The 144179-nt window shown below is 44.3% G+C and overlaps 1 protein-coding gene and 1 pseudogene across 2 annotated transcripts; both read left to right on the forward strand.

Annotated features, from left to right (window-relative positions):
- The first annotated feature begins 3778 nt into the window (after window positions 1-3778).
- On the forward strand, window positions 3779-4965 carry LOC118087661 (ubiquitin-conjugating enzyme E2 variant 2 pseudogene; annotated as a pseudogene).
- A 33391-nt stretch (window positions 4966-38356) lies between these two features.
- Window positions 38357-105589, forward strand: CD82 (CD82 molecule). Of its 2 annotated transcripts, XM_035115951.3 has the most exons (10): window positions 38357-38485; window positions 51825-51976; window positions 75077-75158; window positions 88163-88235; window positions 90150-90274; window positions 91662-91736; window positions 99561-99668; window positions 102849-103037; window positions 104197-104280; window positions 105174-105589. In XM_035115951.3, the coding sequence occupies exons 3-10, from the start codon at window positions 75096-75098 to the stop codon at window positions 105249-105251; spliced, it is 795 nt and encodes a 264-aa protein (XP_034971842.2). In that variant the 5' UTR covers window positions 38357-38485; window positions 51825-51976; window positions 75077-75095; the 3' UTR covers window positions 105252-105589. The 2 variants fall into 2 exon arrangements, with proteins under 2 accessions (XP_034971842.2, XP_034971832.2); XM_035115941.3 differs by lacking the exon at window positions 51825-51976.
- The last annotated feature ends 38590 nt before the right edge of the window (window positions 105590-144179 follow it).

Raw genomic sequence — 144179 nt, forward strand, 5'->3', positions numbered from 1 at the left:
CTTTGGCTTGAAATTTATCTTCAAGATTCCCTGCAGGTTTTTGTTTTGTTTTGTTTTTGCTAGGACATGTTTAAAAGAACAGCTCTAAATTTTAGCTTGGCACCAAGTCAGTGCAAGAGTTTGAGGCTATATCTTTGATACTTTTTTGCCCTATATGGGACCCAGAGAATTCAAAATGACTCAAAGAGAGCCACAGGGCATTGAAATAATTTGTGAAAGCACCACAGAAAAGACAAAGATTAGACAGAACAAAATGTGTGTAACATGCGTGGAATGAACCTCATTTGTCGGATCTTGAGTAAGGAACAAAACAACTTCCTGGGCCCCATGTTTTGGACTTTCTGCTACATATCTACCTGAGACATGATCTGAAGGTCAGGAGGGAGCTACCTTGTTCGAGCTAAGCAAGTTATAGACAGGTCAATGTTTGGATGCCTGGTATGTATGCTGCTTTGAGTTCCATGGTAGAATAAAAGTGGAATATAAATGCAAGAAAATAAAATAGGTTTTTCCCAGTTAGCCTGGTTCCAGAAGCAATACAACAATTAGATAATACACAATTGGGTTTTAATTTCTAGGGCAGAACACCACCCTTTCCTACCGTGTGCCCCCCAGTGTCAACACTCAACAAAAACATTCTTTAAAAAGACAGTATAGGAAGGCTCAATAGCTTACTCTTTCAAAGTTCTGGGAATAGTGAAGAAAAGCTGTTGCCAGCATTTCCTTTTTATAGCGGAACAGCTGGCCTGACAATCTCTTCCCAGTTCTGTGGTTAGCTGGCTACAGGCATGCAGTCATTACTTTATATTAATGTGAGATGCAAACATTGTTTTGCTGGTTACAATTATTCTCTGAATGATACAATCCTAAAAATTATAGCTTTTGAGAATCTCCCTGCTCTGTAGTTCTTCCCAGGAGCCCTGGCCTGGGTCAGTTCCCAGTAACTTGATTTTCCAGGATGCTTTGGGGAGGGTGGGGAGGTTGGCTTGCATAATTATTTGTTTGTTTCTGATTTCTACTTTTTGACTACACTGTCACTTTGAGATTCTGCAGCATACTTGCTGGCGACCATCTTTAGTACAGGGAGCAGCAGCAAGAGCTTCAAGCCCCAAAGTTCTCTCTTAGGAGCAAGCTGCAGGAAGAGAACCAATGCCAACCGTCCCGTGGCAGCACTCTAGACAAGAGCGCAAACAGCTCGCATCAATAATTTGCTCATGAAACTGCAGTAATGAAAATAACATGGCAACCAAACAGAAACACCTGCTGGTTCCATGACCGGACTGGACCACCCTGTTCCGAAAGCATCATCCCTCTGCTGATTTTCTTGGTGAGGGAAAGGAATCTGGAAAGTCAGTGTGGTATAGTGGTTACAGCGTCAGACTAGGACTTAGCCATGAGGCTCACTTGGGCCACTCACTGCCTGTCAGTCTAATCGACCTCATAGTGTTTTTGTGGGGATTAAATGAGGAAGGGAAGAGCCATGGGTGCCACCTGGAGCCCTTTGGAGAAACAGGTGGGCTATAAACGCAATAAATGAAATGAAATGAAATAATCTGAAGTTTCCAGAAGAACGTTGCTGTTTATCTTACAGGGCCTATCCTGGAAATATAGCCAGCAGGAAAATGGAGAGAGCCTTGTACTGCTTTCTACTGGCTATGCTTCGTGAAATGTGATAGGTCCCAAGCATAGCTGCCAAGTTATCCCTTTTTTTAAGGGATTTTCCCTTATGCTGAATAGGCTTCCTCGCGAGAAAAGGGAAAACTTGGCAGCTATGGTCCCAAGGCATTCCAGGAAGTGTAGTCCTTGGAATGCTGTGGAGGGAACCTTCCTTCCTTCCTTCCTTCCTTCCTTCCTTCCTTCCTTCCTTCCTTCCTTCCTTCCTTCCTTCCTTCCTGTATTTCATAAAATTAATCTGTCACTTGATTGTAGGAAACGTCAGAGGTTTACAAACCTTATGAGTGGTGCAAACCCCCTTTTTTGAATTTTGTTAGAAAACCACGAACCAGTTCTGTTCTCCGTTGCTGGTTCCCCTATCTGCTGCTTATTCTTTGGGGCCCCTCATGCAACCCTGATGGTGATATGCTGCTTTCTAGTTTAGTAACAGTTAATGAGCTAATGTCATGAAGCTACTTAACTAATAAAGCATTGGTAACGCTCGATGACATCACCAAAGCCTGTTGAGAGAGAAGGCTGCAAAGAGCAATGCAAATGTAGTTAGGAATAGCTGGAATATTGTTGAAGAGGGAAGGGCTTTTTGGCGTTGCCAAAAATGTTCCTGAAATACAGTGTGGAAATTTGGCTCAGCCCTATTTTCAACTATTCACCTTTGTTTCAGCGCACATTTAAGTTCCTCTTGTGGTTTTCCACTCTAGTTTTACCCACCCCTTTTCTTCGCTCTGCTCTGGGAACAATTCAAACAAGCGGTGGGAGGGGGGGAATGGGGCACCATTCATGAGTATGAGAGAGGAGGCCACCCACATTCACTTCTCTGGGCAGTTCCTTGGCAGGATTCCTCCTTTATCAGGGGGAAACACACACAGTTGGTTCCATTAATTGGTACCAAACATTCTATTTGAATTTTGAATGAATCTCAAGATGTAATCAATGAAGATGTGCATATATATGCAAGAACTGCTTGAGTTTGGAAGTTTTGTTGTTTCTTTACATAGTTATTGTGGGAAGCAAAGTATCTCCATGCCTGGAGATAAAATGAAGAGGAAAGATTCAATTTTTGTGCACCAGGCAGCTGTTAAGAGGAGAAGCAGTTCAAAAGGGAGGAATTCCAAATACATCCCCTCAGTTTCACAGCCATTCTTGCACCCAGTGCAGTGCAGTGCAAATAGGACAAGTGACAGGAACTCGTCCACTTCTCCAGTGGTGATGAGTAGGATGGAGAACTGGGGCCCTCAGATAAGTAGGCAGGGATGGGAGAGAAATTTGATTTTGTTTCCGTAATACATAATTTGCACTTCTTGACACAACATAAAAAACTGAAACACAGCTGTCCTTCAAACTTTGCTCTTCTCTAAATGTTGCAATGCAGTTCTGCCACTAAATGATGTGTATGAAAATGCACACAAAATTAGTGAAAATGGTGCATAAAAATTCATATATACACGTGAAAATAACATTCTAAAAAGCATTATATAATGGGAAACTGCTTGCAAAAAAGTTTGCTAATTAAAACTGTATACAAAAATGTGTTATTAGGAGAAATTCACTCTAAAACACTTACATTGGGTGAGGAAACTTGCAAATTGTTGCAGATATGCGGAGAACTGAATTCAAGTTGGGGAAAATGCAAATTCGCAGATCTGGTCCATTCCTATAAGTAGGACAGATGAAAGGACTGCAACTCCCCCCCCCCACTTTTATACTTCCATTTCTCCCTGTCTGTCAAACTTCAAACCTTTAGCTAGTGGCTTCATAACTATGAAACACAACCAACTCCTGAAATCATTAACAGGCAATTTTCACATTTAATGTACATCTTCATTCCAAATTCTTCCTTCACATGCTGTATGGCTGCAGACAGGAAATTCAGACAACATTACAGAGAATCATATTCCCACTCCAGATGAACACACATGCAAAAAGCAACACAAACCCATAAACTTTATGGCATAAAGAATTCAAACTCATCAAAATGTTAACCATCCTGACAAAACAGCAGAACGGCTCCCTCCTCCACCAGATGCATATGAATCCTATAATAATGGAGATGTGTTTGCAAGCTGCTATTATAAGAAGTGTGCAGGTTTTCCTGGCTGGTGGGGAAGGGTTTGAAGAAGATGACTGGATCCACAGTTAAAGTCCCTCGTAATTTTCGCTTGTTGGAAGAACTTGAAGAAGGTCAGAAAGGAGTAGGAGATGGTACAGTATGCTGGGGCCTCGAAGATGACGAAGACATGGCACTTACAAGGTGGATGGGCATGATTATTGGACCACCAAGGACAAATTATGGAAACAGAATATACAGCTTGAAAGTAGAGTGTGGGCCTACCGTAAATATCCAGAAGCACCTCCAACAATTAGATTCATAACTAAAATTAATATGAGCGGAATAAAAAATTCCAATGGAATGGTGGATGCACAAAGCATACCAGTGTTAGCAAAATGGCAAAATTCTTATAGCATAAAAGTTGTACTTCAAGAGCTAAGGCGTCTAATGATGTCCAAAGAAAATATGAAGCTTCCACAGCCTCCAGGACAAACTTATAACAATTAATTTTAGCTGAATCCCAAACTTGTTTTAAACAACTTCTACTTATGTTTAATGTCTTGATTCAATCTCACAATGCAAACCACCCACACATTAAGAGTTTCTGCTGGTGTACGTGATCTGGACATTTGAAAGAATATATATATTTGTATATGTATGCCCCATATGTTTTCAGGCACAATCAGAGAGAGAGAAAGGGCAGCACAATTATTTTTCCTCTTTACCAAGGCACTATAATTTTAAGCATAAACTTGAAGTAGCCTAAAATTGGAGCTCCGGTGTTTCAAGACGAAAGCATGACAGGAAGTGTCAGGTTGCTGTGGAATAATGTTTCAGAAAACTTTCTCAAGAAGAAAAAATACAAATGACATGCTTTATGCATCTTGCTTTAGTAAAAGAGCTGCAGATAAAATTGTTTCAGTAGCAGGTACTGCAAATACCATTGCTCAACTTGTTTAATTTTTGCAAAGGTGTGGGTGCTGACTGCTAGTAGTGTCACAAAATACGGTCAGGATTGTTTTGATACTTGTGTTTATAAGATGGGGAAATGATTTTCTTTTAAGCGGCTCCTGTGTGTTATATGTAATGGACATTGCAAATATTTGTTTACAGTCTTTGTTCTAATAAACCATGCATTTAAGTTTTAGTGAAGCAAAACAAAAAAGGAAAATAGGTGTATGGATATGTGATTGAGAATAAAATTAGTCTTCAAATGTAAATAAAATGTGGAAAGTAAAAAAGAAGTGTGCAGAATCCCATAATGATCTCAACTGTAGGAACCCATAAGTTCTATTCAGGCAGGAAACATCTTAACTGGCACCTCTTTCCTTTGGCATCTTTTCTGTTGAGTTTGGTTTAGTGCCATGATCCCTAGCTAACAGGACCAGTGGTCAGGGATGGTGGGAATTGTAGTCCAAAACATCTGGAGGGCTGAAGTTTGGGGATGCCTGGTTTAGTGCTACACTGTTAAGTTGATCGTGGTGGAAGCTGCTACTAGTAAGAAGTTCCTCTGTAGAGAGCCAGTGTGGTGTAGTGGTTAAGAGCGGTAGACTTGTAATCTGGGGAACCAGGTTCACGTCTCCGCTCCTCCACATGCAGCTGCTGGGTGACCTTGGGCTAGTCACACTTCTTTGAAGTCTCTCAGCCCCACCTACCTCACAGGGTGTCTGTTGTGGGGGAGGAAGGGAAAGGAGAATGTTAGCCGCTTTGAGACTCCTTCGGGTAGTGATAAAGAGGGATATCAAATCCAAACTCTTCTTCTTCTTCTAGATCAAACCAGCAGCTATTATATATCCAAATAAAGGATTTTCCTGTCTGTTGCAAATACATCATATGAATGTTGACGTTCCTCAGGCTGACCTAGTCTGAAAAGTTCTGATTTGCCTCCAGACTGACTTGAACATCCCAGGTAAAAATTTCAGTTCAGGTTTCCCTCATGTCCTGGGAATTAACTACTTCTGCACCACAATTCTTTCAGTACCTGATCCATTTCCCAGGCCCTGCTTGATCCTGTTATCTCTGTATCAATATATCCCTCCTGAACTTGAACTTCTTTATAAACTTATAAGCACTCTGACTTTGCCCATGGAGTTTTCTTGGCAGGGATACTGGAGTGGCTTGCCAGTTCCTTCTCCAGGTGGATCACGTTTAGAAGATCAAACCTATCCATTCTGAAGGAAATCAGCCCTGAGTGCTCACTGGAAGGACAGATCCTGAAGCTGAGGCTCCAATACTTTGGCCACCTCATGAGAAGAGAAGACTCCCTGGAAAAGACCCTGATGTTGGGAAAGATTGAGGGCGCTAGGAGAAGGGGATGACAGAGGACAAGATGGTTGGACAGTGTTCTCGAAGCTACCAACATGAGTTTGACCAAACTGCAGGAGGCAGTGGAAGACAGGAGTGCCTGGCGTGCTATGGTCCATGGGATCATGAAGAGTCGGACACGACTAAACGACTAAACAACAACAAGCACTCTGAGCATGGCAAATTCTCATTCCTTCAGATTAGTCCTAAAAGCCAAGACTCAGACTGCCAGATCCCATCCTCAGAATCTGGGAACACTCATGATTGCTTTGAAACAAATCCAAAGTGTTTTTTTTGGGGGGGGGGAGAGGAAAGCTGGCTTTAGGAGAACAAGAATAGGTGAAGAATAAGATTAGGACAAGGTTATTGAAGAGCATTTGACTTAGTCAACTGCAAAACATGGCACTCTCAGGTCTGACAGGAGGTCTGACAGGAGATAAGTATATTTTTGTCTAGAAGCCAAGAATATTTAGGGCCAGTTCAACAAGCACAATGGGGCCTCCCCTCCAATGCCCCCCAATTGTCTCTGTGGGGTCAGAAGAACCCCTAGAATAGTGTGAAGGGTGAGGATACAGACAGAATTACTTGTTTCCCCCCTCCAGGAGCAGAACACTGAATTTCTCTCATTCACAAATAAGGACACAAACAACAACTAAGTCAACTCAAGTGCCATAAAGTAATTCTTGGAAATATTCATGCTCTGAATCTAGTATGTATAAATTAGAACTTTGGTTACAACATTTCATCCAGGTCAAAGTCTTAATTTCTTATTCTAGAGTAGATCAAACAATGTCTTTCCTGCCAAATAATCATAATTCCTCTATTACTGTTGTTATGAGATTTCTGATCTCCATGTAAGGGTTATAAATAATGGAACAGGACTTAGTAATTGGTCTCACCAGTTATTCTGTGTTAGCAAAGTCACTCAAATAACAAAGGAGAAAAGAAATCACGATAAAACTATATTTCAGAAAAGCTGAACAAAATTAGTATATAATTTGGAAAGGAACAGAGAGGTGCTGTCGTTCTTATTTCAAGCTTTGCATTTAGCAGGAAGGTGTTCAACCAAACATACAGGGGTGGGGAGATATCCCATAGAACCTCACAGCCAATTAGGGCATGTGCCACTTCAGCAAAGATCGCCTTACTCTCCCTCCTTGCTACTCCAACCTTGGCTAGTTGACTTAACCCTAGCAAATTAACCCTTTAATTGTGCACAGGGTGATCTTCTGCTGTTGCACTTCTGCTGTTGTGGGTGGGTTGTCCAGTTAATAGCATAGAGCACTCGAAAGCAATGCAACAAAAAGAGGGAACAAGAAGTCCCTGCCAGCCAGGTGTTGAATGAGCAGATTCAAGAAACATTCTGCAAGAGCATCCATTACCTCTCTGATGGAGGCTGAGGCACTTTAAACAGAGAATTTGCAGCATCTACCCAGATTATAATCTGAATTCCTTAGGAAAAGCCATGACAGTTTTATAAATCCAATAATTGTATAATATGGGTATTGGGATATTCAGATGCTTGCATATGTGTATTTTGGGGTTCATGTGAGCCACAGGCGGGTAACCAGAGTTATAATGTTAAATCTGAGAAAAAATAGGGTTAAAGAATATTCAATAGCCCCCCCCCCCCCCCGTCTTAAATCAAATAATCAGAGCCAGGGTTTAGAAAACTGCAGTTAATTTATTTCAATTGATTTATACTTCATCTTTCCTCGCAAAGGGAATCCAGGGCAGCTAACAAATCTGTAATTTTAATGATACAAAATAACAAAAACCAAAACTATCCGCTTTAAAACACCAATAAAAACACACATAACAACCATAATAAAACAGAACAAACTAGACTACTCTGAGACCTTTGTAGAAAGAAGAGTGAGACCCAAAGTGCAATGGGCCATCTTTCTTTTTTCGTGGCTGCAGTTAATGCTGCTATTTGGCAGTGACAAGGCAAATCAGAATGACAGTGCCCTTTCGCCACAGAGAAGACGCATCCCTGTGCTTCAGAATGCCTCCATGTTAAGGGCCCTGGAGTTAATGTTTACCTGATGTTGCATATACTGCAGCAGCAGCAGCAGCAGCAGCAGCACACATGACACCCACATTGATGGCAGCCGAATCTCCAGCCGTCAATTTACCACACACATCATAAGTCAGGGAGACCTCCAGTGCGCTGCCCTCGGAGTGCTGGCTCCAAGCCGCATCTCTACTCGGTTTGCACCATAATCTGCATATTTAACAGTTCACTACAGAGCATAGCCAAGCCATAAATCCCTTGCTGGGAGCGGCACTAGGCTCATTTGGCATGCTGCACAGACAGCTTGAAGCACTTCTGCTGCCCCGGGCAGTTGGGAACTGCCCCTCCTTCCCATTTCCCAGTCACGTAGTTGCACATGAAGGAAGCAGACAGGCGACACTCCCTGTCCCTACTGTTTTGCTGTTACTTCTTCAGCAATTACTGCAGGCCCATCCTATCTAGGCCAAAGCCATCGACCACACAGCATGGCCGCCTCTTTGTTTTTGTTCCTTTTTTGTGTGTCTTCAGGCACTGGCCACGTCAGACTCTGGAACTCTTCATAACAAAGCTTTTTTAAACAGGAAAGCACTCCCAACACCATCAGTCTGCCTTGGACTGAGACTTAGTTTCCCAGTTGCCAGAATAGTACAAGGTTTGCCATCAAATATATGGGTTCTGTATCAGTGCCTTTTAGCTGGCTGTGCTTCATGGTCTGTCTTTTGGTTAGAGGGCCAATGGTTGGGAAGTACTTTTTAATGTGGTAGTTTCAGCTGATGGTTAACAGGAATTGCTTCATCTTCCACTAGGCTCATCCCAGCTTCTCTTTGGCTCTAAGTTCCCCTCAGCGCCAGTAAAAGGAAGGAGGAGCAGAATATGAAAACCAGCTCAACAGCTCCAGTAGAAAACTCCTCTGTTGTGCCACAAACCCACTCAACGTCAAGCTCTGCCTTCCATGACGCAAGCCTGCTCCTTCCCTACTGGACTTTAGCTTTCCTCCTCACCCATTTATACAGCTTGGCCATATAGCTAGCTAGCTAGCTAGCTAGCAAGCAAGCAAGCAAACAAACAAACAAGTTCTCATTTCAGGGAAGATTTGACAAACCTTTGCTCTTGAGGTGCCCCCCTCCCCCCCAAATACTTAAATTTTCCAAATGTCAAGAGAAATTTCTGAGAGTCTTGTCTTAACCTTCTATGCCTAGTTTTCTTATCAATGACCCAGTTGTCATCATAGCTGCCAAGTTTTCCCTTTTCTCGCGAGGAAGCCTATTCAGCATAAGGGAAAATCCCTTTAAAAAAGGGATAACTTGGCAGCTATGTCATAGGAACAGATTAAACTGCCTTAAACTGTACTAAGTCAGATTTGGTCTGTCCAGCTCAGTATTGTCTACACTGGCAGACAGTTCTCCAGAGTTCCAGGCAGGAATCCCTCCCAGCCCTAACCTGGGGATGTTGGGGATTGAACCTGGGACCTTTTGCATGCAAAGCAGATGCTCTGCCGCTGAGCTACTGCCCTTCCCCTGATTCAGACATTATTTTAGGCAGCTTACTTGCCCATTCAATTGCTGGTAGCAAGCGTGGCAAACCTTTGGTCCTCCAGATGTTGCTGGACTGTTCCCGTAATTCCTGAGTGTTAGCCATGTTGGCTGGGTCTGATGGGAGTTTGGTCATTAATATAACCAATAACTGAGCAAAAGACTGGACAACCATGTGTTGTGAGGTTAGATAACCTGGGGGTACTGTGAATTAAACACCAGCTTCCTGCACCACTGGAGCTGCTAGTCAGAGAAAAGAACTACAAGCAGTTCCAGCAGGGACATTCAGACAGATGCCCAAATCCACCTGCTCTGGGAAATCATGTGACACTAGAGGACCAACCAAAGGATATCAAAACTACCGGTTTCCCTCACTGTGGGTCCTTTGTTGTTGATACCCAGATTCTTCCTCTGTGCCATCAGATTGTTGGTATTTGACCTGCCTGCCTCCCAAGATGGGCGGGGAGCTCTAACTGTGCCCATTCCAGAGACTAGCAGAGAATGCTAGACCCCTTATCATCTTCATTCTTTAACACTTGATTTAACCACACAAAAAATTAAGCCCTGTGTAGATAGAAAAAAGATAAGATAGTGATGTCCCACAGGCTCACGATCTTAACAGACACAAAATTAAAGGATTGGGAGGGAAGAGAAAGGAAGTAAAGTGGTACCTCTACTTACGAATTTAATGTGTTCTGAACACACATTTGTAAGTCGAAAAAAATTGTAAGTTGAATCCCATAGGAATGCATTGGGAGAAAAAATTCGTAAGTAGAAGCAACCCTATCTAAAAATTCGTAAGTAGAAAAAATGCTATCTAAACCGAATCCAAGATGGCGGATGGAGCTCCATTCGTAAGTAGAAACATTCGTAAGTAGAGTTATTCGTAAGTAGAGGTACCACTATAGGAGCAGCTGTTCTTCCACTGCCTGGTGGATGGAGACAAGTTGTCCCCTCCCCGCCATGATGCAGCCCCTCAATGTCTTGTTTCCCCTGGCTGGTGGCAGAGCCCAGAGCATATTTCCCTTGAGATCTGTAGTCCCAAGACTGTGCCTTACTTACCTCCAGGCAATACATTTTAGTTTGAATGTAGTTGTCACAGTCCTGTGGTTTTTTCTGTATTTCATTTACTTCTGAGTGTGCATTTGTGTGGGAATCTGATCCAATGTTTGTCAGCCATGAAGGACTAGATGGGGCTGAGAGGCTGAAACTTGGACGACTCTGAAGAGAGACGAGGGAGGTGTTGTTGGTGAGGAGGCTGTCTGATACATGTGTGCAGGCCATCATGAGTGGTGTTACTCTTCTCCTAAAATACCAGATAGTAGCTTGAAGGTGCTCCTTGACCCATTGACCCATCACATAGATATTTATTAAACTTTATTTGAAAATTTACAATCCGCTCTTTCATAACATACACCACAGCTCACAACATATAAAATGTGACTAAATCAACCTATAAACATCTGCAAGGTGCAGTTAAGAACACCAGTACATACTGAATGGTGAAAAGAAAAAAATTGTATTATGAAGGCCCACCTAAGCAATATAGTTTTCAGAAAGTGATGTTCCTCTACTGGTAGGGAGTTCCACATTTGTAAATATTTGTGTTCTTTTATCACATAGGTTCTCCATATGCTTCTGTCTGTCTGTCTGTCTGTCTGTCTGTCTGTCAGAGTCTCTGCTTCAAGCTGAACATCGCAGTGATGACTTGCAGGGAAAAATCCCAACCAAATGCAGTATTTGTCAACATATAACATTTCACGGGAGTGGGGGAAAGCCAGCCCCATATTTTCAACAATTCTTTTGGGTTGGCAAAAGAATCCAGTTAATTGAAACAAAATTTTAAATTGACCCAAAAGAGGGAAATTGATGAATGAAGGCGTCCTCATATGAACAATCAGTGATTTATTGCTGAGGGGTAGAAGGGATGCTGAGCACATGTATCTTTGCTCCAGTTTAGGAAAATAACTCCTTTGTTCTCTTACGTCGACGCTAATGAAAACTATTGTTAATTGTCAGATGTTTTCAAAAAGTTTAAAAATAAATCTTCGATCAGGGTGGCCTTTCAGAAGCCTTGGCAGCAATATCTAAATTGTGGCCTCTGAATTTAAAATAAAGGCCTAGGTTGCTGAGGCAAAAGGGGAGACTCCAAAAATGCTAACAATGCGAACATATTTTCTTTAATAACTTAAAGGACTTTTGGTAACCAAAAACTGCATACATCCCAGCAAAATGAATTGAGGGTGTTCAGCTGTCAAGTTTTAAATCCCCTATAACTCAATCGTAGTTATGTTACTTGGAATTAATTTCTCTCTGCTTTCAGCTGGGTCACCAGGATGGTGAAAGTTGTGGAAACCAATCTTTATGAGGAATGGTGGAAAGAGTTGGGATTTGGGCATGTTTAGTTTGGAGAAGAAAATGTTGGGGGGGGGGGTATGATAGCATTCTACAAGCATCTGAATGGGTGTCATGCAGAAGGTGGAGAAGACTTTTGGTCTCTGTTGCAGGGCTAGACCCAAGGAGTGGGAATGGCAGGGAAGCAGGTTTGGGCTAAATATTAGCAGAAACATCAAAACAATAAGTCCTCCTAGTGATGCACCAATAAAACTGCTAGCACATTTGCTATATGGTTTCAAACTGGATGGGGAATCATATGTTGAGATTCTGGCAATATTCTACAGTTTTATGATTCTAATAAATAGTAAACGATAATGGAACAGACTGCCTTGGGATGGGAGGTCAGCAGAATCTCCTTTGCTGGAGGCATTTAAGTAGTCTACTGTAGACTACTAAAGACCCACAAAAACATGTTTGGAAGCAAAATGTAGCAGAGATACAGGGGAAAGGATTCTTTTTTTCTTTTCTTTTTTAAAAAAGACAATTTATTAAATTTTCCAATTAAACACATTAAACAAAAACAAAACATTCAACCACACACACAACAACACATAATAAACACAAAATTTCCTCTTTTTAGCATCTAATCAATTATTACAATTTACTTTGCTCTGCCGAGCTTTGACTTCCCTCCTTCCCCCCAATCGGTTTTCTTATCCACTCCTATCTCGCAGTTCCTGTATTCCTTCTACTTAAAGTCAATTCGTAGGATTTATTTCAGTCCTGAAAGTGTCTTTAAACTTCTACAGTTCTTCTCCATATAGTCCACAAATTTACTCCAGTCCTTTTGGAACCTTGATTCTCCCTGGTTTCGGATCCTGCTAGTCAGTCTTGCTAATTCCGCATAGTCCATCATTTTCGTCTGCCACTCTTCAATCATCGGTAACTCCTGAGTTTTCCATTTTTGGGCTATACAGGGGAAAAGATTCTAAGGCAGTCACTATGTTTTATCCAGAACATGTTGATTTCTATTTCTTATTACCACCGAGAGAAATTTTGCCACGGCCAGGGTGATTAACATTTGGCTTATCTTCGAGAAGATACTTGAGATAGAAGGTCTCAGTTGTACCCTGTATTGGAGACCTTGCTCTTTGCAGGCAGTCAGACGAGATAACTTCCAAGGTCTTTCCTAACTTTTTAATTCTATGGTTCTAAGCCCCAGTGAGGTAATACTTTTCTGAACAACTGCCCACTGATCCTGTAATGTGCAATGATCCAATATGTACAGTGCCATATTTATAGTTAAAGCAGAGCAGTATCAAAGGATATATGGAAGGCCGCAGGTGAATTTCCAATAATAGCAACAGTGCATTTGCTAAATAAATAAATAAATAAATGTGAAATATTCATGAGAGATGCTGATGCAAAATGGCAGATTTAATATACATTGTAGTGTTGAATTGCATTGCATGGATGTTCAGAATAATAATAATAATAATAATAATAATAATAATAATAATAATAATATTTATATCCCGCCCATCTGTGTATTGCTTGGGAAGGGGGTGTATTATAAAATCTCATTCCTTTTTTGTTGGTAAATAATAATAGTGTTATTAAGTTTCATTTTAACAATATTAAGTCAAATTAATTTGAATAAGAGATATTTTCATAAATGCATAGAAACATAGGTTGTCCTCACAGTGTTTGATATTACTGTGTCATTCATAAAATAAAGCAAATTTCCTGCTCAAAGTATTTTGTCTATAACAAGGGCAATTAATGACATTATTATATATGATCCATCATATTTTGATTCACAGTCTTCCATATAAATTAGGAAAGAAGGATGCATTATCATATTACAGAAAAACAATATCTGCCTCTCCAATAATCTTTACAGGGTCAAATACCTTATAAAAATTGTATTAAAAATTCCTTACCACCTCTTTATTGGGGAGGATGTCAGAATCTTATTACTTGATCCATCTCTGGTGGGGATACCTAAAAGCTTAGAAATTTTGGCTGGAGCATTATGCAATCCATACTGATCTACCTCACAGAGATATTGAAAGGGAACCAGGATTAGCTTTGCTGTCCTTACTTAGAGGGTGCAGCAAGGATCTCCCTTATAAGAATCTGATAAACCAGCTCCCTGTGGCAACATGCATGGAGCTGGTTTACATTGGAAAGATGCAGATAGATCTACTATCTCCAAACGTTATGATAAGATATGGCACTTAGCTTTGACTGACAAACTTAAACAGTGATGTAGTGTAGAGTGATACACGGAGCAATGGAAGAAGGAGAAGGAGAAGGAGAAGAAGAAACTTTTGATGCTGATTGCTTTATATTTATTTCTTTTATTAACTCTCACCCAGAGGAAACTAGACCTCCTGTAACTCATACATCTTTGGGGCATGGTTATTTAACTAAACATGCTGCTATGATTTTCTGCCTTATACATGTTATTTTGCTTTGTAACTAATACCCATACCAATACCCATTATTTGTTGTTTGTGTTGTTTCTTCTGTTTCCTCTTAATAAAATTTATATTATTATTTTTTGACAACAACAATTTTATTTATACCCTATCCACCTGACCGGGTATCCCCATTCACTCTGAATTGCCTCTGTTAGTTTTGCCAGTTGTTAATCTCCTTCTTTATGCTCCTTAGAAAAATATAAAACTCTGGAGAATCTTTTGATATAGGATATTCTAAAGACAAAGGATGGATTTTTGTGTGTGCTTTCATCCCATTCCCCTTGTTGGGTCCTTTCCAACATTGCAGCCACAATACAAAACACAATAATTCACAAACAGTGACATTCTCGGCAGTGTCAAGGAATCCATCTTGCACACAATCCCTTTGTATGTGTGCAGAGCATTTCCTGACATCTAAGAGAAAACGGCAGTAAGCATATACGGAGCACTGCTGCTGAACTGGGTGCTCGCTAAGCAAATGCACATGAAACTGCTTAGCACATGTCAAACCAAATAGGACTGGGGGCTGATGAACTGCTTAAAGAAAATAAAAACCCAAGAGAAACTGATAAAGCAAATTCAGTGGAATATACCAGAATAACAGAAAATCATCACTGTGAGGGTCATAAGGTCTATGGTGATAAAATCCAGGGCCTTCTGAATAGCAGGTAGGACTGCAGAATCCTTCTTGCAAAGCCACATAGCTTGCAACACCAGCTCTCATATTTTCTAGCCCTAGCTAGTCCATCAAAGTGTGTGATGATGGATGGATGAATTTGTACATTTTGGTTTCCCTCAGTTTCTCATTTTTCCCAATCATAAGAAAACATATTCACATTCTCACTTGTTTTTATAAAAAAAAGTCCTCATGAAAATGTACCAGCAGTTTAGTGTGCATTTCTTTTATGATACACATTTATATATGTAATTTTGCCTAATATATACATTTTTGTATGCACTTCCCCTAATATATGCATTGTGCATGCTATTTTCACTAATGGATGCACAGACATTTTTGTGCACATTGTTTTGTTGGGGAATGGCAGCAGCAAAATCAGAAAAGTGCAAATTTCAAAGGATAGGATTCTGCCCTCACAGTGTTTGCATATCCTTCTGAAAAGAGCAGAAGTGTGGACTAAACCAAGGTATCCCTCATCCTTAGGGTTGCCAAATTCTCAAAAGTGAAAATCAGGACAAAGTTGTTCAGCCTTTTGGGTGGTGGTGGGGACATCTCTCCCCCCCCCCCCAGTCTTTGGGCTTTTGGGGGATTTTGAAAACATTTTTTCTTTTAAAATCACCTCAGTTGACATTTGTCTAGGTTTTCCCAGACATTTTGCCAATTTGGTGAAAATCTGCCGGGATGCCATTTTGACAGTCTGATTCCTGGACATGTCGGGGAAAACCCGGACATATGGTAGCCCTACTCCTTCTTATTTGTGACATGGATTCCTAAACAATGCAGAGAATAAATGTGCATTATTATGTTTTGCCTTGAAGTCATAGAGTTGGAAAGATCCTGAAAAGCGAGATGGATGGAAAGAGCTCAAAGTATTCAATCCTACTGCACCAAAAGAACCTCTGGTCATTCACTGTCTAATCACAAAATTGGCTTTGCTGCCATTTTGTATGTACCTTCTATGGGCGTGTATCACTGACAGAGTTTTGTCGAGATCTGCAGTCCTTCAAGTGGATTTTCAAAGTCTTCAATCAATGGAAAGTTGCTTTGTTTTATATTGTAATTAATATTGTATTATTTTTATTGTACATTGTGCTTGATATATTATAACTTCTCTTCTAGGGCCTTCTCGGTAGTGGCGCCCGCCCTGTGGAACGCCCTCCCATCAGATGTTAAAGAAATAAACAACTACAGTATATGACATTTAGAAGACATCTGAAGGCAGCCCTGTTTAGGGAAGTTTTTAATGACTGATGTTTTAATGTATTTTTAATCTTTTGCTGGAAGCCGCCAAAAATGGCTGGGGAAACCAGGGGTAGAAATAATAATAATAATAATAATAATAATAATAATAATAATAATAATAATAATATATTGTTGTTGTTACTACTACTACTACTACTACTACTACTACTACTACTATGGGTTGTGAACTGCCCTGAGATCTATGGGCATAGGGTAGCATACAAATTGAATAAATAATATTGGCAATGTAATGCTGAAAACACCTATTTGCGGGTTATGATGTGGACATGTCCTATTTTATTTTTGGTGAGAAATTACTATACATATCAGCTGTGTTTTTGGCAAAATCCTTGACATTTATGGATGTTCATTCACTCTTCAACTGCATTCCTGTGGTGTGGGGACTAATAGATGGATAACAAAAGTGGGTTCTCTGAGACCTTATGGCGGCTAAGTGACTCATACTGCAAGGCTACAATATTTCACTATCTAGCATCCAGTGGTTTGTGCACATGGCTTAGAATAATCAATTTCATTTCAAGACCTATTTGGACATTAGGGCTGCTATCTATATTAATTTGTGCATTTAAATCAGGATTGATGGGATCTTTTTATAGTTTATGTCTTCTGGGAATGGTTTTTAAAAAATAATAATATAAACAAATACATTTTCAGTTGCCTCTAGGCACCCACCACAGTTGATACCGTCCAAATTTACCAAGGGTGGATGGTCCAGAGAAATCCTGCTTCCGTGATATGAGGTGACATAAATCCATGGATTACAGGAGGGCCAGCAGACTCTTCTTTGAAAATTGTAGCAATCAACTAGGTCTATGGAAGGCCGTCTGCCAAATATCCTGGTTCCAAGTTGTTTCAGGTCAGCAGTCAGCAGCAAGACTCTGAACATGGCCCAGTAAGAGTGGCTAGTGCATTTCTTTCAGCACAGGTGAAATATTTGCATTGCTGGGTGGCCCATTCAGCATCCAAATGGCTGGATTCTGCACTAGCTGTGACGCCTACACCAGGTACAAAGGATAGCCAATGTGGGGTTGAGGCTGTGCCAGACTTGGGCTTCTCATTGCATAATGTGTCAAATATCTCAGGGATAGGAAAGGAAACAGTAACCGCATTAGTGAGACTGAAGAATGAAAACTAGGTGCGGATCTTTCTCACATGCCCCCCTGGATGTATTTATTTTGTTTTTGCATGTGCTGTACCTGGTTCTCCCCCTCTGCATTTTATTTCTGTGAGGTAAATTAGGCTGAGAGATAGTGGTGTTCCAAGGTGACCCAGTTAGCTTTGTGGTGGAGTAGAGGTTTGAACCTCTAGAGGTCTCTCAGGTTCCAATCAGACACTTTAACCATCACACCAAAGCAGCTCTTCTCAGAAGGGTTAAATATGAGTCTTCTGTGCAAGTATGTATATAGAAATAATGGGAGGGGAAGAGCAATCCAAAACACATGAAGTACATCAGCACAACTGACTCAGGAAGGGGAGAGAGCTTTGCATGTCAAAGTTTTCCACAAGGCGTCAGCTGTTCTTTAACCAGAGTGGCGCTTTACAGGCGTCATCCTAGTTTCTTTCCCACTGTGGGAACTGAGCCTTAAAAAAAAGAGGGGGAAAAAACCCTGTTTTGTCTGTAACCAAGGAATTAAGGAGATGGATGAAGGCAGCCGAAAAGTGTGACAATCTCCTAAAGACTCACAGATGGAGAGCAGGCTCTATGAGATGAACTACTCTGAACGTTCACTTTTGAATGAGTGCTTTCTAAATGATCAATACGCATTTGAAAACCCCAGATTTTACTACTATTTCCCCTTCCCTATTATGTTCTGCTCCCTTCCCCAACCTCAAAATGCTTGACTATGGGAAAGGAAATAGTGGGTAGTTAAAGGCTCCCTTAACACACCAGAGGACCCACACAACCTCCTCCTTAGGAGGAACTGACATGCAGAACATCTCTTCCTACAGTGAATCATGGGACTTGACTACAAGTCCTATGATCTCTGACAGGAAACAATACTCTCTGTGTTATTCCCAGCAAATGAGAGATTGCATGGTGCCTTCTCTTAGGCGGCAGTTGACATGTGGAACATCATTTCCTGTTGGAGATCATGGGGCTCATCCCAGGGATATGCGCTGATGGCACATGAGTCAACATCTTGATTAAAGCTAAGCAGGTGCCAGTGTGGTTGGAGCCTGGATGAGTGACCACCTGGAACCACAAGTATGCCACCCAGGTGCAAGAAATGTGAGATAGAGATATCTAACTGTGTACAATCAAATGGTATGTAATTTTTGCTAAATAAAAATAAAACAAACCCTGGAAGGTTCATCCAATCCATTTCTGTAGAGGAGGAACCCTGTGGCAGCTGTCCTGTGTTGAGGGAATCTGCTGTCGGTTCTCCTCTCGACCTTTCTCAAGGTGAGGCTTGAGAAGTAGAAGGAATGACAGGGAGAGTGGGCTGTGAGCTCCAATTCTCTCATAATACCAGAACTCCTGGACAAGTGGACATCCAATGGACCTCAGTGTTGGAAGATGCAGGACAAACAAATTAACATACTTCTTCATACAGTGCATAGCTTAACTATGGAATTCGCTCCCATGAGAGGTTGTGATGGCTCCCAACTCAAATGGCTTTAGAAGATTAGGCCATGGAGGGTAAGTCTTATCCATGACAAGTAGGCATACATCCATGACTACTACCTCCACTGTTGGAGGCAGTATGCCTCTGAATACCAGTTGCTGGGAACTGAATGTGCAGTGAGTCCTGCTTGCAGACCTCCTGTAGGAATCTGGTTGGCCACAGTGAGAACAGGATGCTGGACTAGATAGGCTTTTGCGCTGATCCAACAGAGCTTAGTGGTGGGGCTGTGTCTTCCTCATCCTGAAGCTGCTCAGTAACAGAACAAATTAGGAACCCACCACACTTTGGGATACTCTCCAAGTACTTCCCCTCTGAATAACTGCTCTGTCCTGGAGACCACATCTCCCATAGTTCCCAGGTCACTCAGATGAAGTATGCCTAATTACCCTGTAAGATGGGGAAAGCCTTCTTTGTGGTTACACCCCCCTCTCCCTTGAGCATTCAGCTCCAGCCGAGCAGAATGTTTGCAGATCCAGTGTTGCATGTAATAGGCCTTTTCAAGCTGTTCTCCTCCTCAAGGAGCCTCTGCTGGTGGCAAGGGAGATGGGAAGGCTGCAAATTGCCTCACCACATCTAAAGCCCCTTTCTTAGCAGCCTTGGCGAGATGAGGAGAAGTTAACAGCAGTTTATAATTGCTGGCATATTTGGAGTGTGTAAACACCAAGGAGGGGAGAGAGGATTTTTTAGGGTGGTCCAAGTGAGCAGAACTAGGGCAAAGGGAAGGGAAACCGAGAAGACTAACAACGCAGGCTGCATAAAGTGGACAGATTCTGTGAAGGGAGGTTGGCCATTTCAGACAATCCTTCATCACTCCTACAGCACCCAGGCACATCCACTTTAGGCCTTTTGCAATGAGGCTTGTGCAGATGAAGCCACCAAACAGGATACCAGGGAGCATCTATGCCAGCCTTCACCCGCCTGGTGCTGTCATGGTTTTCCAGACTACAACTCCCATCAGTCCCAGCCAGTATGGCCATGCTGGCAAGGATTGCTGGGAGTTTTGGTCTAGCACATGTAGAGGACACCAGGTTGGTGAAGACCATAAAAGAGCCCTACTGGATCAGGTTAAAGGCCCATCTAGTCCCGCATCTAGTCCAACCCCATGCCTATGAGACAGGGCTGGCATGTCCCCCTTTTGCTGCTTGAGGCTTAATGGGGATTGCTACCCTGCCACCACCAATATAACCTACCCTGCTGTCTTTGCCACCAGCATTGGCAACAATTTCAGGAGACAATGTGCTGAAATTGTGTAAGAATCTGCAAGATCTCGTTGGTACTGGCACTACTTCTTTGCCAGCGGGGCAAAGGGATGCCCACTGCTTTGGGGACTTTTGCCACCTGAGGAAACAGCCTCACTTTGCCTAATGGCTGCACCAACTCTGCTATGGGAAGCTCACAAGCAAGACATGAATGTCACAGCACTCTCCCTACTTGTGATTCGAAGCAACAGGCATCCTGCCTCCAACATAACCATCATGGACAAAATTAGCCTCTAGAGAGGTTGACCGTGTCACCACCAAGCCTCTCAGGCTTGCCAATTGGAAGGTCGGTAGTTCGAATCCACGCAACTGAGCGAGCTCCTGTTGCTTTGTCTCAGCTCCAGCCAACCTAGCAGTTCCAAAGCATACCAGTGTGAGTGGATAAATAGGTACTGTTGCGGCGGGAAGGTAAATGGCATTGCCATGCGCTCTGGCTTGTCATTGTGTTCTTTGCATATAGTCATGCTGGCTACATGACCCAGAAAAGCTGTCGGCGGATAAACACCGGCTCCCTTGGCCTGAAAGCGGAGATGAATGCCACACTCCATAGTCAAATTTGACTGGACTTAACCGTCCAGGGGTCCTTTACCTTTAACCGTGTAAATCCCATGGTGTAATAATATGAAAGAACCACTGAGTGGGTTGTGCTCCCTGCAAAATCCCAATAACTCATTCAAAAGCAACACCCACTGCCCTGAGGAAAGAGTTCACTCACTCAGGAAAACGTAACACAGAATTTGATACTGTAAGTAATCACATCGCCTATAAGCATAGTCTCAGCGGTTCCAGACCACAGTGCAACTCAAAGTTAAGTGTGCTTAAGACAATTGATTTCAAAGGAGTAATGTGCTGAGTTGAACTGTGGGATTAGACCCCAGTTTGTCTCATGATTGTGTAACACTGAGAGGCCTCGCGGAGCATGTGCAAAGCATTTCTATTATCACTGAGTAAGCACAGTTCACATTTTGTGGAATTAGTGGCTTGGTCTTCCAAGTCAGAGACGGCTTCCAGCTTGAGCCCCGGCAGTTCTCTTTTTAGAAAAGAAATCCGCATTGTAAATTACTTGGGAGGATAGAATATACAGATAGCGACTGATTTGCATGGGCTTTACATTCCAGACCCCCATGCGCGTTGGTGGGGCCCACATAGAGCCACCTTGCCTCGTTCTGCCCCTGCTCCATTCTGCCCCTTTTTGTGACATTTTTAGGTCACTTTGGGGTTCAGCACAATGCGTGCACGTGTATGGCACATATTGGTTGCATCTAAAATGGTAGTTGCCTGTAATTTAAAGCAGCTCATATGCTTTATATTGCGATCTTGCAAGCATCCTTACCCTTTGGATATCCAGAGGTTTGGATAAACAAAGTATTTTCAAAGCATCACATTGTCATCACTGATTGTTGATGGCTTTGACTGAATATTGGATAGCTTTGATTGAATGTTGGGTAACAGAGCCGTTAACTTACTGGCCCATCTCTGCCTTGGAGCTTCTTATGCCATATTTACTCCAAAAGTTGTCAATCAACCTTGTGGTTTTCATCACCTGGATGAATGAATTGGCTCCAAGGAAAACGGGGAATGAGAAAACTGCTTAGCATCTGACCGAATTTCAAATTGCCATGTCTGTTACCATTTTCCTATTCATGGAACTTGACCTGACCAGGAACCTCTCTCATAGGTTTACAGCTGTATTGGATTGAAGCTCAGCAGCTGAATCTTGATATTTTGCAGAGTGTCATCCAACAGCAGGCTTCTCCTTTCAGCAACTTCTCTATCAGCACCAGGCAGGTCTCCCCGTCTCTGACTCCCTCACATTAGGCAAATGATTATTGCTGGATGAAAGGATGTGGGCAGTGTGGAAAGCAGTTAGTTGGGTGGGGTACAAATAAAAAAAATATTTTTATTTTTATTGTTATCAATTCCTGACTGAGGTCTCTATATGCCTACAAAACATTACATACATAGAAACCTTTTGGTTTTTCTATAGGGTATATAGTACATAGCTTGAGGAGGGTACTTTTACCATGAGGCCTACACACATTTCTCGTATGGAGTATGTAAAAAGGGTCCCCGAAGAATGACTCAGAAAGCTAGACGAAATATAGGAGCCCATTCTCAAGATTGAAAAATAAAGCCTCATTCCTGAAAGCCCCATTTCAACAAGTGACTCTGTGGAATCTCATAAAGGAAAGTCAACTTAGTGGCAAGATTATTTAAATATTTGTTCCTCGAGGAGCTCAGCGCAGTGTTTTACATATATGCGATTCATCCTATCCTCTGACAGAAACCATGATAGGTTATGTGTGAGAGAATATCTTGCCCAAACCCAGTCAGCTTCCCACAAGCATCCGGTTAGCTACTGTCATAGCAGGATCCTGGACTAGATGGGCCATTGACTTGATCCAGGAGCGCTTTTCTTATGTTCTTGCACTCTAGCTTTGTAGCTGTGGAAATATACAATGTTTTAAACACTGTAAACAAATGACAGTGATGCTTCAGGACCTGGTTCAAAAATTGGAATCAACAGCATTCATTTTGTTCCTGTTCTTCACAGAGTTAGGCCTGAACCTAACCACTTTGTGCTTATTATGTTGTTTGTTCCAATGTTTTTAACATTTTTTCCTCTTGTAAGTTGACTTTTGAGGGCTTGCCTGAAAAGGCACAATAGAAATATGAAGGAGAGACTAAACCACAGAGATTTCATCTCAACATCTTAACAAGGTCTTCTTTCCTCAGATATTCTCCATTGGCAAAGTCACTGCTTCCATAATTGCAACTGACTCATCCCTCCCCTTGCTGAGGCAGTCCACAACTTCAGTTCCTCATTCTGTCACCACAAAAATACAGAAGTTCCTATTAATCAGCGCAGCATAAACTATAGTTCATACTCCAGTCACCTCCCTCATCTTCTCCGCCCTCTGGCCTTCAATTATCACACCCTATTGCTTGCACATCTATCCAGAACTCTATCACAAAAAAATCATTCACCCATCTCCTATAATTCAGACCATGCAATGTCCTGCTCTCAATCTCAACACTGGCTTCCTATCCTCCGCATATTCAGTGCAGGTTCAAAACGCTTGATTAAGGTTGTGTAAAGTTTCCCCTTCTTTTTACCAGTATTTTGTTTTTGGATTCCATTTGTTTATAGCGCCGAAAGTGTTGTGCATTTTGTGTTTCCCCATTTGTCAAAATCCCCTTTGTTGCATATTTTATTCCCTGCCATTTTGTTTTCTGTTGGTACACACTTCCATCTTTGATTTTGCTCTGAGGGGGTGTCTTTATTTTATTGCTATTATTATTATTATTATTATTATTATTATTATTATTTCCTAGTGCTGCTGCTGCATGCATGCAGTGGCCATGCAACAAAAGAAAAAATAGCGGCGGCAGCCATTTTGGTTTTGCTAGAATGTCCCAGCCATTGGACCCTATTGTGGCATTGTAGCGGAGAAAACAAGCTGCGATGAAAAATAGTGTTCCCTTATTGGTGGCTGCCATTTCTCTCCAGGATGCAATGTCCAGGGACTTCTATGTCAAACAAAAGGATGGTTGCCCAGGACAGTTGCCAATGCCATTTCCTGCTACCACTCATTCCAAATAGAATGACACCTGTACAGGCCCATATGTTCCCCTCTGCATTTGTTTTGGGATGTATAGAAACTGAACTGAATGGGCCCCATTTGGATAATTTTCCCAACTATTCCTCAACAAATGCACACACCTAGGTAAAAAAAGGTAAAGGACCCATGGATGGTTAAGTCCAGTCAAAGCAAAGGCAACTATGGGGTTGCAGCACTCATCTTGCTTTCAGGCTGAGGGAGCCGGTATTTGTCCACAGACAGCTTTCCGGCTCATGTGGCCAGCATGACTAAACCGCTTCTGGCGCAACAGAACACCGTGACAGAAGCCAGAGCGCACGGAAATGCCGTTTACCTTCCCGCCGCAGCGGTACCTATTTATCTACTTGCACTGGTGTGCTTTCAAACTGCTAGGTTGGCAAGAGCTGGGACAGAGCAATGGGAGCTCACCCCATCGCAGGGATTCAAACCGCAGACTTTCTGATCGGCAAGTCCAAGAGGCTCAGTGGTTTAGACCACAGCACCACAGGCATCCCTATTACCTTTACACACGTAGGCACGGGTTTAAAACACTATAAATAAGTCAGAAATTAAATCATTACAACAAAAGAGGGGGGGGAAGCCTATGTAAAAATCCATATACTGTAAATTCCTTTTTTGCTCTCTGGCGTCATCTGGTGTTGTACGTTCATAATACATACAAAACATATTATTGTGACACATGTCACAATAGTTGAGTCCCTATCCAATGTATTCCTGTCTCTGGCCTTCACGTTGCTAATTCTCCCACCCACACAACTGCCAGAAGGTTTGTTATAACCCCAGTGGCAGACTTGGGGCTCTCAAATTTCAGTAGTGCCCTGTGTGACACAATAATTTGGCACACACCCCAGCCTCTCACACTCTACAGCATTGTGGTGGCACCCTCTACGGCGCAGCACCCTGTGCCACCACACTGGTCTCTCCACCCTAAAACCGCCTCTGATAACTCCATTCCTTCCACTTATGTACAGAATGCCCTCCAAAAGCACCTGCACTGTTCCAAATTTCTTCCTTCATATCTTCCCAAGTCCACATCTTCTGTGAATCCTTAGCCTCAAATCCTCAGTTCTCATCTCCTACTGAAACTCTACCATTCTCCCATACCTTCCCTCAGTTGTGTCCCTCTTTATCAAATTATAGATTGCAAATTCTTTGGGACAAGAGTTTCACTCCATAAAGTGCTGTCTATGTTGATGGTCCACAACCACTGCAGTAAAATACACATTTTGTGATGGTTTTGCCCTGAAGTTTATTGTTGTTGTTATAAATTTGTAGTTCATTTTCATCTTGGTGAGAATATCCCACAACGCATTAGACTCAGAGCAGGATGAATTATTATAAAACTTAGGGGGTTATCTTAATACAGTAACAAAATTATTTAGCTTTCATCCAGCCAGCTGTCTTCACTAGCAAACCATCAATTTAAAATAAAATCTGAGACTAAACGCTGACACCAGCTGGCCATTTGGTAGATTACACCTATGGATTTTATTTAATCTGCCAGATCTCCCCCGCTACCACAGCACAGATTTCATTTAAAGATGCTAACACAATGGACAACAACTCAGCCAGGGATCAAAACTGATAGGGAAGCCTCAGACTTTGTGCCCTGGACAATTTGGCTTGGGGTGTTAGAGATCCATAAGATACTGAAATATTGTTAGATTTAGATATATGAGAGGAAATGAATGAGAGGAAATGTAAAAATTTCAGCATGGAATAACCAGTTATTTGGCTACTTAGAGAAATGATTATTAGTACTTTCTCCTAACCTAATCTCCATAGCTCAGTCGGTAGAGCATCAGACTCTTAATTTCAGGGTCATGGGTTCAAGCCCCACACTGGGCAAAAATATTCCTGCATTGCAGGAGGTTGAACTCTACAACTCTACCCTGTTTCTCATATTTTAAGGCATCCCCATAAAATAAGCCATAGCAGGATTTTTAAGCATTCAAGGAATATAAGCCATACCCCGAAAATAAGACATAGTGATAGGCGCAGCAGCAATGCCGGCCGCGGCAGGAGGAGGAGGAAAAAAATAAGACATCCCTTGAAAATAAGCCATAGTGTGTTTTTTTGAGGAAAAAATAAATATAAGACGTGTCTTATAATATGAGAAACACGGTATGGCTCTATGATGTTCAGCTTAACATCATGTAGGTTTAGATTTGACCAGAAGGTGGCATATGTTTACTAATTTTAAAGAGCACAAAAACACGCTTTTCATTTATGTTGCGGCACAAGCACAAGTTCATCCTGTACCCCTCACTGGGATCCACTGAGATGAAGGGTGGGCTATATATCCTCTTAATAAAATACACACATTTCCATAGCTTCCAGACAATTTCAGCAGCCTGCATTCTCTACTGCCGCTTCTCCTCTCCTCTCCCTTGCCTTGTTTTCTTCATTACCATCACTTGTTCTGCTTCCACCATCATAGAATCATAGAATTGGCATCCAGCCAGCCAGAACAGGATTCTGGACTCGTTGGACTGTGTATTTTATTTGTGTTTGTTTATTTACTTATAAAGGTTTATGTAAGGCTTGGCTTCTTGTTGCTGTCAGATGATCCTCGCCATGATGGCACTCCTGAGTTGGATCACAGCGATTGAGCTGGGATAGAATAATAGAACCTTAGAGTTGGAAGGGACCCAAGAGTCATCTAGTCCAACCCTCTGCAATGCAGGAATCTCAGCTAATGCATCCATCCAACCTCTGTTTAAAAACCTCCAAGGAAGGAGAGTCCACCACCTCTCATCGGAGTCTGTTCCGAGTTCAGGCAGTCCTTTATTGCCTGATCCAATGGGCTCTTCTTATGCTTATTTTATTTATTTATTGAATTTATATACTGCCATATACCTGGCAGTGCCGTAGCTAGCTGCTTGGGTGCCCGGTGCAAAGCACGTGTCCTGCAGCCAGGGGTGGGGCAAGCTGCCCATGGGGAGGGGTGCTGTGGGGAGGCGGCGAAAAGGCTGTAGGGTGGCTGAGGGTGAGGCGGTGGGCAGATGCAAGCCCCACACTGACGTTTCAGGCAGTGCGGAGCCTGCAGGCGCCCAAGCCACCACGTCACTCCCAGGAGAGATGTGTGGATCAGACACACTGCAGGCCCCGCTGTAGGTGCCAGGTGCCGGCCCCCGCGGTGTGGCGCCCAGTGGTAGCCACATTTCATTACATTCGTTGACCGAACTAAAAAGTGTTGTGAGCCCTTTTTTAAAAAACAACAACAAACCCTCATATTTTTGTCATTTTGTCACCCCCCTCAGTGATGACATCCAGGGTGGACCGCACCCCCGCACCCCCTTCTTCCACCACTGGAGGTCTCACCTGCTCTACGCTACCTGTTCTTTCTACCCATTTTTAAATCATGGTCTTGATTTTCCTTTACCACTGATTTTCTCTCCCTCTACATTTAGTCTGCTAAGCAGCTCTAAACAAATGCCCTCAGAGTTCACAGTCTCCTTCTTAGTTCAGCTTTCTTTTTGTTCAAATAACTGCACAACTTTGTAGTCCAGAACCAAATTATCAATTTTCCACCTTAACTTCCTAATTACCCCCTCCTTTCCCCTTATATAAAAATGTGTGTGTGTGTGTGTGTGTGTGTGTGTACACACACACATGCGCACACACAAACTCGTGGACCAAGACTTACAATTTTAAAGGAGACTCATGAAATAAAATGCGGATTTCATACTTATACAGTCTGAACGCAGAAACCTTGACAGTTTTTGTAATGTAAGCCATACATAAAATACTTAGTGATGGTTAGCTAAGCCAAAGAAAACAACTTGATTCACAGAACTGTGGCTCTCATGGGATATTTTGAGACATTATCTCAATGCAGCATGGTTTTTGATATCTAGTGATAAGGCCATAATGTCAAACAATGCAAGACACAAAATGCATAGCTGTATGTTTGTTGATTTGCTAGCCAATATCCTAAAAAGGTTTCTACATCTTTAAGAAATGGGTAGGATCATGTGCAGTTTCTCCCATTATTGCTGTGGTGCAATGGGAAAGCTTTCATTGCATTTTTGGAACTACTTCATCATCCCACGTGCAAGAATGTAAGAATAACTTAATATATCATAAAGTTTGTAACAAGAAGAGACAACCTGGCAGCTCTGCCTGGCAGATTCTCTGATGAATATTTAGCTCTTTGTTCACACTCTCTTCACATCATATCCACTTCACCTCAGCAAGCTTGGTGCCACATTGAATCATGTTCTCCACACTTGCATACTGACTGTCTCCAGCAGTGTACAATCAGGGATGCATAGAGGCTTCCTTCTTAATTTGCATCACCCGAGTCAGGGGTGGAAGTCCAGCCAATAGCTGAAATTGTTGGCATGCAAATAAATCTGTTGCATTGTAGACAGGAAAATCTGTATCTTGGTATCTCTTATTTTTCCAGTCCACACATTTTTGCATCCGTTTCCTTTAAAAAAGTCTGCACAAAAATTCACCAGCATTTTAGTGCTTACCTCTTAATATGCACATTTTAAATTCTGCCCACTATGCATATTTTTGCAAGCAATCTTCCGTTGTGCAAAGGCATTTTTTTCCTATTTTATTTCCATTAATCTGCTTTTTTTCATTCACACTCTCCTCAAAATGTACACATTGGTTGGAGAAGTGCATTACAACATTCAGAGAAGTGTGAATTTTGAAGGAAAGCTGCATTTTAGTTTGTGTACTGCTCAAGTGTGAATTAAGCATGAAATCAAAATCTCTCCTATTCCTAGCTGTAAATCACAATACATTACTGTAAAATACATGGGCGTAGCCAGAGGGGCAGGAGGGGGCAGCTGCCCCCCTAGAAGCCAAAGGGGGGGGAAGGTGTAAAACAGCTCGGCGCAAAAAAACAGCCACTGTTTTTTTACACAGCAGCAGCAGTCCCGCTGCTCCTCTGGCACTGCGGCGGAACAAGCGGCGCCATCCGCCTCCCTCCCTCCAATCTCAGAGGGGCAGGATGCGGGGGGGGGGACCTCTCTTCTGATGTCACCCTCCCGGTGCCCCTCCCCCCGCAGCCGGTCACACACGCCCTGGGCGAAGGTCCACGCCGGCTGTGTCGGCGCTGAGAGGCTGCAGGAGCTGACGGGCCATCACGACCGGAGAAGGCGAGCAGCTCGCCCTGTCCCCTCCACCAGGACCCAGCGATGGCGGCCGAAGCGCGCGGGCATCCGGGCAGCCCCCCCGGGTCCATGAACCTGTTTGCAGCCTGGGAGGTGGACGGCTCCGGCCCCAGCTGCGTCCCACGGTTAGTCCCGCCTTCCTTGCGCTCGCTCTGGCGGGCCCTGCCACCCCATCAAGGCTCCGCCTTCTGCCGCCCCAGCCGGGATGCTCACCCTCTGGGGGGCATGGACATAGACCACGCCTCCTGGGAGGATCCCGGCCACGTCATAGTCAGCCAGCCAATCGGGTGGCTGGGGGGCATGGCCGGGCCCCGTGGTTTGCCTGCCCCCTAGTTTTGATCCTGGGTACGCCCATGGTAAAATACTATATAATACAGGAGGGGCCAATTGCACCAGTAATAAATCGTGCTTTTGAAGGCCAAAGACAGCTATTGAATTAATATTAATATTTGCATCTCTTATCAGCCTCTGTCAGCCCTGCCACCAAGGCAGCTTTTAAAGGAGACCCAGGAGCCAAGGAGAGCCAAAGATCACACAGAGACACACCAGAGCTAGGAACAAGGTCCCAGCCAATGGACAGCCTAGGTAGATGGAACCACTTCAAAACCTGAAGATACTACCCAGAAGATGATGAAGTTCTAATAGACTGAAGACTCCCAGCTCTAGCCCTGGCAAGTCCTGACACCAACTTCAATGTTTCCTGGTTTAAGGGCATGTCTTCACAGGTTTCTAACATGGGGCTCTATGACAGATCAGAAGAGGAACTTCCCCACACTAGTTTTCAACGGTTCTTCCAAAGAGAATTGTGATCATCAGGGCTCATCTAGGTATCTTGGCACTTGGGACAAACAATGTGAAAAACACACACTCCTCAACCAACCCTGTATTTTATGATGCAGAAAATGATAAGCATTAGTGAAGCTGTTTTGTTTTAATATAAGTTCTTGGATGCCTTTATGCATGGCAGACATATTTGCCCCATTCTCATATCCTTGGCCTCTGGCATTTTTAATATTGATGTTGTACTGTTTTAATATGTGGTTTTGTCCGCTAAACCACTGCCTGTTTTCTGTATTGTTTCAATGAACTCTGCAAAAACTTCCTCAGTCGAAATGTTTCTAGTATCAACAGGGACATACCTGATAATCTGATGCATTTGTTTGCGGTGAGAAACGTCTGGAGTACAATCAAATCGCAGTGGGAAATTATATTTTTAATCCTAGAATTCAGCTCACCACAAACATTTCCCCCAATAATTCAAGACATACATTTCATACTTTTATGTGGTAAATAGTTTGCTTCCCACTTTTCATGATTTAACCAATAGTTTTTAACTTCACTATCATAATGACTAATCAGTACAAGGAGATTTAGAAGATATCCTGCAATAGGACTGCTAAAAATCTCTATAGCCTCTAAGAACAGAATAATGTCCTAAATAACCTTCAGAATGTGCAGACAGTTCTCCTTTTCTGTCTGAATTGCCTTTTGTAAGGAATCATAAATAAGTCCACCACTTTCCCATTCCCTTTTCCAAGTTCTTCCATTTATAAATATATATATATTGGTGGTCTCATACATTTTCATGATCATTAATTTGACTGAAATGCTTCTTCTGGTCATTGAAACCCTCTGATTTACTGCAAATATTTTTATATGCTTCAGAGATGTTTGTTGCAAATGTACAAGGAAAGCAAAATAATGACTTAATTTTTTTTGAATACATCAACCACTTTTGATCAACATATTTGCCATTAAGAAGCCTATTTAAAAACCAGTTTCCAGAAAAATCGCAACAATCCTCTGATGCAGATTCTGAAATTTTCACCTTGTTGGGGTCCATGTTCAATTATTATGAATCTTAATTTGTCCATATTGAACTGAAAGAAAGGCAAGACTCAAATCGAGCTCATATGCACAGAGGACTGTGAACACTAAGTTTACTAGGAGCAATGTTTGTATATACTACTGTGTGTCGGCTGGGCTTTGCTTTGCTGCAAACATGCTCTCGCCACACACATACATAAGAATGTAATATGAGCCTTCTGAATCAGCCCAATGCCCCATCTAGTCCAGATACCTGTGGAAAACCTGCAAGCAGAACATGAGTGCAGTAACACTCTGCCCACCTGCATTTCCCAGCAACTGGTGTTCAGAGGCACACTGCGTTTGACAGTGGCGGCAGAACATAGCATCAGGGCTAGTAGCCATTGATGAGCTGTTGATGGACCCTGAGAGCAGGTGTAACTGTGGGTGTATCTCCTGCTTGCTACCCAGCTCCTGAAACCTTTGTGTAGTTACCACCCACCAGACTTTACATGTTGTTGTTGTTGTTGTTGTTGTTGTTGTTGTTGTTGTTGTTGTTAATTGAGTTTATATACCACCCTATACCCAGAGGTCTCAGGGTGGTTCACAGAAAAGATCACAACATATACAATCAGAATAATAAGTCTGAGTAATGGCAGGGTGGAGGTTCTAAGCTGAACTGAAAAGGGCCCTTCCCTTAAGCCCAGCGCTAGGAATAATTAAGGGGTGGGGGTGGGAAGAGGGTGCTTTAGATTTACTTGACTGAAGGCTAGACTTGAGGATGTCAGATCTTACAGAACTTAGAACAGAAAGCATGGCTTAACAATCACACGGCATGTGGGGAAGATTTCAGAGAGAGAAAATAAGAGAAAAGCCTTTTAAAATCAATGAATCCAAACATTGCAGCATGTAAAATTTTAGTTGGGGGGAAAGGAAGGAAAGGAGAAGGCAACTCTAACACAAACAGCCTTGCAAAAAAAATTTTTTAAATCATTCAGCAAAATTTCATTTTGCCTGCTTGAACAGACACTCAAGTTTTAGAACACATGCAGAGTTTCACACAGAAGAAAGGTCTGGAGAGAAAGAACATTTTTTTTAAAAAAATATGTTCCATAATGATAAACAGTTATATTTGTTTGCAGCTATATTTTGAATTGTTATAGGCAATGCAATTTTGTTGTGTACTTTGTCATTTCTGTGGGTTATGTTCAGGAATGTGGAAATGCAGTGTATCAATCTAAAAAAGAAATTAAACCTTTGGTCACCTGGTTGGATGGTTTCCAGGGAGCCTTGCATATTTAGAAAACTGAGACAATTAAAAGTCAGCCTCTTTATAGAGCTGGATCAGTGCTTGGGCCAATGACAAGAAGAGCTCAATCTCGGATGTAAATGGTCTAAATGATCAATCAATTAAGAGGCTGCTCCCACTTCATTAATGTTTTTATAAAAGAAATGTTGAGTTTTCACCAGAGGTGTTATTAGGGGAAAGGGGATTAAAACAGAATGTAAATGAAGATGAAGATATTTGGTTATCTGGTATTCTGGGTTCATCACAAGGATGCAAAATCACAAGACACTCAAGGGGGAGCTCTTAGTCTACATCAGGGTTCCCCACAGGCTCTCATACAAGGGCACTTGATTCCTGCAAGCTTTAAAAGTAAGGTGGTCAACTTTTCAAACCAGCTTCCGTAGCTGTGTCTAAGAGTAGCCTGATGGGTAGACATTAACAGGCATCATGGTAATCTCAATGCTGTTAGATGCTTAATCTGCTAATTTCTGCATATCAAACTGCAATTAGAAGCAAAAGAGCAGGCCAGGCCTTTTTTCCTGATCATTTGACAACCCTAGTATCGAACAAAGAATGCAGGAGTTCTTCATGCACACATATTTTTTATATTCAAACCTCAAGGAGAGATTCTATTTATATGCATTCATAGCCTGCCTTCATTATGTGGTCTCAGGGTTCTGTATGGCTCTGTACAAACATGAAGGTTATGATAGTAAATAGATGTTTGCAAGTGGTAATAGGAGTTAGGACATCAAGATATGCCCCCCCCAAAAAAATGATAGGGAGAGCCAAAATTATATTCAATGTACATTGAATGTACATGTCCTAAGGCTTTTGAAATTTCTGTGGCAAGTATTAATGCACGGGTTTACACCCAAAAGTATACCACACATCCAGTTGGCTCTATATTTAATGCAAAATGTGTGGTGGAAATCAAATATGAAATGCATTTGAAGGCTTAAAATATTTCATGCAAATATTTAGCTACAAGCCTCAGCAAAGGACAAATCCCACATACATTAAACACCAAGCAGTTTTTATTGCTACCACACCAATGCCAAACACGTTTGTTTACAAGGGGAAGGTTTCCATTCTGCGAAATCTTTGTCTTTCATGTTAAAAGGCTACGTTGTTTATTAATCTCGACACATTCTGAACGTTCACCTTAAGGGAATTCTCACAAGTTCAAGTGAGGACGTAAACCCGTTTTCTGGATTGCAGCGTTTCAAACTGCCACAGGTAGGAGATTAAAAAGGGTATTTAAAAGAGGCATGGAATAACTAACTTTACCAAAGAGATGATCAGTGTCTTCAGTCTATGACAGATCCTCCTCTGCCAGTCTGTACAGTTCAGGGCAGATTCTCTCAACTATAAAGGTCACTGCTTCTCCCCAGTACTCATAGTCCAGAGAGGGCCCAGGCATTCTGGATCCAGATTGCCTCATAGACAGGGCCAGCCCACCCCGGGTGTAGCCAGGATTTAGGGAGCGGCGGGCAGGACACCCACCTCTCATCATTCTCTTGTCTGGCTCTGTCTAGCTGAGTGTCTCAACAGTTGTTTCAGATTACTTTCTTTTGACCCCAAGTGCTGAGAAAAACCGGTCAAAATCTTTCTACGATTTCTACTTTTAGTTAAGGATTTTTATTTATTTACTGCCCCACCCCTGTGGCTACTCCCTTGAAGCCCACCCATCAGATAAGGCGAGGCGATCACCTCAGGTGTCAGGATCCTCAGTAGATCCCAATGTAGTTTTTTTTGTGTGTGATGTAGATCTTCACTTCACTTCCGTCGTGGGGAATGAGGCACCATTTTGTGGTTCTCCTCAAGTGCCAAAATGTATCGGCCAGCCGCGCTCATGGATACAAATAGAAAGGGGAAGAACCTTACAGGAATATGCACCTAAGGCAGGCTTTCTGAGTAGGCTGGGATCCACCAGTAGGCCTTGGAATAGTTTAAAATGATGTTTGGAAAGTATCCCTATCTTGTTTGTGTTTACTTGGGAAGTAAAGTTCTATTAGTCTTCAGCAGATCCTCTTCTTCCCCAGTAAGTGTGTACAGGATTCTGTCTTTATTGTCCCTCTCTGTGAAAACAATCTCTGGAAGAGACCAGTCAGATGCCTTATCATTTACTCTGTAGTAATTCATTTCAGGTAAATAAGCCTACTTTGAAAAAAGAGATTCAAGGGCCAATGCCTTAACACCACAAGCATTAAGCATTTCTGGAGTGAGAGAAGACCAAGAGGCAACACTTAGCATTGGCTTTAAAGCAGGAAATGGAATATAAGTATTACAGCCAAATAAGGAGGGAAGATGGAAAATAAAGATTTGCGTTTGAATTTGGCAAAAACATTAAGTTTGGCTTTATATCATCCCCAAACAACTGGTTTAACTCAACTGTTTCCTTGTTCTTTTATGAGACATCCCAGACACATATTATTAGCATTCCTGTTATAAATTTTAATAAGCAATTGACGTCCTAATAATAACCCCAGTTATACCAAATGAGAAAGTTATGCACACATTAACTTATCTTATATTGCATGGGATTTAAAAACACTTAAGCATTGCTGGATTGTACCAAGTGTCTGTTTGGCAGCAATAGCCAAATCATTTTTACTCCAGCAGAGGGGAAGGCTTAATTAAATCTGCTCAAAGGCAAGTTCTATAGTGGAGTTAAACTCTCAGGTAAGCATTGTAATCTTGCAATCTGATCATATGGTATTTTTTTTAATTCAAATTAATTTCCACTGATTTCAATGGAGCGTACCCCCGATAAGTATGCGTAGGATCGCAACCTTAAAAATACCGGAACAATTCTGGAGTAAATGAGTTAGTTCCCTAGCTCTTATGAGAAGAAGGGTAGCAAAGAGTCCCCAGATAAAGCAGAAAAACTAGCCCATTTTAGCAGTTTCCCTCCGTTTAGTAGTAGGCATACTATTAGAGTGAACACAACAGGAAGTGAAGAAAGTAATTAAGTACTGTAATCCTACAAACCCAGCATTTAATCATTATTATTATTATTATTGTTTATTATTATTTATACCCCGCCCATGTGGGTATAAATGTGGGTTTCCCCAGCCGCTCTGGGCGGCTTCCAGCAGAATATCATAGAATCATAGAGTTGGAAGAGACCACAAGGGCCATCCAGTCCAAGCCCCTGCCAAGCAGGAAACACCATCAATATTAAAATACAATAATCTATTAAACATTAAAAGCTTCCCTAAATACCACTTGCAGCTTTTTGTTCTGTTGGTACATTACACTGCTGTAACACTCAATTAATGACAGTTATATTCAGGGCATTTTTTTGAGCTGGAACTCGCTGGAACTCAGTTCTGGCACCTCTCAGGCACCATTGCCATTCAAAGAGAAATTGTTCATAGTTCATAGTGAGTTACAGCACCTCTTTTTCTAGAAAAATAGCACTGGTTAAAAGAGGTTACCATGGCCAGGTGTGCGGAAACATTTAGGCACACAGGTTTTGCTCTTCAACAAACGAACATTCAATTCCAACATATTTCTTCCAAGCCAAATTACCCTCAATCTGAGGAATGTGCTTTGCACATCAAGCTTCAGAGCTGGAACACACAAATTGTCTATGCCTAGAGGGAACTACGGTAAGAATATTCCCACAGGTACTGCATAGCCATCCTTTGGGAGAAAGAAGCTTGGAGAACATGGGTTGTATCCGGTGCTGCATGAGCAGAGTACTGTTCATGCAATGGGAGCTTTCCCTTTCTCTCCCTGGGTGCACCCCAAATCTGCTCCAAGTTGTGTGTCCCCCCCATCCTCTAGGGCAGATTTTGAGGGTGTGCAGGGGAGATTCCATTCCCAGCCACTGCACGGATCAGCAGGATGTGCTTATGTCCCTTTTGGTCCCTTCTGTTCTGCCACTAGCCCCTTCCAGCACCCCAAACTGTGCACGTGTCAGCAGTCCTGATCCCATGCAAGTGGAGTATTGCCTGTACTGCTCTTTATCCAAAGATCCCAGGGCAGGGTACAACATTAAGAACATAGTTTATGGAGCATAATATTAATAAATGCAATACAGAGCACAATAATAGACAGCATAATGATAAAATAATCACATTTAACAGCCCATAGATTATTTAATGGCCGAAGGCCTGGGTAACGAGGAATGTTTTTGCCTGGCACCAGAAGATATGTAACAATGGTGGCAGGCAAGCCTCTCTGGGGACAGCATTACACAAGCAGGGAGCCACCACATAAAAGGCCCGTTCCCATATTGTCCCTCTCCAAGCCTGTCGGGGAGTAGAGACACAATGAGGGGCCTCAGGTGCTGATCACAGGGCCCAGTTTGGTTCTTTTATGAGGAGGTGGGCCTTATAGGTCAACACCAGCACTATTGAATTGGGTCCGGAAACGTAATTGGCAACCAGGATTAAACCAAGAAGAAACCTTGGTTACAGCTTGTGGTTTGTTGGGAGCAAAACGAAGAGCCAGGATTTAAACATAATGTTAAACCAAACCATGGCTTAGCCTCTAGTTGCACAGCAGGGGGAGAAGTGCAGTGACTATAATCTGGGAACTTGCACATTAGGCTTTTTGCACCACGTGATCATTGACTTCTATGGACCACAGTAGGTGCAGACCCTCCACGTGTCCCTATTTTCCAGGGAAATCCCCGATTTAGAGAAGCCATCCCGGTTTCTGATTTGATCCCGGAATGTCCCACCTTTCCTTAGGATGCCCCTATATTCATTGGAGAAATGTTGGAGGGTATGGAGTTATCCAACCCCAGAGCCACCTGGAGGCAATCCTGTATAGGGAAGTATTTTCAATGTTTTATTAGGTTATTATATATGTTGGAAGCTGCCCAGAGTGGCTGGGGCAACCCAGTAAGATGTGTGGAGTATAAATAATAAAATATTGGAGGGTATGTATGTGTCCCAGCAATGTCCGCAAGCCTTGTTGGGGTGGGTGGTGGGGAACACACCAACAATTGGATTCATTTTGGAGTGTGTGTGTGGGGGGGGGGGTGTTCATTTTAAGAACTTTGTGGGAGTGGATGGCGTGCCATTGAATGTGAGGTGATAAATGATCTTTCTTTTTTCTCACAGCCCAGTGAGGATCAGATTCCACCCAGGGGTTGCTCACATGCCAATCCCAAATGTGCAGATCACCCCCAATATGGGTTTGTTTGTTTGAACACGTTCCACTGCTGCTGTTGTCTCTTTATTTTGCTTAATTTTGCTTTTCGTTTCTGCGAAAAGCTTGCTGTTGGTTACCCACCTCGGGCGCTGACTTTGCACTTCTCCTTGTACTGTACTGATGTTTGATGCGCTCCAATTCTCACACGACGCCGTTTCTTTGTGGGTTGGGTGCTTCTGGAGACCGAGGGGGTTTCTCTCTCTCTGTCTGTCTCTTTCTGATTTACTGATCCCCCATCCCTACATTCTGCTGCAGATGGACTGGGTTTTTTTTGGGGGGGGGGGGTAGTTCCTTCCTATGTGTCTTGGGTGCCACTCGGCTTTCCTCGGTTATTTTCCTTTCCGTTGACGCGAAGATGTGGGTGATTTCGGCTTTTCCCACTGCTGCCTCTGCTGGTCTCCACCGTCCCTCGCCCACTCATTTTCTTCCCTGCACGTTCGTGTGGGGAGTTCTCCTAGCTTCCCGCATCTCGTGCTTACCCCGAGGCTTCTTTGTGCTGGCTTGCTTTTCACCTCCTGCGACGAGCAAGCTTGCAGGTAATCGCCCTGTGTCTTGAGGAACACCCCGATACTCGATCCTGGCTTTCCTTCCGCGTGCTTCTTGTGCGCTCCTTTGTTCTCACCCTCCTTGTGCTCAGCTTTGACTATTCAGCAGTTTCCCAGAAAGGTGCACTTGGCAACCCTGTGGCAAGAATCGGGGAGCCTGGCTCCTCTGCCGTTGGCATGGCACGGTGCCACCCTTGCTCTCAAGGCTCCGCGCAGGCCCCTCCAGCCTCGCTCTCACCGAGGCTGCAGAAGCACATTCCCGGAGAGGTGCACTTGGCAACCTTCCCTGTGCAAAGGCAATTGGGCAGCCTGAGCCACTGCGGCTGGCATGCTGCTCTCAGTCTTCATCCAGCCAGCCCACCACCCAACTCCCCAGCCTTGCTGCCACAGGAGGTTGCAGAAGCACCAGGTGAAAGGAGAATTCCCCTCCTCGCAGGATGGGCGGTGCTGCTGCTTCTGCCTGCTTCCCTCGGGCCAGCAGAGGGTTAAGCGTGCGAGGCGTCTCTGGGCTGCCCCAGGGGGTTGGCCGTTGCTGCTGCTGCTGCCGCTGACTCCTCCTGATCAGGAGGACTGGAAGCAGCTGGGGCGGAGAAGAGAAGCCAAGTCTCGCCGAAGCCACTTCGCCTTGCATTTTCCGCGGCACGCGAGGCTGGAAAGGCGCTGCGCGTCGCTTGTTGTGCGTCTCCCGTTGCAGGTAATCGGGATTCGGTTCCTTGTCTGGCGGTTCTTTACCACCAGATTGCAGGAGTCTGCGAGAGGGGTGTGCGTGTGTGTGCGGGGGGGGGCTGCTCTGCGGAGGGTATCTAACGCGCTACATTAAGGAGCGAGGCGGGGGAGGGTCGTTGCTCCTTTCCCTCCATTCGAAGAAACGTCCTTACCCCTCTTCCGGATCTTTTGCTTGTTGGAGATATCTCTCTCCTCAGTGTTATTCTCTGCCCTCCCCCCGCCACCGTCCTCTCGAAATAATAGTTTTTGGACACGGGTTGATCGTCCCTCTGGGGTTCCCACGTGACGGGGTTCCTTCCCGCGTCGAGTTGTTATTAAGGATTGATCCGCTTTGTGTGGGCACCTGAGGATAAGGTTGGCGCTATTGATTCGGACGGGGGGCGGGAAGAGGGGCCACTTCGTCACAGCGGAGAGCCAGTTTTGAGAAGCAATATTTAAACAGGAGTCGTCCGCCTGTTTAATACGATCGCTTCATTTTGTTCAAGTCTCCTTTGCCTCCCCAGTCCCCACCCCCTTTAACTCTACGCTAATGATTAATCTTTTCTGTTCCATTTCCTGTTGGCAGTGGTAGGTTTGCTGGGGGCATAAAGCAGTGGAAGGGGAAAGCTCTGGGTTGTGGGTAGATTTGCTACTGATTTCTGGCAGGGTTCCTGCTCCTTTGAACGGCAGGTAGAAGTTCGATAGGTGAAGACTTCCTCCTTTCTCCCAGGCAGTGCTGGGAAATGTTTCCCTTGAGAGTGAAAGGGACTTTCCACCTCAAAGCTGTGGTTTTTTTTGTCTAAAGCCAGCTGGTTTCAGAGCAGCCAGCACCTATCTAGAATCAAAGTTCAGAGTCCTCCGCCCACATGAAGCCAGGCTGAGTTTCTTTTCAGTCCTGCAGAGCCCCTTTCTTGATCCGGAGTCTCATTCTGGCTGAAGTTGCCCTGTTAGATCAAGAAGATCGAGAAGGTGGCATGTCCAGCTGTTGTTAGAAAGCACCTCTTGCTTACCCCAAAATGTTGTGTTTTAGCTAGAAGGCAGAAGTTCAATATATGGCCAGACTCCTGAGATGAATGAAAAGACCCCAGCTTAATGTGAGATGGGAGCAGCAGTGACGCAGCTGTGTGTCAGGCAGGAGCATGAAGTGGTGGTATCCTTAGACCGCAGAGTGGAGGAACTAGCTGTGGGCATGGAGTGTGACTGGGATGACAGCTGGCTTCGTGGAAACTTTTGACCTTTTTTTTTTTTTTGCAAGGGAAGTGAAGTGATCTCAAAAATAGTCACTTTGAGGATTCATTGATAATAATATAATAATAAATTTTTATTTATACCCAGCCCTCCCCAGTGAGATCTGGGCTCAGGGCGGCTGACATTAATAAAATTACAATAAAATGTAAAAGAAAGAAAAACAGTTGATTAAAATGCAGATTAAAATACAATTTAGATTTTAAAATTGTTTTAAAATGCAGCCTGACCATTAGGTCCAGTCGTGACCGACTCTGGGGTTGCGCGCTCATCTCGCATAATTGGCCGAGGGAGCCGGCGTATAGTTTCCAGGTCATGTGGCCAGCATGACAAAGCCACTTCTGGCGAACCAGAGCAGCACATGGAAATGCCGTTTACCTTCCCGCTGTTTGTGTTATCTGTAAAATGATACCTCAGTCATCTATAGGCTCCCTTGAGAGCGAGCTCTTGTGGCAGTTGTGCTTAGCTTGGGTTTGTGCGTGTGTGTGCCATTTGTGTTTGGAGGGATGTGTGTGCAGGCATGACTCACCCAAGGAACTTGGGGTTTCTCGGAGTGTAATCAGAAACATGTATTGTGAGTAGAGGTGAACTGTTGAGAAGCCTTTCTGGTGTCGACTGCAGCTGTTGCATTCCAATGTGCTGCCAAGTCTTTAGCAAGAGCTGTATTCTGGGCATGTCAGCTCTGCTGTGTTGCCATTTTATTGGAGAAGGAGACAGCTTCTAAGCCCCTCTGCTGCCAGTATGTGATTTTGACTTATTTTTTGTGTTCTACGGTGGAGGATGTCAAAGTGACTGTGCTGTGGATGGATCTGGCCAAAGTAATTGTCCTGTCAGTTGGATACTGCTCTTCAAGCATGATTTGCAAACATCACCCTTCCAGTTCCTTCTGAGATGGTACCATGTGTGCTGTAGCTTGGGAACTGGGGTGCAGTGGTGCTGGCATACCTGAGGAAATTATCGGGCAGGGCTGGGGTATCTCTGGGCTATGGGCTAATCTTGCCCTGTCGGGGGTCTGGTAAGAGCAGGGCTTCAATGGGTAGCTTGAAATGGGCTCCCAATTTTTCCTTCGTTGGGGCAAGGAATGATCTTGCTTCCCCTTCAGCTGATGGCCAGGAGGAGTGTGCCTTGCTCAAGGAGGAGGAAGCAGTTTTCCTTGAATGGAGACTGCTTCTCCCTCTCCGTGCTGCTGCTTGAAGCGGCTCCTTTCAGCTTACAAAACCAGAAGTCGAAAGGAGCAGCTTGCAAAGGACCCAGCTTGGCACACCCTGCCAAAGAAAGCAGCTCATTTTGGAAGCGGTTGCACTTTGGAAGGACAGACAGTGCATGGGACTCCTCCTGCAGACAGCTGGTCCATCCAAAAGGAATTTTTTAAAAAATCCCAGAGGTTGAAACAGGAGCAGGGGCTGCGTGGGTGTCTGAAAGCCCATTGCAAACCGCAAAATGCTTTCAAACAGCCTTGGAAGTCCTAACAATTGGGGCTTCAAAGTGCAGCATTACCTGATGTCATAGTGATGCCAGGTGATTGACAGGTGCACAACCCTGCCACCTGTCACATTTGGCCTACATAGCAGCGGGGAGACAACCAGAAAATGTTCCTTGGACCCTGGCCCTGTTCTATATGTGCTTCACATGGATTTGGGATGGCAAATGATTTTTCTGTCAAGAAGACCGATGTTTCTGAATGCTGGTTAATAATATAGGGTGGTTGCTTGCACAAGGAAATTTCTGAAGTTCAGTATGCCTCATCCCATCCTGGTCTCTGCTTGAGGCATACAGCAGTCTTGATGGGGCATAAATGTGATGAGAATACTTGGGCATGGAAGTCTGTCTCTTGTATGAGAGGAAACATCTCCATATAAACTAAGTTTCCTAAAGGCATCTGGCTGGTCAAAGGATGCTGGACTAGATGGGCCTTTGGCCTGATCCAGCAGGGCTCCTTTTCTTCAGTTCAGGTCCCTTGAAGTCTACAGTTCAACATAGTCCACTGAACATCTTACTTCCTTGCTTCGTTACATACCGATCGTGTGTTTTATTTATTTATTATTATTTCCCCAGCCCTTATACATACCAAGTTTTATCTGTCTCTTCCAGTGAACCCATGCCTTTCATTTGTGGCTGTATTCAAATCTCCATATGTTTTTTTTACTTCCTACGCTCTGGTATCAGGGACTGAATTATCTCCTATGAATGTAGTGGTGGCTGGAACTGGATGATGATGAATCTTCTCTGCCTCTCATATGGTTGCTCTTGTAGTCTTGAGTGCCTCTTGGCTGAGAGGTCCAGCGTGCCACGGAAGCATAAAGCTGAAGTGGAAACTTCAGGAACAAATGGCTGGCTGCGCTGTTTTATGGACAGACTTGGGCACTGGCCAGTGCTGGATGCTTCCAAGGAAAGTAACTGCTGCATGTACATCACGCAAGGCAGAACTGTACTATAAAAGCACATGCAAGACTTCCAGACCACAGAAACTGTTACAGTACTAGATGCTGCCTGGTGAACCTGCTGTTTCAGATGGCCTACATGGGCTCCTGGTTTTTGATGGCATGCAGGACTCTGCATTAGCAAGACGGGTACTAGATGAATAAGCACTCCTCCTTTACTCAAGCATTCCTATTGAGATACCCAGTTATTTTGGAAACATTCTAGACTCCTGTGCATGCATACTAGTGTCAATATTTTCAGTTTGCACTGAAATAAATGGAAATGTGTTTCCTACAATGCATGTGTCAAATAAAAGTTATAGTCTTTGCAGTAATCTTACTGAGGAGGAGCTCCAGACATCTGCACTGAATACAGTGTACCTAAACTGGACACACATACACAGTGCATAAATTGCTTCATTCTGTTACAGCAGAATATAGTACTCCTAAATGGAGGAATTGGAGCTGCACTCTGCAGCATTTTGAACTCCAAAGCTGCTGCATTTTTAAAATAACAAATAGCACAAAAGTGAAAAATAACGCTGCAGTGTCTTTACTGATATTAAATGTAGCCTCAAACTGATCCAGTGTCCAAATGCAAGAGATCCCAAGTGACTTAATCTGCAGTTTGTTTAAGCCCATCTGTTTTTGAGTAAAGAGATCCTTAGCACTTCTGCAGTGCTGTATGCTATCAAATGGAAAACGAGTTCTCTCCAGTTCTGCTTCCCCCTCATTGCAGCAGCCTGGCACTATATGCAGGCACAGATTTGTCTGCGATGTACACTTGGCCAGAGAAGGGAGGGAATAATAAACTGCATAACTTCAAGAGCTCACATTAACATAGCTGAGAGATTCTGGAAAGTTTTTATATTCATCTACTGTGTACTTTCTGTGTACTGTCTACTGTATACTTTCAAGGGACGCGGGTAGCGCTATGGGTTAAACCACAGAGCCTAGGGCTTGTCAATCAGACGGTCAGCGGTTCGAATCCCCGCAACGGGGTGAGCTCCCGTTGCTCAGTCCCAGCTCCTGCCAACCTAGCAGTTTGAAAGCATGTCAAAGTGCAAGTAGATAAATAGGTACCAGTACAGTGCGAAGGTAAATGGCGTTTCCGTGTGCTGCTCTGGTTTGCCAGAAGCGGCTTTGTTATGCTGGCCATATGACCTGGAAGCTGTACGCCGGCTCCCTCAGCCAATAATGCGAGATGAGGGCCGCAACCCTAGAGTCGGTCACGACTGGACCTAATGGTCAGGGGTCCCTTTACCTTACTGTGTACTTTGAATAAGTCCCATGGACTGCAAGAAAATCAAACCTATCCATTCTGAAGGAAATCAGCCCTGAGTGCTCACTGGAAGGACAGATCCTGAAGCTGAGGCTCCAATACTTTGGCCACCTCATGAGAAGAGAAGACTCCCTGGAAAAGACCCTGATGTTGGGAAAGATTGAGGGCACTAGGAGAAGGGGACGACAGAGGATGAGATGGTTGGACAAGTGTTCTCGAAGCTATGAACATGAGTTTGACCAAACTGCGGGAGGCAGTGGAAGACAGGAGTGCATGGCGTGCTCTGGTCCACGAAGAGTCGGACACGACTAAACGACTAAACAACAACTGTGTACTTTACCTTTATGCCTTTTGGGTGTAAGTAAATCTAGGGGGGGAGGAGAGGGGGTCTGCATACCTCAAAAGGGTTTGAGATCTCACAACATTGCTTACGAACAATGGTGAGCTAGATTACCTGTATGAGAAATTGTGTGAGCAAGTCCTTGGTAGATTTGAGATAGGTCTAACTGCTACCAAGTATGGTATTAGGTCTTTACAAAGCTTCGAAGTCCCAGCTGAACCCCTGGCATCCTTGGTCAATTCGGCACAGTGATTGGCATTCTGATTCCAAGAGTGAGCAAGGCTGTGGCCCCAATTCCTCCCTATGTATTGCTGAAGGATTCATGGGCCTTCTTATACAGTATCATCTTTACCCTCTTTAGCCTGCCCTGTCCCTTCCTCCAGTCAAGGGATCCTGGAAAAGAAACGGTGAAGTGCCTTGACTGAGAGGTTCTGCTTAATGTTCATTCTCTTCCAGTAGGTGTTGCTTTAAATAGAATGAGAATTCTCTCATCTTTTACCAGCTGGGGTAAAATTTGTACTGTTGGAGGTGACAAGTGAAGAACCACAGGACAGTTGTGCAGTGTAATATTACATTATGATGCCCAACTGGACCTTTTCTTTGGGGAAAAACTACCCATGCATCTTTCCCCAGCCTGGCGCCCTTGATGTTGTACTAAAAGTTCCACCAATTTTTTCCATTGTCCATGCTAGCTTGGACTGATTGAAGTTCAAAGCATCTAGAGGACATCAAGTTGGGGAAGGTTTGCCTGCATTGCATTCGCAGCATTCCACAGAAGAATAGTTAAATGTTTCCTCAAACTGTGTGTGTTCTTTGCCTCTCCCATTCCTGTGTTTCAAGGATGGTAAAGGTCTAACTTCCACTACATGGAAAAACTATCCTGGGAATGAAGTGAGAGATCATCTCAGCCCCTTTAGGGTCAGAGCTCAAGCTGACTTTGGCTGTTCCCCTGACTATTGTGTGCTGAGCCCTCTGAAGGCCAGCCAAGGCCGTACCTAATAAAATCTATAAACATTTCCTGTGTATGCAGTTCTCTGGCTTAAATAAGGACTGTTGGATTGACATGGGGTGGGGGCATTTTATTTTGAGCAAGGTGCTTGTTGTGTAGATCTGGAAGAAGCTTTAGCTTAATCCCGTGGGCTTTATCCCTAGAGATGCAAAGGCCCTCTATATCTTTACCCATCCCATACTAAAATTATTTCTTAGACCATGCCCTTTTCTTTGCATACCACCTGTTTAAAGGTAAATTGTGACCAGCTTGGAGCAGGGACCAGTCTTCTTGCTCACACACAAAGAATTAATTTGGATCCTGTCTTATTTCAATAGTAATAAATCATACTTTAAGCCAGCCTTTCCCAACATTCCAGATGTTGTTGGACTACAACTTCAATCAGCCCTAGTACTGTCTACATGGACTAGCAGTGGCTCTCTAAGTTTTCAGAAAGGGGGCATTTCCAACCCTACCTGGAAATGCCAATCCCAGCTCCTTCTGTGCACATGGCGTGTGCTCTGCCACTGAGCTACAGCCCTTTCCCATTGAGTTTAAAGCCTTGGCTTGCAGTAGTTCTTCAGGCTGGTGTCATTCCTATCAGTTGCTTCCTGGCCTGTTTTCAACAGGAGCTGTTGGGGAGTAAACTGAGGACCACTTGCATGTATGACTGTTTGATGCAGGCATAGGCAAACTCTGGCCCTCCAGATAATAATAATAATAATTTATTATTTGTACCCCACCCATCCGGCTGGGTTTCTCCAGTCACTCTGGGCGGCTTCCAACAAAGATTAAAATATATTAAAATGTCACACATTAAAAACTTCCCTAAACAGGGCTGCCTTCAGATGTTTTCTAAATGTCAGGTAGTTTTGCCTATGCCTGGTTTCATGCCTGCTTGTAGTCTCCTATCAACATTGTGTAAAACAGCTTAGCAGTCTTGTGGTTGGCTGTAGCCATTCCTATAATATGCTTCAAGAAAACACAACCCTTATTTGAAATACCATGTAAACTGCAAATGGTTGAAGTTGTGGAATTATCATCCAGCTTTTGCAGAGCCAGAATTGACATACATACATACATACATACATACATACATACATACATACAAAGGAGCAAGGAAGGAGATAAGATATAGCATGACCCGGGGGTGCCAATCTGAATAAAATATTGGTGGGTGGCCAGGTAAGCCCCACCCCATATAATTGATCACATGACACACACCATTTGAATGGCATTGCCCACTAGCTTTGAGGGGGCCTGGACCCCTCAAATATTTTATTGGGGCCGAAGTGACCTTGGCCCCATGGAGTTGGCTCCTATGGCCTGCCCCATTCACATGCACCTACAAGGCAATGGGGAAAGCTGTTGAAGTCTGCAAGAACAGTGTCCTGGTCTCACAATTTGTTTACAAGAACTTGCCCTGTCTGGTCCTAAACCTGCCAGTCAGCCTGGTGTCCTCCACGTGTTTTGGACTCTTAACTTTCATCAGTACCATCCACCATGACTACTGGTCAGTGATGGTGGGAGTTGTGTCTTTCAGATGTTTTGGTTACCATGCTGGCTGAAATACTCACGTTTACGTGGGAGTGTGCTATCTGGGCCTGTATTCTGAGACTTAACATCTCCAAACCCTTCCATACCCATCTCTTCCTTGTTCTAGCCTTAAGCCCAACCACTCATGGGAAGGTGAAGTGAATTCAGAAGTCTGTCCACTTCCCACCTGCAAGATTTTTGAGTTTTTATGGCTATAGAATTTAAATGGAAATTCAAGTGTTCAGAGCTGTGTTAAGAACTTGTCTAAGCAACTTGGATTACTTCAGAATTCAGCAATGCTAACTTAAGCCTAAAGCACCTACCGGTACTGAATACGTTTTTAAAAGAAGAAAGCAATAGATCACCAGAGACGCATGAACAGATGAAGGATTTGCCCATGGATGATGAGAAACACCTGTGCATAATCTGCATGTGCTCATTTAGGAATCTTGGGTTGTTTTCTTTGTCCATAATTACTACTATGATAGTTGGGTCTGTGGGCAAAATAGTGTTAAAGTCCTGTTATGGAAAGCTTCAGCACTTGCCGCATGCAGGAAGGGGAGCTTCAGATGGCAATAATTAAAAGATGCATGTGTGAAAGACAGTTGGCTGTGCAAAACTTCCCTCTTCCCCTGCAGGGGAACAGTAAGGAACCATTTTAGCCTCCGCTAATTGTCTAATAACTCCCAGATCTTTGGCTAGCTTGTAAATATTTTCCAAATGAGAGTTAAAGCAGCAGCAGTGAGGAACTGCAGTGAGCTATATTGCTAATGCTGATTTTAGCAGAGAGACTCCGATGTCTCAAGGTAGGGTTACCACTTTTATTATTAAATTCCAGATTTTGCACCCCTCCCCTCCAAAATAGAGGAGTGGGGTGCAGAAGATGGGGATGGGAGAAAGCTGGAAAAGAGAAAATGCTGGAAAAAGAATTGGCCAGCACAGGAAACCTCATTCTGCCTAGACTAAGTTGTGTAGATCATTAGCAGACGGGAACTCTCTGAGAGTGAGCAGCGGGGCAGAAACAGGGAGGGAGAGATTTTCCTCCTGCACTATTTAGCATGTGGCCAAAAATGAGTTTTTTGCTTCTTCTTTTTTACCACTTCTGGGTTTTCTTTGGGGCTCCTTTCAAACTGCTGAAGAATGCAATGTCCCCTATGCCTTCTGTTCTTTGCTTTAGCCCTTTAGCATTCACCAGCATGAATTGACAATGTATTTTTATTCAATATCTAAAGGTAAATATTGGGTCCAGTCGTGACTGTCTCTGGGGTTGCGGCGCTCATCTCACGTTATTGGCCCGAGGGAGCCGGCATACAGCTTCCAGGTCATGTGGCCAGCATGACAAAGCCGCTTCTGGCGAACCAGAGCAGCACACAGAAATGCCGTTTACTTTCCCGCTGTAGCGGTACCTATTGTATCTACTTGCACTTTGACGTACTTTTGAACTGCTAGGTTTACAAGAGCTGGTACTGAGCACAGGGGCGTAGCCAGGATCAAAACTAGGGGGGGGGCAAGCCATGGTCGTTCAGGGGCGGGGCCAAGGCACGGGAGGGGAGGGGCCACGAAGTGGGAATGTGGGCGGGGCTACAGGGCTAGCGGGCCTGATGACATCGTGGCGGCGGCGGCAGTGGCCACCTTGTGCTTCTGGGGCTGGCAGCGTTGGCGGCTACCCTGCTTGGCTGGAGAGGAGGGGAGGGTCAGGCAGGTGAGAGGGGGTGGCAGGGCGGGCGAGGGCGAGGCAAGGCACGGCCACAGCAACAACGGCTCCGAGGCGTTGCTGCATATCAGCATAATATTTCAACCATGGTTCAAGCCCCACCTTAGGAAAAAAATCCTGCATTGCAGGGGATTGGACTAGATGACCCTTGTGGCCCCTTCCGACTACAATTCTATGATTCTATTGATATATTACCATAGCATATGCATCATTCTGCTTTCTTGAATTGTCCTACTCCTAGGCATAGCAGCCAACTCCTAGAGGCCTAGGTGCCTCCCCCCCCCCAATTACTGGTAAATACCGTATTTGAAAGAGTCATCCCCTCATGTTGATGGGCTTTCTATGTGGGGCTTATCTGCCCCCCTATTTTATTAAGGATGGAAGAGGGAGGGAAGGAAGGAAGAAATAGAGAGAGGGATAACTCATATTTGTGGGTGCCTCTGGGTGACGTTGTGATGCTGGAACTCTGCATGAACAGGAGCCTTGTAAGCAGCTTTCTCTCTGCTTGATTTACAGCAGGCACGTCCAACAGGTAGATTGTGATCTACCAGTAGATCACTGGATGTCTGTGGTAGATCACTGGTAGGTCACTGGCATCCCTAAAAAAAGCTCACCCAAAATTTTCCTCCTCCCTAAAAAAAGTTGAACTATGACCTGAAGCCCTAAACAAAAATGGGCCTCCCTCCCTCCTAAAAGAAGCTCAACAAGTTTGACCTAAACCCAAAAAAACAGGGCTTCCCTTCCTTAAAAAAACTCAACAGCTTTGACCTGAACCCCCCCAAAAGGGGGTAGATCACCCCCAGTTTTAAACTCTGTGAGTAGATCAGAGTCTCTTGGGAGGTGGCCACCCCTGATTTACAGTATACAGATGCAGGAGGAGGGGCAGACTGGAACACCACTGCTTTTTATAAACATCACTGTGTCTGTCAAAGCTACAGCCCCCCCTTCTTATTCACTTCCTTTTAGCCTTGCAGAGCCACCTTAGTCAAATTGAATCCTCTGAGTCTGCACCCTCATTAAATCGCCAATAGAACTCTTAATGCTCCTGAATGCTCATTAACAACTCCCACTTAAGAACAATAGGGTGAAATGGTCAGCTATTGAATCTTGCCTGGGGATATCTGCTCCATTGTCTTAACTGCTTAACTACTGGTAGCCACTTTGCTTTATTTATTTGATGTGTTTTTGTTACAGCTGTGTCCCCCCCCCCCAAGCAAGCGGAGACTGAGCTGCTCTTGCTAAAGCAAAGCCCTTTCCACTTCAGTTTTTGGAGGGGAAAAGTGCTGGTTATGGTCTGTAAAATACATTAATTTTTTGCTTTTGGGGGGCAGCTGCCCCCTCCTGCCCCCCTGCCTACGCCCATGACTGAGCAACGGGAACTCACCCTGTCGCGGGGATTTGAACCACCGACCTTCTGATCGGCAAGACCTAGGCTCTGTGGTTTAACCCACAATGCCACCCGCATCCCAATTCAATATTTAAATTAAGCTAAATGGTTTGCAAGAATTTCTGAGAATTTGTCTTTTCCCCCCTGCCACCCCAAATCTGTTGGAGAATTATACACACACACCGCACCCCAGAGACTATTTAGATAGAAGATATGCCTCTCCCTCCCCAATTTTGCTCCCTAAAAATGGAATGGATAATTTCCGGGAAGCCCATTTTGGTACACACACACACACACACACACACACACACACACACACACAATGCTATACGTATTGTATATATACCATACATTCAATATACAGCATTATTGTATAGTGTGCATGTGGGTGTGTGTATAGTATTCTATATTTTGCTGTTTTGGCACCATCATAATATAGCTTTCCTTTTCCTCTGTCTCTCCCTCTCTTCCCTTTCTTGCTTCTTTCCTTCCACACATATAGGGCTGCATGAGGAAAGGGAAGGCCTGGCTCATGCCTCTGAATATTCCTGCCATTTTTCTCTCTCCGCCCCCAGACCTGTCATCAGGAAAATTGTCTGGTTGTCAAACATTACTTTATGGAGAATGCAATACTCATTTGTATGCACTATATACAGTCATACTTCAGAAGTCGAATGGAATCTGCTTTGGAAGTCTGTTTGACTTCCAAAATGTTAGGAAACCAAAGCGGGAAGCAGAGTGATAAAATTCCTGCTGCCACCGCTGCTCAAAAGCAGCCGGATTCCACACACCCCAGCGAGCCCTATTGGCCAGTTGAGGGGCTTAGCATGGCGGCAAGGAGGGGCTGATGCAGGGGGCCGAACACGCCCCCTGCAAGCGCGGGAGGCTGGCCCCGCCCGCAACTCCTCCCCTCTGGAATGGAGGAAAGGTCTTCTGGCAAAGTCTCAAGTGCAGGCATCCTTACAGTGCCATCAGTTGTGAGGCAGAGCAGTGTTGGTGCTCTGGGCATTGAGTCTGGGGTTGGAACAGTGGCAGCCAGCATGAGGCTCTTTTATCCTTACCTCCATCAGAGTAACTTCTGGCTTGCCTAGCTTGGTTATTTAGAACTGAGGGGAGGAAGGCTTGGCTGAGAGATCTTTATAAACTTGTTTGAGCTCCGAAAAACCTCCCCTCCTCCATTTTTCAAAGGGGTGCAAAGTGTTCAATGGATGGGAGTATGCCTTTGCAATGAACCACTGCAATTGAGTCTGCAATTGAGTTTATATCTCCTGTCTTGTTTTGGTGTGTCCCCCATTGCTCAATGGCAAGGGCCGGGAGGCAGGAGCATTGACTCGAATACCAAAGTGTTCTCTCCCCACCTACAAATTCCTAGTAAGGGCAATTTATTTGCACTGGTGATATCCTATAGCAAAATCTGAAGAACTGATTGGATGTATAGCATTACCAAAGCTGAAAGCTAAAAGGGGACATTTATTAACTTCAGCTGTTTAAAAATACAAAACTCCACGGAGGCAGTGTTTTTTTTGTGTTTTTTGTGCTCCCCAAAGCCCCCTTCGTACTCTGGAAACATGGGTGAAAATTGGTGCAGCTGTGAATACAGTTTCATTGGTATTACAACATGCTGCTTTAACAACAAACGTGTTGCACAATGCTCTTACTGCCGTTCAAGGTAACCTTTGCCTGCGTTAAAGTCAACACTTGGAATGTTATAAAACTGTTATATCCGGCTAGCTAGTAGCTTGCTGTCTTTAATAGGCCCTGTTTCATACCTACATCCCCTAATGCAAGCCTGCCCAAATCACATGTTCTTGTCCCAGTCTTCACTCAGACCACTTTGCTTGACTGAACTGAACATGCTGGCTGAAAAGGGTTAGGTTCAGCTGCATGTAGTATGATCAGGGTTGCATCCCAAAGCTCCCTTCAGCCCCAGACAGCATGGCCAGTGGCCAGTGTGGATGGGAGTTGGCCTCTTACATCTGGAGTGCTGCAGGTTAGCCACCCACAGTGAGACAAAGCGCCCACCATGATACTGTTTCTACTGGCCAGTTACCATGATAGTAAAGGTGTGCGCCGGTCACTCTATGGCCAAATTATTTCTTTCCTCTGTCTTTGAACAGTTAGAAACTTCAGTTTGCTCATAGCTGCAGTTAAGTATCACACGTTCCTTTTTGTACTTGGAGGGGAAGCCAAAGGCCAGGGAGCTTGTGCAGCCTGCTTCTGAGGAGACCAGCACTCACTTGGAGCGTGTTCTATTTTGCCTTGTGTGCTTACTTGTTTTGGCTTGAGCTTAAATAGTATACTGTCCAGAATGCCCTGGCAGAAAGGCAGTAAATGTCGTTAGTAAGTAAATAGGATTGGGCTATAGATGTGTTGCCTGCAACAATTGCTCTCATTAATCCTTGACACCTGACCACAGCACCCTGGGTGATGCTATTCCTGCCACGCTGTTGGTCCTCTGCCACACTGTCTGATGGATGGAACTCTTAACTACGAAGTAGAGTTGTACCTTGGTTGACGAACGCCTTGCTACTCGAACGTTTTTGGCTCCCGAATGTCGCAAACCTGAAAGTGAGTTTTCCTGTTTGCAAACGTTCTTTGTGCAATATAAGTGCAATATATGTGCAATATATATGCATGTGCTATTTCAGCCTAGCTTCCATTTTCAATTTTGATCATCAGCACAACAGAGTAGGCAGTGCTTTGTGTAAGAAAACATGGGTGTTAAAAATTGGCTTGGAGCATGTTGCTAGCTGTTAATCAGGTCTGATTCAACATCCAGAAAAGGAGAGCTGGCTCCTTCGACCCAACTCAGAAGCTTCTGGCAAGGCATATACTGTAAAGCTTTGGAGTTAAATGCCAATACGTCCTCCAACCTCAATGAGAGGCTCACAACAAACTTTAGATCTAGTTCAACAGGGGTTAGGGTAGAATTACCTTTTTGCCAGAGGGCAGGGTATAATAACGTCAACAAGCTCTGAAGAAGATATTCAGTGCACAACTACAATGGAAAGTTAAGGGCTGGGCTCATCATTTTACCCACACCCAGAGAATTGCCTGCCAGATTTATAATTAGTTAGGTCGAAGGGATCATTCACAGGCTCTAGAGATACCGTAGCTGGAAGACTACAGGCGTTCAGGTGCATTTATGGTTAGCTGAACAAGCAAGGAAGTCTTGAAGAATATGCTTCTTCCATGGATGCGCAAAATTCCATCTATTCATACCCCCTTTCCACTTACCTCAGTCCAAGGGGTTTTTCCTTTTCCTTACTGTACTGAGGCACTGTCCTAGATAGGGATAAGTAAAAAGGATTCCATGATGTCTAGAAGGACAACTTAATCCTTGGCAAGTAACCTCTCTTCCTCTTTCAGACAATGACAATAACAGCTTTCAGTAAAAGGGGGAAGGGAGTATATTTGCCCTAAAGTTTACAGCCTGAGCTTTTAGGAAGTAGCACTGCACTATTCAAACAACCCAGCCCGTCCTTCTGGCTAATACAGTATCCTAGGATGTGCAAGAGGGAGGGGTAGGATCTTTGCAAATGGCAACAATCTTGCTTTTGAGATTTCCCTTCTGTTAATGGTCTCATTCAAATCCTGCTAGAAAGCCTTCCCTTTATCTTCCGGCATTGAATAAAATAAATGTCTTTTTTTGGGGTAATAATAATGTTCCTCTTGGCTGGTATCTTGGGTTGCATTTTTCGCCTGTCATTTCTAGCGCTGTTCCTGGAAGCGGTGCTGGCGCAGAACTCAACGGCAGGCTGCAGAATGAGTGCCCACCCCCATCCACCCCCCACCCCACTTAAGATGCAAGCTGTGGTGTTTTGCAGCTCCGCACCCTTCTTCTTTCCTGGTTCTGCTATTGCCATTAAGACCCTGAGAAACAGGCCTTGAATGGAAACTCTGGGAATCTGAGAAGCAGAGAAGAATGGGAGTTGCTGAGAACAATTGTGGTGTGAGGCCATGACATTTGCAGAGTGGGTGAAGAACAAAGGAGCAGCAGCTAGGAAATGCCAAGACCCTGTCCAGGCAGATCCAGCCTTCTGAATGCAAGCCTCTGCCATTTGGGGATCACAAAAGCAGCTTCTGCCTTCATAACAATAGTGCAGGATGCAGCCTGGAGTTGAGGTGGCTGTTAATTATTGCATGACGGGGAGGGCAGGGGAGTCAAAGGGTTCCAGCTATTCACATGGCAAAACGGTAATTCCTGGAGGGGGGAAGTCAGAGAAACTAGTGTGAAAGAGGATTGAAGGGGGGGAAAATCTCTAGAAATGGAAGAACTTTAAATCTCAAATATGTGAGCTTAGCTACAGTCTCCTTTCCATCCCCTTTAGCTCTTAAAATGATGCTATGGTTTCCCCAGTAGTGATGTATGGAAGTGAGAGCAGGACCATAAAGAAGGCTGATCGCCGAAGAATTGATGCTTTCGAATTATGGTGCTGGAGGAGACTCTTGAGAGTCCCATGGACTACAAGAAGATCAAACCTATCCATTGTGAAGGAGATCAGCCCCGAGTGCTCTCTGGAAGGACAGATCCTGAAGCTGAGGCTCCAATACTTTGGCCACCTCATGAGAAGAGAAGACTCCCTGGAAAAGACCCTGATGTTGGGAAAGATTGAGGGCACAAGGAGAAGGGGATGGCAGAGGATGAGATGGTTGGACAGTGTTCTTGAAGCTACGAACATGAGTTTGACCAAACTGCGGGAGGCAGTGGAAGACAGGAGTGTCTGGCGTGCTCTGGTCCATGGGGTCACGAAGAGTCGGACACGACTAAATGACTAAACAACAAATGGAGAAATCAGGAGAAAGGGAAGGCAAACTCTGTGCTGCGGCAGATTTTAGCAGTGTTAGTGCAGATTGTGCCTGCCAATATTGAACCCAAAGTGTTCATGTTTGTGGTCCTTTATGAGATCAGGTCTCAATGCTCACAAAATGCTCAAAGGAAAGGAAGACTCGTGAAGACTCATTTTAACCTCCTTTCCAGCTACACTCCTTGTTTCGATTTTTTTTTAATCTCCCCATCTTGTTTCCTTTGTTTTAAGTCTTAATACACGTTAGGAAACCAAATGTTCATGAAAATTAACAAGGGCAAGCCTGTTGAGTTTTCTGCAGTGACTTTCTGTTCATGTGCTAATGCAGGGGGTAGTTAACTGCCCTTTTAATGTGTCTTTTCAGTAGTGTTTACAAGAAAGTTGTCCCCTAGGTAAGCCATTAAGGTTTGTGTCCTAGAGCAAACATTGGCAAAGGTGAATGCATCACTCAAGCCTTGTGGAGCAACAGCTTTGGCCCTGTCTCTGCTGACACTAGGGACAGCGGGAGTTGTATTTTTAACTTTGGGTCAAAGCCAAAAGGTGACAAGGCAGTGCAAACATTGAATGTGGTGTTCAGGAGTTTGACTCTGGCTGCTTTCTGCCTGAAATATTGCTTGTAGGTCTGTCTTATCACAAGGTAAATTGGATTACTTGCTACACTTAATATGCTTTCCCTTTATATAAGGCTCCTGGGGAATCTCACAGCTAGGCAGCTTAATATCAGAGCTACACTGGGACAAATCAAGGATGCAGAGCCCACGAGAGCTATGTTTGGGGAGAGATGAATATGGCATGAGAATAGTCCAAAGGATCAGACATGGAACCCTGGAAGGGCCACATCCAGGTTCAGTCACTGCAGCATGAGAGTCATAATCTCAGTTGTGGGTTTGAGCCCCATGTTGGGCAAAATATTCCTGCATTGCAGCGGGTTGGACTCTACGATTCTCCCTTCCAACTCTACGATTCTATCGGGTCCTGGGCTTCACGTTCTCCACCCCTGTAGCTAGCGAAATGTTTTTTGATGTTCTCAATGCTTTAAAATATGGTTTTCCATTGTTTTAAAAGGTGTTTTTATTTTGTGTTTAATTGTACTGCAGGAAGGGCAGGATGCATAGTCAGTAATTTTCAGTTTGCGTGCTGATACCCAGCCATTTTGCAGAATGGCTTTATTGTACTGCCACCCTAATGGCAAAACCTGAGGGTGGACTGGAGAAAGCATTTCCAAATAAATAGCCTTTCATGCTCCTTCAAGGCTTGTTACATATTTTTGCAGTAGCTACCGTACATCTTTCTGGAGCTTTTTGCAGAAACCTTCCAGGTGTGATCCAATTAGTGCCCTTGCATTCACAGGCAGACCATTGATCCAGCAGAGGTGCCCCACTAGTTGGAAGTGGAAGGTTGTCATGGCTTGTTAAACGAATCCCCCAACTTTGTGGAGCTGATTCAGGGTCTGCTGTGATGAGGGGAAATTGGCAAAAATTGCATCCCCTTGGCTCCTATTAGTGGATGCTTCTGCTATGTCAAAAGCCCTTCTATCAATGTAGGGGCAGAATTTGATTGCACCCTCTGTGTCAAACAATCTTACGTACTTTAATTCCACACTTGATTGCAGTCTCTTGATAGTAATTTATGCACAGCAGATTCTGAAGTCTCTGGCAAATGTTGTGTAAATTTGGGGAAAGGGGCTTCTGACAATCTTTGGGCCGCCCCGTGCTTCCTGTGGATATATGTTTCTTGCTTCAACAAAAAGGGGAAATCTCTTAGTGCAGATTGCAAGAGTTTCTAAAGATAGAGGTTTCTAAAGTTGTGTAGTTAACACAACTGCATAGATTTAGGCACTCCCTTTGATACAGAAATCCCAGTGATTAATTCAGGTGCAATATTAACCTTGCTCATCCCCTTTGGATCATTATTCGAACCTCTGGTGAGGCCACACTAGGAATCCTGTGTACAGTACTTGTTGCACTGCCTCCAAAAGGTTATTGTAGAGCTGGAAAGTGGTCAACATGGGGGAACCAGAATGATCATGGGGTAGGAGCAAGTTCCCTATGAGAAAGGTTACCACATATGGTGCTTTTTGCATTAGGGAAAAGGCCCATAAGATGCGGTCAGGGGAAAGTCCCCCCCCCCTTGTAATACCAGAACTTGGGTCTGTCCAATAAAGCTGAATATTGGAAGGTTCAGAACAGACAAAACTAAGTTTTTCACAGAGTACTTAGTTAAATGATTGGTTTTGGTTATACAAGTGGTAGTGAAGGCCACCAACTTGGATGGCTTTAAAGAAGACCAGATAGATTCATGGAGGATAAGGATGTCAGTGACTACAAATGAAGAAGAGCCACTCTGCTTTCGATCGCCGGTTACTGGCAATCACAAGTGGGAAGAGTGCTGTTGCACTGAGATTCTGCTTGCAGAATAAACATAGGAATCTAGTTGGCCATTGTGAGAACAGGATGCTGGACCCTTGGGTATTTGGCTTGATTCAGCAGGGCTGTTAGGTTCTTATTATGTGTTTAAGGAATGGTGGTGCAGGACCTGTCAAGCAGGTAATAAGCAAGCCACATATGCTTGAAATTCCTGTTTTGTAGCTGAGGATCACTTAAGATGTGACTCTGTTGCCTTACAATGCATGATGGCCATCCTTTTATGTTCATAGAGATTAAACGTTATTGTGTAAAGATCCCGTTTTGGTTTTTTTACAGAGTTAGGGTGGTTAATCTGATTTGGAATAAATTTGGAATAAAAACCCTGTATGTTTTTGTTTCCTAGAGAGTGCATATCCTTGTAAACCACTTTGAGATGCATCTTAATTAAGCATTATATAAATTGTTTAAATAAATAAAAACATAACCTTATCCATTCCGGCCGACTACATAGTCAAAGACTGCATTGAAGACCCTTCTCTGCTTCCCACTGCCCTGCCACAGAGCACAGTTTCAGTGTTTCCTTGTGCTCTTTTCTCCAGACACTTTCAAATTGGTATCATCAATGCATTTTTTGTTTTCCTAAGCACAATCCATTTCCTATGGCAGTAACTGTGACCTGCCCTTTCCTTCTGCAACTTGAGCTAGATCCGCCTCTCTCAGCCTTTGGTCTCCAGATGTTCTTGAACTACAACTCCCATCATCACTAGGGATGATGGGAGTTGTAGTCCAACCAAATACAGGGACGCAAGGATGAGAAAGTCTGAGCTAGAGGATGGAAACTCTCCTTTTCTATTTCTTCAGGAAGTCTCCAGGCATTCCATGCTTTCCCTTTGCCATCTTCAGGATGGCAGCTCTTCCCTTGTAGGACTCAAGTGCTCCTCCTATTCCATAGTTTGGAGCTCCAAATAAGGGATAATACTGAAGGCATCTCTATGCCACTTGACTATAAATGGTGGAGCAGAAGACAGCAGAGTCTGGACTCTTGAACTTCAGTGCAATTAGGCTCTTGCTTTCTCCAACAGAGGCTTTGACCTCTTACTCATTTTTGCTTATTTTGAGATGAACTGCAAAAGGAGCTGAGAAATCCTGATCCCCAGAGAGCTCTCTTGTTGACCAAGCCAGGGACCAGTTCAAGGTACATGGGGCAGAGGATGTAAAGGTTTTGAGCGAGCCCTTGAATAGTGGCTTGCATCTTCAAGTTTCTCATAAAGGCCAGCTACTACCTGAAGTTCCATGGATTTTGTGTGTTCCCCATGGTGTTCTAAGTTCGCATACATCTTCTCCACGATGTGAGCTTGGAATGTAAAGACAACTCAGCAACTGAAAGAGGCCACCCAGCCTGCCTTTGTTTCTGCTTAACCTATTTCCAGACTTATCAGTTGCTGAAACAGACTGCCAAATGTGAAAGTGTGGAGACTTTGGAATCTCCTCTTGTGTTTTCTCCCCCCCCCCCGAAACGAATCCAGTTCTCTCTCCCTGTTCTTCAGCTGCCAAATTCCTGTGGAACGTATCCCATGTGTGTGTTCTCCCCCTGCCCCTAACGTGGCTTGTAACAGCCTTGCCAGAACTCCTTCTGCACGGACTCTTCTGGTCAAAGTGATGAATTAGCTTTCTCATGGCTGTTTGATCACAGCGTGGAGAATGGAGTGGGTAGGGAGGGTGGAGTGATGCAAATAGTAAGTGGCAGGCCTCAGTGTGAGGCTTGGCAGGTCTGTAAATGACTAATGTCCTCACGTTGCTCTACTTAATTCCATTAGAATCAGCTACCTTCCTGGGAAATGTGCACAGTTTCTGCCCTTAATCCCAGGCATAGTACGAACCTGCAAAGTCTTTTACCTTGAAACAGTCTCTGCTTGAAGAAAACTTCCTAAACAATTTTACGTGCCATGTCCTCATTTTGATTAAAAGAATTGAAACTTGCTATATAGTCAGAATTTGTATAGCTTTCAGCCAAGAGAACATTTTATGTCTTCAGAATAACTATGGTAAGGCATAATTTACACATGTTTTCCAAATATGAAGACTTTAGGCCAGAAGTTGGATTATTCCATGTATGGCAGTAAGAAACTGGAAAAATGGGTTGAGGTTAGGATGGAGAGCAGCAGAGGGTATTTGGACAGAGGCAAGAAGCAATGGATAGAACAAACTAGTTATTTCCAAAAGTCGAATACTCTGGCCACATCTACGCCTTAAGCAGATGTTTTAAACTAACAAGGGACGCGGCTGGCGCTGTGATCTAAACCACTGAGTCTTTTGGGCTTGCCAATCAGAAGGTGGGTGGTTTGAATCCACACAGCAGGGTGAGCTCCTGTTGCTCTGTCCCAGCTCCTGCCAACCTAGCAGTTCGAAAGCATGCCAGTGCAAGAAGATAAATAGGTACCGCTGCAGCGGGAAGGAAAACAGTGTTTCCGTGCACTCTGGTTTCCGTCAAGGTGTTCCGTTATGCCAGAAGCGGTTTAGTCATGCTGGCCACATGATCTGGAAAGCTGTCTGTGGACAAACACCGGCTCCCTCGGCCTGAAAGCCAGATGAGTGCCGCAACCCCATGGTCACCTTTGACTGGACTTAACCGTCCAGGGGTCCTTTACCTCTCTTTTTTTTTACCTTAAATTAACAGTCCTGCATTGGTCTCATGACCACTCAAGCCATGGGGTTAACTTGCTGAATTATCTGGACTGAATTACCTAGGCTGTGCAGGATAGAAAGTCTCCTTTACCTCTGTCCTTGGTTGGACTTAAACCCCTGTCTTCTGCAGTAACACCTCTAGAGGTTTGTGCGGTTTGTCTATTTCAGTGACAGGACGCCGGTGTATGTACAAATACTATAACCACATTGAGCAACCAACAGGGCTGGCATTTAATGTGCATATTTAAACTTTACAGTACAATTTGTGTCATGTGGAGACGCTCTGGAGCCTTGAACACTGAATTGGCAGGAGAAGCACATTGTGTACAGTTAAGGATGCCAGATGTTCCCTTTTTTTAGTTTTAAAGAAGGAATAACTGGAGAAGCCAGGAGCAAATCCAGGAAAGGCTGCTCTGATTTGGCTTTTATACCGTGTTGTCCATTGGTTTATTTTAGGAATCCCTTCTCATAAAGGCATCTCAAAGCATTTTAACAATGAAAATGCCTACAATATTTAATAGAGGTGAATCAAATCTCCTAGAGAATATAGCATAGATAACTTTGCGGCTTGTGTTGTGGTCTGAAGACATTTTCTGTAGAGAAGAAAGCAGGAGCTTGCATTTCTAGATTATTATGGTTTATTTGTTCCACTGGGCTTGCAAATCTGCCTCTAGGAAAAGTGACTAGCATCAGTCAAACTGCCATATATCAAAATCTTCCCCCACTTTTTAATCTAGCCTGCTCTCTTCTCCTCGATTGTATATATTCCCTTTACACTAGTCTGGAGAATTCCGCTGTGTCTGCCTCTCTTTCACATGGCCCATTTTAATATTGTGAAGCTGGCACCACCTTGTTATAATCCAGTACACCATAGGGATAGATGAGCTGTAGAGTGATATTGCCTCCCCACAAATTGGCAGTTTGTTGCCTTTCTTTGCCAGAATGATGAGAATGAGCAGAGAGAAGCAGTATGAGAACACAGAAAGGCCGCATTCAGACTATACATTTTAAGCACTGTGATACCACTTCAGTCATGGTTCCCCCCCAAATAATTCTTGAAAATGTAGTTTAAGGGTGCTCAGAGTTGTTAGGAGGCACCTATCCTCCCACAGCTCCAATTCCCAGGGTGACTTAGCAATCATAGAATCACAGAATCATAGAGTTGGAAGAGACCACAAAGGGCATCCAGTCCAACCCCCTGCCAATCAGGAAACACCATCAAAGCATTATTGACATATGCCTGTCAAGCCTCTGCTTAAAGACCTCCAAAGAAGGAGACTCCACCACACTCCTTGGTAGCAAATTCCACTGCCGAACAGCTCTTACTGTCAGGAAGTTCTTCCTGATGTTTAGGTGGAATCTTCTTTCTTGTAGTTTGAATCCATTGCTCCGTGTCCGCTTCTCTGGAGCAGCAGAAAACAATCTTTCTCCCTCCTCTATATGACATCCTTTTATATATTTGAACATGGCTATCATATCACCCCTTAACCTCTTCTCCAGGCTAAACATACCCAGCTCCCTAAGCCATTCCTCATAAGGCATCGTTTCCAGGCCTTTGACCATTTTCGTTGCCCTCTTCTGGACACGTTCCAGCTTGTCAGTATCCTTCTTGAACTGTGGTGCCCAGAACTGTGGTCAACCCATCTTCTTAGGGAACTCTGGGAATTGTAGTTCAGGAAGGAGAATAAAGATCCTCTAACAGATTGAGGTTGAATCCTGACAAGACAGAAGCACTGTTTTTGAGGGACAGGGAGTGGGGGACTCCCTGGTCCTGAATGGGATAACTGTGCCCTTGAAGGACCAGGTGCACAGCCTGGGAGTCATTTTGGACTCACAACTGTCCATGGAGGCACAGGTTAATTCTGTGTCCAGGGCGGCTGTCTATCCGTACTCCATCTGGTACGCAGGCTGAGACCCTACCTGCCTGCAGACTGTCTCACCGGAGTGGTGCGTGCTCTAGTTATCTCCCGCTTGGACTACTGCAATGCGCTCTACATGGGGCTACCTTTGAAGGTGACCCGGAAACTGCAATTAATCCAGAATGCGGCAGCTAGACTGGTGACTGGGAGCGGCCGCCGAGACCACATAACACCGTTCCTAAGAGACCTACATTGGCTCCCAGTACGTTTCCGAGCACAATTCAAAGTGTTGGTGCTGACCTTTAAAGCCCTAAATGGCCTCGGTCCTATATACCTGAAGAAGCGTCTCCGCCCCCATTGTTCAGCCCAGACACTGAGATCCAGCGCCGAGGGCCTTCTGGCGGTTCCCTCACTGCGAGAAGCAAAGCTACAGGGAACCAGGCAGAGGGCCTTCTCGGTAGTGGCGCCCGCCCTGTGGAACGCCCTCCCATCGGAGGTCAAGGAGATAAACAACTACCTGACATTTAGAAAACACCTAAAGGCAGCCCTGTTTAGGGAAGTTTTTAATCTGTGATATTTTAATGTATTTTTGTATTGGTTGGAAGCCGCCCAGAGTGGCGGGGGAAACCCAGGGGTATAAATAATAAATAATAAAAATAATAAAAACTCCCAATACCATTAGCAAAGAAACCATGACTGCTTATGTGTGGTGCTAATGTAGCTAAAGTACACATGAAGAATTGCTGCTTTGATACCAAGTGAAACAGAGCAACGCTTTAAGATGCCGCATTTGAAATTTGGTAGGGACACTGGGGACCAGATAGAGTTCCTTTAGGATCTGTGCTATTTGGCTATCCCTGGTTCAATGGAAAGAAAGTTATGGCATCTTTTGTTCAAGACCAATGGCTCTGGGGTGTCTTTTTATTTGCTCTGCACATGTGTAACCAGGTGAGTTGCTAGCATGCAGTGCTAGGGGATAACAGGTTTTTTTGTGTGTGGGTGGATTTCAGTCTTCAGCAGGATATCTCAAGCTTGCTTGTACATATCTTCATAAGGAGCAGGCTGGGTTGAACAAGAAGACATTTGTCTCTGCGTGGCACTGACTTCCTTTTCCCCATTGGAGACTGAGCTGCCCTGGTGTTCTGTGATTGACGGCAGATAGCATACTATGAAATCATTGCTTTCCCCCCTGCATTCTATATTGAAACCAATTCCACCAAGATGACTTCAATAGTATGTATTGCTTTTATGCATGTAAATTGAGGTCTGTATAAATTTATGCTCGCCCTTCTCATTTGAGACTTTCTGAAACAACTGCCGCTGAAATGAGTAGACCGTGTGGCACTTTGCCCTCCAGTCCAAACAGGAGAACAGACTTGTAATAACCCATAAAGGCAACATTTGAGGGACCTGAACTGCAGTGCCAAATTTGATGTGATAGGAACAAATATTTGAATCTATATGACACTTCTGTTAGGTTGCACCTTTTCAGAAATGTGCTTCCTTTGCACTAAAAACATGTTCATTAATGGCAATTTGGAAGTGACAGTTTTTTGAGATGTTAAAACAAAGTTTCCAGTCCTGAATCCCCTAGTTGGTGAATGTTCCTCTTGAGCTGCTTGCTGTATTTTGACACTTCCACATCTTTTGTTGTTAATTCAGAGTCAAAAAGAAGCAAAAAAAAAAAAAAAAACCTTGCAAAATTGCTGTATGCCAAAGCAGTTGTGTAACCAATTCAATATACCTCAAGTCTGACTTTACTAGTGCCTAAAAAGGTCACAAAGTAGAGTCTGTTAGGCTCTGGTGAGTGGCAATTTGTAAATACAATACTTGTTAAATTTAACAAACATGTTTTACTAGGTAGTGAAGCTAGTTTGTAATAACAGCATTCTGACAGCCATTTCACACAATTAAATCACTTTGGATTTATGCAGCCCTAGGGCTGCAGGAAGAATATGTGTGGAACAAGAGGTTTACAGGTGATTGCCATGACAGGGGAGGGTCAAAGCTATCCCCAAGTTGGTTTCACCAAGAGAGGTAAACTGGGTGAATAATCCCTGAAAAGGGCTTGAGTTATGCAGTGAGGTGACAAAATAAGTTTTGTGTAAGGCTCTTGGATAAATAACAAATGAGACCCCCTGCAGCAGCTGCAATCTGAAATAATCCCAGGATTAACTGACTGTGCTGGTCTTTACCTTTTCTTCCATGTATCATTAGTGCTGGCAGGAAATTCTGATTTTAGAAACTAAAACCTATTGCCCTAGTAGGGTAGTAAAAAAGCTGGTTAGACCCTCCTAGAGAAGATTTACATTCTTATTAGAAAAATCTCCATCTTCATAACTGTCAAGAGCTGCCTCAATCTTTGTAGCTTTATAGTTTTGCTTTGCAGCTGACTTTGCAATCTTTGTGCTCTTGTGTTGGTAGGTGATGAAATAACCGTGTCAGGGCACACTTTTAATTACAAAACAGCAATGTGCTGCAACTGCATAAATCCATCGCCCTTAGATAATGTTAATGTTGACCCTGCACACCCAGTTGAGTATAGGTGACTAACTTAACCTGATCGCTAGCTGGAGTCTTCACGGAAGATGGCCTCTAGGGAATGTACTGACTGCTGTTAGTAAACAAAAGAGTCATTAATTCTGCCACTGCTCATTAGCTACCTGCAGGTAATAGGAAGGTGTAGCATGCTTATGAAACAGAGCAGCATATCTCTCCCTCTGGTGCTCTCTCTCTCCAGTAGTTCTTTTTTTTTTTTTAATGGCTTCGTTTGGGACTGGATTTAACTGTCAGGGGTCTTTTACCTTTACCTTTACCTGTAGCACTTGGAAGTGAACTAACAGTGCTAAGTCATGAGCTGCTTCTTATTGATCCCCTTCATCTTCACCCGTGCTGCTTGCTCTTTATCTCTAGCTTACTCAAAATCAAATACTGTAGTTCCCTAGCGTAGGGTCAACTTACAGTACAATCTCTAATGCCTGTTTCCTGGGAGTAAGCTTCTGTGAATGCAAATGGCACTTGCTCCCAAGCAAAGTGTGGATGGGACTGCAAGCCTTTATTGACGCCATTATCACTTGGACCATCAGCCTAAACTTGCAGTTCTTAGATGAAGTATGCATACGTTTCCACTGGCAAGTTAGATCAGGGTTTACCAAGAGCTGTATTTGCTCAGAGGTAGTTTGCTAGAGCCTGAACAAAAGGTGGAGGGGGCTCCCTCCTCCTCTCTTTCTGCCACCTACTTTCCCCAATCTGTTCCTTGCTACCTGCATGAAATTAGGCCAAGGGGTGCAGGTTGGGCACCCCTGCCTTAGAGGCACTCCCTCCTATGTGGGTGAGAGAAGGTGACTGGTGTAGAGGTTAAGAGCGGTAGACTCGTAATATGGGGAACTGGGTTCGTGTCCCCACTCCTCCACATGCAGCTGCTGGGTGACCTCGGGCTAGTCACACTTCTCTGAAGTCTCTCAGCCTCACTCACTTCACAGAGGGTTTGTTGTGGGGGAGGAAGGGAAAGGAGAATGTTAACCGCTTTGAGTCTCCTTAGGGTAGTGAAAAAGTGGGATATCAAATCCAAACTCCTCCTCCTCCTCCTCCTCCTCCTCCTCCTCCTCCTCCTCCTCCTCCTCCTCCTCCTCCTCTTCTTCTTCTTCTTCTTCTTCTTCTTCTTCTTCTTCTTCTTCTTCTTCTTCTTCTTCTAACGGTACTGCAGTTTTTATAAGCTTTTAAACACACACACACACACACACACACACACAGAGAGAGAGAGAGAGAGAGAGAGAGAGAGAGAGAGAGAGAGAGAGAGATTGCTGTCTTATCTAACCTACTGATTTGACTCAACATTTATATTGGTTGGCTGAACAGTGTTAGAAATTAGCCAGGCGCCAGGCATGTTTTGCAACTGGTGTGGGGTCCAATTGAGACCACGTGGAGATCTCTGGATGCCATGTTGGTGATTGTGGAAAATAAAATGTCGTTTAGAGAAGGATCTGAAATATTTTCTTTGGAACTTGAATTTGTTTAATTCTGGGTTGTTTTATTTGATGTTTTAATGTGTTGTAAACCACTTTGAGATTTGTTCTTTAAAATATAAAGTGGTATAGAAATGAAACAAACAACAACAACAACCTCCATTGCAAAAAAGGCATCTAGACATTCCATTGTGGCAACTGTGACCAGGTTGAGGTGCAACTTGCAATTAGAGCAGATCATATATCTGAGTTTCTAACACTGGTTGACTATAATAGGACACATGACTGAACAAATCTGTATTGGCTTCCTACCTCCATGGGGGAACTTCAAATGGTTTTCACCTCATTTAATCCATTTAACCCAGGAACAATACGTGTTCTATTTCTTAAAACATATGGAACTTGCTCTGTTGAAATGAGAAAGGCATTCTATGGTCATTCCACATACATCTATTGAACAGTTGTTGCTGGGGATCATGATCAGGAGAATGCTATTGCACTCAAATCATGCTTTTGGGTATTTAGTTGGACACAGTGCATCTAGTTGGCTACTGTGAGAACATAATGCTGGGCTAGAAAGGCCTCTAGCTGATCTAGCATGGTTTTCCTTAGGCTTTTACATGGTGGATGTGAGGCAGAGTTCTCAATGGGGATTATCCATCAGCTTCTAACGTCTCTTCCCTCAAAGCCTGTGGGTTGGTCACCATATTGGCCACCCCCTGTTGTGATGAAGTGAACCCACAAAACTCTGCCTGTGTTGGCCTGAGAGAAAGAGGACAGTGAATGAGTAGCACTTGAGAGACTGTTCAAGTTGTTTACATGGCAGGTAAATTCTCATGGCTCCATCCCCAGGTGCATAATGCTGGGACCATCCATCAGCCTTTGCCACATTTTCTAGTATAGAAAGCAGGAGGCAGCTGCTGGAGATTTTCCTTTGCCTTCTCCTTCCTCCCACCTGACTAGCCTTCTGTAACTGTGCGTGCAGACATTAGTCACCCTTTCAGAGTAGCTCTAGCCCAGAAAATGACAAACCTGCAGGAAAGCAAAGAGAGCCACAAATTCTGAGCAGTGGAGCAGGGAAGGCACAACCCATGTTTTCTTCCTCTTGACAAAGCATGAGGTGTTAGCGATGATGAACAGGAAAGGCTGCTGTTGTCTGTATGACCACATGGGAGACGTTCCATTGAATCAGGTGGAAGTTCTGTGCAAAAACAAGCATAGGGTAAGACTGGGTGCCTGTGGTGCATGGAAGAAGCAGGAGACACGGGAAAGAGATGAGCAATGGATGGTTATCATGTTGGTCAGCCTCCCCACCTCCACCCCCCAGCAATGCTACATGCTCACAGTAAACTAATGTGGCCCCAGCAGGGGCAGTTCTATAACCATGTGTCTGATCCAGTCTGAAGTTCTCCATTTCAGCAAAGGAAGGAGGCCGGAAGTCTGTTCACAAAGGATAGTATTTCTGCTACTAGATCTTGACAATAAGCCCATACAAACCTGTGCGCTGCTCTTGACTCATTTTGCCACTGTTGGACCCAGTGCGGGCACAGGAGTGCTACAAGGTGAAGAAGCTCTGTGTCACTATGAGCACTTTTGAAATTATAGCTACGTTTGGGTGAATATACCTTGAACCACCCAAGTCTCTGAGGAATGTCAACAGGAATGCAGTAAATGCAGTTAGACCTGAACCTCAGAATGGCATCACATGCTGCGTTCTCTGTTATTGTCGTTGTCTTATGCCGGCTTCCTAAAATAGCATTGTGTCTCATCTGACTAGGCCAGAATATCTAATCTGGGGTGACAAACTGTGAAGTTGGAGACTCGGCCCTACACATGTACCTCATTTGAATCAAATCAAATAAATATCAAAATTAATAATAACTAAAAACAGGTAAAATTCTATATGTGACAGGGTAGATTTTTTGGGATGATTTCTATAAATTTAGGGTGATACCCATTGGTGCCAGCCACTCATATAACAACTATTCTACTAGCAGAAGCTTCATTCTTAGCATAGCACCACTTATCACCTGTAAACTAGAGGTTATGTGTGTTGGTCATGGAAATGCTGACTCCTTCAGGCATTTAACTCTATTAGCGTGAGGTTTATGCTCATGAAAGTGAACTGAAACCTAGTGATATACATACCATGTGCGGCAGTTCTTGCAAAAAAAGGTGTGTATGTGAAGCTCAAAAGTTGAGCTTTCCTATTTTTGTGCGTTGAAGGAGTTGGAGGTTGCCAATTAACACTGCAAACAGAAGATGGGAATACTGATTGGAGCATGTTGTGGCTTTGTTTTAATAGGTTTCCCCAGAGGTGGTTTGTAAGGAGGAGAGTCAGAAGAGGCTTTTGAAAATCACGCATCATCCTTTTCCCTGTGAGAAGAGAAGCAGTGAATTTCCTCACAGCCTTCTTTCTCTTTCCCATAGTATCTTTTTACAGCTCTTTCCCTTGTATAGGTTTTTTTGGGCTGGGGGAAGAGGTAGGATAGTGGAATGTGGCGTACCAGCCTTTATTCAGGTATCTTTCGGCCAAAGGGAAGGCTATTTAAGCTCATGTTACAGGGCTCTGCTGAATGACTTCTTGGGGTCACATTACAGAACTATACTGAATGAGTCACAAGTTTTCCTCCTGCTGCCCTTAACAAAAGACGACCACTGTTTTGGAAGGGGGTGGGGAAAGACCTAAGGCAGAGGTTTTCAACCTTTTTGAGTCCATGGCTCCCTTGACCAACTACATTCTTTCTGCAGTACCCCTGTGGGGCTCAGGAGCCCAGTTATGTCTCCCCTTGCCTTTTTCAAACTCCCTCCCTTGTGGAGAATTCCCTCAGCCTCCTCTCCGCTCTCCTTGGGAGTCCTCCAGGCAGTCACTGCTGCCACCCATGGTAAAAAGAGGTGCCCCACAGGGGCCAGGGAAGAGGATGCCCGCAGCCTTAGTGGCCCAACGAAGACTGGCCAAAGGTGAACGTGAGGCCAGCACCTTACCTTGGGAGGCAGCAGTGGCAGCAGCAGGTGTCGCTGGGCCTGCAAGGTGGAAAGGCTCCCCTTCAGCACTGGGCACTCAGCTCCCAGGCAGGCTTTGCACACGGCAAGCACAAGAAAGGCCAGTGCAGCACCTGTTGGCCTGCCTGCCCAGCCTCCCACTTATCCATCCATTCCCAACATCAGAAGCTGGTGGACTGGCTGACTGGGCTCCCTCGCCCACTTGCCTGCTTACTCTGAGGCCGCCTGAGCTCCTGGGCAACCAGCACCCCTTGGCCAGCCCCACAGGCACCATTTGCCTGAGGAGCTTGTAGCCAGGGCTGCTTCAACAAACAGCTGTGCAAGCCTTTGGGAGGCAGAGATGCGAGAAGGCATCAGAGAAGGGAGGGAAGGAAAGAAAGAGGGACAGAGGCCAGTTTTGCCTGCGGCACCCTTGACCATCATTCAAGGCACCCCAGGGTGCCATGGCACACTGATTGAAAACCACTGACCTTTTGTGTGAATTTCCAATGGTTAGGTTCACTGCTTTCAATAACCCCTCTCTCCAGAGACCTTGTTAAGAGAAGCCTAAAGTTGGAATCTTTTAAATGACCTTTTCACTGTTCCAGGCAAAGTAGTCTGTTGCCATCTTCCTTTCTGCTTCTGCATGGTAGATTCTGGAATCTGGGGCCTGCAAAGTCTGCTTAGTTTACCAAGATTCCTTGTTTATTTATATCTCTACAACTGACTTGTGAAATGCCTTTTGAGCAGTTTACAAGTATAAAACCGATTATAAAAACATAGCTGCACATAGTTAAAACACACAATAAAACAATTTCATCACATCATTTGAAAAATACTCCCAACTCGACAATTCTGTGAAATCCATAATTAAAATGTACAATAAACAAGTCTGTTAAAACAGGTTCAAGTCAGGAACCTCAAGTAATCTTGCTTTTATAAATAGCACTCCCTTGGTTGCACTACGTACCAGCCTTGCTAGGAAAAATAACTTACCCAAGTTGTGCTTCTTTTCTCTCTTATTAACTTCTTGGATGGAAGAAGATGTGCTTTTTGAAATGCCGTCAATTAGAAAATACCTGAACTGGCAAGGCAGGCTGACTGACTACTCCAAGAACTTATCTGTACCTATCAGAATTCACAAGGCTAAAAAAAATTAAATTCTTAACTGATCTGAGATCAAAGCTTTATTCATCTACTTCAAACCTGTCAATTGTTTTTAATTGATTGCCGTGTAGGCTGCACAGACACAATGGCTCCTTCCTCCTTCTGCAAGTTTGATTAGGAGAAGAAAAATACTTAGCTGATGCTCTGCCTTTCCAGGTGAAATGTCCTTGGTGCTGCTTCCAGTTAGAAGAATTGTGGGCAGGCAAAGGCAATGCTGGTTTGCTGAAATGAAATAAATATGCCTCTTAAAACTGGTTTCTCTTACCAAAACAGATCTGGAATTACTGTAACATGAAAATAATAGTAATAATAGTAATAATAATAATAATAATAATAATAATAATAATAATAATAATAATAATAATATAATACCCCACCCATCTGGCTAGGTTTCCCCAGCCACCCTGGGCAGCTCCCAACAGAATATTATTATTAATAATAAAAAGTGATAAAATATCAAACATTAAAAACTTCCCTAAACAGGGCTGCCTTCAGATGTCTTCTAAAAGTCAGATAGCTGTTTATTTCCTTGACATCTGATGGGAGGCCATTACACAGGATGGTCGCCACTACCAAGGCAGCCCTCTGCCTGAGGGAACCTCACTTCTCGTAGGGAGGGAACCAACAGAAGACCCTTGGAGCTGGACCTCAGTGTCCGGGCTGAACGATGGGGATGGAGATGCTCCTTCAGGTAGCACTTTATATTCCAAATCTTTAAAATGATAGATGAAATTTTATTAGTGCTTCCCTCCCCCTCCAATCTAACTGTACTACTTACTTTTGGTTTACTACATTTTTGCTTATTGCTTCAACTCTTGAGAATGGACAAAAGGGCTGAGCATCTGATTTGCATGCAAAAGGGTACTGGGTTCAATCCTTGATATTTCCAGGTAGCACTAGGAATGGTCTCCGCCTCTAACCCTGGAGAGCTACTGCCAGTCACTGTAGACCAGCCCTCTCCAACTTGGTGCCCTTCAGATGTTTTGGACCATACCTCCCCCCAACCCCCATCAAGCATGACGTGCGGGAGGGGCTGATGGTGGGAGTGGCCATTCAAAGCATCTGGAGGGCTTCAGGTTGGCAAAAGTTGGTGTAGGAAATCCTCACCAATGGTCTGACTTAGTATAAAGTAGCTTTCTGTAGCCCTCTTGGATTTTGGATGTATGCTGCTCTCTCAAATCTTCTCCCCTAACTGAACCTTGCACATTTTTCTGTGGAAAGTTCTGTGCACATCACTGCCTGTGGCAGTGGACATGGAATTCTTATGCTATGACTGATCTTTGCTCAAAGACTGCAGGGAAATTTCACCCAGCTCTAATAATGTGTCTGAAACCTTGTGAATAGACTCTTTTTGTTCTTAGATTTAAAAACAACAAGGGGAAACCTGTTTTCTTTATAAACTAAGAGAATGTTCTGCATGTATATCTCTCCTATACCTTCCTCCTCTCCCCTAAATGTGACAGTGTATATTTTAATATGATGACTATATCCCCTCAGCAAGAAAATCATGCTCAAAGCTACATCATGGCATTGGGGACCTGTAGGAAAACCTTTTCTGTTTAGAAAAGGAACAGGGTGAGGGTGGGTAAACACTTGGAGAAAGGACCATTCTCAAAGTGTAGAAGATGTCTGGAGTTACCACTTCTAACAGTCTGTGAGCTTGGCCCCAAATATCTAGCTCTAATCCTCGTGTTTGCTAAAAAAAATCCCTGAAGGGAAAAACTGATCAGCTACTTTTGCCCTGTTCTGAATGCCAATTCTGAGGATAGCCCTCATGCCTTTCCCACTCTGGCAATTTCTCATCGGAAGAAAAGTATGTTCTCTGGATATCTGCAGCTCGTCAGTGTAAATTGAATTTTGTGGTTTCGCCAGAAGCGGCTTAGTCATGCTGGCCACATGACCCGGAAAAACTGTCTGCGGACAAACGTCGGCTCCCTCAGCCAGTAAAGCGAGATGAGCGCGAGCGCCGCAGCTCCAGAGTCGTCTGCGACTGGACTTAACTGTCAGGGGTCCTTTACCTTTACCTTTAGCCAGAAGGCTACCGGAGCGGGCTTAACATACGATCAGTGAAAATGAAACCATCACACAAGGAAAAAAAGGGGTGAGGAGAGAAGAGGGGGAAAGGCAAACTTGGGCACCGATTCTTAAAGTTCTTATGATAGCCAGGTAGATTGGCAACCGTTCAGAGGGAAGAGGAGCCAAATCAATCTGTTGTTTCAGCAGAACCAATGCAGTTTTTTGTTAACCCTGGCACACAGTCATGGGCATGCAGTTGAGAATACTGTAGTGCTGTTTAGGCATGTGTTTGAACAACGAAAGGGCGCTTTCAGTGTTGCGAAGTACACCGTATTGATCTGATACGGGACTACCTTTGTCAGCAAGCCAAGAGTCCTGCCTTCCAACCCTACTCCACAGTGGAGGTATTTCCCTAATAATGGCTTCCAGCAAGTGCGCCTGGGGCAGTCTTGAACTGACTTTCACGTTGCTTTTGATGAATGACCCTTCTACTTTTAAAGAGAATCTCTTGATAGAGTCTGCAGCTCAGCAGTACAGTCCAGGTCAGATCCTCTGGTGCACTCTTGGGTAACAAGGTTTGGGTAAGGTGGTTGGGGAAAGATATCTGCCACCCATAAAGAGCAGATAATACTGGGCTAGATGGACAAATAGCTTGACTAAGGTCTAAGGTAGCTTTCTTTGTTCCCAAGTGAGTCAGCTTCTTAATATCCTACTGAGTTAAGGGTGACTGTCAGCAGGCTAGTGAGGTCCTGGGGCTTCCACTCGGGACATGTAGTAGTAGTAGTTTTTATTACGGCCATTTGCCCATATCAAAACAACAATAACAACAATACATCATGTAATCATTTACCGATATAATTTGAACAATTTTCCGATTTAATATGGCCTCTATATATACATATTTCCAATTAATTAAGACAATTTTATTCAATAAAATTCATTCATCTAAAACATAATTTAAGCTCTATCAAATAAAATTGTAATTTTACAACTAAATTCTGATTCCCGTTAATAGTTATTTGGTTTAGTTGAGCTATCGAAATCATAAAGTGATCCATTTCTCTTCTTATAAAATAAAACATTAATCAAGAATCTGGCGACCATGAGGGATCTTCTCGACTCTTCATCGTTCAATAAGTATGTTAATTTGGCTTCCTTAGTTTTGTCCACAATTCGCGATAAAAATGGAGACAGAAACCTGGTCCGTGCAGCCAACCGCTCGGGACATGATGGAAGAACAGGCACACATGCCTCACAGTTTCAGGACTAAAACATCCATTTTCTAACTTCAGTTTTCCAAAGGAAGCAGCATCTTTTCTCCCCCACAGAGCTGATAAATTTTTGAGAACTACTACTGGTTGGCGAGAGCTATCCATTTAGAATGATGCTCCAATTCCACCCTCAGTACTCAGTACTGACCTAAATATCCTAATAAGATTAAAAGCAGGCTTTAGACTGGAAACAGAATAACTTGCTCTGTTCTGTTGCCCTTTGCTGAATGCAGCCCCAGTGTGAGGAAGCTCTGAGCAGATCTTCTGCAGGCAGCTCTTAAGTCTGCCCAACCTATTTCCTGTTGCATTGTGAGATAAGATCATTAAGGATGTTGTCAAATGCTATTTATTCGACACCAGTTTTTATGAGAATTGTCACCTTGCTTCCTGTATTGGAGGAGGCAACAACTCATTGAGGAAAGTGAAAGTCTCCACTAGGATAGGTGAGGCAAGCACACAATATCTCCTTGGCTCCCCCCCCCCCATTCTTGTTCCTACCTGAAAGTATTGACATAAGATATTGCAATATGTTCACATGCCATTTCCTAAAAAGCTTTCTCCTTCTGCTTATATTGGTGATGGCAAAGTACAGCAGGCCAGAACAGGGCAAAGCAGAATTCTTTTTTTGGACCAATATCCAAAGTGGAACATTTCCAAGCCTTTTCTGTCTTTGCAGCACTATTAATGCTTCCTTTTGGATTGCACACCTGGTGTTTAAATATCTCTTGTCTTATTAAAAGGTGCACACATAATTCGCACATAGTTTGCATATTTAGAATTAGCTCCAGGTGTTAAACTAGACAGTGGCTTCTACATTGGATTTCTGCAGAATTCCCAATTCCCCTCTGCTAAATATGGGTAACTCTGGTTAAGAATCTTGGGTGGTATTGTCATCCAGAAGCTTTTAGCCACCAGAGATGTAACCCCAGGTGAAATATCTGCTGTTTCATAGCATGGGACTGGGGGGGGGCAGGACTGACGTGATTGGTCAGTTAAGTATTTCTATTGTTTTACTGCCTCCCACCCCCCTGGCTATGCCTATGTTTCATACACCCATGTTTAATGGTGAGCAAAAGGCTGACTAGCTTGTGATTGCTGTGAAATATAGTTTTCTTGAGGCTGCCACTGCTATTTCTTCTATGGGATCATGTAAACCAGGCATCCCCAAACTGCGGCCCTCCAGATGTTTTGCCCTACAACTCCCATGATCCCTAGCTAACAGGACCAGTGGTCAGGGATGATGGGAATTGTAGTCCAAAACATCTGGAGGGCCGAAGTTTGGGGATGCCTGATGTAAACAGTAGTGTGTGTGTGTGCTATATGAAGGACCATATATGAGACCCAATATTGGTGGCTTCCAGATGTGGCTAGCATAGAGGCACATGGTTGGTGCTTATCTGCCACAAGCAGATAAGCCTTGTACCTAAAATGGGTCTTGTACTTCAGTGGGCACTGCCCCTTTCTCTAGGACTTAATGCTGAAGGAAAAGATGGCTTCATTTAGGCCATTATCTGAGGGAGAAAGGGAGAAAGGACTCCCTGCTGCTGCAGTCCCAAGATTAAGGACCTTGCTGGTGGCTGCAGTTTAGGCGGCAGAAATGAAACTGACTGAAAGGCAATGCCACTTAGAAGGGAAAAGGTTAAACTGTGAGTTCACTCCTATAGAAGAATGACAGACCATAGATAAAGGAAATGGCTAGAATGACCAATACAGAAAATGCCGTCCACCTGAAAATCTGTGGGGTTGCTTCACTATGACTGATCTACACTTGGGAAGATTGCACAGCTGTGTGAGTGAAGTTGTGTTTTTTTCCTGAGTTCTGAAAAGAAACAGAAAGTAAAGGGAGAAAATATGGGAGGAAGGTGATTTCGTGATGGTGTCCTGCCGATGTCCTGAAAAAAGTGGCGAACAGAGCATGGGGTTCCAAACATTCCACAGTAAATGCCTCATGTGGAAGCCTCCTTGATCTCCGGTGTCTCCAATATAAGGAGGTTTCTGACCTGGCTCTGAAATATCTGTACCTGAGGTGCAGGTGGTGCTTCACTGAAAAGATCAGAAGAGCCCTGGTGCTCCAGGCCAAAGGCTCCTTTTGACCAACATTTTGTTCTTTCAGTGGCCAACCAACCAGATGGAAAGTGGTTCCTTTGATGGATGGGGCTAGTTTGGTGAACTACAGAGTGGAACTGGCAAAAACTGTTAATAAGACAAAGCTATACATATATATTTCCCCAGTGTGGTTTTTCTAGAAAGAGAGGTGCCAGAACTCGCAATGAACGCTTCACTTGTTCTCTTATAATGGCAATGGCGCACACTTGAGATGTGCTGGAACTGAGTTCTGGTGAGTTCTGCCTGAAAAAAACAAGCCCCTGTATTCTCCCCTGCTAAGGAAACAGCTCGTCAGAGAAGTATTCTGTTGAAATGCTTTGCTTTCTGAGGGGTGGTGTGGGAGGGGAGATTCTGGTAAAATATTTCTTAAAATTTCCAGACCACAGTCAAGTTGTGATGCTGTAAAGGATATATGCTCATATGGCTGTCTGTTTTCCACCCAGGTTCTATAAAAAAGAGAAGATGGGGTCTGGCTGCCTGAAAGTCACAAAGTACTTCCTTTTCCTCTTCAACCTCCTTTTCTTTGTAAGTATTTTGGATTCAGAATCTGGGGGATCTGTTTTTTAAGTTGAGTGCGGGCGGGAGCAACTATATCCTAAACAGCAGAACTGGCATCTAATATTGGAGAAAGAATATAACAAGAACGCTTTTTTATAAAGACTGTTCCACCTCTCTCCAAAGATCTCCCAAATTCCATTGTCATAAGTTAATTCAATGTCTAAGATAACAACCCTTTGTTGCATCAAAACCATATTGAATCTGAATCACTTATTCTGCTTCCCACAACAGTACCTGGTCGTGGCTCAGTATCTCCATTTCTACTAAAGGTGTAATGGTGTTAGTCGCTTCCTCACGAGTAAGCAGCTCCAAACCCTGTGCTTGGTTTTATACAGGGTTTATTTATATACATATGTACAAGACAGAGCATCAAAAAGCATAACTGCATTAATCTGATCCAGAATCCGGAAGCACCTCCCGTCGTGAGTTCCACCTACACAGCCCCCTGGGTACCCTAAACCTCCTCCGCTGTTCCCTCCTCTTTCCCCCTCTTCTCTGTTGGGGTGAGGGCGCTAGAGCTGCTCAGCTGAGGAACCGGTGCTGTATCCTCTGGAGCCTCCCCTTTGGAGGTGCCTTGGTCCACCCCCTGCTGCCCTCTCTCTGGAAAGCTAGCCCTCTCAGCATCCTCCACGGTCCGACCTCCTCCTGAGCCCCAGACCCACCTTCTGGTGGAAGTTGCAAGACGCTTGGTTCTGGGGCTCCGTCTTCATCAGAGAGTCGATCTCCTGGGCTCTCCGCTGCCCCCCCCCCCGGTGGTCCCCTGACAAAAGGCGTAGAGGAAGACATTGGTTTTCAGCTGAAATCTGAACAAACTCAGAGCCCGCTGTACAGTGGGATGGGGTGCCTCTTTCTGCAGCGGTGCTCAACCCAAATAACTGCGTGTACACAGTTTTGTTCCAAAAAGACTTTGCAGACTATAGAAATGCCCTATGATCAAGATGCCTGTTGGATGACTAAACTTTCCTGACACTCCTGCAAAGGCTCTTGGCTTTATTAAAACTGGAGTCTTGGGCACTTGGAGAAACTACTCATTTCATTATTTAACCTTCCTTTGATATAATTAAAGTCTGTCTTGACCTGTTTGCCTGCACAGTATAGTACTAGCAAATGCTAAAAAAGAAGAAACAGCGAGAGGCTGGGGAAATGCAACTAATTGTATAGTGTGATTCCATTAAGTGCTTTTGGGTATTGTGTGCTCCCTATTTGAGACAAGCTGAGCCAAATTATTGGCTAGCCAATTTTTAATCAAGTCCTTGGCTGTTCTCTGCAATAATTGCAATTTGACATCCAGCCACAACATGTGTGGTTATAATCAGTGCACTGCTGAATGGATTTTTTTTCTGTGTGTCAATGTTTTTCTATTTGCACAGGATGCAACAGATTGGTGCCAAGAGGAGCAGCAATTTTATTTTATTTTATAATTTTATTTTTGACAATCTTTATATACCACTAATTCATAAAGAAAATATCAAACTGGTTCGCAACAACTGTACATAAAACCGTACAATGGAAACCATATTTAAAAAGTTAAAATCAGATGGCTTTTATGGAAAGAGGTATTCTTAATGTTTGGATAAGCCTGATAGAATAGAAGTGTTTTCAGTAGGCATTTGTTAGTTGAAGCTGAAGGTGCCTGCTGAATCTCTATGGCCAGAGTGTTCCGCTACACTGGGCTGATGACACCGAGGCTCAGTTACTTCTAGCAGAGAAGTACAGACTTAAAGAACAAGCTTTGCAGTCAGCATGTGCTAACCTGTTTTCAGGATCAGCAAAGCCCTGGTACAGTTCTCTCATCATACATATTGATTCCTCCCTTTCTGCTAAGAGTATATCTGATGTCAGATGGACATCTAAGACAAACTTACAACATCTTTATCTTACATTTAGCAGAGGAGCCCGTTTTTTGTCCTTATCTACATAAATGGCTGTATACACAGCTGATTTTAGATTAAAGCCCAACAAATTCATCCTGTGTTTAAAATAAAGTTTGGCCATTACACTAACTTAAGTCATAATACTGCTGTACACAATCATGGGGAAAATCTAGCAGTGAGCTAGATAAAGCTGGATAAAAATCTCCTGGGCAAACAGGCAAATGTTTCATTTCCTGCTTGTTTCGTGATAAACAGAGTGTAGAAACAAAAGATTGGCTGATCAGTGTCCCTTGGGCTATGCTTCATAAACTATAATCCTTTACAAACATGTTAAATTTACAAAAGGAGGAATGTGTGTTCATGATCACCTAACAAATACTAATTATGCCATAATTAAGTGATCATACGTAACTTTCCTTTCCTTGAAGGAGCAGACAAAACGTTACAGAGTCCCAGGACTCCTTGCAAGAATTCCAGCACTAAGTCTACTAGAAACAGTCTACCTTCTACATACCCTTGGTATACTTAACCACCATAGTAGAACATGTTGCTGATAACACCAAGGTTGCAGTTTTGATCCCCATATGGGACAGCTGCATATTCCCGCATTGCAGAGGGTTGGACTAGACCAGGCATGGCCAAACTCGGCCCTCTAGATGTTTTGGGACTGCAATTCCCATCATCCCTGACCACTGGTCCTGTTAGCTGGGGATGATGGGAGTTGTAGTCCGAAAACATCTGGAGGGCCAAGTTTGGCCATGCCTGGACTAGACGATCCTCAGGGTTCCTTCCAACTCTACAATTCTATAATTTGTTGGCAAGCAGTACCCAAGTACATTCGTACTAGTTCTCGAACGTTTTGGCTCCCGAACGCTGCAAATGAGTGTTCCGGTTTGTGAACTATTTTTGGAAGCCAAACGTCTGACAGGGCTTCAGCCGATTCCAAAATTCCGAACATTTTGGAAGTCGAACAGACTTCCAGAATGGATTCTATTCGACTTCCGAAGTATGACTGTATTTGAAAGGCCAAGGGTTACTTTGGGGTTCCAGAATACCAGGGGGACATGGATGGGAAATTCTCTCTCTCTCTCTCTCTCTCTCTCTCTCTCTCTCTCTCTCTCACACACACACACACACACACACACACACAGAGAGAGAGAGAGAGAGAGAGAGAGAGAGAGAGAGAGAGAGAGAGAGAGAGAGAGAGTCTCTATTAAAACCTAAAATTTTGTAATGGAAACTATTAAGTTAGACATCTGGTAGTTAATGTGTGTAATCCTTTCAGTACATAATTTTATAGAAATTGTGTTTAGTGACCATGTTCAAAGAAATAGAGGGATGTTGGGTACATAGATATTCCAGCTTTTTTGTTGTTAGTGCAAAAAAAAAAAAAAAGCCAGTCATTGGGCACTCTCAACTCCCTCTCTTTCTACAGAGGACTCTACGTATGTTTTCAGGAAATGGATGTTTACCGTGTTTCCCCTATTTTAAGACGTAGTCATTATATAAGCCATAGCAGGATTTTAAGCGTTTAGGAAATAAAAGCCATACCCTGAAAATAAGCCATACCTCCGAGGAGCGAGACCGCTGAGTGCCCCAGCCAGCCAGCGGGACCCAGCACGCTGGCCGCGGCAAGAGTATAGAAAAGCAGTGCCCCGAGCCTCTGGGAGCCGGCAAGAGCAGGAGGCGGCTTGCCAGGTCGGCATCCAGCAGTGCGCGCGGAGCACCCCGAGCCTCTGCGAGCAAGCCGCCGGTTCCAGTGGCGGGGCGGCAGGCCGCCTCGGGCAGGCAAAAAAAGAGAGGCCAGGCTGCTGGCTCGGGCGCGCGGAGCACCCCGAGCCTCTGAGAGCCAGCAGGACGAGGAGGAGGCTTGCCGGGTCGTCGCCCAGCAGCGCGCGCGGAGCGCCCCAAGCCTCTGAGAGCCAGCAGGACGAGGAGGAGGCTTGCCGGGTCGTCGCCCAGCAGCGCGCGCGGAGCACCCCGAGCCTCTGAGAGCCAGCAGGACGAGGAGGAGGCTTGCCGGGTAGTCGCCCAGCAGCGCGCGCGGAGCGCCCCGAGCCTCTGAGAGCCAGCAGGACGAGGAGGAGGCTTGCCTCTGGGATTGTTGTTGCTGCTGCTGGCTGCCGGAGGCGCGGGGCGCTCCGCGCGCGCTGCTGGGCAACGACCCGGCAAGCCTCCTCCTCGTCCTGTTGGCTCTCAGAGGCTCGGGGCGCTCCGCGCGCGCTGCTGGGCGACGACCCGGCAAGCCTCCTCCTCGTCCTGCTGGCTCTCAGAGGCTCGGGGCGCTCCGCGCGCGCTGCTGGGCGACGACCCGGCAAGCCTCCTCCTCGTCCTGCTGGCTCTCAGAGGCTCGGGGCGCTCCGCGCGCGCTGCTGGGCGACGACCCGGCAAGCCTCCTCTTCGTCCTGCTGGCTCTCAGAGGCTCGGGGCGCTCCGCGCGCGCTGCTGGGCGACGACCCGGCGAGCCTCCTCCTCGTCCTGCTGGCTCTCAGAGGCTCGGGGTGCTCCGCGCGCCCGAGCCAGCAGCCTGGCCTCTCTTTTTTTGCCTGCCCGAGGCGGCCTGCCGCCCCGCCACTGGAACCGGCGGCTGCAGAGCGGAGCGCTCCGCAGCGCCAGGCGGAGCACAGCGGCCTGGCCTCTTTTTTTTCTTTTTTGCCTGCCGCCCCGCCACCGGAACCGGCAGCTGCAAAGAGGAGCGCTCCGCAGCGCCGAGGGCTCGGAGCGCCCTGCAGCGCTGGGCGGAGTGCAGCGGCCTGGCCTCTTTGGTTTGGGTTTTTTGCCTGCCGCCCTGCCACCGGAACCGGCAGCTGCAGAGAGGAGCGCTCCGCAGCGCCGGACGAAGCATTGAGCCAGCGGCCTGCTGCCTTGGTGCCTGGACCCAGCTGCTGCTGCAGCGCCGCACAGAGTGCCCAGCAGCACCCCAGCCAGCTGCCTGGCCCCTCCGAGGAGGCCTTAAGGTACAAGACATCCCCTGAAAATAAGACACCGTGTGTTTTTTTGAGTAAAAAAAAGAATAAGACGGTGTCTTAAAAAGGGGGAAACACGGTATTCAATTGCGGCTTGATCAATATGTTTTTCAAAACTTACTGGTTTCCATTCCTTGTGCTCTTATAAACCAAATTCCCAATCGCGTAGATTAGTGAGGGATGGGAGTAGGATTTGTCCTTGGTAACCTAATTCTTGCAGTATTCAAAGATAAGTCTTGTGCATTAAACAAATCACTAATAGTTCTATCCACCATAAAACCTTTCCCTCATATATCGCAGATGAAATGATAGATTATCTCTGCGACTAATGTCCCGTCCCCCCACACACTTCGGCATCATTCTTGATTTTTACCTCTTTTTCCCCTTCACATTGTTTATCCTTTTATTCCCCCCCCCCCCCGAACAGCCATTCTCTCAACAGGGTGTTAATGTCGAAATGTTCAGCTAACCTTCCCCCCCCCCAGCTTCATTCCCTGTCTTTTGTCAATATTCAATATTGCTTCATGACAGTGTTGTGTCTGAGGCCACTTCACCTTTTGATCTTGGTTATTGGATGGTTTATGGGTTATTGGATGGGTAAATGAATTGGTTGGGGGGAAAGTCTGTATTGTATTCAATAACGTTTGAAGAATACGCATAGCCAGGGTCAAGGAAATCAACTTTGACAAGGGCCTCATCTTAATAACTGATTCTTCTCATTGAGCTAAACCGTGTCTATTTTTAGTGTATCAGACTTACTTTGCAACACATATCCCAATTAATATGGACACCTCCCACTTCCCCCTTCCATTCTTTTTTTTTCTGGTGTCTTGTTTATTATTTATCTTTTTTTATACATGAAGCATCTAGTCTTTGTAACACCTCAAGAAATAATAATAGCTGGTTTTGGCCCCTGATAATTCATCAGACTTGTCACTTTCAGAATCCTACTACCTGGAAGCCAAGAGGCTTGAAGAACTCAAATTATTTGTAAATTTCAATAATAAACTGATATGATTCACATCTCCCAGACTGATGTGCTGATTGGAACTTGGTTAATCATCAAAGTTTTCACATCCTGAATATTCTGGCAGTTTTTGACTCAAAATGTATCAAATAATGTTTTTTAAAAATGCACATTTTGGGAGAAATGTTTCTAAGCTATGATCCATATCCTTTTTAAAAATTGCAAATTAATGGAGAAACATCCATACCTGGCAGTTCCATTAAGACATGATTGCCAATTGTAGCAATTTAATTGGCAGCTGTAAGATGCCAAATCCTTGTGTTTCTGAAAGTCTGCAGTGCTCAAAATACCAAGTCCCTTATAGCTTCTCTTTTCTCGCATGCATACTGCATCTTGCAGCAATATTTTAAACGATTTGACATTCAAAGAACCCCAAAGTGATCTGCTTCAATGGGAGAATGCATTTAATGTTGTGCAATATATTCAGAGGACACAATCTCCCAATGTAGAGTTAAGTCCAGACTGACAGTGAACTGCCACAAGTTTCTTCTTGGGCACTTCCTATTTGTAAACTGACTGGTGACTTGGTGAGCTGTATTTGGAAACGTTTCAACTTTGAGGAAGTGCTGTGTTGAAAGGAACTGGGGTTTTGAACTCAAGAAGACTCTTCCCTTTGTGCAGATGGTGTTCTTGTTCTCCAGCTTTTATCTGCAACGTTTAACACCTGGTGATACTCCTTGTCAACAAAATCCAAGTTCTTCTTTTGGAGAACTGCTGCTCTAGTTCTCTTTTGCATCTGGAACATCTGCTGAGTCTTTTTCTCTGGTGGAGTTATAAATGTAGATGCTAACTGGAATCCTCCACCTTCCTCCAAATGGATCAGCTCCAAGGAACCATAGTTGAAGGCACCTGGTCCAGCGAGAAGACAATGGGGTGTAGGGTATACATTTCTACATGAGCTTGTCTTAAAGGCCTCATGTTCACTGCTGCTTTATCTGGGTTAGAGCATAAGAGTTGTGCCTGGCTTAACTTGTTCGGCCTTACTTCTGAAGTTTTGTTTAGGAGCACCACTATCAATGAGATACAGTCCTTATTTCTTGAACCAAAATTAGGAGAAGCCTTCACACTTGCATGCTCCACACTTAGACTTGAGAGTGTTATAGAACATACCCTTTTTCTTTCATCCATGAGACCCTCTTCGTTCCTTATTTTCTTTCCTCTAGGGTTAAAAAGAGAAGTAGATTACACCAGACAAAATATCTTGACAGTTATGGTGTATTCTTGGGCAGCCGCCCCTCCCAACCAAATGTAAGAACCCATCACTCTTGTGTTTCACCTGAAGATTAAGCTGTGTGTTAGCTTGGTGCTTCTACCACTTTATGGTGACTTCAGATCCTCAAAAAGAAAGCAGCAGCAAAGAGACTCTCATTCTGACATGTGTGAAGGGTGCCTCGAGATGCAAGTGCCGAATCCATGTGAAACAAGAGAGATGTGCATGTTTCCACTGGCATCTAAAGCAATGTCAGTGACACAAACTGCAATGCCGTTGCTAGACGTTCCGGGATGTCCCCCACCCCCAGGCTGTGTTTAAATCATCTGAGTTCCCCTCCCTCTGCCACTCTTTCACCATGTGCCATGTAGAAACTGCATGCAGGAAAGCTTGCCCAGATGGCACATCTGGAACTGGTTTTCAATTTGCTCTCTCCGCTAGCCCCCACCCCCCAGCTGTATGCTTCGTTTCCATCTCCGAGCAATCGGCTTTCCAGTTAAGGCTGCCAGGGACCAAAGGTCGTGGATGGTTTTAGCATGCAGAGGAAGACTCTTTTAAGATCCAGTGCTACAATGAGGTGGGGCCAAGTCTTTAAACACACAGTTAAAGATGCAGAACTCATTGAATACTAGTCTGGCTTCATCTTCAGAATTTGTTGGGGGACTGAGTGGGGGTGAATTGGAGAGCAGAGCTAGAACTACAGGGTGCAATATGCTATCTGTTATTCGATAGCAGCATCACTTCATATTGAGTCTACAAGAGACAGTGTTCCATCCATTTTTGACTGTCGGAAATGATGGCTCAGTTAGTAGAGTATGAGACTCTTAATCTCAGGTTTGAACCCCACCTTGGGCATTGCAGGGAGTTGAACTAGATAACCCTTGTGATCCCTTCCAGCTTTACAATTCTATGATTCTATGTCTGTTGGCTCAGAGTATTTGTAATTATTGACCCCTTGATGTTAAAGACTGTTTCTGCCCTTTCTGAAATGTGATACAAGCAGGGGAAAGAAAGTGGCGTTATCTGCATGCTTGGGCACTTGAATTCTTCTAGCATTACTGGAGTACTTGCAGCTGGTATTTGAGGTGGGATGTTGGTCGTTGGCTCCCAGGGATGGAAGACATTCCAGTACGAATACTAAGGTATTTGAAGCTATGCTGCCACAAGTTTATGGGGGCTGCTGGGCCTCTGCCTGGTCTGTTCACAGTCAGTTAAACTATTTTGGTGGTGCTAAATAGAGTATTTCATTTCCCCCTTCCTTCTGTGCTTCATTGGCATCCACTAGCAAAGGGGGCAGGTGGAGGGAAATGATGTGTACCTTGTTTCTTCCTGGGGAATCAAGCAGTTGTATTCAAAGCAGTTCCTTGTGCAAGGAAAATGTGTTCCACTTGCAAAGCAAGGCTTTCTCTCCTTACCCTGCATGACTTTAATGTTTCTTTTGGGGTTCCCACAACCCTCTGAAGCATATTTGGGTGTGGGGTGTGCATGGGAGGGGGGGGGAGTTCCATTGTGGAAGCAGAAGTCATTTTGCTCATGGCGCTCCTTGGTGGAACGCCATCCAGGGCAGGACATGAAGGTTGGCAGTGGTCAGACCTCATCTGAATTGCAGCTTCTTCCTTGAATGTAGTTGAAGAGGGGGAATGGGAAGAATGATTGCACTATCTAATAATTGTCCCCATTAAACTGTGCTCCTTTGGAGAGAGCAGGCAATACACGCCTCTCATGATAATAGAACTATGCAGATAAATATATTTGTGCCATGTTTTGCAGTGTTTTTGATGTGTGCTGGTGTGCAGCAAACATACTTGCTGCATAAATTAGCCTTGATTTGAGACTTCAGGAGAATTGATCTGGGCCTGTCAAGAGTGCAGGTTAACTGTCTCTATAGCAACTTTTTCAGGGAAGAAGACAAAGGGCGAGAGGCACTGAAGGGAACTTAATCTGAGTGGTGGCGGCGGCAAATCTATGCATCTACAATGGGCTGCGGAAAAGCTTTGCCCTGCAGTAACCCTGCTCGCCTCCCCGTTGCCACAGCACTTCAGCAAAGTGGATGTTTTCACTCTTCCTCCTATTCCAGGCTTTCCACATCCCCCTCCTCTTCCCGCTCTGCAGCCTGTAAAGCCAAGTTACGTTTTTGGAGCCCTGATGAGATGGGTCTGAGCTGACAGGAGGCGGATCCAAGCTGCTTGGCTTGAATAAATCCAGATCTGAGCGGCAAAGTATTTTCCCACATTTTGCACAGAAAGAAGTGGAAAGCCTCTCGAGGGAGACGGCTGGCTGAAGCAAATGGCACTCAGAGGAGTAGATGGTTGGAATTCTCTCCCAGCAGACTTTTCTGGACTTCCTCTGGCAAGGCCACAGGTGACAGGAAGCATCTGTTCTTCAAGACTCCTCTAACCCTCCTTTGTTTCCACTACCTTTCGCCTCAAGGGAAAGAGCTGCTTTTTCTGCAGTTCCATGGCATCTGAACCTTTGGGAACCTAAAGTTCATCCTGTGCATAAATGGCAGGCCAAACAAGGTTAGGCTATTCTCATTGGTATAAAACTTGGTGGCGTTTGTAATAGGATGCCCACATGGCTCCCTACTAAGCTTTCTGTTTTTACCAGTGCTGGCACAAGCTCTCCCTTTGGAATAAGTTTTTTCCTAGGAGGAGCTTGCACTGCATGGAGATCTGCTCCCCAGAAAACTATTCACTATGTAAACAGCTGCTACCTGGTGGTCATAATTCACTTGCCAGAGCTAAGATAATTCAGGAGGGAAAGCAAGACTGCTGCTGCAATGTCTTATTGGCAAGGAGAACTAAATTTTAAGTATGAGCAGGTTGCTTTTATCCCTAGGCTTCTCCCTGTGTCTATTAAAGCAAGGGGAGCCCATTTTGCCAATGCCACCTTGTCACTGTTGAGCGCCAGTGTTAACTTCACAGAGATCGCATCTTCTCCACAGCTCCCTTGGAGGCAGGTGAACTATATTCGTAGTTCTTTGAATGGAACCATCACTTTTTCCAGTTTGTCTGGTTTTCTGTACCTTGTAGCAACAACATGGAGGCAGCGGGAGAAAATTCCGCATTTCTGCTGACAATGTTAATGATCCTTTCATGACTGATGCGAGGCCCTGACAGAATACAGTCTGTTTCACATAAGCGGGTATAATAAACATCCTGTGTACCAGATTATGCTCAAAACACTCTAAAGTTCTGGAGGAGGTTTTGAATTACTGGCCTCTAGCCAGCAAATAGGCCTGCATGCTGTGTACTGTTAGATTATTTTGTTCTTTAATGTTTACTATAGGAGCTATTTATATTCAAGTGTGCCACGGAAGTCTCACTTAAGTATAAAGCGTCCGGCATGGGCTGGTGTTCCTTTACTGCTGACCAGGTGGAAAGCAACCTGTAACACACAGAAGTTCTGTCTGTGGAAGTTTCATTGTGTAATAAAAACATCTGGACGTTCTAGTTGCAGAGCAGGGGGGCGGGGGACTTTTTCCACTCCGTAGTTCCTTCTGGGTAACCTTCTGGGACCCACATGCCAATGTTGCGCAGGTCCAGAGTCCAACCTGAGCAGAGCAACCAATGTAAATTTTATCTCTGTACTGCTGACTCGTTCTCCAGCCGCCCCTCTCTGTCCTCCACCCAGGCAAGCAAGAGGTGGCTAGTAAGAGATGTGGTCTGGAGATAGCAGAGTGGGAATATAACCTGGCAAGCCAGCCAGTGTGGTGTAGTGGCTAGAGTTTGGGACTAGGATCTGGGAGACCAGCTTTTGACTCCTTACTCGGCCATGCAACTGAGTGACCTTGGGCCAGTCACTGCCTCTCAGTCTAGCCCAGGCATCCCCAAACTTCTTCCATCCAGATGTTTTGGACTACAATTCCCATCTTCCCCAACCACTGGTCCTCTTAGCTAGGGATCATGGGAGTTGTAGGCCAAAACATCTGGAGGGCCGCAGTTTGGGGATGCCTGGTCTAGCCTACTTCACAGGGTAGAAGGAGGAAGAGGAGAACCATGGATGCCACCTTGAGCTCCTTGAAGAAAAAGGTGGGCTATAAAGGCAATAAGTAAGAGTCTCGAGGGCCAAAGAGAGGGTCTTGAAGGGGTGCAATTTACCCCTGGGCCTGAGGTTTCCTACTCCTTGTTGTAGAACTGGGGAAAAGGCAAGTCCCTGCCCTGACCATTTCAGTTCAGCCTTGGCAGAGGTGTTTGCAGAGATTTTCTAGACCTATTCTCCTTGCCCCAGGTTGGCTTTGTGATTTGCTAGATCAAATCTGCATGATGGCCCTGGGATAATTGTCCCATTCTCATCCGAGGATGGGGGCTGCCAGTTGGCTCCCACTGATGGAACACTGTTGGACTGCGACGTGTTTGCAGCTCGCTTGCCAACTGATGGCTCTGTGCCTTAGGCTTTGCTGCCATATGACTGTTGCACGACTCGTGGCTTCACTTAATTCTGGTTTGTAGGCAAATTTTTAGCCTGTGTGTTGATCACAGGAGGATGCACAGCAGAACAGGCTTCCTGTTTCTTTGCTAAAGTGTGATCACATGTAAAAGAGAGAGAGAGAGAGAGAGAGAGAGAGAGAGAGAGAGAGAGAGAGAGAGAGGTCTGATACAAGCCTTTATTCAGCTGTTTCCTTGTATTCTTTCTGCTTATGCCAAGACACACTGGTCCTATTGTGCTCTTCACTGCAGGCATGCTAACAGCGGTCTTGGTGGCATGTTAGCAGCAGAAAAAGATGTTAGAATACACCTTAACCTGTGAGCTGAGTGGTATGGCAAGCTACCTTCCAATAATTCTGCCTTTTTAAAAGCAGCTGTCTCTGGCAAGTCGGAGTGGGACCTACTGCTTCATACTTCATGTGGAGGCCTGCCTGATTGAGTGCTCCTCTCCAGCTGTGTTTTAGCCTAGCCTTCTCCCTGACATTTAGCTCTCTATGCGGAGTGATTTTAGGTTTTGTTTTGTTTTTTGTATGGAAAAACATTCAATCTTGTCAGACCCCACAGTCAGTTTGAAGCAATAAACCTCAGCCAGGTTAACCACTTCAGTGGGAATGATGTCCAGGTTGCTAGCTTTCGAGCCATCCTTTTTAAGATAGTTTTTATGAATTTTATGAAATGAATAAGAAAAGGCAATTGAAGCGGTGTTTCGAAGACTGCTTAGTTTTGCTCTTTTGTCTCTCCACTTTGCTTGACTTGTGATGACAAAGCAAAGTAAAAACAAACAAACCAGGCTACATGATACCAATAACTTGCTTTTTATTCTAAATTGGCTGTAGCAAAGATGCTTGGTGCTATGTTTTAAGTAGACCATTCTTTGTTCTAGACAACTCATGCCTAGCATATACACTAGGAGCGAATCTGCTGTGTGCTGGCAGGACTCTAACACTGTTTAGAAATGGGGGACTTAAAAGAACTGCTGTTTGATGGTGGGGGACCTGGCTACCCAGATGTTGGACTCCCAATTCCTGCCAGCCCGAGCCAGCATGACCAGCGGTGACAGATGATGAGCCTATCAACAACTGGAGAGCCACAGATTCCCCACCACTGCTTTAGTTTGATTGACAGCTTCACATAGCTCAAGGCTTCTGAATTACTTATATCTAGCTGGAAACTACTGTAAGTTGGAGGTAGATAATATTTCAGTAATGGATAGGAGGAAATACCCAGAAAAATAGAAGTGGGTGAAACTTGTTAGCTTAAACACTAGGGCCAGCTGGGATGGATTTTATCTTTGTACTTTGCTCCTCTGAAGCATCAATGTGACCCATTCAGAAAAAAATAGGTTTGTACTAGAGGGAAGTTTTGCTATTGCATAAGGTGCTTTTGAAGACTCTTCTAGTGTAAAAATGGCATAAGAAATAAACCTTTTGTACAATCTGTCTTCAGTAACCAAAACTTGTTTTCCAGATCTTGGGTGCTGTGATCCTAGGCTTCGGAATATGGATTTTGGTGGACAAGAATAGCTTCATTTCAGTTTTGCGTAAGATTGCTTTTCTTATCTTTGCATTTGTTCCTTGGGTGTTTATCTGTAGAGCATTCCCTGTCAAGAGAGTACACCATGTTGTGCTTACTAAATTGTAAAGGGAAGCCCATCTGAACAGCAGCCCCCCTTCAGATCATAGTCCAAAGCAAAGGTGGCTTCCTGCTAGATTTAGAAGAGCTTTCTATTGCTAATCAGCCTTTTCTTTCTTGGAAGGCTATGTCAGGTCAGACAGAGAAGTTCTCCAAGGCTTGGTAACTTAGGTTCACTTCAGCAAAAGTCTGAGGGACAGATTTGGTAAAGGAGAACTGCCAAGCTAATGCATTGCCTTAAAAAAGAAACTCCCTGTGCAGTTCTGCATGCTATTTCCACTTTCCATGTTCTTTATCTGGGTCACTGCTGCAGTGTTACTCACAAGGGAGAAATAACAAGAAAGGGCTATGCTGAAAAGTGTGTTTTAAACCAAGTTTCCCCCCTTTTTAAAACAAATGCTTGCAGTCATTTTTAGGCTGCAGAAGCAGTTGAGGCTTTGCCTTGTGACCTAGTTTTCTCCCTGTGGTCTAGAACCAAAACAAATAGCCGTATGAACTGAGCAGCTCAAAAGGAGTTTTGCCCACACTGAGCCTATGGACTGATATTGCTTGCCAAGGACTTGAAGTATTCTGTATACGGGCTCCTTTCCTGCCCCCCAGCCCCAACCTTGTTCCTTTCTTGCTTGTAATCTCACTGCATGTATGCCGTATTTTTTCTGCTTCCTTCCTTGAGATCCCAGATGAAGCCCTTTCCCCTCCCTTTTCTCATTTCTTTCCCCCCTCTTTTTTATTTTTTATTTTTGCTTTGGTAACCTTAACAAAGTCTGGGAAGGAACTTTACACAGCAGGGCATTCCAATCCATTGCCAGAGAGGCCTTCCTCCCTTTCTTCCCCCTCTTGTGCTTATCTGGCTTTTTTCCCAGAAACGAGGAAAAAGATGGCGCAAGAGGGAATATAAACTGTGAGCCTTTTGCCAACATGGTTTGAGGAGCTTTCCTCCAAAATCCAAGACGTGCTGCAGGCTGTGGACTGAGCCCAGGCTGTGCCTTTCAGCTACAGTCTCTTTTCCCAAGGCTATGTATACCAGCGTTCACCAAAATGGAGCCCTCTAGATGTTTTTTGGACTACAGCTTCTAGCATCCCTGGACATTGGCCATGCTGACTGAGGCTGGTTGGCACATCCGGCAACTTCTGAAGGGCACACTGTTGACAACCCCTGCCCTGTACATTGGGAAAGGCAGCCAGGTTGGGTCCATCAAAAGAGTTAGTTGCCACTGCCCCATGTGAGAAGTTTTGCATAACTATCAGTGGAAGTGCCTTGTGATCCCACAGCAAGATGCAACATGCAGACTCTCTCACACCCCACCCAGTAAGCTAAAATGAACGTCACCAGCACTGCTGTTTGGCAAGGAAACTGTCCCCTTTCTTGACCTTTTTAAGGGTGTTTGCTGAACTGAGTTAGAGGGGGATAACTGGGGTTTGGTGGCTGCATATTAGAAGATGTGCATCCTTCAAAGACCAATTCTACCTTGCAACTTGACAGTTGTCTCAGAGGAGCCTTTTGGGAGCAGCTAACTAGACTCGGGGGGGGGGGGGTTAGAGCGAACAGAGACAGGATATAGTCTTCTTTCGTGCTCCTCTTGCTTGCCTAGTCATCAGTTCCTATTAAGCAGCCTTCTCTCCTTCATTGCCTATTCTCTGACTGCCTATTTGTGGATCCTTCCACCACAAGCAGCCTTCACGTGGCCTTTGATTACCTAGGCCTGAAGTTCTTAGCTCTCCGAAGCACACGTGGCTCTGAGCAGTCTTGTTTTTCTGGAGCTAACCAACGTTAAAAGAATCCTCCTTCACTTTGTGTCCATTTCTCTTCTGGTTTCCACAGAGTCCTCGTCGTCCTCGCTGAAGATTGGGGCGTACATTCTCATTGGCGTCGGTGCTGTGACCATGTTGATGGGGTTCCTGGGCTGCATTGGGGCAGTCAATGAGATCCGCTGTCTCTTGGGCCTGGTGAGTGAAAAGAGATAAATGCTGCTTTCAGTGACTTGCTGGTACTGCCTGAGGGCTGCAGTTGAACTAGAGACCAAGGTATGCAGGAATATCAACTACAGTTGATAGAGAAGTACAGTACTTAGGAATTCTAAGCGAGACATTCCTGGCTTCACAGAAAATGGAGGCATTTAGAGAAGGGCCTCCAAAGTTAAGCAGGTAGCAACTTTAGTCTCTTTGGCTGTCCTGATGATATAATGCTTTCCCAAGGAAAACACACCTGATGCCTGTTATCTTTGTTTTATGTCCATCCAAAGCCCTTTTCAGACAAGGAATAGTGATTGCTAGCTCCTTCATTTGATTATGATGTTGCTATTTTGTTGGATAAGGTGGTGTTTTCTTTTAAAAATAAATCAGTAACCTATAATTAATCTAAATAAAGACATATGAAGATGGAATGATATTGGGTTGCTAATAGGTAAACAATAGGTATGACCAGGTTTTTGAAGATTTTGTGTGTGTGTGTGTGTGATTATATATATATATATATATATATATATATATATATATATATGGGTTTGAAATACATATGTGTATATAAATATTATGTATATCTATATATCACCCCAGGTTTATGTTTGCACTTGCTATTATGGGAGCTTTTCTTCCCTGTAGGTGAGGAAAATTATGGGTGGGATTAATTTAAGAAGCCTTGTCAGTAGAAGCTCTGTGCAAGGACTTCCGCTGTGCAATGGGGCTTCCCCACTTCTCCTACTGTGCTTCTGCCCCCCTCCCATGCCCCCCAGTTGGTTCTGGAAGTGGGGAATGGGAGAACCCCCAGAACAGGGCTTGGACAAATGAATTTTCTGTAATAGCGTGTTGTTGTATTCCACCATTTTTTTAAATTCTCACATGTATCATGAAATCCAAGTGTTATATGAGACCTTTCTGAATCTTCTGGGATGCTGTGAGCCCCAATAGTTGTCTCAGCATCTGTTGTCCTTTGTATGCTGTACTCAGCCTGGCAGCTGAACTGTCTTCCTTTTTTGCATCGTGAAAAGTGATACTCCATATTTTGGGTGAAGCTTTTGAGCTATGCAACAATGAGTACCAGGAAACTCTTGAAATGCTTCCAACTTGGGCAACTACCCTGTGTACACCTGGGACAAGTTGGAAGGAGCCAGTTTATGAGCTTATTGCACTTGAAGAAACTGTTTTTATTGGCTGTGTTGCATGGGAAATAACTCTATGCATTCCTAAAAAGAAAGCAGTCTATCTCAAAAACTCTTTCTTTTTAGGCCTGACTCTGTTCCATAGGCTGTCCCCCGGAGAGCTTTTATTGAGGCTGCTGTCTATAATAATGGCCATGCCAAATACCAAGTGATGTTGTCCTATTTCTTTTTTCCAGTACTTCACCTGCCTGTTGTTGATCCTCATAGCCCAGATAGCTGCTGGCGTGCTCATCTACCTCCAGCGGGACAGAGTAAGTGACTCCTTTTCTCTCCCATCTGCTTTCTTCTATGGAAACTGTGCTTGTACCCTGTGCTTTCACCATGTGCTCCTGGTTTCTGATGCAGAACTTAGATTTGCCATTCCTCTCTGGGAATTTTTTTTTAATCTAGCTTTTCTAGATTTAAGAGCTAGTCCTTAGGCAAATGCCCCTGAGGTCACATTTCCTTTCAAAATATTTCTCTTGATTGTTGTGTTCCCACACATACAATATCATGAGGTCGAGCTGAACAAAACATATGCCTGGATAGCTCAGTTGTTTACAGTGTTGTGCTGATAACACCAAAATTGGAGGTTTCATCCCTGTATGGGACAGTTGCATGTTCCTGCATTGCAGGCGGTTGGACTAGATGGACCTCTGCAATTCTATGATTCTATGTACAAAAGCAGATGGTTTGTGCTGAATGAACACAGAAGGCAGAATAAAATGCTTCACTAGTGGACTTCTGCTAGCACCATGGACTTCACCTTTCTTCCTCCCCGGGGGCAGATCTGGGGAACTGGAGGAGAGGAAGGCAAATTCCAAGTGTGCAAGTCAGCACTGGATACAACCCATAGCATTTACTGCATATTTCAGGGGTATAGGATGATTTGTGTTAAATTTGCCTTTTGCTGTTAACAGAAATTGGTTAGCGAAGAGTCTAGATCAGGCATCCCCAAACTTCGGCCCTTCAGATGTTTTGGACTACAATTCCCATCATCCCTGACCACTGGTCCTCTTAGCTAGGGATCATGGGAGTTGTAGGCCAAAACATCTGGAGGGCCACAGTTTGGGGATGCCTGGTCTAGATAACAAATTAATTGCTCAAAGTGCAACTCCTAAAACTGGGGTGCAGTCTACTTTGGGGGATATTTTTCAAAGGCTAGGAAATTCTAAACCCTTATTCCCCGCTGACACATTTTGCCATGCAGACTTGGTGCTCAGTAGTGGCCTCCTGCCTCAGAAGTGGTGGCACATTTTTTAGAACCTGGGTGAGATCCACTGTAAATAAAACTGGCATGATTTAATTTGGGGGTAGAGGAGCTCTGATCCTGTACTGGTGATTGAATACAAACTCCCATCTGCTCCAGACAGCATGGCCATTGGCCAATGATCAGAGTTTATGGTAGTTATAATCCAGCAACATCTGGAGGGCCACAAGTTCCTGGTCCGTAGCCTAGTTAAAAACGAAATAGCAGCTGGGAGAAAGTTGCTCTAACCACTTCCCCGCTTGAGTGCTTCCTCTTAGGTACACATGTTCCAACTGTGTCTAAAAACCTGGAACAGTCCCGATTTGCCAGCTGTCATGCATGGCACACCCCACTCCTTGTTTCGTTGCTATTCTAGTGTCCTAGAGCTACCACTGGTGGCCTCCAAAAGCTAAATTCTTATCTATTTTGTGTTTTTAATACTGTGAACCGCCCTGTGATCTTCAGATTATAGGAATGGTACATAAATTTAATAAATAACCGTAATAAAATTCTGAAAGGGTAGGGTTGCCCGGACATGGCATTACTTATTTCATTCTGGCATGTGGATAGGCTGCCATTTCACACCTGCAGCTGTGTTTATTGCTGAGCTGTATTTTGAGACAAAGATGTAATTCTAGTATATAGTTTACCAAAAGGACCTGCACTGTTTTAGCTTTGGAACCAATGCAGAATAGGCCAATGCTGATTATATGAATGCAGCATGTGGACTAGAATTTTTCTGGGTGGTGTGTGGATGAGAAAGTAGGCTCAAACAGCCATCCTTGGTATGAGAATTGGGACATTTCATTTGTATAGTGTGGGTCTGAAGCAGGGTGGTAAAAATTATGTAAAATTTGGCTTTACATAATTGCCCAATTGACATGCCCCTTCCTACAGTTAATGTCAAACCGGATAGAGTAAAGCCTTTTCTGTTTGTATGGATTTATTATTATTTTTTTAATGTCTCTTCTGTGACCTTTTTATGATCTCCTGCAGTGGTTGAACCTGTTCTGTGCTTTCAACTGGCAGTTTTACATTGTAAAACAGCCAGTTTAAACTGCAGAACAAGCTCAACAACAATATTCAGGATCTCGTTTCTTGCAACCTCTTTCACTTTAGCTGAGGTTGGTGTTGCGCTAAGAGAAAAAGTCTTCAAGAGATGTATTCCCTGATGCCAAAGAAAAAGACCCCTAGCTAGTTATAATGCCTTCTTAAGGCATGTTATTCCATGAAGCTCCAGCAATTTTTCTACAGAACTCTTCTGCTGCTACCAGTCTTTGATTGAGGGTTTTTTTGTTCCCTCAAAGTCTGGTTTTCTGAGATATTTTTCTCCCTTTGATGCTGTAGATGTTTTGGGTTTGGCTTGTCATATTTTCCTCCACATTATAAAGATGGAGGCCTCTATGTGGAGAAGTTGCTGCAGGGTTGCTCTAGCAACAGAGGTTGGTCCCGAAGTCTCATTTTTCTTCTGCTTCATAATGGTGGGGAGGCATCTTTGGAAACATCACAGAACTCTTCTTGGCAGGAAGAGTCTCCCCTCATGTTGTTTGATAAAGATGGGCCTACTTCCAGCTAGAATCTGGCTGCCAGGAGGCAAAGCTGGCAGGCCACGGTCTTCTCCCTCTCTCATCCACTGGTCTGAGTCATAATGTTGCATAGTTGAGTGTTTCATTTTGTGCAAAGGAGAACTTTCTTTTGGTTAAAGTCTAGCTTTCATAAGTGTCCTGGTGCCATGTAACTACCAGTGCAATTTTGCAGGTGGGATTCAGTTACATAACAGCAAATTCAGGTTTTTGCAGTTGAAAGTGGATTTGGAGCTCTTGTGCAACAAGTGTTCTTTCTCTCCTTGGACTTTTTGCAGGAAGGAAAGTGGCAAGAGAATCCCCTGGCAAGTTTTGGGAAGGATAATTGCTTGAAGCAAGGTCTTATGGGCTCAATAAACAGGTTGTCTGGAAGTAAACCAGGCCTACCCAGTACACACTGCTCCTGTCAGGAATTCCTGTTGCACTTGGGTCCTTCTTCCAGGCTTCTCATAGGCATCTGGTTAGTCACACCGTGGAACAACATGGGCCTTTGGCCTCATCCAGCAAAGATGCTCTTATGATCTCACTTTCAGTCCAGATGATGCTGGACTTCAATTCCTATTAGCCTCAGCAAATATGAGCCATGGTCAGGGATAGTGGGAGTTGGAGTACAGTAGTGTCTGAGGACGCCATGTTGGCTACCCCATTAGACTGACTGAGGCAGATTATAGGGGCAATGAGTGCTGGTGAGGGGTTGAAGGACAGAACTGGGTGTACTATGTGGTCTGCACATGTTATGTTGGCCCACTGTCCTCAGGATGCTGTCTCATTGCCTATGTTGAAGTACGACTCTCTGTGCATACAACTGGCTTCTGTCAATGGAATGGGGACAGGGTGCAATCTTTGCTTCAGGTAGCAAAATGTCTTAGGCCAGCCCTGCCTTTGCCTTGCCTCCATCTTTCTCAAAGATAATTTCCCCTCAACTCTCATATACTTTGGGACAAACTAGGCATGATAATAAAACACATGCCTGCATTTAATGTGTGTGTGTGTGTGTGTGTGTGTGTGTGTGTATTTCCAATAGAAGCAATGGTTTGGGAGGGGGCAATGTGAACATGATTGAGATCACCACAGGCAGAAACTGGGGGCGGAAGAAGAGCTTCTGTTTCTGGAATTTGACTTGTAGTCAGTGAGGTGGTATTAAATGGAAACTTTTGACCTCTCTTGCTTTTCCATGGTATGTATGCAAACTCTCATCAAGGGGAAATTGTGAAACATTTCATTGTTCCTGTCTGTTCTCATAACTGGGGCTGCCAGACAGTAACCCAGACGCCTGTACCATACATAGCTTGGGATGTGAGCTTGTGCTTCACCTACTTGACACTTACTGGGCTCGTGCCTCAGGAGTCCCCCCCCCCAATGATTCAGTGACACAAACGGGCCAAAGAAAAGCTGGCTAACTACTTCTTCTTCTGAAACCTCCAGCTGTTGGCAGTATCCTGTAGAAACTCTGTACTAGAAGGAAGGGCTTGCTCTCGGTTGCTGTCCCTTCCTGTATATTCTTGGCCGAGATCACCCTCCTGTGACAAGCAGGGACCCTTTTTTAGGGTTAGAATATATACCGTTAGCATGTCTGTGTTCTTTGTGCCATTGGACCAGTCGGGTTCCCACTCTGCTCTCGGGATTAGGTTGGTGCTTTCCTCCCCTTTTTGGTTTCTGTTCCCTCGTGTCTCATTTCTTTGCTCCACATCCCACACAGATCCACATCTGTGGCCCTTGACTCTTTCAAAGCTGAATAGTATCTTGCTGAGGGAGACACACAAAAAACTCTGAGGTGTCATGCACATTTCTTGCTGTGACATCTTGTGAAAGCAGTACTAAAGTAATATGGAGTTCAGGGGAAATTGCAAATATGCGAATGGAGGGAAGAGGGGAACCTGTGGACATGAAGCTCAGTGATGCAACACACCAAACCATCATTCAGGTGGAACGTTCTTGTGTTTCGTTAGGTGGCTGTGGATTCATTTTTTAAAACAGATTAAGTGTGGGCTCAAGATGCTAATAATCTGATTTAATATCCAGGCTATTTTTAACAAGAGATGAATGCTATCTTCTTTATTTAAATAAATGTATTATACTCTATCACACAAAGAAGCAACTAGTGCAAAATATGTGCTTGGGGTGTGGGGGAGTTATTTGGGGGAATTTGGGGGAAGACATTGAATTCCTTTGTGGCCTGTTCTTCTTTGGAGAGGAAAAGGCTGAATGCATTTGGAAGTCATGTCACCTACTTAACCAGGAATGGCTTTTGGAGAGGGGATGGGGAGTGACAGACTGTAGTTGCGTGTCGATGACCCGTCACCCGCATGGAGTAAATAAGACACAAGGACACGTGATTTAGGTTAATGGGTAAATAATGGCCACAACTTTATTGGTAAGTGGTATTGGCTTAGGCATTGGACAGGAATGGTTAACGAACGAACCATTGGAAAGGTTAACGAACAGTGGGAGGAGCTTGTTGATGCAAATACAACTGGAAGCTTCCCCTGACGTCACCGGGGGTCGTGCCATGGCCCTAACCCAAGTAGGGCATCGGACGGGATCCACGACCACCGGATCCCCTTAATGGGATACCCCTAGGAGGTAGGTGATGATGGCCTTAACCTGACCTCCAACACACAACACAAATACATCACATATTGAATTATCCAATGCCTAACCGCCCATACCAAAAGTTGTGACAAATTGCTATGAGGTAGGCCAAAAAACCAAGAGGCAGGTGCCAATTTGCCAAATGGATAAAAAACTCCAACCAGGCCCCTTGGGCAACCAAGGTGACCAACCAAAGACCACAGCAAGGTCAAAGAAAAGCCAGGCCTAAAGAGAGGGAGGGCGGGTGATCCGATGAGGGCAGGAACGCAAAGAGAAAAATCTCCCGCCGCCGCGGCCATTTAAACGGAGCTGGACTCCGCCCCCCATGAGCCCTATTGGCTGGCAGAGGGGTATGACGTGGCGGCGGGAGGGGCTGTGCAGGGGACCGACCACGTCCCCCTGCAGATGCGGGAGGCGGACCCCACACGCAATCCCTTCCCTCTGGAAGGGAGGAGAGTCCTTGCAGGACAAAGAAAAGGCACACTACACATACATGGACATCAAACTAATCCATGCATTCCTAATCTAATTCACACTTGACACTAAAAACTGATTCTGGGGCTAAGGTCTGGTGAGCCCACACCTAGGCAAAGGGTACAGTGCACCATGCCCACATCTTTTGGGTGGAAAAGCTTCACTTAACATTGACAATCTTGAAACTCGGACCTTTTTGGTTTTCCACATTTTGAGTCTGTAGCGTGTAAAAGCGGTCTTCTCTTTTTAACACAGCAGAGGGGAGGGCAAATGAAAACCCACAGGCTCCTTGCCTTCGTGTGGTCTATGACTTAGGACAAAGGCAGCCAGGACCAATTGCATTAGCAGCAGGAACCAGGTCAAGTTGCTTTGCTGCTCATCCCTCCTTTCCTGCTTGGGAGGAGTTGGGGCGAGAGGCAGAGAGCTTGGCCATGTAAACTGAGTAACAGAGGGCCAGACGTCAGCTGGGAGGGATTGTATGATTCTCTTCCATCTGACTGCATGGCCAGGAGGAATATAGGAGCAGATGCAGCAGCCTCCTTCGAAGCGGCTTTGCTTGGAGGCAGTCTGCATGCAGCCACCACTGAGAACAGCCTTGCTCGGTTGTATGTCTGAGGAGAGTGCGAGCTTCATTGGGGCTGAGCGGGGCTGCCATATGGAGGTCTATCTGACTGGCTGCCCTGTGGAAATTTGACCTAGTTCTGAAAGCCCATTACAAATGCTTCAAGTGCCAGCTTTGTCCCCAGCGTGACACTCTCGAGCTTGTGCAGTCAAGTGCTGGGTACTTTGTGCTTGCAGAATTCGGAAGAGGAGCTTTATTTAAAATAGCTTGACAGAGACAGGCTGGCAGTTTGGTTAAGCGCAGTAACTGGGCCATCCCGCTTAAGTGAGCTCATGAACTGGCGTAAGCTGCAGTCCGAGAGATCTCCCGCTTTACTGGCATAGACAGGCACAGTAATCAGATCTTGGAGGGGGGGGACCTGTGACCCAGTTGCATTGCCGTCAGAGGGAATTTGTTTCATTTGCAGATCTGAAGGTTCACTAATACACATCTATTGATCATCTATATCTCTCTATCTCTCTATCTATCTTCATCATCATCATCATCATCATCATCATCATCATCACCATCTATCTATTTTTATTGACTTATAAAAAATATGTACAAACTTAGCCATACAAACAACAACAAAACCATACACAGAGCATATTCAATGTAAAAAACAAATTAAAGAGATGCAGTTACATATGGCTACATTTTTAAGATCAATTTATATAGCCCAACCGCAATGAGGAGTGAGTCATGGGAGGGGTACTTCTATGACTCTCCCTCTTTATATAATAAAAATATGGGTATCAGTGTGCGTCAAAACTGTCTCATTTGGCTTTGCTCCAGACTACACATTTATGTCTGACCAGGCGTTCAGATAAAGCAATGTTCCATATATTAGTAAATCATGCCTCCCACATAGGAAGTTTTGATGATTTCTTGTATCGGGCTGTTGCCAGTTTGGCTGACAATAGTAAGGTAAGCATTAGGTTTTCAGAAGTTGCAGGAAAATTGACATTGTTCTCTAAAGAAAGAAGGGCTATGGAGGCAAATGCTGTTAACTAGCTGCTCTCATTGAAAAAAACCAGCTTCAGAATGGTTGAATCTCCTCACATTCCCACCACTAATATGCTAATTTTGAGTTAACATCCTCTGGGAGGATCCTGACCTGAACTGGTCTCCTATAGCTATGATTCTTATGGCATAAACCAAGGGTGGGTGGGTGAGACAGGTGGAGTGCAAAAAATGAGAGTTGAGCAGATGTTCAAGATGTTTTCAAGTGGAGGCAGCCAACTGACCACTCTCTCTACAGAGCCTTCCCTCAGGAAAGGAAGCAGGAGGGGGGAGGGGAAGGATGTTTATAGGTGCTTGACCGAGTATGGTGCCCACCCAATCCTTCAGAAAATGATGACTTGTCTGAAGAGGAGATGAGCTAGAGACTAGCAGCCTTAGCCAGTCCATCCAGAAACCATACATCTTCGCGCATGTTTAGAAAGGCTGCCGTTATAAATTGGTTGGGCCTTTTAGCTGAACCTAATACTGTAAGGTTACCTTGTGTTCCACATGGGCTATATGGCTTTTTTGAAATCTGTCAGACAAAGAGTGGGTGATCAATACTTAACCCCCCTTTTTTCTTTTGATTCACCAGCTCAGGAAAGAACTGGATATGATTGCTGGCGACCTCATTCAGAATTACAATCCCTATGACGACAAGAATAGGACCCTTGAGAATGCGTGGGACTATGTCCAGTTGCAGGTGAGTGGTCATGCAAGAGTTGACCAGGCAAGGGGGAAAGGCAGTGCTGTGAGGGAGCTGTTATTGGCAGTCTCTGCAGAGATACTGTTCTCCAGCCACTAGGGATTTGGACACAAATTAATTCATAAATAAACAGTGCTGTTTGAAGGCAGCAGACACAGAGATAAGTTGGAGGAGGGAGCCCTTTGGGGTGGTCTCTTGCCACCCAACACACTCCCTACCATATTCTCTGTGTGGCCCCTTTGGGGGATGTGCAGAAGGGTGGCCACCTGAGAACAGGCAGATGCAACATTATTATACCTTGATCAAAGTACTGGAGGCAGTAGCCTCATTACACTATTATTTGCTCGTCTTTCTTTACTGCTATGAGCTTATGGAAAGGCACAACAAGAGCAACTTCACTCATCAGTTATTTTACATGGGCTTTGGGGGGGGGGTGAGGGAGAGAGGTGTATGTGTTTGCACGGAACACGAAGCCATGGTTTATTTTAACCAGTGCAATTTTTCTAGAAAAAGAGGTGCAGGAACTCACCATGAACGCCTCCCTCGTTCTCTCATAATGGCAATGGCGCCCACCTGAGAGGTGCCGGAACTGAGTCCCTGTGAGTTTAGGCTGAAAAAAAGCCCTGATTTTAACTGTGGTTTGTTCAACAAATCAAGTGTTGCCTCACACGATGGACAAGCAAACTTTGGCTTCGCTTTGGACCACATGCCACTGAGCTTCCGGCCCCAGAAAGTTGTGATTGCATGAAGCTATGACTATTGAACTTGTGACTGCCATGGTTTGCATACTCAAAATGCCTTGCTTTGAGCCACCTTGGGTTTGCAAACAATGGCAGCAATCTGTGCCCCTACGAGCTCAGTGGGCCTCCAGCTGACTGGCATGTGTTGTCCCCACATCAATATTAAGTGATACACATGTGAAGCAGGGGTGTGTGGGTGTGGGTGTGTGATTTTAAAGCAAATCCTTTCAGGAATCTTGAAACTCTCTTCTTCTTTTTCAAATATTATATAAATAGCTAAACCGCTTGCTTTGGGGACAAGAAGGCCAAAACCCTTCTGACTTCCATCTGGTGTGTGGCTGTGTGTGTGTGTGTTTCTTGGCAAATGCTTTGCATACATCAGGCTTGCACAACTCAGGACTTGCCAGGCTGAAATTGGCACGCCAGCCATGCTTTGTAAGATCTGCCAGATGTTTGGTACCTCTCTGTGTGCTTTCAGGCCCTGGCAGGCAGAACGCAATGCATGGCTGGTGGGAAACAGCAAAAAAAAGCAAAACAGGATGCGTTTGGGTTATCTTAGTTGGTTAGTGAGCTGCATTTGGCAGACCTGGTAGGTCACAAGTTGTGCCAGCCTGGCTTGGATCATTGTGGCAGACAGGTCAGTAGGCTAAAGTTCTTAAGGCTTTATATAAGCGTTGCATTGGAACGAACGGCTAGGTTCACATAGAGTTTGCCTCCTTTCTGCTCACCCTACTGCCTTCACTCTCACACTCACACACAGCCAGAACGTGTGTGTGTTCTGGGTAAGTGCTTCCATGCTCATTGAGCTGCAAGTGAGCCTTCGGTCCCTTATACAAAGAACGGAGCAAGAATATGAAAAACTGAGCAAAGGTTTTCGAACTTGTGGCTCTCTTTTGTTAAATCTAGGTGTTCAATAATATACTGGCTCTGAAACTCCATGCACATAGTCATAATAACAAACAGCGCAACTAGTTACAGGTAGGTAGCCATGTTGGTCTGAGTCGAAGCAAAATAAAAAAAATCCTTCAGTAGCACCTTAAAGACCAACTAAGTTTTTATTTTGGTATGAGCTTTCGTGTGCACGCACACTTCATCAGGTATCTGACGAAGTGTGCATGCACACGAAAGCTCATACCAAAATAAAAACTTAGTTAGTCTTTAAGGTGCTACTGAAGGAATTTTTTTAAACAGCACAACTGTTTCCATGTTGTGCATATGTATGGATGTATGGATGGATGTAACCCTCCACTGCAACTAAACATTCAGAGCTCCATTTGGCTCTGCAGATTTAAGTCCCAGCTCAGACATAGGCAACAAACCATGGCTTAGCCATGGTGAATGGACTTTCCTCCATGGGCTTTCTTTTCCCCTAGGATACTAGGATTTGTTTCCTTGCTCGGGCAAACCATTGCCTGCACCAGAACTGTCTTTCTCTTGCTGCTGCTGCCCCACAATAAATCTGGCTGAATCAAGACCTCCAATCAAATATTTGGGACAGATGGACTCAGATACTTATCTTGAGACTAATCTGACCTTTAAAGGCCAAAGGTTCCCCACCCCACCAATAGGCTGTGGGCTAAGACAGCCTTCCCCAAGCATGCTGGCGAAGGCTGAGAGGAGTTGCAGTCCAACACATTTGGAGGGTTTGGGAAAGCTGAACTAAGATTTGTCTGTCTGATGGTATTTTGCTTTTAATATCTTCCTCCCCCTTCTCCACAGCTGAGCTTGTTTCATTTGTTGTTGGTGGTGGTGAGAGAGTAGGTGACAAGCGCCATCTTCTGGTGACTTGCTGTTTTAACACTTGACATTATTTGGCGAAGTTACTGGTTTGAGGCGGCATTTACTAATGGAGCTGAGCTATTGTCTTAGCTTTAAATTACTAGCACTCTGAAAATTCAGAACTCTGGGTTGGATCCAGAGGTGTTAGAGCAGAATTAATTCTTGGATTGCAGTGCTCTATGAACTGATATGCGAGAGCTTGCAGAAGACAATTGGGGCTAATTAAGCGTGTGTCTGTTTCTCATTTTTACAATCTTAAATTCATTAAGTTAAATCTATGCAGCAATTTGCAATGTTTTTTTATTTAAAAAATCCTCATGGAAATTCTTCAGCATTTTAGTGTGCTTTTATTCTTGTGCTCAGTTTTGACCATTGTACACATTTTTGCAAGCAGTTTCTCCCAATATACTACATTTACATATGTTGGTTTTTTTTATCAATATATTCCTTTTATGTGCACTGTTCCCTATATGCATTTCTGTAAACATTGTTCAGTTGGAGAACTGGATAACAAAATGCAGTGTGAATTTTGAAGGTGGCTGTGTTTTGGTTCTCAGATGGTTTTAGAGTTTGAATTTGATAGATTTGGCTTCCATGTGGATGGAATTGAATTCCTCCCCTACCTTTAACACACAGTGATTTCTTTCTTCAATGGCAGCTGTCTTGCTGTGGCTGGGCCACACCAGAAAATTGGAAAAACAACACTTTCATCCAGGACGGAAACCAGACATCCTACCCTTGTTCTTGCGGCAATGACTCGACTAACTCTCTCTCAGAAACGGGCTTCTGCTCTTTGGGTACTGTTTCCAACACCACAATGGTTGAGGACTGGCCTGTTAGAAAGCAGGTGAGTGTGTCTGACGTAATGGACAACCTTAATCCCATTGCAGGAGGTTGTATAAGAGCAGGTGTAGCTAAGCCCCAGTTTAGGGGCCTGATCTGCCACCTCAAGCCATTTTTCCTGGTCACCCAACACCCGACCAATTTGGTGGCAGCACCAGAAAGAAAAAAAGAAAAAGTTTTTAAAGTAGGTGCAACACTGGAATGGGCAAAGCACAGTGCCCGGATGAAGGTGCAGTTGCAGATTGCTGCCTCCCCTGTTGTCAGATTGATCATTTGAGTGGAGAGCGTGCAATAGTCCTTCTCCCCCAACTGATCCATGAGGAAGGGAGGGGTGTGTGCCTCTGTATGTTGCCATGTGGGTGTCCAGGGTGGCCACACCCAGGTTTGGCCAGTCCAACCCCTGGCATGAGACGCCTAGTGGATTTATCATAGAATCATAGAGTTGGAAGAGACCACAAGGGCCATCCAGTCCAACCCCCTGCCAAGCAGGAAACACCATCAAAGCATTCTTGACATATGCCTGTCAAGCCTCTGCTTAAAGACCTCCAAAGAAGGAGACTCCACCACACTCCTTGGTAGCAAATTCCACTGCCAAACAGCTCTTACTGTCAGGAAGTTCTTCCTAATGTTTAGGTGGAATCTTCTTTCTTGAAGTTTGAATCCATTGCTCCATGTCCGCTTCTCTGGAGCAGCAGAAAACAATCTTTCTCCCTCCTCCATATGACATCCTTTCATATATTTGAACATGGCTATCATATCACCCCTTAACCTTCTCAAGGGGTGAATGTGGCCCTTGGCCAAGAAAGTGTATCTACTCCTATATGAGAGTTTTCCTGACCGTAAGCTGGAAGATGTCAACAAGGTACAGGCTGTGCCACTTTGGGATACTGTTTTCTGTATGGACCTAATTTAACACAACATCTGGAACAGAATCTAGAGATCACCCCCCCCCCAAAAAAAGGAAAAATATTTTTTCCTGAGACACTGAAGAGTTGCAACCAATCAGAGTAGAGAATATGAAGCTGGGTGGACAAGTGTTATAAAGCCTTTTCCCATGCTCCTATCTGAACAAACCCCACCTTGCTAATAAGTGGGGAGGGGGTGAGGATTCTTTTGCATGGTATTGACAAGTCATTTTTTCTCACCCTTTTGTTTACCCCCAGGGCTGTAGGGAAGGTGTGCAGAATTGGTTACAGGAGAATCTTGGCATCATTCTTGGAGTCTGTGCAGGGGTTGCTGTCATTGAGGTAAGATTCCTCCCCCCGACACACACACACACACACACACACACACACACACACACACACACACTGTTTTATAGAATGCACCCTGGACTGTGGACTGATGGATCTTGTACTTAGAAGCGAGGGACACAAGGTGTGTGAGCTCCACACACCAACATTGCTCATCTGGTCCCATCATTACTCAGAGTGCTATGCAGTTGTGATGGCTTCTGAGTTGTAGATGCTTCACCATCTCAGAGCAGCGTAAGCGTGTGCAGAGTCTGGACTGTAATGTGGCATGAGACTATTGTCCCGTGCTGACAACTCCTTTCCCGTTTCTTACCCCCAAAAGCTTGCTGGAAGTTAACACTTCAAGATTTAGTTGCTTTCTCTGCCTTTGTTTTCTCTTATACAGGGGTCTTGCCAAAACAGCCAGCATTGCAATTAGATGTGAAAAGTCTAGCCTTGCCTGATTAATAGAGTCTGCTACTTATGAACCAAGCCTGCAATGCTAAGAGGCTTTTCTGCCCAGTTTCACTTTATTGCAGTGCTCAACTTAACAATAAGAGTTTTTTTTAAGGAATAAAGAAGAGGGGGAACTACCGATTATTTATTTTTATCTTATTCATTAAATGTATAGCCTGTCTTTCCTTCTAAAAGTGGGCCAAGGCAACGAACAAAAGATAAAGCAATGTCCGGTGCGGTGCGGTGATTGCAGTGTTGGACCGGTCTGTGGATGACCAGGGTTGAAATCCCCACTCAGCCATGAAGCTCCTTTAGCCAGCAGCTGCCTCTCTCAGCCAAACCTACCTCACAGGGCGGGGAAATGGGAATTAGCACAGGGAACCCCCCCACCCTAGGGCGCTTGCAACCAAACGTCTCTTTGACCAGCTTCATTTTTTGCTTACTCTTTGTAGCTCCTGGGGATGATTCTCTCGATCTGCCTCTGCAAGAACATACACACTGAAGATTACACCAAAGTGCCCAAGTACTGAGACTGCTGGCCTCAAGAGCTGTCCTGGAGCTAACGGGGCATTTCCTTCCTCGTACCCAGACTGTCTCCATCACTTACCATTCCTCCTGTGGCGTCCAGCATTGCTATGGATCAATTAGGCTGGACTGCGGCTATGAATTCTCTGAGGGATCAGGGGCTTGGGCAGCCCCTCCTCTCTCTTGACTGTTCTTCCACGAAGCTGGCCATTTTAAAGTCTTCCTCCGCTCATGTGATGCCCTGCACCTTTACTGCCAGCACCATGCTAGACAGCTTCTTCTTTGTTTTTATCCACTTCTGACCCATTGTGACTAAGTGTAAAATGCTCCTTTTTCTTTTGCAGCTGTCTGCTACCATTGCTTTGTGTGTTATTTTCCACTTGGAAGAACTTTGAGGGGCTTGAGCTCTTGGTGGAGGTTGGGGGGGGTCTCTCCTAAAGAAATACATGCAGTAGAAAGGATCGTCCTTTCTCTAACCCGACACCCTGGCCTTCCTTAAACTCACTTCCTCAGATCTGTTGAATTGTGTCTCTTGAATAGTTTTGCATAGTTCTGCTTTAGTCTCCCCCTCCTGCACAAGAAATGTTCCCTTTTCACTTACTGCACCATCTTCAGTGACTTCAATCTGATGGAAGATTGGCCCAGGCCCAGGCTTATGATGTCACCAGCTAGTAGTTACAGGGGTGTTGACTTGGGAGATTGGAGTTTTGTACAAAACACACCTTATCTTCTCTGCCACACTCTTCTTCCTGGTTAGCTTGGAGACACTTTAGAGACCGCACCTATAGCATAGGTGAGCCTGCACAGGCCCATTGGAATATGTTCTTTGGTTGCCAACTTTTTTTAGAGGTAATGTGTAATAATGTGTTATGGTAAAATAATATCTAGGATTGATGGCTTTTTCATACCAGTGGTGGCGGGGGAGCATTTGCTCTGACGCTTAGCTTGTGTAGCGACTCCTTCCTGCTAAACTAAATCTCTGTTTGGGTGCCATCTTTAATTCAGAGACTCATCGTAGCAGGGAGCCTCTGTCTCGGTGTTTCACTGGGAAATGTGTTTTGCACCCAACAGCTATGCTAGGTTCTGCTCCAGGACTGAGAGCAGGGAGGGCAATGCAATCCCATGAGGGGAATCCCTCGCTTTGGGGACAGCAAAACTCTAGTAAGCCCTGTGGGAAAAGGAGGGGTGGGTGGTAGTCTCATCCAGGTTAAGTGATTGCTCCTGAGCGACACGACACTCACTGACTGTTGCATGGAAGGCTTCCATTTTAGCACTAAGATGGCACTTAATATCAAATTTGGACAAAGAATTTCCTCTTTTTTTCATATGCTGAGAGTCCTTAATCTTGAATGCACAGGCCAGCAGGGCGCGTCCTAGCACAACACAGGAAGACTCGTGGAGGAGAGAGTCTACAAGAAGGCATGAACAATTGCCCTGCGTGGAGATTTTTTAACAGGCTTCAGGTGGTCTAAAGTACAAGTCCCAAACTTGAGAAGAGCCTCTCATATCTCCATGCACCCCAGAAAACGTATACTCCTAGTTCTTAAATAATGACTGGTGGTGACAAATCCAAGAAAAGGCTTTTAATAATTTGTTTTGTTTTGAGGGTAGAGGGAAGAGCACCATCAAGGAATCTGCCTGCCCCATGTTGAGTCCCTTCCTCATTTAAAAGCAAACAAAGCTTGCAAAAGGGATTTCCCTGGGAGGGATTGTTTTTGCTCTTCTCACCTCCAGCCTGGTCTTTCCTTTTCCTTTTTCCTTTTTTTTGGAATTGATTGTAAAGCTAGGTTTTATATTCACCTCTTGTGCTTCGATTGATAAGCCGCTTCAATTGATAAGCTGTTTATGCTATGGTTCTTCTCTCGGATTCAGCGCCGAGGGGAAGAAAAGCTGAGCCCCTTCTGGATTTCTCCTTTTGTTTTTAGAAACCTCTTCCACGTGGAAGAAATGCATGTACAGATTTAAACAAGTAATGGGTGGGTATTTCAGTAATAAAAAGATTTGCTTAAAAAAGTGGCTTGTCTTTGTGTAACATACTATTGAATTGGCTTTAAATATGTTTAGGGTGCTAAGAGAAGAACGGGAATCTGTAATGTAGAATAATGCTGAACAGTCAATAGCTAGTGCCAACATTGCTTATGCTGATTAGTTTTCATTTCACAAACAGAACTTTCTCTCTCTCTGTGTGTGTGTATTTCATATATTAAGTACATTTTGAACAATGGGCTTGATAGGAATTGCAGAACGCTAATCATTCAAACGGCACAAGACATAGGATTACATTTGATAATGGTGGAAATGCTTGTTACCAAAATCTCCTTGGATAATAAGCACGAGCAGTCTGGTCCCCTTACTCCTACGTAACTGTCAACCAGTAATCTTTAGCATGTGTTTAATAATACCATTTCCTATCCACTAGGGGGTGCAGGTGCTATATGAAAATGCATTATAAGACAGCAGCCCTTACTCAATTGTCTTTTTTATGGCATGGAATTCGTTCACTTGGATGCATGTTAACTGGACAGTGTACACAATTCCTAGTTTAGACTATAAATTTGTACACTGAATTCTTAAGTTCCAAGGGTATAAAATACCGGTAGTTCTCCCAGTTCATTTGGTAAATAAGCCTTCCTAGGAGTTAAGAGTTTAGAAATGGGATATTTCCTGCTCTTGAGGTACAGCTTCTGATGTACTGTAATTGTTCTTGGGGGGGGGGCACTAGACCTTAGAGCTAATACCTGAACAGTGTCAGTTTAGACAAAGAGGGTAAACACCCAAACTGAATATGGAAAAGTGCAAGATTTTAAAGGTGCACGACAAAGGAGTTGAGATGTCCTCTTAAGTAAACCCAATTTTGTGTGTGACTAGATGATGCTGTTTGAAAGTTGTAGTCTGTGATTAACTACTGCTCGCTATAGAATCATAAGGTTGAAAGAGACCACAAGGGCCATCCAGTCCAACCCCCTGCCAAGCAGGAAACACCATCAAAGCATTCTTGACATATGCCTGTCAAGCTTCTGCTTAAAGACCTCCAAAGAAGGTCTATGTTAGATCCATGTTAGGACAAACATGGATGATCAAGGGCTTATGCATGTCCTCTTCTCCCTTTTTTTAATTACTAAGAGGGGGCATAACAGTAGGCAAAAATAGTTGAGAACCTCATTCCCTCCTCACTTCTCCATTCCTTTCTCCTACAGCAGGTTTGCTCCTGAGGGTTTTTAAAAATAAAAATTGGAGAACTGACTTATTCACATTTTAGTGTCGTTTTCTCCTTAAGGACATGGCAACAAAGAATTCTAAAGTTGCTTCCACGGTGGCTATTAATCACCATTCATCATTCTCTCACCTTTTGGAGTCTCCATCCAAATCTCCACAAAACTCTGTGTTGTCTTTCTTCTCTCTTTCCACCTCTAGGACCTTATTGCTGGTTACTTTCTCCTCTGTTTAAATTCAATTGCAATACCAGCCTGTGCAGTGTGGAGGGCAAAACACTATGGAGGGCTACTGTGTCTTTTATTAGAACCTTCCTGTTTGTCATTACTAATCCTGTGTGTGCTTTTATTTCACAAAGATAGGGCATTACTAAAGAAATGCCCCCTTATCACTCATTTCCTATTGCAGGGGAAGGCTTTAATTAACAGTCAACTCATTAACTTTTCTTTGTTTGTTGTGAAACGGTTACTTTGCGATGGAAAAAGATTGAGAGGAAACAGGAAAGGATGAGCCATCGGCAATTTGGGGGGCAAAAGTTGTAAGGATCAAATCTAAGAAAAAGAAGAAGTGCAATATATTGTCAAACATGCAGCCTTGATCCTCAGTGAAGACAAATAAGCCCTGACTGCACTCAACAGTTTCCTATTGGTGATCTGAGATGGGCTGAAGTGCATTTGACAAATGTTCTGCGCATGGAACACACACAAATCCCAGGGTGGTGGTCTCGTTTGAACATGGAGTAGATAACGTTCTCATTCCTCAGGACGGATACAATCCCTCACATTTTGAAATCGGCATGATAAATGGTTCTTTAATGGCCTGAGTCATTATGGAAGCGCATTGTGATTTCAGATTCCTGATTTATTTCAGAGCAAGCCTAATCGTGTAGAATAAATGCATCCAGATGATTGAGTGGGTTCAGCTTTGGTCACAGTGTCTACAGATGACATAATATCCCATTATGGCTCCAGAGTCGGGAGGAGGAGGAGGACGGCGGCTGTGCTGCGCACGCCATAAAATTCAGGGTGGTTTGAAGAAGAAGCAGGAGACTTTTTTCCTAGGATTTTTGGTACAATCATTTTTAAAAACAAAAGGTGTTTATGGCCTTGGCTCTGCTCCTCTGTGTGACTATATTGGCCATGGCCTTGTTCTGTAATGTAGTGTCTCCAGCTGAAGTGGGCTGATGAGTTTCAACATGGGTGGGATCATCCCTCCAGAAACCTTTTCTCTCTTCCCTCCCCACTGCATTTGCTAAAGTCCGGATGTAAATGGGCTAAACTTGCCTTGCTTTGTGCCTGCAATCGTTTTTAGCATGAAGGCTAAGTGCGGTCTTTATAAAGAGCAAGGACTATCAGCTATCATGTGCAGAAGCCACAGGCTATTCCCCTAAAAGGTCTGGCCAACATCATCTAGGTTAGTGCGAGCCAAAGTTCCCATGTGATGGTTTGGCAGTTGCGGATGCAGGAAAAGTTAAAAAGAAAAACTGTCTTACACCGAGTCAGACAGCTGGTGTATCTGACTCAGTATTGTCTCTTGACACCCTAACACATAAAACAAAAGCACAATTAATAAAAGAAGAGGCAATTAAAAATACACAGATAAAACAAACAAATGGAAATCAACATCAAGTACCTGGCAGGGAAGTATATATCACAGCAAGTTAATAGTCTGCCTAAACAAGAAGGCCTTCATTTGTTTTGAAATTATAAAGACCCAACTTCATTCCACCTTTTCAAATTAAAACCAAGGAAGGAGCAACCATGCCTCTTCACAGATGTTGCTGGACTCCAACTCCCATCAGCCCTAATTACTAGCCTTACTAGCTGGGGCTGATGGGACTTGCAGTTCCTCTAAACTAGGCTGAGCCTATATGTTTAATGTGCAGGATTGCACTCTTATCCGCACTGATTTTCATCCAGATTCTGACAAATGCGTGTTTGCTTAGGGGGCAGAGAGCCAATAACCACAGAGTCTGTATGGCTATAGATCAGCAGGAAATAAGTGCTTCCAATTTCCCAGCTCTTTAAAAATATTCCCCTAAGCAACGTATGCCTCAGTTTTAGGAGTTGTGCTTTGAACAATTAATTTGTTAGCCAGACACTTGGATGGTTAACAAGGAGTGACTATTCAAAAGTAAATCTAACTCGTCTCCCTATACCCTTGTAACATTCAGTAAATGTGTGTCCCTATTTTCCAGGGACAGTCCCAGATTTACAATAGCTGTCCCAGTTTCTGATTTGATCCCGAAATGTCCCGCTTTCCCTTAGGACGTCCGTATTTTCACTGGAGAAATGTTGGAGGGTATGGTGGGACGTCCCTGTTTTCATCGGAGAAATGTTGCGAGTTATCCTACCCACAAGCCACCTGAAGGCAGCCCTGTATAGGGAAGGGTTGGTTTTTTTAATGTTTAATGTTTTATATACGTATCTGACTTTTAGAAGACATCTGAAGGTAGCCCTGTTTAGGGAAGCTTTTAATATTTGATGGATTGTTGCATTTTTACATTTTGCTGGAAGCCGCCTAGAGTAGCTGGGGAAACCCAGCCAGATGGGCGGGGTATAAATAATATGTTGTTGTTGTCAAAAGGGGGAAGTTTGACAATTAAGTCTTTGGGTACCGGCAGTCAGAATTATGGTGCTGGAGGAGACTCTTGAGAGTGTCATGGACTGCAAGAAGATCAAACCTCTCCATTCTGAAGGAAACCAGCCCTGGGTGCTCACTGGAAGGACAGATTGTGAAGCTGAGGCTCCAATACTTTGGCCACCTCATGAGAAGAGAAGACTCCCTGGAAAAAACCCTGATGCTGGGAAAGATGGAGGGCACTAGGAGAAGGGGACGACAGAGGACGAGATGGTTGGACAGTGTTCTTGAAGCTACGAACATGAGTTTGACCAAACTGCGGGAGGCAGTGGAAGACAGGAGTGCCTGGCGTGCTATGGTCCATGGGGTCACGAAGAGTCGGACATGACTAAACGACACAACAACAACAACAACAACAACAACAACAACAACAACAGTCAGTGTTTAGTTGAAGTTTAAACTTCCAGAAGCCCCAGAAAGAAGATGACATTTCCAAAACTCTTTCAGGAAGTTGCTTTGAGAGAAGAGAGGCCCAGCTCTGGACATTGTCCATTCTATCCTGATTGCTCAGGCCCTCGGATTGCACTGCACTGCTTCTTTTTCCATTCCAGAGTGCTTTCAGAGACTTATTTGGGTAGCATGGGAGGTGGGGCATTTCCTTGCTGCTCATCAAGAGGCAACCTAATCTCTGTCTGAAACTCCAGCCAGCTTCTATGGTCCTTGAGTTCCCCGTGTCATCACATCCTCTTATTCAAAGGTTTATGAACTTCCTGAATAGCTCTGCTTGAATGCATCCTTGCTGCCCAAAGAGCCAGCTGCTCACCAGTTCTAACCCAAACAAATGTGAGGCCATAGGATATAGCCTGACACCTGATCCTTGGCTTTTAAATGGGAAGTTGCCAGGCAGCTTTTGTTAAGAAGGCTATGACTTGGCAGAGGTTGGGTGGGAGAGAGAAGGAAGATGTGCTTTGGAGATGGGCAAATCTACCCATTTCAGTTTCTTGTTTTTCCAATCTTGAGTTGAGTTCTGCTACTCTTAATACCCTTGCTGCCTGTGCAGGGGTATGCTCTGGCATGCAAGGATAGGGACCTACCCTCATATGTTAAACAAATTGGGATTCAGGCTATTCTCTTCACTGTCCTGCAACACACCATCCCCAATAGTGAGAGAAATGGCTGTTCCATTGCATGATGCTGAAAACTGACCCTTTTGAATTTCTACTTCCGAAGGTGTAAAGGGCAATGCAGCTGAAAGTCGAGAGTGAATTTCACGCTCGGAGTCGAGAGTGAATTTCATGCTCTTTATTCAGCTTGTAGTAGCAAAAGAAGAACGGCTCTTCCCCAAAAACGTCTGCTATATATACATTATTTACACAATGGGCCTTGCCCATTTTAGAATTTCTGTTTTGTTGGAAGCCGCCCAGAGTGGCTGGGGGAACCCGGCCAGATGGGCGGGGTATAAATAATAAATTATTATTATTATTATTATTGCGTGATTGGCTACTTCAGGGCTGCTCCTGTAGGCCAATCAGGTTGCAGATTCACTTCTGCCAGAAGCCTGATTGGCTGCTCCTGCAGGCCAATCAATTTACTGATTCACTTCTACCTGGAGCTGGATTGGGTGGCTCCTGCGGACCAATCAGACTGCTGCATTCTGGATCCTATTGTTCTAGGATTCAGCTCAGTACATAACAGCAGCCCTACCAGAAATAAAACAATTTTACAACAGCAACTCAAGTGCTGAAGTGTATGGTGTTTTCTGTGTTTTGAGACAGCTTTAAAATTATTTTGTTGTCTCTTTTTGGTTATGCCATCTACTTAAGGGAGCAAGTTTCACTTACACAGAAAAGCATGTTTTTAAAATGAAAAGCCACACTGGAGGAAGGAATTAGAGCAACAAAATGAAAGGCACAAAAGGGTTAAGCACTCCCTCCTTTCCCCACTACTTCCCTGCTCTAAATTCTGCTCCCAAACACCTACAGTGGGTTTTAAAATGAGAAACAACAAAGAGGGCTCACTTAGAGCGTTTACAGACTGTCAGTACTTTGGGGGGGGGTCAGTGCATCAAAGGAAATTTAAGTTCGGCAATTAAAGTGAATTAAAGCATCTGCCACCCTAGCACAACGCATCCACATTTAAAAAGAAATGGTTAGGAAAGTGACAACATGGAAATGCGTTGAAAAAATGTGGAATGAACAAATGGTTAAGCAGAAGTCATATAACTGCCCCACAAACAAATCAGAACATTTGCTCAATAAAGACCAGGTGCAATCTAACCTCTGCATAAACTTTGTGCAAGCAGATCCCAATGAATGCTCCATAAATAAGTCGCCTGCAGGAGCCGTTATTCATATCAGTGTGTGGCATGCATTTATCCCCTCGGTTTCGGCTCTAAAATGTGAATTCTTAGTTCTGGTCCTGGAGGATCAAGATGACGCTTTGTATAGTTAACAGTGAGAAACTGAGCTTGAGGAATTCACTTGCTTCAGAGAACTTCAGATAATGAGAACTGCTTGAGGAACAGGAGTGTGTGTACCAAATCCCGTTTCTTCCTCCCAACTTAGTTCCATCTCCAATGCAACATTAACACCATAGAACGTTTTTTAAAAAAATAATGTTTCCCAGGCACAGAATTACTAAATTATTCCAGCTCAGGCACTGCCAAATCATTGCTGATTATTTTTATTAGTCTGTGTTGGGGAAACTCCAAATACAGCCCTTTACTACAGCTTTTTCCTTTAAATTTCACTCACAGGCTAAAGAATGGGGATTTTCTAGTTGTCCGCACCCAGTGGGTTTCTGGTCTGGCTACTCTCACTATAATCCCTCCCTCTGACTTTCAGCTCAGGCTACAAGCAGAATTATGGGGGGAGAGGTGCAATTCTATTCATAAGGGTGCTGTCGAGTGCTGGAAACAATTATTTGAGATACAAATCACAGCTCTGTCGAATAGAAAGAAACTGAATCACATGTTCTGGTTCTTTCAATACACTTCTGAAAGCTGTTGCAAAACACCTTCAGACGGAAGGTTTTCAGAGTGATTGTTGGTTCTACTGATGTGCTTAGGAATCACATCTCTCCAACTATTATTCAGACCCAGTTGAAAACAAGAGATCCTCGGCGGAACTGCATATGTGAAACTTAACAGTTGGAAGCACAGAGCATTTGAAGTCAGAATTTAATGCTCCAGAACAGGAGTAGGGAGCCTTGCTGGACTACAACTCCCAACAGACCCAACTATTGGCCATGCTGGCTGAACCTGATGGGAGTCGGAGTCCAACAACATCCTGTGGGTGCTCCACCCCTGCTCTGGAGGTTGTTTAGGCAACAAACAGCGACTCTGGAAAAACTAGGGAAGCAAAGGGATGGCAAGGAAGAGCAATGTTCAGGGCTGGACCAAGATATTTTGCTTCCTGGGGTGTCAAATAGTTTACCCACCCATATAAATAATGTTGCAGCAGCAGCAACCACCTGTTTGCTGGCCTTCCCTAATCTATTGGTTTTTCTGTAACAGACTAACATTGCCACACCACTGGAAATTACAAAATATAAATGTACTGTGACTGGAGGCTGGAAGAGCAAGCAAAGCATCAGGGCATATTTTGGAGGAGCACCTGCTACCCCTTAGAGCCATTCCTCTAAGGCAACCAAACTGGATGGAAAGTAAAAAGAAGGATGCTGGCAAGAACGCGACATCCAGCAGGCAGACGGACTCCTGGCATCAACAACAGCGATAGTGAGGTTATATCCTGGAGCGACTCCCCTAATATGCTCTGGTAGGAACCCACATGCATCCTGGGGAAGGAAACAGCAGCTGAAGAAAGCCCAGAGAACAGACAAAACAGGAAAGGGAGAAAAGCTGAAGACCACAGCAAGCGAGGGTGGCCTTCAGTCAACAGCATCATTACCTGGTGCCCTCCAGCCTCTGAGCCTTCCTTCCCCCCTTCCTGTTTGTCCGTTGCACTTCTCAGCTTTTGCCAGTAGGTGTCCCCAGTCTCTTGACACAAAGGCTCCACTCCCTACAGCGCTTTCCTTTCTTGAGGGGACCATGAGCGAAACACAACGTGCGAATGGGCAGATTTCAGAGCAAGATCAGATTCTATGTAGTGTTAAGCTGGAGATGCATTTATTTTTCTTTAAAGAAATGGGAGAAGAAGTAACTGCAGCAGTTGCATATGTTAAAACCGACTTCCAGTGCTAATAATAGCTTTGCACTTATCACCTGTTTGTGTAATGCAATGTCCTCTTAGCAGGATCTATATGCCTGTGTATAACAATGCAACCAACAACCTGAGAAAATGGGGTTCTCCGGAGATCCTTGAGTGCAGGCTTTTTCTTTTAAAAACTGCCAGTGTGCTGCCCTGATCCAGACCTGTACCCTAGTGTGGGCATACATTGGTTCCCTCGGCCTGAAGCAAGATGAGCGCTGCACCCCATAGTCGCCTTTGACTGGAATTAACCATCCAGGGGTGCTTTACCTCAGTGGGGTCTCCCACTGAGTGATGGGCCTTGGCAGGTGCATAACAAGAACCCTGCCTGCTGTTCCTAAGCCTTTTACAGAAATTAAGCAGCTAAAACTTGGCATAAAGTTCAACTCAAAGGGAAAAGCTTCACCCACTTAATTTGTGATGTTTGAAGCGCAGGAACACAGGCTGATAAAAAAGGTGGTGGGAAAGAAGGCAAGGAAGGAACATGGTTGCACGTGACCTCCTGAGTTATGAACTGAGATGCTAATTTCTAGTGCGGGAAAGATTTAGCAAATTGCCACAGTGCTTGAAAATGTTGACATCCGTCTGAAACAAGGGTGGCTTCCAAGGACAGGAAGTATCACAGGTCAGTAACTCTGTAAAGCTGTCCTGTGACCTTTGGAGATACTGAGCATCAGCAGATTATTTGTTTTTCTGGCTGGTTATGAGTTCCTCTCGTCCTAACTCCACCTCTTCTGCTCTGCTGAGAGAGCAGCTCCTTCTGGCTCCTCCTCTCCCTGAACTATTTCTCTCCCAGCTGCTTCTTATATAAGAACACTGTAACTTTTAAGAAAGGTTATTGAGTTCGCTTGACCCACACCTTCCTTCCTTTCTTCCCATCCCTTTTCCCCTTTGTGTCATGTCCTTTAGGTGATGAGCCTGAGATCAAATCAGGGGCAGCTTATCTTTCTTTCTATCTATCTACTATATCTATCTATCTATCATCTATCTATCTATCTATCTATCTATCTATCTATCTATCTATCTATCTGTTGTTGTTTAGTCCTTTAGTCGTGTCCGACTCTTCGTGACCCCATGGACCATAGCACGCCAGGCATTCCTGTCTTCCCCTGCTCCCGCAGTTTGGTCAAACTCATGTTCGTAGCTTCGAGAACACTGTCCAACCATCTTGTCCTCTGCCGTCCCCTTCTCCTTGTGCCCTCAATCTTTCCCAACATCGGGGTCTTTTCCAGGGAGTCTTCTCTTCTCATGAGGTGGCCAAAGTGTTGGAGCCTCAGCTTCATGATCTGTCCTTCCAGTGAGCACTCAGGGCTGATTTCCTTCAGAATGGAGAAGTTTGATCTTCTTGCAGTCCATGAGACTCTCAAGAGTCTCCTCCAGCACCATAATTCAAAAGCATCAATTCTTCGGCGATCAGCCTTCTTTATCTATCTATCATCCTCTATCTGCTCTAGCTATCTGTCATCTATCATCTGCCACTCCAGGAGCCTTTTCAGTTGGTACACTTTAAAATAAATAACCCCCCCCCCCCAAAAAAAAATGCTGTGTTGGCTTGCATGGTGAGTGACGATTCCTGTCCTATTTCCTGATCTGTAATACTCTCTTCCATGTGCTTTCTGTCACATCCCTGCCTATGTCTGGAGTGGTTTCCTCCTTTGCATGTCCACAAATTTAAGATTTTAAAATAGGCATTTGATTCTGTTCTGGAGCAGGAAAAGGGCAACTGGTGGTGTTTGCCAGTTTGACTCTTTCCAGGTTTCTTAGCTATGCAGCTGCCTTGGCCTTTCTTCCCAGTTTTGCAGATCAAGAGGTAACAGGCATCACTATGAAGTTCCTGGGCAGATATCTGCTTACCTCTGTAGCTTCTCAGTGAGGAAGAAGGCTGACTGCATCTTCTGTTCACCAAAGGCCAATGCCACAGTCGCTATGGCAAGCGTGGCAAGTGGGGGTTTTGAAGACTGGCTATTATGGGGAATTCTGCTGCTGTTGCTGCACTGCAGTGTTTTAGACCAGGTTTGTGGTGATTTCCTGACTCTGAATACAGTAGCATCAGCCCTAGCATTCACTACAAAGAGACCTTCGATGAAACAGGCAGAAAGTTGCCTTTGGGATGGCTGGAAATGCCATTGGCAATGCCTTGTTGCACTTCTTGCCCTGCATTTCCTTGTTCTGCTCCCCACATTGAGATCTGCTATACAATACATGCCGCCATAGCTGGAATTTTGCTTTTAATAAATACATCTCACTTTGTTTGCACTAAATTGTGAGTGTACCAACATATTTTAAATCTGTTCTGCAGCAATGTACAATTATTCCTCTTTCTGTTTCAAAAAGAAAGAAGGGCTAATTTTAATAATGCTGGTGCCCTGAATGAGTTCAGGAAACAATTTTTTGTTGTTATTGTTGTTGTTGTTATTTTATTTATACCCTGCCTTTTCCCGTGATGGGACTTAAAGAGCCATGTTTGGCAAAGTTCTCCCTCTTTCAGAGTGGTTTTAAATAGCTCCTGCTTTTACAGTCTACCAGATATATATTAAAAAATAGTCATTTCCTGAACTATTTCCCAGAAAGAACTTTTTCAGGAAACAACTAATTAAAGGGCCAGTCTTCAGGACAAGCAGAAGATGGAGAAGCCTTTGCTGATTGAAGGCAGCAATCCTCAATGCACTTTATAAAATACTTCTCTTCACATTACTCTGTGGATACGGTTTAACTTTTGCATTGTTTTGAATGTAGATGGTAGGAGCAAGTGGGTGATGAATTTTCGTTAAGCTCATTATCAGTGAGGCAGGAGTGAGGCAGGAGCACAAAACTGGTGAGAACCAGCCAAAGGGAAAGCTAACAGCTGAATGTTAAAGTGAAAAACAACTCCATATAAGGTACAAAGAGGGCTCTCATATGAAATGGATTGAGCAAGCTGCTTTTCAAGGACTGTGGTTGGATGAGAGATGGTAGGGCAATGGAGTGACTGAAGGTGGTTTAACAGGTGATAAAACAACCAAGGTGATTCTCTTTTGCTTCTTTAGAATGTGTCCTAATGGAAAGCTCTTGCAGACTCTTTGGACTCTGTCCAGTAATGCATTTCTGATGATGATGATGATAATAATAATGATAATAATAATAATAAATAATGGCTTTTTTCACCACCACCACAACATATTACTTATATCCTGCCTATCTAACTGGGTTTCCCCAATCACTCTGGGCAGCTTCCAATATAATTAAGAACATGGGGGAAAACAACAGACATTAAAAACTTCCCAATACAGGGAGGCTTTCAGATGCCTTCAGAAAGTTGTGTAGTTGTTTATCTGTTTGACATCTGATGGGAGGGGAGGCTCCACAGGGCATGCACCACTCCAGAGAAAGGCTGACCAATTGAAAAATTGGTATGAGCCTCTGTACTTGAACCCCAAAGGAATTTTTTTCTCCCCCAAGGGAGAGATTGATCCTTCTGCCCTTGCCTTGGTCCTGATTACCTCCCCTTCTACTGAAGCTGCTATTTGCATTGGGCAGGAAGCCACTTGGCAATGCAACTTCAAGCGGGGGCTTTTTGTCAGGGCTACGGTAGATGAAGAAAGGGTTAACCCAGCTCCTGACATTGTCTCCCATGACTGCTATTTTCAATACATTAAAAGGGTCCCTGGTAATTGCATTTAATTTGGCCCAAACCCTGTTGAACTGAATGGGATTTATTTCAGTACAAACCTCCGTAGAAACTTGCCCCTAGGGTTGGGCATTGCAGGATTGCTATGGGTCATATGAAAGCACCGCTTAGAGCCATGTTTTTAATTGCATTTCTACCTGGTTGCACAAGAGACATGCCTCAGCAACTGTTGCCTTGGAGCAGAGATGGGGAACCTGTGGCCTTATGTACTGCAACCTCTACAATCCTTGACCATATGCCACACTTGCTTGGGCTGATGGGAGTGGGAGTTCAGCAACATCTGGAGGACCACGGGCCCCTCATCCTTGCTTTAGGAAACCATACTAAAATGTCATTCATGATGCTGTTTAGCCCTGATGCTCTTTGCTTGGAAATTAAATAAAGGGTCTGCTGGTTTCTCTTTAAGGTTTCCAGACTCAAAAGAGAGCAGGGCAATTAAAGGCACAGAAGTCCTGTCCACTATTGAGTCTGGCAACCCTAGCTGCTGCTGCGTGCTATTCCAACTGGCAGATGATGCCAGTTCAGACCTGGCTGTCTCTGCTGACTGTTGATTGGTTTGGGTTCCCCCGCCCCCTTCCCTGGAGCTGCTTTTGATTGTTCTCCCCAGACTGTGCAGTTTTCCTCTAGCAACAACTTTAGGCTTTGCTTCTCATTTAACCGAAATGGTGGGTTCATTATCGTCCCAGTTTGCTACTCCCCACCCACCAAGGTCTTTTTACAACTGGCCTAATGTTACATGTCAAAAGTTCTCCTTTCCCAGGTGTGCAGAGTGGGAATAATAACTGCACACCACACAAGCAGCATGAAATGAAGCCTTTGTTCAAACTTGGCAAGCAGGCTGGTTTACCAGATTTGCTGACAGAGAAGCAGGTGAGTGGCTCAAAACAAAAGCAAAAGAGCAGCCCAGCAAAGACAGCGAGGCAAGTACAGTGGTACCTTGGTTTTCGAACAGCTCCGTTCTCGAATTGTCTGGAACGGATTAATCCATGTTACATTACTTTCTATGGGAAAGCACACCTTGGTTCTGGAACGCTTTGGTTTAGGAACAGACTTCCGGAACGGATTAAGTTTGAGAACCAAGGTACCACTGTACAGAAAATGGAAAGGGAGGAACCGATCCAACCAGAACTTTCACAGTCACAGTGATACAAACCCAAGAAGAGCCTGCTGGATCAGGTCAATCGCTTTTCTAGTCAAGCATCCTGCTCTCACAGTGGCAAGCCAGATGCCTGTGAAAAACCCACAAGCAGGATTCCTGCAATTGGTACAGTCGTACCTTAGTTGACAAATGCCTTGAAACTTGAACATTTTGTCTCCCAAATGTCGCAAACCCAGAAGTGAGTGTTCCAGTTTGCGAACGTTCTTTGGAACCCAAGCGTCTGACACGGCTTCTGCGGCTTCCGATTGCCTCAGGATCTTCCTGCAGCCAATCGGAAGCCGCACCTTGGTTTCCAAATGTTTTGGAAGTTGAACGGACTTCTGGAACAGATTTTGTTCAACTTCCAAGGTACCACTGTATTGAGAAGCATTGCTGTCTCCAACTGTGGAGGCAGTGGATAACCATAATGGCTATTGGCCATTGATAGCCCTCTCCTCTCTGAATTTGTCTAATCTTCAGCAGGAGGGTCTCTCTTGCTTTATGGATGCTGATAATAAGATTGCCACCTTTCCCCTAGCCCTATTCCTCTGCTTTTAAAAGTAGCCTGATATGCAGAACATTTCTACGGCATCTCTCTCCCCGCCTTCCTTGATGTCTTTGTGGCAGGCTGCAGTTGAGGGCCCAGGAGCAGAGTTGGTACAGAATTAGACTTTAAAGTCTAATTACAATGAGGGAGGAGCAGTTTTGGCATTTGCAACTTGTGAACTAAGGGTTAACCTTTCCATCCCGATCTGCATGTCCACCCCCCCCCCCAGCCAAACTTTCCTCGTCTCCACTAGCATGCAGAGGAAGAAGAAATCAATAATGCCTGGTTTATGTCCAAAGTGGGGATAATGATTTGCTTCACTCAAATAAGCTACAATCTGCAGACAAGGTTTGTTCTTGGCTTACTGATTATGGTTTATTTGAGCAAAACAAACCATGATCCCTGGTTCGGACACAATGCTAAGCTAGGGATTACTGGCTTGGTCCTGCATGCTAGCAGGGAGGAGCAATTTGGCTCAGATTGGTGCACTCCTAGTAAGCCACATAAACTAGTAAGCCACATGAACTGACACACAGTGGCTTTCTGGGATTTCAAACAGGAGTCATTCCAGGCCGTACATCCCTATGCCTGAGGCTGAACCTGGGTCATTTTGCAACCAAAGCAAATGCTAACTGACCCACTTCCACTGAGCTATAGCTCCTGTTGCCCTATAAAGATGCCAAGATTTTAACTCCAAGTAATTATACCAGACTGCTATGTTTATTGCGCCCGTTGCCATTATGATTTTGAAATGTATCTGCTTAGTCCCCCCCCCAAAAGGTAGTGGTTTATCTTGCCACACCTGCAAATCAAGAACCACAAGGACAACTGTAGTTTGAAACCTCTCCCAACAAGAACAGCCTTGAATTCACACAAATCAATCTCTACTGCAATTACTGAAAACAGCTGTTATTTGAACCATGCTAGGCCACAAGAGGTCAGATCAAGCACCTTTCTAGCACAGGAGGGAGAAATATTGCTAATTTTTGAGGCGCCAACCCAATGCAATTACGGTACCTGGGAGCTGTTTTACAAGAAATATTTATTTGAAGCTCCTCAGGGCCTGTAGTTTATCTAGAGCAATCTAAAGGCCCACTTCTCCAGCTGCTCCATACAATTGTGGAATGCTCTCCCCAGGTAGGGAAGTTTTGAATTTAATGTTTATTTTTAATATTCTGTTGGGAGATGCCCAAAGTGGCTGGAGAAACCCAGCCAGATGGGTGGGGTATGAATGAATGAATGAATGAATGAATGAATAAATAAATAAATAAATAAATAAATATAATAGGCTCACCTTTAGGTGTTGTGGGATATTTACAGTGCAGTCAAACCAATAATGCATGTTTGCTAGATAAGCCCATGATGGGAGATGAAGTACACAGAGTTTTCCTGTAAGTTTGCTAGAGGGGACTGAGTGAGAGACGAGGGTGTGGCCATATCTAATTTCCTCACCTGGGTGGTCGCTTCCTCTTTGTCATTTGACCTCCTTCCAGCAATTTTGAGAACATCTGCACGTTTGAGCTCCAATGCTCAGGCACCATTTTAAACTAGGTCTTTGTAACGGCGTTGCCAGAACAAAGTTGCTGTCTTCAACAAGTAGTCTGAATGAGTAAATGTTATTTTTACCTTTTACAAGACTGTTTGTGTGATTATTGTTTTAGGGGGGGGATACCAGGAGAATCCAGTCTGCCTTAAAGCACCCTGGATTAGTTGAAGTAAAAGGCTAAAGCTAGCCTATCTAAGTTTCCCTTTTAAGCTGCAAAGGGGTGGCACTCGGCTGAACTCGCAAGCGGAAGGAAGGAAGGAAGGAAGGATAATATCTCCCATCATTCCTGACCACTGACCATTTGGGCTGCAGCTGATGGAAGTTGGAATCCAACATCTGGAGGGCCACAGTGTCCAAGGTGTCATTTCTTGTCTGGATGTTTATCTGATTCAGGAAGAAGAAGGAGATGTGGCACAAGGCAGAAGTAGCTAATTAGCTCATTAGCAAACCATTTCCTATGCTTTAAACCTTGGAGATTAGAAGGAAAGAGGAGAAGCTGACAATTAGCCTATTGTCAATATACTCTCTCAGCAACAGTTAGAGAACCAGGAGGAGCAGGGGGGAAAGGCATGCAGCACCAAGGAGCTGGAGGAAGTCTAAACATCTTTGAGTCTCCATTATCCTTAGCAGCCTAATCCTCAGATCCCTTAAAGTAGAGGCCCAGGTTTCACACCAATCTCTTTCTCCCTCCCTTCAGTGGGAACAAACATAATAGAATCTTGTGGCTCCGTTGATGACTTGCTTTCAGTGCTTATATTTCATGGCTGTGTGGCTGCCAAAGTGACAATCTGGATAATTGCTTCTGCCTTTCATTCAGCAGATGTGGCCAACAAAGTGGGGTGTGAACGAGTACGTGGTGACGGCTGCCCCATTTGTTGTAGAATTCCCATGCTTTGTTCACCCACCTTTTCCAGGGCACCTACAGGATGCTGTGATCATATTGCTGTCCTCTGACTTCCCCCCTCCTGCCTCTTCCGTTTCCCCGATTTTCTGGAAAGGAGGCAGAACATTTGGCCAGGGTGTATGGCACCTCAATGGGGCTTTGGAAGCAGATCTTGCTGCAGTACAGGAATATTGAAACGAATACAGGCTTGTATTCATCTTCCCCACATGCCTCTGTCATGTCCACTAGTGTGGACAAAACACCATGCTAAGATCTGATGTCCTGGAAGCATCCCCTGCCCCTGCTGTAAGGCGTGTCCTGCTAGGGCATGGGTAGCAGCATTCTCTATGGGGATGCTGATGTCAGAAGCCCATTGAGGACACTGCTTCTGAATGAAAGCATTTCTATGGGTGATGAACACCCCATATGCCTGTTCCTTGAGCTGGAGAAATTGAGAAAATGATTTATTCTAGGAAAACAGAAATACTGCCCTTCATGTTAGTCCATAACAAGTGGGGTGCAGGCTAGACTGCTTTCCAGGGTTCCAGCTGGTCACGCCCTTTCATAGGAAGCCCTATTCCGTTCCCCTCCCCTTTCTTTCCATGGTTCTTCTTAATACCATATTACAGCCAGCATTTGCTACCACTGAGCATGCTCAGTCTGCGTTCTGCTGTTCGTATTTTGTGCTTCAAACTTTTGTGCTTCTCCAAGCTTGCTGTTATCTTCCTCTTGTGCAGCGTTTCTCAACCACTGTTCCGCGGCACACTAGTGTGCCGCGAGACGCTGGCTGGTGTGCCGCGACGTGCGGCGACGAGAAGGGCGATTTGCATTGTCACGTGCCTGGCAGCCACCAATAAACAGCAATATTTCTCCTCCTCTTTCCCAAAGCTCAGTGCAAACGAGCCTGGCGGCCGCCAATACACGACTCTAACCCGCCGGAAAGCAATATTTGGCAAGTGTTTCTTACAGTCATAATTATAATATAGGGCGGCACAGAGTTAAATTTTTTTAACTTTTTTAATGGTGGTGTGCCTTGTGATTTTTTTCACGGAACAAGTGTGCCGTGGCCCAAAAAAGGTTGAGAAACACTGCTCTTGTGTATAGATGACACCCTTTTGCCTATATTATGATTCATAGACAGATAATGAGTTCACTATTAGTAGAAGATTATTTGCATTAAGGCTGGAGTACACACAGAACTCAACATATCTTACTTGCTTCTAAGTCAGCATGTATATAAAGCAATGTTCCAGAAAGACACTTCCACAAACATGGGGGGGGGGAACAATTAGAAAACAACAGAATAGGGAGCTGCAAGCAAGGGCAAATGACTATAACTTTATTCAATAAAGTTATGTTTGTGTTTCAGACAGGGCATGATTTTAATCGGCAAAGAAAAACACTGGCTTTTAAAACTCTGACTTAAATCAAGTTTCCCGTGGATGCTACTGCATATATTTCCTAGTTTATGGTGCAAATCTGACCACTAAAACTTGTTTATTCACAACTAAATAGGGTATTGGTTCCACTGTTGTTTCATTTCTAAGACCAAGCCTTGTTTGCATCACTTTGTTGCGCTTTATACATTTTGAATGCATTTCCTTTTTATTTGATAAGCAAAGTGTAAGTATTCGGACTGGTTCTTCATTGACATCGAAAAACCTCATTGGCCGCAATGTCTCTTAGAAGCATTAGTTTGTTGTAGAAATTAACTGTAGGGCTAATGTGCTAATAGCCAAAGGATTAGAATTAGGCCAGTTATTTTAAAGAGAAAAATGAGGCGGCATCTAACTAAACAGTGCAGCTCAAGCAAGGTCTTTTAAGCTGTGCAGTGGAATTTCACCACCTCCTCCCTGCACCCCCTAGAAATTTGATGGCTGAGGAACCCTCAGTCGTGAACATATTGAGAGGTCATGTAGGGACCTTGTGCTAATGGAACTGTTTAGTTGGATATCAGCCGTAGCATTTATCATTCAAAATAAATGAATGAATAGCTTTTAAATCCAAAACAATTTAAAATCAAAACAAGCGGATGTTATTTATTTATTTATCCACCCTGGTTTAAATTACTAATAGCGTCTTAAGGATGCAAAGCATCCCAAGCAATGCTATTCCAGAGAGGCAGATAATGGGGAATTGGTGGGGGGTCGGGCAGGGTTTCTTCTTCGTATGCTGAGCTTTGTCTTTCACCAAAGGTAATGCTGGGTTGCATTAACTCAACAAAATAAGCCAAGGGCGTACCCACCATGCGGCAAGTTAGGGCAGCTGCCCTACTCTAGAAGCAGGGCTGGTGGGCAGAGGCGGAGCACAGCCCGGCGGAGCGCGAGTTCGCCATTCCCGCCGCACCGCGCCGCACCCTCCCTCCAGCTCCCCGGCGCGCCCTCAGGCAAGGCCAAGCGCGGCGGGGAACCAGGGAGCGCGGCGCGGTGGGCGGGAACGCCGAACTCGCGCTCCGCTGGGCTGGGCTCCGCCTCCGCCCACCAGCCCTGCTGCTAGGGAGGGGCACAGCCCGGCGGAGCGCGAGTTCGCCGTTCCCGTCCGCCGCACTGCGCCCTCCCTCCAGCTCCCCGTCGCGCCCTCTGGCAAGGCCAAGCGCGGCGGGGAACCAGAGAGCGCGGCGCGGCGGGCGGGAACGCTGAACTCGCGCTCCGCTGGGCTGGGCTCCGCCTCCGCCTACCAGCCCTGCTGCTAGGGAGGGGCACAGCCCGGCGGAGCGCGAGTTCGCCGTTCCTGCCCGCCGCGCTGCGCCCTCCCTCCAGCTCCCCGTCGCGCCCTCTGGCAAGGCCAAGCGCGGCGGGGAACCAGAGAGCGCGGCGCGGCGGGCGGGAACGCTGAACTCGCGCTCCGCTGGGCTGGGCTCCGCCTCCGCCCACCAGCCCTGCTTCTAGGGAGGGGCACAGCCCGGCGGAGCGCGAGTTCGCCGTTCCCGCCCACTTTGTGGCCCCTCCCCTTCCGTGCCTTGGCCCCTCCCCTTGCCCCCCCCAGTTTTGATCCTGGGTACGCCCATGAAATAAGCCCCTGGCCCAACCTCTGCAGACATCAAGTTTCCATCCTGCCAAAGCTTAATGTAAACTTAGTTGCACTTGGGATAACATTTCTGGTTGAGCGTCCATTTGGGGCTGTCTTTCTGCCCGGGAGGATCTGCTGTTTGTAAGAAGTGCTATCAGCAAACAAAAACCACAGACATGCGGTTAGGAGAAATGGTCTTGTTGACAAGAGTTCCTCAAAACCAATGTGCAAAACCACAAGCAAAGTCTGTGCTAGCTGAGAGAGGTTCAAATGAATGCATTTAAACAAAGTGTGTGTGTGTGATAATGGAAACTTAGGATCACATATCTTAGCCAGTTTCAATCCATGTGGAGCCAAATACATCCTCCTTCACTTCTTAGTTCAAAGGCCATGTACCAGCCGCTGCGGTTTTTGCACCTAAGCTGAAAAGTCAAAAGGACACCCTTTCCATTTAACACATGTGGGAGGAGGCCTGAGTCATCAGTGAGAGGAAGCATAAACTTTCCCCTCACTTTTTAAAGCCTGTTTTTGTTTTCAATAATATCTTGACTTGCTCCCCAAAGCCCAGTATTCAAATAGGGATAGGCAAACAGTTTCTTGCTTTTCCAATTTTACATTCAGCTCTACACATTTTTGCAGCAGTTATTCTTTAAAAAAAAACAACCAAAAACATTTTAGTGTAAATAAACACATTTTTGTAGGCAGTTTTAACTAATATATACATTTATGCAAACAGTTTTCTCATATGTGATAACATATTTGTATCTTATTTTTCACCAACAATTGTATTTTTAAGCATCCTGTTCCTTAATATGTACACATTGTCTGGGTGGTACACATTGTTTGGCATTTCGAGATTTGGAGAAGTGTGGATTTCGAAGGATAGCTATATTTTTCATTTGTGCATTGGTTTGAGAACTGTGAATTGTGTAGCTTCTGATTAAAAGGTAAACAAAATCAAAATTTCCCCTAATAATACCATAGTTACAAGAAGAGCAGGAGGTTTAACAAACATCAATTCCTAATTTTGAACTGTTAATTGAAAATAGGCATTTTTAAGTTTTAAAAACACTCTTTCTAACATGTGCGTTACCCAGTTTTGCCAGAGAAAATCCCATTCCATAAATGCTTCAGTTTTGAAAAGCATGCTCCATTGAGAGAGTCACTGATCCCAAGCAGTGAACACCCACTACTGTAGAGGTGGGAAACCTCTCTCTCTCTCTCTCTCTCTCTCTCTCTCTCTCTCTCTCTCTCTCTCTCTCTCTCTCTCTCTCTCTCTCTCTCTCTCTGTAGAAGCTTCTCACTTTTGTATGGCTGGAATCAGCTGTGCCATCTCCTGGGGCCAGCCCTTTTGCCCCCCATATTTTTGGGGTAGGGGTGCCCCCCAATGTCCCAAAAGCATGGAGCCAAGGTGCAGAGCCAAATGTGGCCTGCCTCCAGCAGCCGGCTCCTTCTCCTGCCATGGAGGGGAAGGAAGGTCGAACCAGCCTCCTGCCGGTGGCGGCGCCAAGAGGAGGAAGAGGAGCTGCTGGCCATTGGGCCATGCAGCCACCAAGTTTGGCTCCACTTCTGTCTCCTCCTGACATCTTGATTTCACGCAAGCAATGTTGACCTCCCCACCCAATCGCCCTCCCAAGCTGATGTCTCTGGCTGGAAAGTAGCCTACTGCACAAGGGCAAGAGACTCATCCATCGCTCCATGTCTTCATGCCTCTGTGCCTGCCTACTTGCGGCATGAATCTTTTAGCAGGTACCTCCTGGTAAATGTCATCCCCAGGCTGGAAAACAACGACTTTTCTTTAAGTCACCCAGAAAGGACCCAATAACATTTCAGTGATGTGTCATACTGGCTTCCTGTTTATGGACAGGAGGATATCCCACATAGCTTCCTGGTTCTGTTATATGAGTGTATGTCGTCCAGTCCCAGCAGCTGCTGGTCTGTTTCCTGTGCAGAAGATCTCTGCTTCCAGCTCACTTTCCCTCTCCATGTCAGGATTAAGGGAATGAAGCCAGGTTTTCCCAAACTGGAGATTCACAGGGGATGTATTGATTCTAGGGGCGTAGGATGGGCTTTTGGCCTGTGCTGATAATTCTTGCCTCTCTTGTAAACCTGATATGTTTCCTCTAATGGAAAGAAGCCAACAGCTCCTTTTACAATTTGTTGAGCCATGACTCAACAAATATACCTTCCCCTGTGTCTCTTTTATCAAGTGAAGGTGATGAAAATAAGAGCCATAAATACTTACTTCAGACTCTAGATGCTTTTTGACCTCCTCTACCGTAGCTTTCTCACTGGATTAGCTGATGTACTACGCAGTTGAGTGCAACTGCACATTGGCTGAAGAATACTACTGAGATCAAACAGGTGCCTTCACTGTACTTTTTTTTGACGCATGCACAAAAAAAAAAATCATTCTTGTTTCGACAAGCCTACCAAGATGCTTAGAAAGTTGAGGTTATTTTGCTGTTTCTAGCTGAAACATTTTGCATTTCTTCTTTTTTTGGGGGGGGGAAGAATGGCATTTAATAATCTGATTCTTGCAACAGTGCACAGTTTGTAATCCAATTAACCTGAGGTGGTTTTAAACAATACAATTTCTCTATGTATGGAAGGTTGGTATTTTATAACACAGGCAGTGTGGCACAAGTGTGTGCACTACAAGTCCAGGGTCAGGGATCCAACAGGTTGCCAGTCTTTCTAGGTCAGTGAGAAACTGTAATGGGCACCATGCACACACCACTTTAATAATAATAATAATAATAATTAAAAATAATTATTATTTATACCCCACCCATCTGGCTGGGTTTCCCCAGCCACTCTGGGTGGCTTCCAACAGAAAAATGAAATAAAATAATCTATTAAACATTAAAAGCCTCCCTAAACAGGGCTGCCTTCAGATGTCTTCTAAAAATCTGGTAGCTCTTTTCCTCTTTGACATCTGATGGGAGGGCGTTCCGCAGGGCGGGTGCCACCACCAAGAAGGCCCTCTGCCTGGTTCCCTGCAACTTGGCTTCTTGCAATGAGGGAACCACCAGAAGGCCCTCAGTACTGGACCTCAGTGTCCGGGCAGAACGATGGAGGTGGAGACGCTCCTTCTATTGGCTGTAATAGAATGAATTGGGCAGGGGGAGGGACCCTGTGGGTGCCAGGGAAGACCGCTGTGGGATCCTATGCACCCATGAGCTTGGTGACTCCTGCCCTAATCTATGGACCTGCTTTGGAGAAAGAACACTTGTACTATATTACTGTATTATTATTATTTGCTATTTTCATAAAAGTGACTCAAAACAACACAAGAACATATCACAGTTGCTGCTTTGCCCTGTTCTAAAGAGCACATGAGAGAGCAGGGTTACTATCAGCCTGGTCATAGAGCATTCCTTATTTATTGTTGGCTTTTTAAATTTATGTTCTGAACATCTAAGCTAGTCAAGCAGTACATAGTCCACTTCAGTCATTGTTTGTAGCTGAAGCGTTCCAATAAATGTACCGTCTTAAGTCTTGGGTAAGGAGGTTTATGGCTCAGTCTGTGTGATATTGATTGGTTGGTTGTACTTTTTAGTTTGCCCTTTAAATATGTTAGCGGCACAGGGTGCAATATTGTCAGACACTGAAGAACTTCTGAAGCTGTAAAAAGTTTGGAGACGACTCTTTAGGGTGGAGAGGAGTAAGGGGGCGTGGTTTAACACGGTTTTCTTTTCTCCGGACAAGTGGATTTCTGGAGTTAACATTGAAACACCTTTTCATGCTTGTGCTATTCAACTATTCCTGTCTGGGATTCCAACAGGCCTAATAATCTTCAAGAATGCGCCCATAGGGCTTTAGGCTTCCTCCTTCATCACTTTCACGTAGGGTGAGTATCTTTAAAGAAGACTCACCATGGTGTGTTCTTGCAGTATGAACCCAGCTTTTCCACCCCCTTGCCCTCCCAATGCATTGGACAGATGCACTTAATTGCATCAGCTTTAGAATTTAAGTGACATATCTTGCTTATGTTTCAGGTAGAGTGTCCAGCTTTTAAACAAATGCTATGCACTGTTTGGATACTTACTGTTTCAACAGTTTATCATCCCCTTAGATTAAAACAACACAGAAAATCAATTTTAAAAGAGTTGCTCCTGTATTTGGGAGAAGGGTGTGCTTTTTGCATCACAGGAGCTAGTCAAATGTACAGGCAGATTCTGCTGCAAATGGACAGAACTTGGTTTCCCAGGTTCAGTCTGAAAGAGGGAATTTCTGAACACCACGAAGTGCTTTTAAGTAGCATGGCCATACCAATAATATATATGTTTTGTCTGCATTATCTGAGCTGTAAATTGTCTGGTATCCCTTGCCAGGGGACTTGGCTCAGGGTCAGAGTTTGCAAGTTCAGAAGTGAACCCTTGGCAATCACAATCAAGCCTTCTTTCCATTATTGATAGTGGAGACAAAAGTGCTATCATTTCCCCCCCCCTTCTTTTTCTCCCAGGATAGAAATACCAGACTCTGCCAAAGTATCACTTAAAGGAAGGCAACAAAATCAGTGACGTCCTTTGCATAATGTGATCAATCCCAGGAGTGCCAACTAATGCATCCCCTCTGAGCAGTGTCTTTCCTGTTTTAAGATCTCCCTGGAATATAAGTCTTAATAGTTTATATCCTTGGATAAGCCATCTAATGGGTGGCATATTTTCCTCCTCACCTGTAATTGCAGGTGAGACAACATAGTTATGGCCCATGAACCATTCCTGTCGTTTTAGATTGAGCTATTGTGGTTTACCACAGTAGCTAAGTATTTGTTCATGAGATGCTACTATAAACCATGTTCTTGGACAAATACAGTTATATCAAGCCAGTGCAACCGTAGGAAACCACATGGGTTTCTGTTAAGTAAATTGATGAAAGTTCTGATGGAAACAGATACGGTATAGCAGTGACTTAAAATGCACCTATGTGTACAGCATTTGCATCTAGTGGGACCCTGGGGAATCCAGTAATCCATGTTTTTAACTGCATGCCACAGATTAAAACTGAACCTACAGTTAGAAATTCTGCGTTACAAATGTCAAAACTTTGTAAAAGACCAAAGGGAGTGAGAAGAAGATGGAATTGGACAAGTAAAGAAAAAGCTTGGAACTAACAGAGGATTTTAGCATCTCTAAGTGGTCAAGTGAGAGCACCAGGAAGTGCTGGCAGACAGAGGTTTTATAAGCTTCTTGACCTTTTTCAGCCTGTTTGTGTGCATTCTTCGTTAGCAAATGGGTTTCATTGGACCACCTGATAGATAGGAACCTCTGAAAAGGTTCAATGTTCTAGTCTGGCCCGGTGGTCCATCAGCTTAGTGCTGAAAGACAAAAGAGGGCTTCTGCTGTCCCTGAACTCTACAATGCTTGCAACAGATGCTTTGTGATAAAAAGGATATTGGCTGGAAAGAGACTGCCAAAGAATTTGCTATAGCTGATGCCGCTGTACTCAGATGCAGGGAACGCAAGCAGCAGCCTGGCCTTGAATGGCTGAGCTGGTCTTTCGGAAGGAAAAGGAGGCAGCAGAGGTGAATGGGTTGTTTACACAGCTGCGGTGAATCAGCAGCTCCCTTTCCCCTCCCCCTGCTTGCAGAGCAGCAGCCTCCTCCATGCCAAGGCAAACAGAGCAATTCCAAAATGTAAGCTACCACAATGCTGCCATATTGCATGGCAGGAGGGAACCAGAACACCAGCTGGGGAGGAAGGAAAGCAGTGTTTGTAGATGAGCTGGGGAGATGATGGCACAAATGCATGCAAGGGGAAGCTATTGCCCCAGTAAAAATGTAGAGTAGAGACAGGTTACTGCTGTGGTGCAAGCTCATAGGGCTTATGTCTCCCTTAACTGTGGATGCACTGGAAGAGAGTTGTTCAAAGCAGGAGGTTGGCTTCTGCAAAAAAAAAAAAAAAAGCACTCCCCAGGCTTTGTCCAAGCTATTATTTTCTCCTCTCTTCCCTCCCAAGTATTGGGGATTTTTCAATGTCCTATCTTGATTAAAACAAAACAAAACAGAGGGACACAAAGTTTGTACCATACTCAGCAGGTGTCCTGGGAAGAAACGGGACACCCTATATTATCCCATGAGAGCACAGCTGCCATTTTGGGCGCCATGATATCACATGATTTTGTGCTGAGATCTCATCCCAAAAAAGTGCTTTTTTTTTGAGGCCATGATCTCACATGGTGCCCCCAAATGCGTGTTTTGGAGCACTGTGAGAGCATGGCCCTGGAAAAAAAGTGATCTCGCACAGGTCGTGTTATTTGCACAGGAGCATGGACAGGAACATGCACGTCCCGGTTGGGGGGACTCAACATTTTGGAGGGTATGTTGTTCATGCCTGTTTTTCATTACGAGATGAGTACATTTCAGCAGCACTTAAATGCAACATGTTGCTACCCACATTTCCCAGTGTAATAAAGTGGCACACTTGGGGTCAGACCCAGAAGCAGATGGGCACAGTTCCACAAAGAATTGCATCTTTTGTACCCAGAGCTTTCCAGTCACCTAAGTCTCAGACCCTGAGTTTCGGGGAACATAGCCTGGCTGAGAGCTTAAGGGTGACTCAGGAGATCTCGAGGCTTTTAAAACTGATTTCATGTGTGGATTATTTCCCTCTTTCCTGTGTTTTTCTGATGGATATTTTTAATAGATGCATTTAATAGCCTCTCAGTTGCATTCCCCTACAGAAAAAGAGAGGGGGGTGAATTGAACACTGATACTGGATGAACATGTAGGAAGAACATGCCTTGGATTGGCAATAGAATGGGGAGAACCCAGAGGGTGGGCCCATTGGGAAATGGCTTGCTCCCTGGATTCCCTGAGTTTAACTCCAGGAAGGAAGCAAAAACTCCCAGAACATGCCCTGAAACCTTGTAAACCTTAATCAAAGAGTCCTCCCTACACCCATAGTTCAATATCAATAGACAGGCAGCAGGCTTGCATCATGGTTCTCTTTTATACCAGATGCAGCAGACAGTCAAAACAAAAGCAAGACAAGGTATAAGAGTGGTCCTACACTAAAATCAAAATGATCAGATATGGAGTTAACTCAGAGCAGGCATCCCCATACTTCGGCCCTCCAGATGTTTTGGACTACAATTCCCATCACCCCTGACCACTGGTCCTGTTGGCTAGGGATCATGGGAGTTGTAGGCCAAAACATCTGGAGGGCCGCAGTTTGGGGATGCCTGACTTAGAGTGTCTGGTGCCATCCTTTTTCGTATTGTGTTTGGTTTTAAATATCTGATGCTCACCAAAGGGGATGTTTCCTTAACTGGACAAGCATGAGCCCAGGTGGTCCCTCCACAGATTCCTATAGGTTTAATTGTTCCATTACAACAGAAGACAAAGACAAACCTAATTCAGCACTGCCTGTGAACCCCCTACTTTATATGTGAGAAAACAGAGAAAAGGGGAAGACAAAAAGGAATCCTCCCCCCAGTATCTATAGGAAGTATTCTACACCTTGGGGATGCTGCTATATATGCTGGAAGGTGCTCATTAATTTTGGATCCAATATGATCCAAAATTAATGAGCACCTTCCTTTTATGGCTTGTAGTTGTTTAACAGGTAGACCCCCTAATACCTGGTTTGTGGTGGTTAACAGTTTGTTACTACAATGAGAAAAGCAGTAGCCTAGTTGCTTAGATTACAGCTTTAATACAAAGAAAATTGCTTCTCCTATTGAAACTTGTCTCTCAAACATTTGGAGAGTTGCATTAAAAATGCTTCTATTGATTTTCCTCTGATAACTAAAGATGCACAAAAATGAATTTTTATTATAAGTTTATTTATAATTTTCATTTATAACAAATATTTCAACAAAATAAAATTCAAACAATTCTCACATATCAAACCTCAACTTCCCTCCTCGTCTTTCAGCAGTTCCATGAATTTACCCTCTTTTTCTTCTTCTTCTCCGTATCCCAATTAACTCTATTTATTATTTTCCTCATCTATTTCACATATGTTTTGGAAACTGCAGGTTTTTACAATAATTCTTCTAATGTCTTAATTTGTTTACAATTTGTTTGTAAATATTCAATAAATGATATCCATTCCTTAATAAAAAGTTTGTTGTTTTGATTTCTTATTTTTCCAGTTAAGTTTTGCCATTTCTGCATAGTCCATTGATTTCTGTAGCCATTCTTCTTTTGTCAGGACTACCGGTACTTCTTCTTTCCATTTTTGGGCGAATGTCATTCTTGTGGCAGTAGTTGCACACAAAAATAAATTTCTATATTGTTTAGGTAACTCTGATCCCATAATTCCCAAAAGAAAAGCTGCTAGGTTTTTGGTTTTTGGTTTACAAATGTTATCTTAAACATCTGTTTCAAATATACATGATTTCACTTAAATGTGTGATGCCTTGGAATGTAACTTCACATAAATTGGGAGTTGCCTGCATGTGACTTGCTGAGAGCCACTCCTTGATTCTTGAATCAAAATCTCAACTGGGCACTACTTTCCCCATGGCTATATTGGCAAGCAGGCCAACATTTGCTCAATGAAATTAAGTAAATACTGTCAGTGCTGTTTTCTAGAAAAAGAGATGCTGGAACTCACCATGAACACCTCCCTCATTCTCTTAAAATGGCAATGGAGCCCACCAGAGAGGTGCCAGGCTGAAGAAAAGCCCTGGATACCTCGTTAAATAAGCAGGCATCTTACAGCGAGATAGGTGAGCAAGCTGCATCCAGGAAAGCCTAATGATATTATGCTGTATCTCAAGAAATTTTGCAATGTTACCTTATGGAGTTCTGTTCTGTTGCAACAACAGCAAAGGTACTAGTAGGCCTAATGGATCAAGACACTGCTCAGAGGAGCAGTCAAGGGCAGGCAGCTCCCATTTTGTCCCAGGGCAGGAATGGATGCAGCAAACAGTAGGATAAGGACCTACTTACCTGATAATTAAAGAGACACACTTGGAAGATCAGCAAAGAGGGGCAATGACTTTTTAATAGGTGCCACGGTGTTTGCTTGGATCAATTGTGCCAATGTGCACTGAAATTGTTTGTTCTTGGAGGCAGGTTTCCAGCTGTCCCTGTTTAAGTTTGCCATATCCTCAGAACTCTTTCTAACAATTCGGGATATTGATAATTTGAAAGCTGCATTGTTTTGGCTGTATTATGTCACCTTTTTAAGAAGGTGTACCTACTCAGCATATACCAAATGACCTTATATTATCAATTCTATTTTTAAAATTGTGGGACTTTACAGCCACCACCATTTACTTGATGTCATTCAGTGGACCCCATGCTTGCATAAGATAGGAACTGAAACTGTAAATGCACGATGCACGGATCGCGACTTCCCTTTGTCAAATGTGGGCAGGCATTTGTTCACAGAGCAGTTTGTCGAGGTTGCAACTCAGACTCTTAGGCAGACCAGGCCCAGTTTAGCATTGTGATTATGGCGAGTGCAGTTAGAGCCTTTTTAATTGCTCAGCTGATGGTATAATACTCTCTCTGAGGGTTCCGCCCAGGCCTGGTAATGACACAGCTGGCCTGCCTCACCCAAAGGGATCATTTCCACTTTATTATAACTGTGGTTTCCAGTTCGTTAATTCCAGAATATTTTTATCCACTTGGGGGGTAAATACTTGCTGAGCATGCCGAGTTATCAGCTGCCAGGAAAGAAAATGTTTAAGGAAATTCAAAGATGGTTCCTTCTGTCAAACTTTACCTGGACATGACCTGACAAAGTTGTCGTCTTCTTCTTCTTCTTCTTCTTCTTCTTCTTCTTCTTCTTCTTCTTCTTCTTCAAAAAGGAAGTTAGAAGCATCAAAAATGCATACCAGCAAAATACCTATTATTTTTCACAGGCAATATTTATGTGGAGGAAAGGGGTCTGTTATATTGAAGATATGTCTGAATGACTGTTTGGAGCAGAAAATGCAGTCATTGTGTCTTTGGAAAAGGAAATGTCTCTTTCCCTAGAGGAAGTCTACTTTGGGGGAACTGCTGTTGGGCCCCATGGCATTTGGTTTAGGGAATTCTATAACTCCATCTTATTCCCTATGCTTTTTAAAAACATTTACGAGAAACTGGTAGGAAAATTTCTCTCAAATTTTAGGGTGCTCTACTTCCACTGATTTCAGGAATGCTGTGTAGGTTCTGAACCAGTGTCTGAAATCAGTGGATTCGGATTAATATGAGTTGGGGAGGGGGGTGCCAGACCCCCTCACATTCATGGATCTAGAAAGTGTTAGAATTTAATCAAGCCTTGGGGAGTTAAACTGGATGCCAGACTCCTAATTCCTGTGCTCAGGAGCTCACTTGGAGATGGACTGTTAAGAGAACAAAAGGAAAAGTAACGGGCCATTAAGAAAGCAAAGGCTCTGGGACTGAAAATGGGTGGGTCCCCTCCTCCAGCTCTGAGGAGCAAAAGCAAGAGTATTTTAATGTGAACCTATCTAAGTCACAGTGTCCAAAACATATGTGAACCCAAATCCATCTGTCTTTTGAAATTTGCTCTTCACCAAATTTTGTGATCTACAAAATGTTTAACAAATACATATGTATTGGGAATATGTGCATTTTAGTGAAAGTGGCATCTAACATTAAAAATGCATTATATTAGGGAGAATTGCTTGCAGAAATCACTACATTGTGCAAAATTGCCTGCAAAAATGTGTATGTTGGGGGAAACAGGTATTAAAATGCTGCCAAATGTTCATAAGGACTCCTCCACCTCAAAACAATCACAAACTCATGTGGAATCGTGATGAAATGAAGATTGGAAAAATGATAAACATAGATAAACTTAAATTGACAGATTCCTCCATCCCTAATCATGTCATCCAGAAATTACATCAGTTGCACTAGTTCCCACTTTGTTTCCAGCCCGAAGTCAAGGTATTGATTATTAAAAGCCCTAAATGGTCTGGGACCAGGATATCTGACTGCGTCCACATGAATCTGCCTGCACTCTGAGGTAATTTCATCTGGCCCACACACTCGCATAGCTTCAGAAATGCCACAGCATTTGACGCTCTCAGAAGACTCGGTGTGCTAGGTCAGCATATGTATTTCAAATGTAAAACCTATATTGGCTAATTAATTCCATTTAAAACATGGCTCTCTGTGGTTTTTTGTTTCACATTAACAACATTCGCACATGCCTACAACTAGCACAAGGCACTTTGCCTTCATGAGTTGAAATTTGAGCATTATAGGGTGGAACAGCACATTTATAAAGAAACACTGGGGGTCCTAACCTCATGTTCCCCTTGTAATACTAGTAAAGGGTCTCATTTGCAAGAGGGACCAGCAGGCAGAAAGGGATGCTTTTAACTTTTTCTTCCCTCACAAATTCTCTCCCCCCCCCCAAAAAAAAAGTGCATTTGAAGGGAAGAACTTGAAGGGAGAGCTAGTCCTATCTGCCAATATTTCCTTGCAAATGCTTCACCCCCATTGCCCCTATCTTTGTTCTAACTGTAAAACATATTTTCCTAAATGAGTGTTGGCTGGTGTATATAAAGTCTACAGAGAACTCCAAGACAGAGCAGAAGGAGTTAGTGGTGGTACTCGGACAGGCTGCCACAAACCTTGCTATGCCCCATATGTGGCCACAGCCAGTGCAGGCCCAGCCATTTTTCCTTGATTCAGTTCTCAAGTGCCTGTCCCCACTTCATTCTCCAACAGACAGCCTCACCCTTGCCAAGTTTGCTTTCTCTAACTCCCATAAAACAAACATTTATTTAAAGACACTTCCTCCAAAAGACTCCTTTCCGTTCTCTGTTAACCTCTTTCTGCCTCATCTCTTGTTTACTTTTCTCCCCTCCCCCAACTTTTTTTTTTTTAAGAAAACCTCTGCAGGTTTTCTTTTTAATTGGCCTTTTCCTTCATTTTTAAGACCAGCTGGATATATCCAGCTGTTTTTCTCCACAAGCAGCTTCGGAAATGAGGTGACAACCTCAGTCCTTATTGAGCCTTGAGGTTAATTGGGTGGGACCTGGGGGTGGGGGTTAAATTAATAGCCCACAAAATGTTTGAGGTTAGGCTCGGAGAGGTTTGGAGCTAGAGGAATTTTGCGTCAGGCACATGCATGCTGTGCTCCTTTTCCAATATGTTGCTTGTAGAGCCTGACAGAAATGCAGCTTAGCCTGTGCTCTCTGTCCTGTTTGGGAGGACTGTTGGTTCTGCACCACATAAGCCCCATTGCCCAGCAGCATCTTTCTACAAATGCACCATTTGTGAGAACTCTGGAACTACTGCAATTTGTTCACACAATTGTGAATGTTATTTTGAGCCCTGCAACTGTAAGAATCACAACAACCATGCGAACAAGCCCTATGTGATGAGCCTTTGCTCAAACAGTGACCTGCTTGAAATAATCACATCTTAATAAGCTGAAATATGACTGGGCATCCCCAGCCCTGGCCCCTTTGCTCCTCACTTCATATCATGAGCAATCAAGCCAGGAAGTTTCTAATTAACCATAGTTCCCACATTTTATTAAAATAGTTACCAGCTTTGGAACAGGCCAGGATATTAAACCACTGGTTGAGGTTGATTTCATATCCTGGCTTCTTCTGAAGCTGATAACTCTGAGCAGGAGTCAACTAAGGAGCCCTGTGGAAGCCCTGCACTGCACAAGGAATCCCTATGTCCCCTCAATTCACTTGGGTCAGGAGTACCCCCAGAACAGCATGGGGGGACAAGTGGGGGGTCATGCCACCTGGCAAGTCCAAATGCTTGACTTGATGGAATGATCACCTTAACGTGTTGAATTCCTCACCCTATTTTCCCCAGACAGGATGTGACAGGGAACTATACTTAATTAGAGACTTCCTGCTTTGATTGTTCCCAATGGAATAAGTGGAAATGCCTTACATGTGTGGGCAAAAGGTTTATTCATATCTCAGTTAAGACGGCTAGTGTCTCCCCATGAATGATGCTAGGCTGCAAGCCCTGTGGCACCTCCGTGCTCCTGTGGTACTTGTGTAGGATTGCTAGATCTGAAATGGACCACTCTCCTCCCTCCCCACGATTATTATTATGTTTACTTCTGCATTTTAACCAAATGTCTCACCAATCTATATTGGCAGAGGCTGTAGTAATTTTCATTCAAATATATATATTTAGCATATTGCTCTAAAATTATATAGAAAAGTAATAAGCACAGCACATATATGCTAAGTGAAGGCATGGACGAAAAACTGGTTCAACGAGAGCCAGAATTTTCCAAGGTTGGGCCCTGAACTCTGAATATTTTAATAAGTTGACACTAAGAATAGTACTTAATTTCTCATATTAATCATTTTTTTTCAGAAATTCTATGAACCATATTGATGTAAAATGCCTCCCTTCTCTTTGTTCACCATACTAACAACCATTAAGAAGCAAGGTGCTTGTTACTGAAGGTTCAGAAAAGGGCAACTAAAATTATCATGGGCTAGAGAGACTTCCCTATGAGAAAAGGCTACAAAATGAAAATGTTTGATATACAGTGGTACCTTGGTTGTTGAATGTAATCCATTCTGGAAGACAGTTCAACTTCCAAAACGTTCAACAACCAAGGTGCAAAGGGAGAATTTCGATTTCAATGGTGAAAATTGAAAAACATGCAGCAGAAGCCGTTTGAATTCCGAGGCGCGTTCAAAAACAGAAGCAATTACTTCCGGGTTTTTGGCGTTCGAAAATTGAAATGTTTGGCTACTGAGATGCTCAAAAACCAAGGTTCCACTGTATATGTGTGTGTTTGTGATAAAGGAGGATGTCATAGAGGTGTTTCAGATTGTGCATGGTGCAAAGGGAGGAAGGGGCAGGCACAATTTGAGTATCATAAACCAGCACTCTTCCTCATTTCAGTAAACCATAGTTTCTTTAACTCTGGCATAATGATTAATTTAGCATGCTCCTATTTCTGCAACATGGTATTTAACAGTATTACTGTAAACATAACTTGGAATAATTAAAAAAATATGATGATAGTTGGAACAATAATATAATACTCTTCAATCATCCTGGATAATCATCCAGCCCTGCCTTCATTTTTACATGTTATTTCAGAGGCTCCCGTGGGTCTTGGATAAATCCAGGGGAATGTTTTCCTGCGAAAAGTTCTGCTTGCCATATCTAGTAGGTGTATTTGAAAATTACACACATCTATTAGGCATGCAAGTCAATGCAGGAGGGAGATATAGGGGCATAATGTGCGCATGCACAAATGTCTAGGTGGAAAATATTATTTCCATAGCCTCCTTAATGTGATCGACATGATTTAGTTCTCTCAGTTGCATTGTCACACCATAAAGTGTATGAACCACAACTGTATCCAAAAGCACTTGTCAAGTGCACTGATAGAGCATGGCAGCACTGGAGTTCTTCATCTGAATATGATTCAAGACTATGTTCCACTTGGATGAGCACAGAATGCCTGAGAGGGGAATCTTGACAGATAGCCATGAAGGAAGAAAACTGTATCAAGCTGAATGACAGGGAGAACTCCAGCAGGAAATCAGCGAGGGTGGGAAGAGGACAAGTTCTGCTCAGGTGCAGCTTGATTCATGCTGGTAGAGAGCCAACAACCGAGAGCTGCTCACTAGAGTAAAATCCCTGGGGTCTGTAAGCCATGTCAACAGATCACATTCTACAGCCAAGTCAGGAACAGCAGTGATGTTTCTGCATAATGATCCTGGCTTTTGAGTTCAATTCATCATTGGAAATCTAGCGCCGGCACAAATTTGCACACACTTCTTGTTGTCCCAAGACTGGAGAATTGCCCCTGCAGAGAGATGACTGCCTATTGTCTATCTGGGGGCATCTATATCCTAAAGCCGTGGTGGGGAACTTCCAGCCCCAGAAGCTGACTGTGCTCCTCCAGGTTTCTGTGTCTGGCCCTCAGCACTGTCCCCAGGCCACACATCTCACCGGCCATCCTCCCTGTGAGCTTTTGCCTAGCTGAAATGTATCCATCAACTTGGATAATGCCTTGATGATCTGCATGGAGGATAGAGGGGTGTGTGTAGGAAGTAGCCTACAGTACAAATGTAACATTTGGTTCATTGCTCTGCTCACTTTTTCCTCTGTCTTCACCCACCACTGACATGTGGATCAGAAGGGAAGGTGACCCTCAGACGGAGAGAGGTTCCCCAGCCCGTCCTGAAGTGTCAACAGAGTCAGCCCGCTAGCTGGTACTTGATGGGGACTCACCTCTTCATCTTCTTCCTTCACCTTCTTTGTCTGGGTCTACTGTCTGTCCTCTACCCAATTGTTTTCTCCTCCAGTCACCTATCTACGTTTTTCTGAAATTAGTCAGGCTTGAATAGCACCAAATCCCCCAATGAAAGAAAGTTTCTACGATTGCAGAACAGAGACAAGAGTCCAATAAGTGCCACTGTTGTTGCCTCCTGCCACCCACATGTGCATGTTATAATGTACATGGCTAATTGAAATCACATTAATGCTATGACTCCATTACAGCAGAGCAAGATGCTGGCTGCAGTGGCACTCCCAGAGGGATCAGAATCAGCTGCAGTTGAAAATTTATAAAGTACTGTGGATCTCTTCAGCGTTGAGTAAGGAAGACACAGAGTTGCCCTTCTGGAAGAGAAGGTGCAGCAGCTTCAGGGGCGTGTATCTACGCTCCAGAGAATTAAAGAGCTGGAGCTTTTCTTGGATGCAGCAGAGCACACTGTCTGCACCAAGGAGGAGACAGGGGATCTCCCTGAGGAGGAGGTCAGTTCCCCAACACAGCAGCCAGATGTATGGAGGAACGTGACTCATAGAAGTAGAAGGCCCAGGGATCGCTCTGAGTGCTTAGAATTACACAACCGTTTTGAAGTGCTCATGGAAGACGAGGAACAGACTCCACCTGAGGATCTCTCCCTCATCACAGTTGATGAGGAATATGAAGACGAGCAACCAAGTCAGTCCTCTGGAAATATGCAGGTAACCTTGGAAGGGACAGCACATAGAAGAATCCCAACCAAGCCTATGAAGAGGCGTGTAGTGGTGATTGGGGATTCCCTACTGAGGGGTACAGAAGCAGTGATCTGTGGGCCTGACAAGATGTCTCGAGAGGTGTGCTGTCTACCTGGGGCCAAGATCAAAGATGTAACAGAACGGCTGCAAGGAATCATAAAACCCACCGACAAATACCCCTTCCTTTTGGTGCATGTGGGAACCAATGACACTGCAAGCCATAGCTTACAGAAGATCAAAAATGATTATGAGGCTCTGGGCAGGAAGTTGAAGCAATTAGATGCACAAATTGTCATCTCTTCTGTCCTCCCAGTTGAACGACATGGCCCAGGGAGAGAGGGAAAAATAGGGGAAGTGAACAACTGGCTTCGCAAATGGTGCAAACAGGAACGGTTTGGATTCCTAGATCACGGTCTGCAGTTTCTTGAAGATGGACTTCTGGCAAGTGATGGACTGCACCTCACAAAAGTTGGGAGGAATGTTTTTGCCACAAAACTCAAAAACCTCATCAGGAGGGCTTTAAACTGACTTATGTGGGGGAGGGAGACAGTGGTCCTGAAGGTAGGAGTCTATCAAATGCTGAAGATGATCATCCAAATGTCAAGGACCAAATGGAGCAAGCAGCATGCAGACCTAGTGGTGGGACGAAAATATCCTTAAATAAGAGACATGGGGGAATGATCAACGGTCTTCAATGTCTGTATACTAATGCACAGAGCATGGGAAATAAACAAGATGAACTTGAGCTCTTGGTACAGCAAACTAAATATGACATAATAGGCATCACTGAAACCTGGTGGGATGAGTCTCATGACTGGAATGTAGTAATAGAGGGATACAATCTATTTAAGAGAAATAGACCAAACAGGAAAGGAGGAGGAGTAGCTTTATATGTTAGGGATATGTATACCTGTGAAGAGATCCAGGATTTAAAACTTCAAAGCCAAATTGAGAGTATCTGGGTCAAAATTAAGGGAGAGAAAAACAACAGTGACCTCATTGTGGGAGTTTACTATAGATCCCCAAGCCAAACTGAGGACACAGATGATGCCTTCCTGGAACAGATGGCCAAGCATTCCAAAGGAAGTGAGATAGTAGTAATGGGGGATTTCAACTATCCTGATATTTGTTGGATGTCAAACTCAGCCAAGAGCATAAGGTCGAACAGATTCCTCACTGGCCTTGCAGACAACTTCATTGTCCAGAAAGTGGGAGAAGCAACAAGAGGATCAGCCATTTTAGATCTGGTCCTAACCAATAGTGATGACTTGGTTAGTGGGGTAGAAGTGGCAGGATCATTAGGTGGGAGTGACCATGCTCTTCTGGAGTTTATTATCCAGCGGAAAGGAGCAACCAAGCATACTAAGGTCCAAATTCTAGACTTTAAGAAAGCCGACTTCAGAAAACTTAGGGAAACGCTGGGTGAAATCCCATGGACAGTAATACTAAAAGGGAAGGGAGTTCATGATGGTTGGGAGTTTGTTAAAAGGGAGATATTAAAAGCACAACTTCAGGCAATACCAATGAGACGGAAACATGGAAGGTGCCTAAAGAAGCCAGGCTGGCTATCTAAAGAACTTTTGACTGAGTTAAGATTTAAAAGGGATATGTACAAAAAATGGAAAGGGGGGGAAATCTCCAGAGAGGAATTCAAACATATAGCCAGCACGTGTAGAGACAAAGTCAGAAAAGCTAAAGCACAGAATGAACTCAGGCTCGCCAGAGAGGTTAAAAGCAACAAAAAGGGCTTTTATGGGTATGTCCGTAGCAAAAGGAAAAACAAGGAAACAGTGGGGTCACTCAGAGGAGAAGATGGTGAAATGCAAACAGGGGACAGAGAAAGGGCAGAACTCCTCAATGCCTTCTTTGCCTCAGTCTTCTCCAAGAAAGAAAACAACGCCCGACCTGAAGAATATGGAGCAGATGATTCAGCAGGGGAAACACAGCCCAGAATAAGTAAGGAGGTAGTACAAGAATACTTGGCTAGTTTAGATGTATTCAAGTCTCCAGGGCCAGATGAACTACATCCAAGAGTATTAAAAGAACTGGCAGAGGTGATTTCAGAACCACTGGCAATAATCTTTGAAAATTCCTGGAGAACAGGCGAAGTTCCAGCAGACTGGAGGAGGGCAAATGTTGTCCCTATTTTCAAAAAGGGGAAAAGAGAGGACCCAAACAATTACCGCCCAGTCAGCCTGACATCAATACCAG

This window comes from Zootoca vivipara, chromosome 1 (assembly GCF_965207765.1).
Source record: "Zootoca vivipara chromosome 1, rZooViv2.hap1.1, whole genome shotgun sequence".
Taxonomy (NCBI): domain Eukaryota; kingdom Metazoa; phylum Chordata; class Lepidosauria; order Squamata; family Lacertidae; genus Zootoca; species Zootoca vivipara.

What these genes read in the sequence shown, in the direction of transcription:
- CD82 (XM_035115951.3), top strand. Translation starts at nt 75,096, where the DNA reads ATGGGGTCTGGCTGCCTGAAAGTCACAAAGTACTTCCTTTTCCTCTTC. An exon ending in TAGCTTCATTTCAGTTTTGC is followed by an intron (nt 88,236 to 90,149) that starts GTAAGATTGCTT and finishes TGGTTTCCACAG; the next exon opens with AGTCCTCGTCGTCCTCGCTG. An exon ending in GGGACTATGTCCAGTTGCAG is followed by an intron (nt 99,669 to 102,848) that starts GTGAGTGGTCAT and finishes CTTCAATGGCAG; the next exon opens with CTGTCTTGCTGTGGCTGGGC.